Below are 139,121 nucleotides of genomic sequence, written 5' to 3'. Positions count from 1 at the left end.
CGTGGTGCAGGTCTAGCTTTCATGGTACGCACACCGCTAGACGTAATCGTTTTGTTGCAATTGGACTCCTTCGCTCAAAAACTCGGTACTAAAGAGGCAGTTCTCGCTGTTCAAGCGCCCGTTTATGCTGCTCGTCGTGCAGGTCTAGCTTTCATGGTGCGCGCATCGCTGGACGTATTTGTTTTGTTGCATTTGGACTCCTTCGCTCAAAAACTTGGTACTAAAGAGGCGGTTCTCGCTGTTCAAGAACCCGTTCATTCTGCTCGTGGTGCAGGTCCAGCTTTCATGGTGCGCGCATCGCCGGACGTATTTGTTTTGTTGCAATTGGACACGTTCGCTCAAAAACTCGGTACTAAAGAGGCGGTTCTCGCTGTTCAAGCGCCCGTTCGTGCTGCTCATGGTGCAGGTCTAGTTTTCATGGTGCGCGCAACGCTGCACGTATTTGTTTTGTTGCAATTGGACTCCTTCGCTCAAAAACTCGGTACAAAAGAGGCGGTCCTCGCTGTTCAAGCGCCTGTTCATGCTGCTCGTGGTGCAGGTCTAGCTTTCATGGTGCGCGCATCGCTGGACGTATTTGTTTGGTTGCAATTTGACTCCTTGGCTCAAAAACTCGGTACTAAAGAGGCAGTTCTCGCTGTTCAAGTGCTCGTTCGTGCTGCTCGTGGTGCAGGTCCAACTTTCATGGTGCGCGCATCCCTGGACGTATTTGTTTTGTTGAAATTCGACTCCTTCGCTCAAAATCTCGGTACTGAAGAGGTGGTTCTCGCTGTTCAAGCGCGCGTTCATGCTGCTCGTGGTGCAGGTCTAGATTTCATGGTGCGCGCATCGCTGGACGTATTTCTTTTGTTGCAATTGGACTGCTTCGCTCAAAAAGTTGGTACTAACGAGGCGGTTCTCGCTGTTCAAGCGCCTGTTCATGCTGCTCGTGGTGCAAGTCTAGCTTTCATGGTGCGCGCAACGCTGGACGTATTTGTTTTGTTGCAATTGGACTCCTTCGCTCAAAAACTCGGTACAAAAGAGGCGGTTCTCGCTGTTCAAGCGCCCGTTCATGCTGCTCGTGGTGCAGGTCTAGCTTTCATTGTGCGCGCAACGCTGGACGTATTTGTTTTGTTGCAATTGCACTCCTTCGCTCAAAAACTCGGTACTAAAGAGGCGGTTCTCGCTGTTCAAGCGCCCGTTCATGCTGCTCGTAGTGCAGGTCTAGCTTTCATGGTGCGCGCAAGGCTGGACGTATTTGTTTTGTTGCAATTGGAATCCTTCGCCCAAAAACTCGGTACTAAAGAGGCGGTTCTCACTGTTCAAGCGCCTGTTCATGCTGCTCGTGGTGCAGGTCTAGCTTTCATGGTGCGCGCATCGCTGGACGTATTTGTTTTGTTGCAATGGGACTCCTTCGCTCAAAAACTGGGTACTAAAGGGGCGGTTCTCGCTGTTCAAGCGCCCGTTCATGCTGCTCGTGGTGCAGGTCTAGCTTTCATGGTACGCACACCGCTAGACGTATTTGTTTTGTTGCAATTGGATTCCTTCGCTCAAAAACTCGGTACTAAAGAGGCGGTTCTCGCTGTTCAAGAACCCGTTCATTCTGCTCGTGGTGCAGGTCCAGCTTTCATGGTGCGCGCATCGCTGGACGTATTTGTTTTGTTGATATTGGACTCCTTCGCTTAAAAACTCGGTACTAAAGAGGCGGTTCTCGCTGTTCAAGCGCCCGTTCATGCTGCTCGGGGTGCAGGTCTAGCTTTCATGGTGCGCGCATCGCTGGACGTATTTGTTTTGTTGCAATTGGACTCCTGCGCACAAAAACTCGGTACTAAAGAGGCGGTTCTCGCTGTTCAAGCGCCGGTTCATGCTGCTCGTGGTGCAGGTCTAGCTTTCATGGTGCGCGCATCGCTGGACGTAATTGTTTTGTTGCAATTGGACTCCTTCGCTAAAAAACTCGGTACTAAAGAGGCGGTTCTCGCTGTTCAAGAGCCCGCAAATGCTGCTCGTGGTGCAGGTCTAGCTTTCATGGTGCGCGCATCGCTGGACGTATTTGTTTTGTTGCAATTGGAATCCTTCGCTCAAAAACTCGGTACTAAAGAGGCGGTTCTCGCTGTTCAAGCGCCCGTTCGTGCTGCTCATGGTGCAGGTCTAGTTTTCATGGTGCGCGCAACGCTGCACGTATTTGTTTTGTTGCAATTGGACTCCTTCGCTCAAAAACTCGGTACTAAAGAGGCGGTTCTCGCTGTTCAAGAACCCGTTCATTCTGCTCGTGGTGCAGGTCCAGCTTTCATGGTGCGCGCATCGCTGGACGTATTTGTTTTGTTGATATTGGACTCCTTCGCTTAAAAACTCGGTACTAAAGAGGCGGTTCTCGCTGTTCAAGCGCCCGTTCATGCTGCTCGGGGTGCAGGTCTAGCTTTCATGGTGCGCGCATCGCTGGACGTATTTGTTTTGTTGCAATTGGACTCCTTCGCTCAAAAACTGGGTACTAAAGGGGCCGTTCTCGCTGTTCAAGCGCCCGTTCATGCTGCTCGTGGTGCAGGTCTAGCTTTCATGGTACGCACACCGCTAGACATATTTGTTTTGTTGCAATTGGATTCCTTCGCTAAAAAACTCGGTACTAAAGAGGCGGTTCTCGCTGTTCAAGAGCCCGCAAATGCTGCTCGTGGTGCAGGTCTAGCTTTCATGGTGCGCGCATCGCTGGACGTATTTGTTTTGTTGCAATTGGAATCCTTCGCTCAAAAACTCGGTACTAAAGAGGCGGTTCTCGCTGTTCAAGCGCCCGTTCGTGCTGCTCATGGTGCAGGTCTAGTTTTCATGGTGCGCGCAACGCTGCACGTATTTGTTTTGTTGCAATTGGACTCCTTCGCTCAAAAACTCGGTACTAAAGAGGCGGTCCTCGCTGTTCAAGCGCCCGTTCAAGCTGCCCGTGGTGCAGGTCTAGCTTTCATGGTACGCACACCGCTAGACGTAATCGTTTTGTTGCAATTGGACTCCTTCGCTCAAAAACTCGGTACTAAAGAGGCAGTTCTCGCTGTTCAAGCGCCCGTTTATGCTGCTCGTGGTGCAGGTCTAGCTTTCATGGTGCGCGCATCGCTGGACGTATTTGTTTTGTTGCATTTGGACTCCTTCGCTCAAAAACTTGGTACTAAAGAGGCGGTTCTCGCTGTTCAAGAACCCGTTCATTCTGCTCGTGGTGCAGGTCCAGCTTTCATGGTGCGCGCATCGCCGGACGTATTTGTTTTGTTGCAATTGGACACGTTCGCTCAAAAACTCGGTACTAAAGAGGCGGTTCTCGCTGTTCAAGCGCCCGTTCGTGCTGCTCATGGTGCAGGTCTAGTTTTCATGGTGCGCGCAACGCTGCACGTATTTGTTTTGTTGCAATTGGACTCCTTCGCTCAAAAACTCGGTACAAAAGAGGCGGTCCTCGCTGTTCAAGCGCCTGTTCATGCTGCTCGTGGTGCAGGTCTAGCTTTCATGGTGCGCGCATCGCTGGACGTATTTGTTTGGTTGCAATTTGACTCCTTGGCTCAAAAACTCGGTACTAAAGAGGCAGTTCTCGCTGTTCAAGTGCTCGTTCGTGCTGCTCGTGGTGCAGGTCCAACTTTCATGGTGCGCGCATCCCTGGACGTATTTGTTTTGTTGAAATTCGACTCCTTCGCTCAAAATCTCGGTACTGAAGAGGTGGTTCTCGCTGTTCAAGCGCGCGTTCATGCTGCTCGTGGTGCAGGTCTAGATTTCATGGTGCGCGCATCGCTGGACGTATTTCTTTTGTTGCAATTGGACTGCTTCGCTCAAAAAGTTGGTACTAACGAGGCGGTTCTCGCTGTTCAAGCGCCTGTTCATGCTGCTCGTGGTGCAAGTCTAGCTTTCATGGTGCGCGCAACGCTGGACGTATTTGTTTTGTTGCAATTGGACTCCTTCGCTCAAAAACTCGGTACAAAAGAGGCGGTTCTCGCTGTTCAAGCGCCCGTTCATGCTGCTCGTGGTGCAGGTCTAGCTTTCATTGTGCGCGCAACGCTGGACGTATTTGTTTTGTTGCAATTGCACTCCTTCGCTCAAAAACTCGGTACTAAAGAGGCGGTTCTCGCTGTTCAAGCGCCCGTTCATGCTGCTCGTAGTGCAGGTCTAGCTTTCATGGTGCGCGCAAGGCTGGACGTATTTGTTTTGTTGCAATTGGAATCCTTCGCCCAAAAACTCGGTACTAAAGAGGCGGTTCTCACTGTTCAAGCGCCTGTTCATGCTGCTCGTGGTGCAGGTCTAGCTTTCATGGTGCGCGCATCGCTGGACGTATTTGTTTTGTTGCAATGGGACTCCTTCGCTCAAAAACTGGGTACTAAAGGGGCGGTTCTCGCTGTTCAAGCGCCCGTTCATGCTGCTCGTGGTGCAGGTCTAGCTTTCATGGTACGCACACCGCTAGACGTATTTGTTTTGTTGCAATTGGATTCCTTCGCTCAAAAACTCGGTACTAAAGAGGCGGTTCTCGCTGTTCAAGAACCCGTTCATTCTGCTCGTGGTGCAGGTCCAGCTTTCATGGTGCGCGCATCGCTGGACGTATTTGTTTTGTTGATATTGGACTCCTTCGCTTAAAAACTCGGTACTAAAGAGGCGGTTCTCGCTGTTCAAGCGCCCGTTCATGCTGCTCGGGGTGCAGGTCTAGCTTTCATGGTGCGCGCATCGCTGGACGTATTTGTTTTGTTGCAATTGGACTCCTGCGCACAAAAACTCGGTACTAAAGAGGCGGTTCTCGCTGTTCAAGCGCCGGTTCATGCTGCTCGTGGTGCAGGTCTAGCTTTCATGGTGCGCGCATCGCTGGACGTAATTGTTTTGTTGCAATTGGACTCCTTCGCTCAAAAACTCGGTACTAAAGAGGCGGTTCTCGCTGTCCAAGCGCCCGTTCATGCTGCTCGTGGTGCAGGTCTAGCTTTCATGATGCGCGCACCGCTGGACGTATTTGTTTTTTTGCATTTGGACTCCTTCGCTCAAAAACTTGGTACTAAAGAGGCGGTTCTCGCTGTTCAAGAACCCGTTCATTCTGCTCGTGGTGCAGGTCCAGCTTTCATGGTGCGCGCATCGCCGGACGTATTTGTTTTGTTGCAATTGGACACGTTCGCTCAAAAACTCGGTACTAAAGAGGCGGTTCTCGAGGTTCAAGAGCCCGTTCATGCTGCTCGTAGTGCAGGTCTAGCTTTCATGGTGCGCGCAACGCTGGACGTATTTGTTTTGTTGCAATTGGACTCCTTCGCTCAAAAACTCGGTACTAAAGAGGCGGTTCTCGCTGTTCAAGCGCCCGTTCATGCTGCTCGTAGTGCAGGTCTAGCTTTCATGGTGCGGGAAAGTCTGTACGTATTTGTTTTTTTGCAATTGGACTCCTTCGGTCAAAAACTCGATACTAAAGTGGCAGTTCTCGTTGTTCTGCGCCCGTTCATGCTGCTAGTGGTGCAGGTCTAGCTTTCATGGTGCGCGCATCGCTGGACGTATTTGTTTTGTTGCATTTGGACTTCTTCGCTTAAAAACTCGGTACTAAAGAGGCGGTTCTCGCTGTTCTGGCGCCCGTTCATGCTGCTAGTGGTGCAGGTCCAACTTTCATGGTGCGCGCATCCCTGGACGTATTTGTTTTGTTGAAATTCGACTCCTTCGCTCAAAATCTCGGTACTGAAGAGGTGGTTCTCGCTGTTCAAGCGCGCGTTCATGCTGCTCGTGGTGCAGGTCTAGATTTCATGGTGCGCGCATCGCTGGACGTATTTGTTTTGTTGCAATTGGACTGCTTCGCTCAAAAAGTTGGTACTAACGAGGCGGTTCTCGCTGTTCAAGCGCCTGTTCATGCTGCTCGTGGTGCAAGTCTAGCTTTCATGGTGCGCGCAACGCTGGACGTCTTTGTTTTGTTGCAATTGGACTCCTTCGCTCAAAAACTCGGTACAAAAGAGGCGGTTCTCGCTGTTCAAGCGCCCGTTCATGCTGCTCGTGGTGCAGGTCTAGCTTTCATTGTGCGCGCAACGCTGGACGTATTTGTTTTGTTGCAATTGGACTCCTTCGCTCAAAAACTCGGTACTAAAGAGGCGGTTCTCGCTGTTCAAGCGCCCGTTCATGCTGCTCGTAGTGCAGGTCTAGCTTTCATGGTGCGCGCAAGGCTGGACGTATTTGTTTTGTTGCAATTGGAATCCTTCGCCCAAAAACTCGGTACTAAAGAGGCGGTTCTCACTGTTCAAGCGCCTGTTCATGCTGCTCGTGGTGCAGGTCTAGCTTTCATGGTGCGCGCATCGCTGGACGTATTTGTTTTGTTGCAATGGGACTCCTTCGCTCAAAAACTGGGTACTAAAGGGGCGGTTCTCGCTGTTCAAGCGCCCGTTCATGCTGCTCGTGGTGCAGGTCTAGCTTTCATGGTACGCACACCGCTAGACGTATTTGTTTTGTTGCAATTGGATTCCTTCGCTCAAAAACTCGGTACTAAAGAGGCGGTTCTCGCTGTTCAAGAACCCGTTCATTCTGCTCGTGGTGCAGGTCCAGCTTTCATGGTGCGCGCATCGCTGGACGTATTTGTTTTGTTGATATTGGACTCCTTCGCTTAAAAACTCGGTACTAAAGAGGCGGTTCTCGCTGTTCAAGCGCCCGTTCATGCTGCTCGGGGTGCAGGTCTAGCTTTCATGGTGCGCGCATCGCTGGACGTATTTGTTTTGTTGCAATTGGACTCCTGCGCACAAAAACTCGGTACTAAAGAGGCGGTTCTCGCTGTTCAAGCGCCGGTTCATGCTGCTCGTGGTGCAGGTCTAGCTTTCATGGTGCGCGCATCGCTGGACGTAATTGTTTTGTTGCAATTGGACTCCTTCGCTCAAAAACTCGGTACTAAAGAGGCGGTTCTCGCTGTCCAAGCGCCCGTTCATGCTGCTCGTGGTGCAGGTCTAGCTTTCATGATGCGCGCACCGCTGGACGTATTTGTTTTTTTGCAATTGGACTCCTTCGCTCAAAAACTCGGTACTAAACAGGGGGTTCTCGCTGTTCAAGCGCCCGTTCATGCTGCTCGTGGTGCAGGTCCAGCTTTCATGGTGCGCGCATCGCTGGACGTATTTATTTTGTTGCAATTGGACTCCTTCGCTCAATAACTCGGTACTAAGTGGCGGTTCTCGCTGTTCAAGCGCCCGTTAGTGCTGCTCGGGGTGCAGGTCTAGCTTTCAAGGTGCGCGCATCGCTGGTCGTATTTGTTTTGTTGCAGTTGGACTTCTTCGCTTAAACACTCGGTACTAAAGAGGCGGTTCTCGCTGTTCTGGCGCCCGTTCATGCTGCTAGTGGTGCAGGTCCAGCTTTCATGGTGCGCGCATCGCTGGACGTATTTGTTTTGTTGAAATTGGACTCCTTCGCTCAAAACGTCGGTACTAAAGAGGTGGTTCTGGCTGTTCAAGCGCGCCTTCATGCTGCTCGTGGTGCAGGTCTAGCTTTCATGGTGCGCGTATCGCTGGATGTATTTGTTTTGTTGCAGTTGGACTCCTTCGCTTAAAAACTCGGTACTAAAGAGGCGGTTCGCGCTGTTCAAGCGCCCGTTCATGCTGCTCGTGGTGCAGGTCTAGCTTTCATGGTGCGCGCATCGCTGGACGTAATTGTTTTGTTGCAATTGGACTCCTTCGCTCAAAAACTCGGTACTAAAGAGGCGGTTCTCGCTGTCCAAGCGCCCGTTCATGCTGCTCGTGGTGCAGGTCTAGCTTTCATGATGCGCGCACCGCTGGACGTATTTGTTTTTTTGCATTTGGACTCCTTCGCTCAAAAACTTGGTACTAAAGAGGCGGTTCTCGCTGTTCAAGAACCCGTTCATTCTGCTCGTGGTGCAGGTCCAGCTTTCATGGTGCGCGCATCGCCGGACGTATTTGTTTTGTTGCAATTGGACACGTTCGCTCAAAAACTCGGTACTAAAGAGGCGGTTCTCGAGGTTCAAGAGCCCGTTCATGCTGCTCGTAGTGCAGGTCTAGCTTTCATGGTGCGCGCAACGCTGGACGTATTTGTTTTGTTGCAATTGGACTCCTTCGCTCAAAAACTCGGTACTAAAGAGGCGGTTCTCGCTGTTCAAGCGCCCGTTCATGCTGCTCGTAGTGCAGGTCTAGCTTTCATGGTGCGGGAAAGTCTGGACGTATTTGTTTTTTTGCAATTGGACTCCTTCGGTCAAAAACTCGATACTAAAGTGGCAGTTCTCGTTGTTCTGCGCCCGTTCATGCTGCTAGTGGTGCAGGTCTAGCTTTCATGGTGCGCGCATCGCTGGACGTATTTGTTTTGTTGCATTTGGACTTCTTCGCTTAAAAACTCGGTACTAAAGAGGCGGTTCTCGCTGTTCTGGCGCCCGTTCATGCTGCTAGTGGTGCAGGTCCAACTTTCATGGTGCGCGCATCCCTGGACGTATTTGTTTTGTTGAAATTCGACTCCTTCGCTCAAAATCTCGGTACTGAAGAGGTGGTTCTCGCTGTTCAAGCGCGCGTTCATGCTGCTCGTGGTGCAGGTCTAGATTTCATGGTGCGCGCATCGCTGGACGTATTTGTTTTGTTGCAATTGGACTGCTTCGCTCAAAAAGTTGGTACTAACGAGGCGGTTCTCGCTGTTCAAGCGCCTGTTCATGCTGCTCGTGGTGCAAGTCTAGCTTTCATGGTGCGCGCAACGCTGGACGTATTTGTTTTGTTGCAATTGGACTCCTTCGCTCAAAAACTCGGTACAAAAGAGGCGGTTCTCGCTGTTCAAGCGCCCGTTCATGCTGCTCGTGGTGCAGGTCTAGCTTTCATTGTGCGCGCAACGCTGGACGTATTTGTTTTGTTGCAATTGGACTCCTTCGCTCAAAAACTCGGTACTAAAGAGGCGGTTCTCGCTGTTCAAGCGCCCGTTCATGCTGCTCGTAGTGCAGGTCTAGCTTTCATGGTGCGCGCAAGGCTGGACGTATTTGTTTTGTTGCAATTGGAATCCTTCGCCCAAAAACTCGGTACTAAAGAGGCGGTTCTCACTGTTCAAGCGCCTGTTCATGCTGCTCGTGGTGCAGGTCTAGCTTTCATGGTGCGCGCATCGCTGGACGTATTTGTTTTGTTGCAATGGGACTCCTTCGCTCAAAAACTGGGTACTAAAGGGGCGGTTCTCGCTGTTCAAGCGCCCGTTCATGCTGCTCGTGGTGCAGGTCTAGCTTTCATGGTACGCACACCGCTAGACGTATTTGTTTTGTTGCAATTGGATTCCTTCGCTCAAAAACTGGGTACTAAAGAGGCGGTTCTCGCTGTTCAAGAACCCGTTCATTCTGCTCGTGGTGCAGGTCCAGCTTTCATGGTGCGCGCATCGCTGGACGTATTTGTTTTGTTGATATTGGACTCCTTCGCTTAAAAACTCGGTACTAAAGAGGCGGTTCTCGCTGTTCAAGCGCCCGTTCATGCTGCTCGGGGTGCAGGTCTAGCTTTCATGGTGCGCGCATCGCTGGACGTATTTGTTTTGTTGCAATTGGACTCCTGCGCACAAAAACTCGGTACTAAAGAGGCGGTTCTCGCTGTTCAAGCGCCGGTTCATGCTGCTCGTGGTGCAGGTCTAGCTTTCATGGTGCGCGCATCGCTGGACGTAATTGTTTTGTTGCAATTGGACTCCTTCGCTCAAAAACTCGGTACTAAAGAGGCGGTTCTCGCTGTCCAAGCGCCCGTTCATGCTGCTCGTGGTGCAGGTCTAGCTTTCATGATGCGCGCACCGCTGGACGTATTTGTTTTTTTGCAATTGGACTCCTTCGCTCAAAAACTCGGTACTAAACAGGGGGTTCTCGCTGTTCAAGCGCCCGTTCATGCTGCTCGTGGTGCAGGTCCAGCTTTCATGGTGCGCGCATCGCTGGACGTATTTATTTTGTTGCAATTGGACTCCTTCGCTCAATAACTCGGTACTAAAGTGGCGGTTCTCGCTGTTCAAGCGCCCGTTAGTGCTGCTCGGGGTGCAGGTCTAGCTTTCAAGGTGCGCGCATCGCTGGTCGTATTTGTTTTGTTGCAGTTGGACTTCTTCGCTTAAACACTCGGTACCAAAGAGGCGGTTCTCGCTGTTCTGGCGCCCGTTCATGCTGCTAGTGGTGCAGGTCCAGCTTTCATGGTGCGCGCATCGCTGGACGTATTTGTTTTGTTGAAATTGGACTCCTTCGCTCAAAACGTCGGTACTAAAGAGGTGGTTCTGGCTGTTCAAGCGCGCCTTCATGCTGCTCGTGGTGCAGGTCTAGCTTTCATGGTGCGCGTATCGCTGGATGTATTTGTTTTGTTGCAGTTGGACTCCTTCGCTTAAAAACTCGGTACTAAAGAGGCGGTTCGCGCTGTTCAAGCGCCCGTTCATGCTGCTCGTGGTGCAAGTCTAGCTTTCATGGTGCGCGCATCGCTGGACGTATTTGTTTTGTTGCAATCGGAATCCTTCGCTCAAAAAATCGGTACTAAAGAGGCGGTTCTCGCTGTTCAAGCGCCCGTAAATGCTGCTCGTGGTGCAGGTCTAGCTTTCATGGTGCGCGCATCGCTGGACGTATTTGTTTTGTGTCAATTGGAATCCTTCGCTCAAAAACTCGGTACTAAAGAGGCGGTTCTCGCTGTTCAAGCGCCTGTTCATGCTGCTCGTGGTGCAGGTCTAGCTTTCATGGTGCGCGCATCGCTGGACGTATTTGTTTTGTTGCAATGGGACTCCTTCGCTCAAAAACTCGGTACTAAAAAGGCGGTTCTCGCTGTTCAAGCGCCCGTTCATGCTGCTCGTGGTGCAGGTCTAGCTTTCATGGTACGCGCATCGCTGGACGTATTTGTTTTGTTGCAATTGGACTCCTTCGCTCAAAAACTTGGTACTAAAGAGGCGGTTCTCGCTGTTCAAGAACCCGTTCGTTCTGCTCGTGGTGCAGGTCCAGCTTTCATGGTGCGCGCATCGCCGGACGTATTTGTTTTGTTGCAATTGGACACGTTCGCTCAAAAACTCGGTACTAAAGAGGCGGTTCTCGAGGTTCAAGAGCCCGTTCATGCTGCTCGTAGTGCAGGTCTAGCTTTTATGGTGCGCGCAAGGCTGGACGTATTTGTTTTCTTGCAATTGGACTCCTTCGGTCAAAAACTCGGTACTAAAGAGGCGGTTCTCGCTGTTCAAGCGCCCGTTCATGCTGCTCGTAGTGCAGGTCTAGCTTTCATGGTGCGCGCAAGGCTGGACGTATTTGTTTTGTTGCAATTGGACTCCTTCGGTCAAAAACTCGGTACTAAACAGGGGGTTCTCGCTGTTCAAGCGCCCGTTCATGCTGCTCGTGGTGCAGGTCCAGCTTTCATGGTGCGCGCATCGCTGGACGTATTTATTTTGTTGCAATTGGACTCCTTCGCTCAATAACTCGGTACTAAAGTGGCGGTTCTCGCTGTTCAAGCGCCCGTTCATGCTGCTCGGGGTGCAGGTCTAGCTTTCATGGTGCGCGCATCGCTGGACGTATTTGTTTTGTTGCAATTGGACTCCTGCGCACAAAAACTCGGTACTAAAGAGGCGGTTCTCGCTGTTCAAGCGCCGGTTCATGCTGCTCGTGGTGCAGGTCTAGCTTTCATGGTGCGCGCATCGCTGGACGTAATTGTTTTGTTGCAATTGGACTCCTTCGCTCAAAAACTCGGTACTAAAGAGGCGGTTCTCGCTGTCCAAGCGCCCGTTCATGCTGCTCGTGGTGCAGGTCTAGCTTTCATGATGCGCGCACCGCTGGACGTATTTGTTTTTTTGCAATTGGACTCCTTCGCTCAAAAACTCGGTACTAAACAGGGGGTTCTCGCTGTTCAAGCGCCCGTTCATGCTGCTCGTGGTGCAGGTCCAGCTTTCATGGTGCGCGCATCGCTGGACGTATTTATTTTGTTGCAATTGGACTCCTTCGCTCAATAACTCGGTACTAAAGTGGCGGTTCTCGCTGTTCAAGCGCCCGTTAGTGCTGCTCGGGGTGCAGGTCTAGCTTTCAAGGTGCGCGCATCGCTGGTCGTATTTGTTTTGTTGCAGTTGGACTTCTTCGCTTAAACACTCGGTACTAAAGAGGCGGTTCTCGCTGTTCTGGCGCCCGTTCATGCTGCTAGTGGTGCAGGTCCAGCTTTCATGGTGCGCGCATCGCTGGACGTATTTGTTTTGTTGAAATTGGACTCCTGCGCTCAAAAACTCGGTACTAAAGAGGCGGTTCGCGCTGTTCAAGCGCCCATTCATGCTGCTCGTGGTGCAAGTCTAGCTTTCATGGTGCGCGCATCGCTGGACGTATTTGTTTTGTTGCAATCGGAATCCTTCGCTCAAAAAACCGGTACTAAAGAGGCGGTTCTCGCTGTTCAAGAGCCCGTAAATGCTGCTCGTGGTGCAGGTCTAGCTTTCATGGTGCGCGCATCGCTGGACGTATTTGTTTTGTGTCAATTGGAATCCTTCGCTCAAAAACTCGGTACTAAACAGGGGGTTCTCGCTGTTCAAGCGCCCGTTCATGCTGCTCGTGGTGCAGGTCCAGCTTTCATGGTGCGCGCATCGCTGGACGTATTTATTTTGTTGCAATTGGACTCCTTCGCTCAATAACTCGGTACTAAAGTGGCGGTTCTCGCTGTTCAAGCGCCCGTTAGTGCTGCTCGGGGTGCAGGTCTAGCTTTCAAGGTGCGCGCATCGCTGGTCGTATTTGTTTTGTTGCAGTTGGACTTCTTCGCTTAAACACTCGGTACTAAAGAGGCGGTTCTCGCTGTTCAAGCGCCTGTTCATGCTGCTCGTGGTGCAGGTCTAGCTTTCATGGTGCGCGCATCGCTGGACGTATTTGTTTTGTTGCAATGGGACTCCTTCGCTCAAAAACTCGGTACTAAAAAGGCGGTTCTCGCTGTTCAAGCGCCCGTTCATGCTGCTCGTGGTGCAGGTCTAGCTTTCATGGTACGCGCATCGCTGGACGTATTTGTTTTGTTGCAATTGGACTCCTTCGCTCAAAAACTTGGTTCTAAAGAGGCGGTTCTCGCTGTTCAAGAACCCGTTCGTTCTGCTCGTGGTGCAGGTCCAGCTTTCATGGTGCGCGCATCGCCGGACGTATTTGTTTTGTTGCAATTGGACACGTTAGCTCAAAAACTCGGTACTAAAGAGGCGGTTCTCGAGGTTCAAGAGCCCGTTCATGCTGCTCGTAGTGCAGGTCTAGCTTTCATGGTGCGCGCAAGGCTGGACGTATTTGTTTTGTTGCAATTGGACTCCTTCGGTCAAAAACTCGGTACTAAAGAGGCGGTTCTCGCTGTTCAAGCGCCCGTTCATGCTGCTCGTAGTGCAGGTCTAGCTTTCATGGTGCGCGCAAGGCTGGACGTATTTGTTTTGTTGCAATTGGACTCCTTCGGTCAAAAACTCGATACTAAAGTGGCAGTTCTCGCTGTTCAAGCGCCCATTCAAGCTGCTCGTGGTGCAGGTCTAGCTTTCATGGTACGCACACCGCTAGACGTATTCGTTTTGTTGCATTTGGACTCCTTCGCTCAAAAACTCGGTACTAAAGAGGCAGTTCTCGCTGTTCAAGCGCCCGTTTATGCTGCTTGTGGTGCAGGTCTAGCTTCATGGTGCGCGCATTGCTGGACGTATTTGTTTTGTTGCAATTGGACTCCTTCGCTCAAAAACTTGGTACTAAACAGGCGGTTCTCGCTGTTCAAGAACCCGTTCATTCTGCTCGTGGTGCAGGTCGAGCTTTCATGGTGCGCGCATCGCCGGACGTATTTGTTTTGTTGCAATTGGACACGTTCGCTCAAAAACTCGGTACTAAAGAGGCGGTTCTCGAGGTTCAAGAGCCCGTTCATGCTGCTCGTAGTGCAGGTCTAGCTTTCATGGTGCGCGCAACGCTGGACGTATTTGTTTTGTTGCAATTGGACTCCTTCGCTCAAAAACTCGGTACTAAAGAGGCGGTTCTCGCTGTTCAAGCGCCCGTTTATGCTGCTCGTAGTGCAGGTCTAGCTTTCATGGTGCGCGCAAGGCTGGACGTATTTGTTTTGTTGCAATTGGACTCCTTCGGTCAAAAACTCGATACTAAAATGGCAGTTCTCGCTGTTCAAGCGCCCGGTCAAGCTGCTCGTGGTACAGGTCCAGCTTTCATGGTGCGCGCATCGCTGGACGTATTTGTTTTGTTCATATTGGACTCCTTCGCTCAAAAACTCGGTACTAAAGTGGCGGTTCTCGCTGTTCAAGCGCCCGTTCATGCTGCTCGTGGTGCAGGTCTAGCTTTCATGGTGCGCGCATCGCTGGACGTATTTGTTTTGTTGCAATTGGACTCCTGCGCACAAAAACTCGGTACTAAAGAGGCGGTTCTCGCTGTTCAAGCGCCCGTTCATGCTGCTCGTGGTGCAGGTCTAGCTTTCATGGTGCGCGCATCGCTGGACGTAATTGTTTTGTTGCAATTGGACTCCTTCGCTCAAAAACTCGGTACTAAAGAGGCGGTTCTCGCTGTCCAAGCGCCCGTTCATGCTGCTCGTGGTGCAGGTCTAGCTTTCATGGTGCGCGCACCGCTGGACGTACTTGTTTTTTTGCAATTGTACTCCTTCGCTCAAAAACTCGGTACTAAAGAGGGGGTTCTCGCTGTTAAAGCGCACGTTCATGCTGCTCGTGGTGCATGTCCAGCTTTCATGGTGCGCGCATCGCTGGACGTATTTATTTTGTTGCAATTGGACTCCTTCGCTCAATAACTCGGTACTAAAGTGGCGGTTCTCGCTGTTCAAGCGCCCGTTAGTGCTGCTGGGTGTGCAGGTCCAGCTTTCTTGGTGCGCGCAACGCTGGACGTATTTGTTTTGTTGCAATTGGACTCCTTCGCTCAAAAACTCGGTACTAAAGAGGCGGTTCACGCTGTTCAAGCGCCCGTTCATGCTGCTCGTAGTGCAGGTCTAGCTTTCATGGTGCGCGCAACGCTGGACGTATTTGTTTTGTTGCAATTGGACTCCGTAGCTCAAAAACTCGATACTAAAGTGGCGTTTCTCGCTGTTCAAGCGCCCGTTCAAGCTGCTCGTGGTGCAGGTCTAGCTTTCATGGTACGCACACCGCTAGACGTAATCGTTTTGTTGCAATTGGACTCCTTCGGTCAAAAACTCGATACTAAAGTGGCAGTTCTCGTTGTTCTGCGCCCGTTCATGCTGCTAGTGGTGCAGGTCTAGCTTTCATGGTGCGCGCATCGCTGGACGTATTTGTTTTGTTGCAGTTGGACTTCTTCGCTTAAAAACTCGGTACTAAAGAGGCGGTTCTCGCTGTTCTGGCGCCCGTTCATGCTGCTAGTGGTGCAGGTCCAACTTTCATGGTGCGCGCATCCCTGGACGTATTTGTTTTGTTGAAATTCGACTCCTTCGCTCAAAATCTCGGTACTGAAGAGGTGGTTCTCGCTGTTCAAGCGCGCGTTCATGCTGCTCGTGGTGCAGGTCTAGATTTCATGGTGCGCGCATCGCTGGACGTATTTGTTTTGTTGCAATTGGACTGCTTCGCTCAAAAAGTTGGTACTAACGAGGCGGTTCTCGCTGTTCAAGCGCCTGTTCATGCTGCTCGTGGTGCAAGTCTAGCTTTCATGGTGCGCGCAACGCTGGACGTATTTGTTTTGTTGCAATTGGACTCCTTCGCTCAAAAACTCGGTACAAAAGAGGCGGTTCTCGCTGTTCAAGCGCCCGTTCATGCTGCTCGTGGTGCAGGTCTAGCTTTCATTGTGCGCGCAACGCTGGACGTATTTGTTTTGTTGCAATTGGACTCCTTCGCTCAAAAACTCGGTACTAAAGAGGCGGTTCTCGCTGTTCAAGCGCCCGTTCATGCTGCTCGTAGTGCAGGTCTAGCTTTCATGGTGCGCGCAACGCTGGACGTATTTGTTTTGTTGCAATTGGACTCCGTCGCTCAAAACCTCGATACTAAAGTGGCGTTTCTCGCTGTTCAAGCGCCCGTTCAAGCTGCTCGAGGTGCAGGTCTAGCTTTCATGGTACGCACACCGCTAGACGTAATCGTTTTGTTGCAATTGGACTCCTTCGCTCAAAAACTCGGTACTAAAGAGGCAGTTCTCGCTGTTCAAGCGCCCGTTTATGCTGCTCGTGGTGCAGGTCTAGCTTTCATGGTGCGCGCATCGCTGGACGTATTTGTTTTGTTGCATTTGGACTCCTTCGCTCAAAAACTTGGTACTAAAGAGGCGGTTCTCGCTGTTCAAGAACCCGTTCATTCTGCTCGTGGTGCAGGTCCAGCTTTCATGGTGCGCGCATCGCCGGACGTATTTGTTTTGTTGCAATTGGACACGTTCGCTCAAAAACTCGGTACTAAAGAGGCGGTTCTCGAGGTTCAAGAGCCCGTTCATGCTGCTCGTAGTGCAGGTCTAGCTTTCATGGTGCGGGCAACGCTGGACGTATTTGTTTTGTTGCAATTGGACTCCTTCGCTCAAAAACTCGGTACTAAAAAGGCGGTTCTCGCTGTTCAAGCGCCCGTTCATGCTGCTCGTGGTGCAGGTCTAGCTTTCATGGTACGCGCATCGCTGGACGTATTTGTTTTGTTGCAATTGGACTCCTTCGCTCAAAAACTTGGTACTAAAGAGGCGGTTCTCGCTGTTCAAGAACCCGTTCGTTCTGCTCGTGGTGCAGGTCCAGCTTTCATGGTGCGCGCATCGCCGGACGTATTTGTTTTGTTGCAATTGGACACGTTAGCTCAAAAACTCGGTACTAAAGAGGCGGTTCTCGAGGTTCAAGAGCCCGTTCATGCTGCTCGTAGTGCAGGTCTAGCTTTCATGGTGCGGGCAACGCTGGACGTATTTGTTTTGTTGCAATTGGACTCCTTCGCTCAAAAACTCGGTACTAAAAAGGCGGTTCTCGCTGTTCAAGCGCCCGTTCATGCTGCTCGTGGTGCAGGTCTAGCTTTCATGGTACGCGCATCGCTGGACGTATTTGTTTTGTTGCAATTGGACTCCTTCGCTCAAAAACTTGGTACTAAAGAGGCGGTTCTCGCTGTTCAAGAACCCGTTCGTTCTGCTCGTGGTGCAGGTCCAGCTTTCATGGTGCGCGCATCGCCGGACGTATTTGTTTTGTTGCAATTGGACACGTTAGCTCAAAAACTCGGTACTAAAGAGGCGGTTCTCGAGGTTCAAGAGCCCGTTCATGCTGCTCGTAGTGCAGGTCTAGCTTTCATGGTGCGCGCATCGCTGGACGTATTTGTTTTGTTGATATTGGACTCCTTCGCTTAAAAACTCGGTACTAAAGAGGCGGTTCTCGCTGTTCAAGCGCCCGTTCATGCTGCTCGGGGTGCAGGTCTAGCTTTCATGGTGCGCGCATCGCTGGACGTATTTGTTTTGTTGCAATTGGAATCCTGCGCACAAAAACTCGGTACTAAAGAGGCGGTTCTCGCTGTTCAAGCGCCGGTTCATGCTGCTCGTGGTGCAGGTCTAGCTTTCATGGTGCGCGCATCGCCGGACGTAATTGTTTTGTTGCAATTGGACTCCTTCGCTCAAAAACTCGGTACTAAAGAGGCGGTTCTCGCTGTCCAAGCGCCCGTTCATGCTGCTCGTGGTGCAGGTCTAGCTTTCATGATGCGCGCACCGCTGGACGTATTTGTTTTTTTGCAATTGGACTCCTTCGCTCAAAACCTCGGTACTAAACAGGGGGTTCTCGCTGTTCAAGCGCCCGTTCATGCTGCTCGTGGTGCAGGTCCAGCTTTCATGGTGCGCGCATCGCTGGACGTATTTATTTTGTTGCAATTGGACTCCTTCGCTCAATAACTCGGTACTAAAGTGGCGGTTCTCGCTGTTCAAGCGCCCGTTAGTGCTGCTCGGGGTGCAGGTCTAGCTTTCAAGGTGCGCGCATCGCTGGTCGTATTTGTTTTGTTGCAGTTGGACTTCTTCGCTTAAACACTCGGTACCAAAGAGGCGGTTCTCGCTGTTCTGGCGCCCGTTCATGCTGCTAGTGGTGCAGGTCCAGCTTTCATGGTGCGCGCATCGCTGGACGTATTTGTTTTGTTGAAATTGGACTCCTTCGCTCAAAACGTCGGTACTAAAGAGGTGGTTCTGGCTGTTCAAGCGCGCCTTCATGCTGCTCGTGGTGCAGGTCTAGCTTTCATGGTGCGCGTATCGCTGGATGTATTTGTTTTGTTGCAGTTGGACTCCTTCGCTTAAAAACTCGGTACTAAAGAGGCGGTTCGCGCTGTTCAAGCGCCCGTTCATGCTGCTCGTGGTGCAAGTCTAGCTTTCATGGTGCGCGCATCGCTGGACGTATTTGTTTTGTTGCAATCGGAATCCTTCGCTCAAAAAATCGGTACTAAAGAGGCGGTTCTCGCTGTTCAAGCGCCCGTAAATGCTGCTCGTGGTGCAGGTCTAGCTTTCATGGTGCGCGCATCGCTGGACGTATTTGTTTTGTGTCAATTGGAATCCTTCGCTCAAAAACTCGGTACTAAAGAGGCGGTTCTCGCTGTTCAAGCGCCTGTTCATGCTGCTCGTGGTGCAGGTCTAGCTTTCATGGTGCGCGCATCGCTGGACGTATTTGTTTTGTTGCAATGGGACTCCTTCGCTCAAAAACTCGGTACTAAAAAGGCGGTTCTCGCTGTTCAAGCGCCCGTTCATGCTGCTCGTGGTGCAGGTCTAGCTTTCATGGTACGCGCATCGCTGGACGTATTTGTTTTGTTGCAATTGGACTCCTTCGCTCAAAAACTTGGTACTAAAGAGGCGGTTCTCGCTGTTCAAGAACCCGTTCGTTCTGCTCGTGGTGCAGGTCCAGCTTTCATGGTGCGCGCATCGCCGGACGTATTTGTTTTGTTGCAATTGGACACGTTCGCTCAAAAACTCGGTACTAAAGAGGCGGTTCTCGAGGTTCAAGAGCCCGTTCATGCTGCTCGTAGTGCAGGTCTAGCTTTTATGGTGCGCGCAAGGCTGGACGTATTTGTTTTCTTGCAATTGGACTCCTTCGGTCAAAAACTCGGTACTAAAGAGGCGGTTCTCGCTGTTCAAGCGCCCGTTCATGCTGCTCGTAGTGCAGGTCTAGCTTTCATGGTGCGCGCAAGGCTGGACGTATTTGTTTTGTTGCAATTGGACTCCTTCGGTCAAAAACTCGGTACTAAACAGGGGGTTCTCGCTGTTCAAGCGCCCGTTCATGCTGCTCGTGGTGCAGGTCCAGCTTTCATGGTGCGCGCATCGCTGGACGTATTTATTTTGTTGCAATTGGACTCCTTCGCTCAATAACTCGGTACTAAAGTGGCGGTTCTCGCTGTTCAAGCGCCCGTTCATGCTGCTCGGGGTGCAGGTCTAGCTTTCATGGTGCGCGCATCGCTGGACGTATTTGTTTTGTTGCAATTGGACTCCTGCGCACAAAAACTCGGTACTAAAGAGGCGGTTCTCGCTGTTCAAGCGCCGGTTCATGCTGCTCGTGGTGCAGGTCTAGCTTTCATGGTGCGCGCATCGCTGGACGTAATTGTTTTGTTGCAATTGGACTCCTTCGCTCAAAAACTCGGTACTAAAGAGGCGGTTCTCGCTGTCCAAGCGCCCGTTCATGCTGCTCGTGGTGCAGGTCTAGCTTTCATGATGCGCGCACCGCTGGACGTATTTGTTTTTTTGCAATTGGACTCCTTCGCTCAAAAACTCGGTACTAAACAGGGGGTTCTCGCTGTTCAAGCGCCCGTTCATGCTGCTCGTGGTGCAGGTCCAGCTTTCATGGTGCGCGCATCGCTGGACGTATTTATTTTGTTGCAATTGGACTCCTTCGCTCAATAACTCGGTACTAAAGTGGCGGTTCTCGCTGTTCAAGCGCCCGTTAGTGCTGCTCGGGGTGCAGGTCTAGCTTTCAAGGTGCGCGCATCGCTGGTCGTATTTGTTTTGTTGCAGTTGGACTTCTTCGCTTAAACACTCGGTACTAAAGAGGCGGTTCTCGCTGTTCTGGCGCCCGTTCATGCTGCTAGTGGTGCAGGTCCAGCTTTCATGGTGCGCGCATCGCTGGACGTATTTGTTTTGTTGAAATTGGACTCCTGCGCTCAAAAACTCGGTACTAAAGAGGCGGTTCGCGCTGTTCAAGCGCCCATTCATGCTGCTCGTGGTGCAAGTCTAGCTTTCATGGTGCGCGCATCGCTGGACGTATTTGTTTTGTTGCAATCGGAATCCTTCGCTCAAAAAATCGGTACTAAAGAGGCGGTTCTCGCTGTTCAAGAGCCCGTAAATGCTGCTCGTGGTGCAGGTCTAGCTTTCATGGTGCGCGCATCGCTGGACGTATTTGTTTTGTGTCAATTGGAATCCTTCGCTCAAAAACTCGGTACTAAACAGGGGGTTCTCGCTGTTCAAGCGCCCGTTCATGCTGCTCGTGGTGCAGGTCCAGCTTTCATGGTGCGCGCATCGCTGGACGTATTTATTTTGTTGCAATTGGACTCCTTCGCTCAATAACTCGGTACTAAAGTGGCGGTTCTCGCTGTTCAAGCGCCCGTTAGTGCTGCTCGGGGTGCAGGTCTAGCTTTCAAGGTGCGCGCATCGCTGGTCGTATTTGTTTTGTTGCAGTTGGACTTCTTCGCTTAAACACTCGGTACTAAAGAGGCGGTTCTCGCTGTTCAAGCGCCTGTTCATGCTGCTCGTGGTGCAGGTCTAGCTTTCATGGTGCGCGCATCGCTGGACGTATTTGTTTTGTTGCAATGGGACTCCTTCGCTCAAAAACTCGGTACTAAAAAGGCGGTTCTCGCTGTTCAAGCGCCCGTTCATGCTGCTCGTGGTGCAGGTCTAGCTTTCATGGTACGCGCATCGCTGGACGTATTTGTTTTGTTGCAATTGGACTCCTTCGCTCAAAAACTTGGTACTAAAGAGGCGGTTCTCGCTGTTCAAGAACCCGTTCGTTCTGCTCGTGGTGCAGGTCCAGCTTTCATGGTGCGCGCATCGCCGGACGTATTTGTTTTGTTGCAATTGGACACGTTAGCTCAAAAACTCGGTACTAAAGAGGCGGTTCTCGAGGTTCAAGAGCCCGTTCATGCTGCTCGTAGTGCAGGTCTAGCTTTCATGGTGCGCGCAAGGCTGGACGTATTTGTTTTGTTGCAATTGGACTCCTTCGGTCAAAAACTCGATACTAAAGTGGCAGTTCTCGCTGTTCAAGCGCCCATTCAAGCTGCTCGTGGTGCAGGTCTAGCTTTCATGGTACGCACACCGCTAGACGTATTCGTTTTGTTGCATTTGGACTCCTTCGCTCAAAAACTCGGTACTAAACAGGCGGTTCTCGCTGTTCAAGAACCCGTTCATTCTGCTCGTGGTGCAGGTCGAGCTTTCATGGTGCGCGCATCGCCGGACGTATTTGTTTTGTTGCAATTGGACACGTTCGCTCAAAAACTCGGTACTAAAGAGGCGGTTCTCGAGGTTCAAGAGCCCGTTCATGCTGCTCGTAGTGCAGGTCTAGCTTTCATGGTGCGCGCAACGCTGGACGTATTTGTTTTGTTGCAATTGGACTCCTTCGCTCAAAAACTCGGTACTAAAGAGGCGGTTCTCGCTGTTCAAGCGCCCGTTTATGCTGCTCGTAGTGCAGGTCTAGCTTTCATGGTGCGCGCAAGGCTGGACGTATTTGTTTTGTTGCAATTGGACTCCTTCGGTCAAAAACTCGATACTAAAATGGCAGTTCTCGCTGTTCAAGCGCCCGGTCAAGCTGCTCGTGGTACAGGTCCAGCTTTCATGGTGCGCGCATCGCTGGACGTATTTGTTTTGTTCATATTGGACTCCTTCGCTCAAAAACTCGGTACTAAAGTGGCGGTTCTCGCTGTTCAAGCGCCCGTTCATGCTGCTCGTGGTGCAGGTCTAGCTTTCATGGTGCGCGCATCGCTGGACGTATTTGTTTTGTTGCAATTGGACTCCTGCGCACAAAAACTCGGTACTAAAGAGGCGGTTCTCGCTGTTCAAGCGCCCGTTCATGCTGCTCGTGGTGCAGGTCTAGCTTTCATGGTGCGCGCATCGCTGGACGTAATTGTTTTGTTGCAATTGGACTCCTTCGCTCAAAAACTCGGTACTAAAGAGGCGGTTCTCGCTGTCCAAGCGCCCGTTCATGCTGCTCGTGGTGCAGGTCTAGCTTTCATGGTGCGCGCACCGCTGGACGTACTTGTTTTTTTGCAATTGTACTCCTTCGCTCAAAAACTCGGTACTAAAGAGGGGGTTCTCGCTGTTAAAGCGCACGTTCATGCTGCTCGTGGTGCATGTCCAGCTTTCATGGTGCGCGCATCGCTGGACGTATTTATTTTGTTGCAATTGGACTCCTTCGCTCAATAACTCGGTACTAAAGTGGCGGTTCTCGCTGTTCAAGCGCCCGTTAGTGCTGCTGGGTGTGCAGGTCCAGCTTTCTTGGTGCGCGCAACGCTGGACGTATTTGTTTTGTTGCAATTGGACTCCTTCGCTCAAAAACTCGGTACTAAAGAGGCGGTTCTCGCTGTTCAAGCGCCCGTTCATGCTGCTCGTAGTGCAGGTCTAGCTTTCATGGTGCGCGCAACGCTGGACGTATTTGTTTTGTTGCAATTGGACTCCGTAGCTCAAAAACTCGATACTAAAGTGGCGTTTCTCGCTGTTCAAGCGCCCGTTCAAGCTGCTCGTGGTGCAGGTCTAGCTTTCATGGTACGCACACCGCTAGACGTAATCGTTTTGTTGCAATTGGACTCCTTCGGTCAAAAACTCGATACTAAAGTGGCAGTTCTCGTTGTTCTGCGCCCGTTCATGCTGCTAGTGGTGCAGGTCTAGCTTTCATGGTGCGCGCATCGCTGGACGTATTTGTTTTGTTGCAGTTGGACTTCTTCGCTTAAAAACTCGGTACTAAAGAGGCGGTTCTCGCTGTTCTGGCGCCCGTTCATGCTGCTAGTGGTGCAGGTCCAACTTTCATGGTGCGCGCATCCCTGGACGTATTTGTTTTGTTGAAATTCGACTCCTTCGCTCAAAATCTCGGTACTGAAGAGGTGGTTCTCGCTGTTCAAGCGCGCGTTCATGCTGCTCGTGGTGCAGGTCTAGATTTCATGGTGCGCGCATCGCTGGACGTATTTGTTTTGTTGCAATTGGACTGCTTCGCTCAAAAAGTTGGTACTAACGAGGCGGTTCTCGCTGTTCAAGCGCCTGTTCATGCTGCTCGTGGTGCAAGTCTAGCTTTCATGGTGCGCGCAACGCTGGACGTATTTGTTTTGTTGCAATTGGACTCCTTCGCTCAAAAACTCGGTACAAAAGAGGCGGTTCTCGCTGTTCAAGCGCCCGTTCATGCTGCTCGTGGTGCAGGTCTAGCTTTCATTGTGCGCGCAACGCTGGACGTATTTGTTTTGTTGCAATTGGACTCCTTCGCTCAAAAACTCGGTACTAAAGAGGCGGTTCTCGCTGTTCAAGCGCCCGATCATGCTGCTCGTAGTGCAGGTCTAGCTTTCATGGTGCGCGCAACGCTGGACGTATTTGTTTTGTTGCAATTGGACTCCGTCGCTCAAAAACTCGATACTAAAGTGGCGTTTCTCGCTGTTCAAGCGCCCGTTCAAGCTGCTCGAGGTGCAGGTCTAGCTTTCATGGTACGCACACCGCTAGACGTAATCGTTTTGTTGCAATTATACTCCTTCGCTCAAAAACTCGGTACTAAAGAGGCAGTTCTCGCTGTTCAAGCGCCCGTTTATGCTGCTCGTGGTGCAGGTCTAGCTTTCATGGTGCGCGCATCGCTGGACGTATTTGTTTTGTTGCATTTGGACTCCTTCGCTCAAAAACTTGGTACTAAAGAGGCGGTTCTCGCTGTTCAAGAACCCGTTCATTCTGCTCGTGGTGCAGGTCCAGCTTTCATGGTGCGCGCATCGCCGGACGTATTTGTTTTGTTGCAATTGGACACGTTCGCTCAAAAACTCGGTACTAAAGAGGCGGTTCTCGAGGTTCAAGAGCCCGTTCATGCTGCTCGTAGTGCAGGTCTAGCTTTCATGGTGCGGGCAACGCTGGACGTATTTGTTTTGTTGCAATTGGACTCCTTCGCTCAAAAACTCGGTACTAAAAAGGCGGTTCTCGCTGTTCAAGCGCCCGTTCATGCTGCTCGTGGTGCAGGTCTAGCTTTCATGGTACGCGCATCGCTGGACGTATTTGTTTTGTTGCAATTGGACTCCTTCGCTCAAAAACTTGGTACTAAAGAGGCGGTTCTCGCTGTTCAAGAACCCGTTCGTTCTGCTCGTGGTGCAGGTCCAGCTTTCATGGTGCGCGCATCGCCGGACGTATTTGTTTTGTTGCAATTGGACACGTTAGCTCAAAAACTCGGTACTAAAGAGGCGGTTCTCGAGGTTCAAGAGCCCGTTCATGCTGCTCGTAGTGCAGGTCTAGCTTTCATGGTGCGCGCAAGGCTGGACGTATTTGTTTTGTTGCAATTGGACTCCTTCGGTCAAAAACTCGGTACTAAAGAGGCGGTTCTCGCTGTTCAAGCGCCCGTTCATGCTGCTCGTAGTGCAGGTCTAGCTTTCATGGTGCGCGCAAGGCTGGACGTATTTGTTTTGTTGCAATTGGACTCCTTCGGTCAAAAACTCGATACTAAAGTGGCAGTTCTCGCTGTTCAAGCGCCCATTCAAGCTGCTCGTGGTGCAGGTCTAGCTTTCATGGTACGCACACCGCTAGACGTATTCGTTTTGTTGCATTTGGACTCCTTCGCTCAAAAACTCGGTACTAAAGAGGCAGTTCTCGCTGTTCAAGCGCCCGTTTATGCTGCTTGTGGTGCAGGTCTAGCTTTCATGGTGCGCGCATTGCTGGACGTATTTGTTTTGTTGCAATTGGACTCCTTCGCTCAAAAACTTGGTACTAAACAGGCGGTTCTCGCTGTTCAAGAACCCGTTCATTCTGCTCGTGGTGCAGGTCGAGCTTTCATGGTGCGCGCATCGCCGGACGTATTTGTTTTGTTGCAATTGGACACGTTCGCTCAAAAACTCGGTACTAAAGAGGCGGTTCTCGAGGTTCAAGAGCCCGTTCATGCTGCTCGTAGTGCAGGTCTAGCTTTCATGGTGCGCGCAACGCTGGACGTATTTGTTTTGTTGCAATTGGACTCCTTCGCTCAAAAACTCGGTACTAAAGAGGCGGTTCTCGCTGTTCAAGCGCCCGTTTATGCTGCTCGTAGTGCAGGTCTAGCTTTCATGGTGCGCGCAAGGCTGGACGTATTTGTTTTGTTGCAATTGGACTCCTTCGGTCAAAAACTCGATACTAAAATGGCAGTTCTCGCTGTTCAAGCGCCCGGTCAAGCTGCTCGTGGTACAGGTCCAGCTTTCATGGTGCGCGCATCGCTGGACGTATTTGTTTTGTTCATATTGGACTCCTTCGCTCAAAAACTCGGTACTAAAGTGGCGGTTCTCGCTGTTCAAGCGCCCGTTCATGCTGCTCGTGGTGCAGGTCTAGCTTTCATGGTGCGCGCATCGCTGGACGTATTTGTTTTGTTGCAATTGGACTCCTGCGCACAAAAACTCGGTACTAAAGAGGCGGTTCTCGCTGTTCAAGCGCCCGTTCATGCTGCTCGTGGTGCAGGTCTAGCTTTCATGGTGCGCGCATCGCTGGACGTAATTGTTTTGTTGCAATTGGACTCCTTCGCTCAAAAACTCGGTACTAAAGAGGCGGTTCTCGCTGTCCAAGCGCCCGTTCATGCTGCTCGTGGTGCAGGTCTAGCTTTCATGGTGCGCGCACCGCTGGACGTACTTGTTTTTTTGCAATTGTACTCCTTCGCTCAAAAACTCGGTACTAAAGAGGGGGTTCTCGCTGTTAAAGCGCACGTTCATGCTGCTCGTGGTGCATGTCCAGCTTTCATGGTGCGCGCATCGCTGGACGCATTTATTTTGTTGCAATTGGACTCCTTCGCTCAATAACTCGGTACTAAAGTGGCGGTTCTCGCTGTTCAAGCGCCCGTTAGTGCTGCTGGGTGTGCAGGTCCAGCTTTCTTGGTGCGCGCAACGCTGGACGTATTTGTTTTGTTGCAATTGGACTCCTTCGCTCAAAAACTCGGTACTAAAGAGGCGGTTCTCGCTGTTCAAGCGCCCGTTCATGTTGCTCGTAGTGCAGGTCTAGCTTTCATGGTGCGCGCAACGCTGGACGTATTTGTTTTGTTGCAATTGGACTCCGTAGCTCAAAAACTCGATACTAAAGTGGCGTTTCTCGCTGTTCAAGCGCCCGTTCAAGCTGCTCGTGGTGCAGGTCTAGCTTTCATGGTACGCACACCGCTAGACGTAATCGTTTTGTTGCAATTGGACTCCTTCGGTCAAAAACTCGATACTAAAGTGGCAGTTCTCGTTGTTCTGCGCCCGTTCATGCTGCTAGTGGTGCAGGTCTAGCTTTCATGGTGCGCGCATCGCTGGACGTATTTGTTTTGTTGCAGTTGGACTTCTTCGCTTAAAAACTCGGTACTAAAGAGGCGGTTCTCGCTGTTCTGGCGCCCGTTCATGCTGCTAGTGGTGCAGGTCCAACTTTCATGGTGCGTGCATCCCTGGACGTATTTGTTTTGTTGAAATTCGACTCCTTCGCTCAAAATCTCGGTACTGAAGAGGTGGTTCTCGCTGTTCAAGCGCGCGTTCATGCTGCTCGTGGTGCAGGTCTAGATTTCATGGTGCGCGCATCGCTGGACGTATTTGTTTTGTTGCAATTGGACTGCTTCGCTCAAAAAGTTGGTACTAACGAGGCGGTTCTCGCTGTTCAAGCGCCTGTTCATGCTGCTCGTGGTGCAAGTCTAGCTTTCATGGTGCGCGCAACGCTGGACGTATTTGTTTTGTTGCAATTGGACTCCTTCGCTCAAAAACTCGGTACAAAAGAGGCGGTTCTCGCTGTTCAAGCGCCCGTTCATGCTGCTCGTGGTGCAGGTCTAGCTTTCATTGTGCGCGCAACGCTGGACGTATTTGTTTTGTTGCAATTGGACTCCTTCGCTCAAAAACTCGGTACTAAAGAGGCGGTTCTCGCTGTTCAAGCGCCCGTTCATGCTGCTCGTAGTGCAGGTCTAGCTTTCATGGTGCGCGCAACGCTGGACGTATTTGTTTTGTTGCAATTGGACTCCGTCGCTCAAAAACTCGATACTAAAGTGGCGTTTCTCGCTGTTCAAGCGCCCGTTCAAGCTGCTCGAGGTGCAGGTCTAGCTTTCATGGTACGCACACCGCTAGACGTAATCGTTTTGTTGCAATTGGACTCCTTCGCTCAAAAACTCGGTACTAAAGAGGCAGTTCTCGCTGTTCAAGCGCCCGTTTATGCTGCTCGTGGTGCAGGTCTAGCTTTCATGGTGCGCGCATCGCTGGACGTATTTGTTTTGTTGCATTTGGACTCCTTCGCTCAAAAACTTGGTACTAAAGAGGCGGTTCTCGCTGTTCAAGAACCCGTTCATTCTGCTCGTGGTGCAGGTCCAGCTTTCATGGTGCGCGCATCGCCGGACGTATTTGTTTTGTTGCAATTGGACACGTTCGCTCAAAAACTCGGTACTAAAGAGGCGGTTCTCGAGGTTCAAGAGCCCGTTCATGCTGCTCGTAGTGCAGGTCTAGCTTTCATGGTGCGGGCAACGCTGGACGTATTTGTTTTGTTGCAATTGGACTCCTTCGCTCAAAAACTCGGTACTAAAGAGGCGGTTCTCGCTGTTCAAGCGCCCGTTCATGCTGCTCGTAGTGCAGGTCTAGCTTTCATGGTGCGGGAAAGTCTGGACGTATTTGTTTTTTTGCAATTGGACTCCTTCGGTCAAAAACTCAATACTAAAGTGGCAGTTCTCGTTGTTCTGCGCCCGTTCATGCTGCTAGTGGTGCAGGTCTAGCTTTCATGGTGCGCGCATCGCTGGACGTATTTGTTTTGTTGCAGTTGGACTTCTTCGCTTAAAAACTCGGTACTAAAGAGGCGGTTCTCGCTGTTCTGGCGCCCGTTCAAGCTGCTAGTGGTGCAGGTCCAACTTTCATGGTGCGCGCATCCCTGGACGTATTTGTTTTGTTGAAATTCGACTCCTTCGCTCAAAAACTCGGTACAAAAGAGGCGGTTCTCGCTGTTCAAGCGACCGTTCATGCTGCTCGTGGTGCAGGTCTAGCTTTCATTGTGCGCGCAACGCTGGACGTATTTGTTTTGTTGCAATTGGACTCCTTCGCTCAAAAACTCGGTACTAAAGAGGCGGTTCTCGCTGTTCAAGCGCCCGTTCATGCTGCTCGTAGTGCAGGTCTAGCTTTCATGGTGCGCGCAAGGCTGGACGTATTTGTTTTGTTGCAATTGGAATCCTTCGCTCAAAAACTCGGTACTAAAGAGGCGGTTCTCACTGTTCAAGCGCCTGTTCATGCTGCTCGTGGTGCAGGTCTAGCTTTCATGGTGCGCGCATCGCTGGACGTATTTGTTTTGTTGCAATGGGACTCCTTCGCTCAAAAACTGGGTACTAAAGGGGCGGTTCTCGCTGTTCAAGCGCCCGTTCATGCTGCTCGTGGTGCAGGTCTAGCTTTCATGGTACGCACACCGCTAGACGTATTTGTTTTGTTGCAATTGGATTCCTTCGCTCCAAAACTCGGTACTAAAGAGGCGGTTCTCGCTGTTCAAGAACCCGTTCATTCTGCTCGTGGTGCAGGTCTAGCTTTCATGGTGCGCGCATCGCTGGAAGTATTTGTTTTGTTGATATTGGACTCCTTCGCTCAAAAACTCGATACTAAAGAGGCGGTTCTCGCTGTTCAAGCGCCCGTTCATGCTGCTCGTGGTGCAGGTCTAGCTTTCATGGTGCGCGCATCGCTGGACGTATTTGTTTTGTTGCAATTGGACTCCTGCGCACAAAAACTCGGTACTTAAGAGGCGGTTCTCGCTGTTCAAGCGCCGGTTCATGCTGCTCGTGGTGCAGGTCTAGCTTTCATGGTGCGCGCATCGCTGGACGTAATTGTTTTGTTGCAATTGGACTCCTTCGCTCAAAAACTCGGTACTAAAGAGGCGGTTCTGGCTGTCCAAGCGCCCGTTCATGCTGCTCGTGGTGCAGGTCTAGCTTTCATGATGCGCGCACCGCTGGACGTATTTGTTTTTTTACAATTGGACTCCTTCGCTCAAAAACTCGGTACTAAACAGGGGGTTCTCGCTGTTCAAGCGCCCGTTCATGCTGCTCGTGGTGCAGGTCCAGCTTTCATGGTGCGCGCATCGCTGGACGTATTTGTTTTGTTGCAATTGGACTCCTTCGCTCAAAAACTTGGTACTAAAGAGGCGGTTCTCGCTGTTCAAGAACCCGTTCGTTCTGCTCGTGGTGCAGGTCCAGCTTTCATGGTGCGCGCATCGCCGGACGTATTTGTTTTGTTGCAATTGGACACGTTCGCTCAAAAACTCGGTACTAAAGAGGCGGTTCTCGAGGTTCAAGAGCCCGTTCCTGCTGCTCGTAGTGCAGGTCTAGCTTTCATGGTGCGCGCAACGCTGGACGTATTTGTTTTGTTGCAATTGGACTCCTTCGCTCAAAAACTCGGTACTAAAGAGGCGGTTCTCGCTGTTCAAGCGCCCGTTCATGCTGCTCGTAGTGCAGGTCTAGCTTTCATTTTGCGCGCAAGGCTGGACGTATTTGTTTTGTTGCAATTGGACTCCTTCGGTCAAAAACTCGATACTAAAGTGGCAGTTCTCGCTGTTCAAGCGCCCGCTCAAGCTGCTCGTGGTGGAGGTCTAGCTTTCAAGGCGCGCGCATCGCTGGACGTATTTGTTTTGTTGCGGTTGGACTCCTTCGCTTAAAAACCCGGTACTAACCAGGCGGCTCTCGCAGTTCTAGCGCCCGTTCATGCTGCTCGTGGTACAGGTCCAGCTTTCATGGTGCGCGCATCGCTGGACGTATTCGTTTTGTTGCATTTGGACTCCTTCGCTCAAAAACTCGGTACTAAAGAGGCAGTTATCGCTGTCCAAGCGCCCGTTCATGCTGCTCGTGGTGCAGGTCTAGCTTTCATGGTGCGCGCACCGCTGGACGTACTTGTTTTTTTGCAATTGAACTCCTTCGCTCAAAAACTCGGTACTAAAGAGAGGGTTCTCGCTGTTCAAGCGCACGTTCATGCTGCTCGTGGTGCAGGTCCAGCTTTCATGGTGCGCGCATCGCTGGACGTATTTATTTTGTTGCAATTGGACTCCTTCGCTCAATAACTCGGTACTAAAGTGGCGGTTCTCGCTGTTCAAGCGCCCGTTAGTGCTGCTCGGGGTGCAGGTCTAGCTTTCAAGGTGCGCGCATCGCTGGTCGTATTTGTTTTGTTGCAGTTGGACTTCTTCGGTCAAAAACTCGATACTAAAGTGGCAGTTCTCGCTGTTCAAGCGCCCGTTCAAGCTGCTCGTGGTGCAGGTCTAGCTTTCATGGTACGCACACCGCTAGACGTATTCGTTTTGTTGCAATTGGACTCCTTCGCTCAAAAACTCGGTACTAAAGAGGCAGTTCTCGCTGTTCAAGCGCCCGTTTATGCTGCTCGTGGTGCAGGTCTAGCTTTCATGGTGCGCGCATCGCTGGACCTATTTGTTTTGTTGCAATTGGACTCCTTCGCTCAAAAACTTGCTACTAAAGAGGCGGTTCTCGAGGTTCAAGAGCCCGTTCATGCTGCTCGTAGTGCAGGTCTAGCTTTCATGGTGCGCGCAACGTTGGACGTATTTGTTTTGTTGCAATTGGACTCCTTCGCTCAAAAACTGGGTACTAAAGACGCGGTTCTCGCTGTTCTGCGCCCGTTCATGCTGCTAGTGGTGCAGGTCTAGCTTTCATGGTGCGCGCACCGCTGGACGTATTTGTTTTGTTGCAGTTGGACTTCTTCGCTTAAAAACTCGGTACTAAAGAGGCGGTTCTCGCTGTTCTGGCGCCCGTTCATGCTGCTAGTGGTGCAGGTCCAGCTTTCATGGTGCGCGCATCCCTGGACGTATTTGTTTTGTTGAAATTCGACTCCTTCGCTCAAAAACTCGGTACTGAAGAGGTGGTTCTCGCTGTTCAAGTGCGCGTTCATGCTGCTCGTGGTACAGGTCCAGCTTTCATGGTGCGCGCATCGCTGGACGTAATTGTTTTGTTGCAATTGGACTCCTTCGCTCAAAAACTCGGTACTAAAGATGCGGTTCTCGCTGTCCAAGCGCCCGTTCATGCTGCTCGTGGTGCAGGTCTAGCTTTCATGGTGCGCGCACCGCTGGACGTACTTGTTTTTTTGCAATTGGACTCCTTCGCTCAAAAACTCGGTACTAAAGAGGGGATTCTCGCTGTTCAAGCGCACGTTCATGCTGCTAGTGGTGCAGGTCTAGCTTTCATGGTGCGCGCACCGCTGGACGTATTTGTTTTTTTACAATTGGACTCCTTCGCTCAAAAACTCGGTACTAAACAGGGGGTTCTCGCTGTTCAAGCGCCCGTTCATGCTGCTCGTGGTGCAGGTCTAGCTTTCATGGTGCGCGCACCGCTGGACGTACTTGTTTTGTTGCAATTGGACTCCTTCGCTCAAAAACTCGGTACTAAAGAGGCGGTTCTCGTTGTTCTGCGCCCGTTCATGCTGCTAGTGGTGCAGGTCTAGCTTTCATGGTGCGCGCACCGCTGGACGTATTTGTTTTTTTACAATTGGACTCCTTCGCTCAAAAACTCGGTACTAAACAGGGGGTTCTCGCTGTTCAAGCGCCCGTTCATGCTGCTCGTGGTGCAGGTCCAGCTTTCATGGTGCGCGCATCGCTGGACGTATTTGTTTTGTTGCAATTGGACTCCTTCGCTCAAAAACTTGGTACTAAAGAGGCGGTTCTCGCTGTTCAAGAACCCGTTCGTTCTGCTCGTGGTGCAGGTCCAGCTTTCATGGTGCGCGCATCGCCGGACGTATTTGTTTTGTTGCAATTGGACACGTTCGCTCAAAAACTCGGTACTAAAGAGGCGGTTCTCGAGGTTCAAGAGCCCGTTCCTGCTGCTCGTAGTGCAGGTCTAGCTTTCATGGTGCGCGCAACGCTGGACGTATTTGTTTTGTTGCGGTTGGACTCCTTCGCTTAAAAACCCGGTACTAACCAGGCGGCTCTCGCAGTTCTAGCGCCCGTTCATGCTGCTCGTGGTACAGGTCCAGCTTTCATGGTGCGCGCATCGCTGGACGTATTCGTTTTGTTGCATTTGGACTCCTTCGCTCAAAAACTCGGTACTAAAGAGGCAGTTATCGCTGTCCAAGCGCCCGTTCATGCTGCTCGTGGTGCAGGTCTAGCTTTCATGGTGCGCGCACCGCTGGACGTACTTGTTTTTTTGCAATTGGACTCCTTCGCTCAAAAACTCGGTACTAAAGAGAGGGTTCTCGCTGTTCAAGCGCACGTTCATGCTGCTCGTGGTGCAGGTCCAGCTTTCATGGTGCGCGCATCGCTGGACGTATTTATTTTGTTGCAATTGGACTCCTTCGCTCAATAACTCGGTACTAAAGTGGCGGTTCTCGCTGTTCAAGCGCCCGTTAGTGCTGCTCGGGGTGCAGGTCTAGCTTTCAAGGTGCGCGCATCGCTGGTCGTATTTGTTTTGTTGCAGTTGGACTTCTTCGGTCAAAAACTCGATACTGAAGTGGCAGTTCTCGCTGTTCAAGCGCCCGTTCAAGCTGCTCGTGGTGCAGGTCTAGCTTTCATGGTACGCACACCGCTAGACGTATTCGTTTTGTTGCAATTGGACTCCTTCGCTCAAAAACTCGGTACTAAAGAGGCAGTTCTCGCTGTTCAAGCGCCCGTTTATGCTGCTCGTGGTGCAGGTCTAGCTTTCATGGTGCGCGCATCGCTGGACCTATTTGTTTTGTTGCAATTGGACTCCTTCGCTCAAAAACTTGCTACTAAAGAGGCGGTTCTCGAGGTTCAAGAGCCCGTTCATGCTGCTCGTAGTGCAGGTCTAGCTTTCATGGTGCGCGCAACGTTGGACGTATTTGTTTTGTTGCAATTGGACTCCTTCGCTCAAAAACTGGGTACTAAAGACGCGGTTCTCGCTGTTCTGCGCCCGTTCATGCTGCTAGTGGTGCAGGTCTAGCTTTCATGGTGCGCGCACCGCTGGACGTATTTGTTTTGTTGCAGTTGGACTTCTTCGCTTAAAAACTCGGTACTAAAGAGGCGGTTCTCGCTGTTCTGGCGCCCGTTCATGCTGCTAGTGGTGCAGGTCCAGCTTTCATGGTGCGCGCATCCCTGGACGTACTTGTTTTTTTGCAATTGGACTCCTTCGCTCAAAAACTCGGTACTAAAGAGGGGATTCTCGCTGTTCAAGCGCACGTTCATGCTGCTAGTGGTGCAGGTCTAGCTTTCATGGTGCGCGCACCGCTGGACGTATTTGTTTTTTTACAATTGGACTCCTTCGCTCAAAAACTCGGTACTAAACAGGGGGTTCTCGCTGTTCAAGCGCCCGTTCATGCTGCTCGTGGTGCAGGTCTAGCTTTCATGGTGCGCGCACCGCTGGACGTACTTGTTTTGTTGCAATTGGACTCCTTCGCTCAAAAACTCGGTACTAAAGAGGCGGTTCTCGTTGTTCTGCGCCCGTTCATGCTGCTAGTGGTGCAGGTCTAGCTTTCATGGTGCGCGCACCGCTGGACGTATTTGTTTTTTTACAATTGGACTCCTTCGCTCAAAAACTCGGTACTAAACAGGGGGTTCTCGCTGTTCAAGCGCCCGTTCATGCTGCTCGTGGTGCAGGTCCAGCTTTCATGGTGCGCGCATCGCTGGACGTATTTGTTTTGTTGCAATTGGACTCCTTCGCTCAAAAACTTGGTACTAAAGAGGCGGTTCTCGCTGTTCAAGAACCCGTTCGTTCTGCTCGTGGTGCAGGTCCAGCTTTCATGGTGCGCGCATCGCCGGACGTATTTGTTTTGTTGCAATTGGACACGTTCGCTCAAAAACTCGGTACTAAAGAGGCGGTTCTCGAGGTTCAAGAGCCCGTTCCTGCTGCTCGTAGTGCAGGTCTAGCTTTCATGGTGCGCGCAACGCTGGACGTATTTGTTTTGTTGCAATTGGACTCCTTCGCTCAAAAACTCGGTACTAAAGAGGCGGTTCTCGCTGTTCAAGCGCCCGTTCATGCTGCTCGTAGTGCAGGTCTAGCTTTCATTTTGCGCGCAAGGCTGGACGTATTTGTTTTGTTGCAATTGGACTCCTTCGGTCAAAAACTCGATACTAAAGTGGCAGTTCTCGCTGTTCAAGCGCCCGTTCATGCTGCTCGTGGTGGAGGTCTAGCTTTCAAGGCGCGCGCATCGCTGGACGTATTTGTTTTGTTGCGGTTGGACTCCTTCGCTTAAAAACCCGGTACTAACCAGGCGGCTCTCGCAGTTCTAGCGCCCGTTCATGCTGCTCGTGGTACAGGTCCAGCTTTCATGGTGCGCGCATCGCTGGACGTATTCGTTTTGTTGCATTTGGACTCCTTCGCTCAAAAACTCGGTACTAAAGAGGCAGTTATCGCTGTCCAAGCGCCCGTTCATGCTGCTAGTGGTGCAGGTCCAGCTTTCATGGTGCGCGCATTGCTGGACGTATTTGTTTTGTGTCAATTGGAATCCTTCGCTCAAAAACTCGGTACTAAAGAGGCAGTTCTCGAGGTTCAAGAGCCCGTTCATGCTGCTCGTAGTGCAGGTCTAGCTTTCATGGTGCGCGCAACGCTGGACGTATTTGTTTTGTTGCAATTGGACTCCTTCGCTCAAAAACTCGGTACTAAAGAGGCGGTTCTCGCTGTTCAAGCGCCCGTTCATGCTGCTCGTAGTGCAGGTCTAGCTTTCATGGTGCGCGCAAGGCTGGACGTATTTGTTTTGTTGCAATAGGACTCCTTCGGTCAAAAACTCGATACTAAAGTGGCAGTTCTCGCTGTTCAAGCGCCCGTTCAAGCTGCTCGTGGTGCAGGTCTAGCTTTCATGGTACGCACACCGCTAGACGTATTCGTTTTGTTGCAATTGGACTCCTTCGCTCAAAAACTCGGTACTAAAGAGGCAGTTCTCGCTGTTCAAGCGCCCGTTTATGCTGCTCGTGGTGCAGGTCTAGCTTTCATGGTGCGCGCATCGCTGGACCTATTTGTTTTGTTGCAATTGGACTCCTTCGCTCAAAAACTTGGTACTAAAGAGGCGGTTCTCGAGGTTCAAGAGCCCGTTCATGCTGCTCGTAGTGCAGGTCTAGCTTTCATGGTGCGCGCAACGTTGGACGTATTTGTTTTGTTGCAATTGGACTCATTCGCTCAAAAACTGGGTACTAAAGACGCGGTTCTCGCTGTTCAAGCGCCCGTTCATGCTGCTCGTAGTGCAGGTCTAGCTTTCATGGTGCGCGCAAGGCTAGACGTATTTGTTTTGTTGCAATTGGACTCCCTCGGTCAAAAACTCGATACTAAAGTGGCAGTTCTCGCTGTTCAAGCGCCCGTTCAAGCTGCTCGTTGTGCAGGTCTAGATTTCAAGGTGCGCGCATCGCTGGACGTATTTGTTTTGTTGCAATTGGACTCCTTCGCTCAAAAACTCGGTACTAAAGAGGCGGTTCTCGTTGTTCTGCGCCCGTTCATGCTGCTAGTGGTGCAGGTCTAGCTTTCATGGTGCGCGCACCGCTGGACGTATTTGTTTTGTTGCAGTTGGACTTCTTCGCTTAAAAACTCGGTACTAAAGAGGCGGTTCTCGCTGTTCTGGCGCCCGTTCATGCTGCTAGTGGTGCAGGTCCAGCTTTCATGGTGCGCGCATCCCTGGACGTATTTGTTTTGTTGAAATTCGACTCCTTCGCTCAAAACCTCGGTACTGAAGAGGTGGTTCTCGCTGTTCAAGTGCGCGTTCATGCTGCTCGTGGTACAGGTCCAGCTTTCATGGTGCGCGCATCGCTGGACGTAATTGTTTTGTTGCAATTGGACTCCTTCGCTCAAAAACTCGGTACTAAAGATGCGGTTCTCGCTGTCCAAGCGCCCGTTCATGCTGCTCGTGGTGCAGGTCTAGCTTTCATGGTGCGCGCACCGCTGGACGTACTTGTTTTTTTGCAATTGGACTCCTTCGCTCAAAAACTCGGTACTAAAGAGGGGATTCTCGCTGTTCAAGCGCACGTTCATGCTGCTCGTGGTGCAGGTCCAGCTTTCATGGTGCGCGCATCGCTGGACGTATTTGTTTTGTTGAAATTGGACTCCTTCGCTCAAAACGTCGGTACTAAAGAGGTGGTTCTGGCTGTTCAAGCGCGCCTTCATGCTGCTTGTGGTGCAGGTCTAGCTTTCATGGTGCGCGTATCGCTGGACGTATTTGTTTTGTTGCAGTTGGACTCCTTCGCTTAAAAACTCGGTACTAAAGAGGCGGTTCGCGCTGTTCAAGCGCCCGTTCATGCTGCTCGTGGTGCAAGTCTAGCTTTCATGGTGCGCGCATCGCTGGACGTATTTGTTTTGTTGCAATTGGAATCCTTCGCTCAAAAAATCGGTACTAAAGAGGCGGTTCTCGCTGTTCAAGCGCCCGTAAATGCTGCTCGTGGTGCAGGTCTCGCTTTCATGGTGCGCGCATCGCTGGACGTATTTGTTTTCTGTCAATTGGAATCCTTCGCTCAAAAACTCGGTACTAAAGAGGCGGTTCTCGCTGTTCAAGCGCCTGTTCATGCTGCTCGTGGTGCAGGTCTAGCTTTCATTGTGCGCGCATCGCTGGACGTATTTGTTTTGTTGCAATGGGACTCCTTCGCTCAAAAACTCGGTACTAAAAAGGCGGTTCTCGCTGTTCAAGCGCCCGTTCATGCAGCTCGTGGTGCAGGTCTAGCTTTCATGGTACGCACACCGCTAGACGTATTCGTTTTGTTGCATTTGGACTCCTTCGCTCAAAAACTCGGTACTAAAGAGGCAGTTTTCGCTGTTCAAGCGCCCGTTTATGCTGCTTGTGGTGCAGGTCTAGCTTTCATGGTGCGCGCATCGCTGGACGTATTTGTTTTGTTGCAATTGGACTCCTTCGCTCAAAAACTTGGTACTAAAGAGGCGGTTCTCGCTGTTCAAGAACCCGTTCGTTCTGCTCGTGGTGCAGGTCCAGCTTTCATGGTGCGCGCATCGCCGGACGTATTTGTTTTGTTGCAATTGGACACGTTCGCTCAAAAACTCGGTACTAAAGAGGCGGTTCTCGAGGTTCAAGAGCCCGTTCCTGCTGCTCGTAGTGCAGGTCTAGCTTTCATGGTGCGCGCAACGCTGGACGTATTTGTTTTGTTGCAATTGGACTCCTTCGCTCAAAAACTCGGTACTAAAGAGGCGGTTCTCGCTGTTCAAGCGCCCGTTCATGCTGCTCGTAGTGCAGGTCTAGCTTTCATTTTGCGCGCAAGGCTGGACGTATTTGTTTTGTTGCAATTGGACTCCTTCGGTCAAAAACTCGATACTTAAGTGGCAGTTCTCGCTGTTCAAGCGCCCGTTCAAGCTGCTCGTGGTGGAGGTCTAGCTTTCAAGGCGCGCGCATCGCTGGACGTATTTGTTTTGTTGCGGTTGGACTCCTTCGCTTAAAAACCCGGTACTAACCAGGCGGCTCTCGCAGTTCTAGCGCCCGTTCATGCTGCTCGTGGTACAGGTCCAGCTTTCATGGTGCGCGCATCGCTGGACGTATTCGTTTTGTTGCATTTGGACTCCTTCGCTCAAAAACTCGGTACTAAAGAGGCAGTTCTCGCTGTCCAAGCGCCCGTTCATGCTGCTCGTGGTGCAGGTCTAGCTTTCATGGTGCGCGCACCGCTGGACGTACTTGTTTTTTTGCAATTGGACTCCTTCGCTCAAAAACTCGGTACTAAAGAGAGGGTTCTCGCTGTTCAAGCGCACGTTCATGCTGCTCGTGGTGCAGGTCCAGCTTTCATGGTGCGCGCATCGCTGGACGTATTTATTTTGTTGCAATTGGACTCCTTCGCTCAATAACTCGGTACTAAAGTGGCGGTTCTCGCTGTTCAAGCGCCCGTTAGTGCTGCTCGGGGTGCAGGTCTAGCTTTCAAGGTGCGCGCATCGCTGGTCGTATTTGTTTTGTTGCAGTTGGACTTCTTCGCTTAAACACTTGGTACTAAAGAGGCGGTTCTCGCTGTTCTGGCGCCCGTTCATGCTGCTAGTGGTGCAGGTCCAGCTTTCATGGTGCGCGCATTGCTGGACGTATTTGTTTTGTGTCAATTGGAATCCTTCGCTCAAAAACTCGGTACTAAAGAGGCAGTTCTCGAGGTTCAAGAGCCCGTTCATGCTGCTCGTAGTGCAGGTCTAGCTTTCATGGTGCGCGCAACGCTGGACGTATTTGTTTTGTTGCAATTGGACTCCTTCGCTCAAAAACTCGGTACTAAAGAGGCGGTTCTCGCTGTTCAAGCGCCCGTTCATGCTGCTCGTAGTGCAGGTCTAGCTTTCATGGTGCGCGCAAGGCTGGACGTATTTGTTTTGTTGCAATAGGACTCCTTCGGTCAAAAACTCGATACTAAAGTGGCAGTTCTCGCTGTTCAAGCGCCCGTTCAAGCTGCTCGTGGTGCAGGTCTAGCTTTCATGGTACGCACACCGCTAGACGTATTCGTTTTGTTGCAATTGGACTCCTTCGCTCAAAAACTCGGTACTAAAGAGGCAGTTCTCGCTGTTCAAGCGCCCGTTTATGCTGCTCGTGGTGCAGGTCTAGCTTTCATGGTGCGCGCATCGCTGGACCTATTTGTTTTGTTGCAATTGGACTCCTTCGCTCAAAAACTTGGTACTAAAGAGGCGGTTCTCGAGGTTCAAGAGCCCGTTCATGCTGCTCGTAGTGCAGGTCTAGCTTTCATGGTGCGCGCAACGTTGGACGTATTTGTTTTGTTGCAATTGGACTCCTTCGCTCAAAAACTGGTACTAAAGACGCGGTTCTCGCTGTTCAAGCGCCCGTTCATGCTGCTCGTAGTGCAGGTCTAGCTTTCATGGTGCGCGCAAGGCTAGACGTATTTGTTTTGTTGCAATTGGACTCCCTCGGTCAAAAACTCGATACTAAAGTGGCAGTTCTCGCTGTTCAAGCGCCCGTTCAAGCTGCTCGTTGTGCAGGTCTAGATTTCAAGGTGCGCGCATCGCTGGACGTATTTGTTTTGTTGCAATTGGACTCCTTCGCTCAAAAACTCGGTACTAAAGAGGCGGTTCTCGTTGTTCTGCGCCCGTTCATGCTGCTAGTGGTGCAGGTCTAGCTTTCATGGTGCGCGCACCGCTGGACGTATTTGTTTTGTTGCAGTTGGACTTCTTCGCTTAAAAACTCGGTACTAAAGAGGCGGTTCTCGCTGTTCTGGCGCCCGTTCATGCTGCTAGTGGTGCAGGTCCAGCTTTCATGGTGCGCGCATCCCTGGACGTATTTGTTTTGTTGAAATTCGACTCCTTCGCTCAAAAACTCGGTACTGAAGAGGTGGTTCTCGCTGTTCAAGCGCGCGTTCATGCTGCTCGTGGTACAGGTCCAGCTTTCATGGTGCGCGCATCGCTGGACGTAATTGTTTTGTTGCAATTGGACTCCTTCGCTCAAAAACTCGGTACTAAAGATGCGGTTCTCGCTGTCCAAGCGCCCGTTCATGCTGCTCGTGGTGCAGGTCTAGCTTTCATGGTGCGCGCACCGCTGGACGTACTTGTTTTTTTGCAATTGGACTCCTTCGCTCAAAAACTCGGTACTAAAGAGGGGGTTCTCGCTGTTCAAGCGCACGTTCATGCTGCTCGTGGTGCAGGTCCAGCTTTCATGGTGCGCGCATCGCTGGACGTATTTATTTTGTTGCAATTGGACTCCTTCGCTCAATAACTCGGTACTAAAGTGGCGGTTCTCGCTGTTCAAGCGCCCGGTAGAGCTGCGCGGGGTGCAGGTCTAGCTTTCAAGGTGCGCGCATCGCTGGTCGTATTTGTTTTGTTGCAGTTGGACTTCTTCGCTTAAACACTTGGTACTAAAGAGGCGGTTCTCGCTGTTCTGGCGCCCGTTCATGCTGCTAGTGGTGCAGGTCCAGCTTTCATGGTGCGCGCATCGCTGGACGTATTTGTTTTGTGTCAATTGGAATCCTTCGCTCAAAAACTCGGTACTAAAGAGGCAGTTCTCGCTGTTCAAGAACCCGTTCGTTCTGCTCGTGGTGCAGGTCCAGCTTTCATGGTGCGCGCATCGCCGGACGTATTTGTTTTGTTGCAATTGGACACGTTCGCTCAAAAACTCGGTACTAAAGAGGCGGTTCTCGAGGTTCAAGAGCCCGTTCATGCTGCTCGTAGTGCAGGTCTAGCTTTCATGGTGCGCGCAACGCTGGACGTATTTGTTTTGTTGCAATTGGACTCCTTCGCTCAAAAACTCGGTACTAAAGAGGCGGTTCTCGCTGTTCAAGCGCCCGTTCATGCTGCTCGTAGTGCAGGTCTAGCTTTCATGGTGCGCGCAAGGCTGGACGTATTTGTTTTGTTGCAATTGGACTCCTTCGGTCAAAAACTCGATACTAAAGTAGCAGTTCTCGCTGTTCAAGCGCCCGTTCAAGCTGCTCGTGGTGCAGGTCTAGCTTTCATGGTACGCACACCGCTAGACGTATTCGTTTTGTTGCATTTGGACTCCTTCGCTCAAAAACTCGATACTAAAGTGGCAGTTCTCGCTGTTCAAGCGCCCGTTCAAGCTGCTCGTTGTGCAGGTCTAGATTTCAAGGTGCGCGCATCGCTGGACGTATTTGTTTTGTTGCAATTGGACTCCTTCGCTCAAAAATTCGGTACTAAAGAGGCGGTTCTCGTTGTTCTGCGCCCGTTCATGCTGCTAGTGGTGCAGGTCTAGCTTTCATGGTGCGCGCACCGCTGGACGTATTTGTTTCGTTGCAGTTGGACTTCTTCGCTTAAAAACTCGGTACTAAAGAGGCGGTTCTCGCTGTTCTGGCGCCCGTTCATGCTGCTAGTGGTGCAGGTCCAGCTTTCATGGTGCGCGCATCCCTGGACGTATTTGTTTTGTTGAAATTCGACTCCTTCGCTCAAAAAGTCGGTACTGAAGAGGTGGTTCTCGCTGTTCAAGTGCGCGTTCATGCTGCTCGTGGTGCAGGTCTAGATTTCATGGTGCGCGCATCGCTGGACGTATTTGTTTTGTTGCAATTGGACTGCTTCGCTCAAAAAGTTGGTACTAACGAGGCGGTTCTCGCTGTTCAAGCGCCTGTTCATGCTGCTCGTGGTGCAAGTCTAGCTTTCATGGTGCGCGCAACGCTGGACGTATTTGTATTGTTGCAATTGGACTCCTTCGCTCAAAAACTCGGTACAAAAGAGGCGGTTCTCGCTGTTCAAGCGCCCGTTCATGCTGCTCGTGGTGCAGGTCTAGCTTTCATTGTGCGCGCAACGCTGGACGTATTTGTTTTGTTGCAATTGGATTCCTTCGCTCAAAAACTCGGTACTAAAGAGGCGGTTCTCGCTGTTCAAGCGCCCGTTCATGCTGATCGTAGTGCAGGTCTAGCTTTCATGGTGCGCGCAAGGCTGGACGTATTTTTTTTTTGTTGCAATTGGAATTCTTCGCTCAAAAACTCGGTACTAAAGAGGCGGTTCTCGCTGTTCAAGCGCCTGTTCATGCTGCTCGTGGTGCAGGTCTAGCTTTCATGGTGCGCGCATCGCTGGACGTATTTGTTTTGTTGCAATTAGATTCCTTCGCTCAAAAACTCGGTACTAAAGAGGCGGTTCTCGCTGTTCAAGCGCCCGTTCATGCTGCTCGTAGTGCAGTCTAGCTTTCATGGTGCGCGCAAGGCTGGACGTATTTTTTTTTTGTTGCAATTGGAATCCTTCGCTCAAAAACTCGGTACTAAAGAGGCGGTTCTCGCTGTTCAAGCGCCCGTTCATGCTGCTCGTGGTGCAGGTCTAGCTTTCATTGTGCGCGCAACGCTGGACGTATTTGTTTTGTTGCAATTGGATTCCTTCGCTCAAAAACTCGGTACTAAAGAGGCGGTTCTCGCTGTTCAAGCGCCCGTTTATGCTGCTCGTAGTGCAGGTCTAGCTTTCATGGTGCGCGCAAGGCTGGACGTATTTTTTTTTGTAGCAATTGGAATCCTTCGCTCAAAAACTCGGTACTAAAGAGGCGGTTCTCGCTGTTCAAGCGCCTGTTCATGCTGCTCGCGGTGCAGGTCTAGCTTTCTTGGTGCGCGCATCGCTGGACGTATTTGTTTTGTTGCAATGGGACTCCTTCGCTCAAAAACTGGGTACTGAAGGGGCCGTTCTCGCTGTTCAAGCGCCAGTTCATGCTGTTCGTGGTGCAGGTCTAGCTTTCATGGTACGCACACCGCTAGACGTATTTGTTTTGTTGCAATTGGATTCCTTCTCTCAAAAACTCGGTACTAAAGAGGCGGTTCTCGCTGTTCATAAACCCGTTCATTCTGCTCGTGGTGCAGGTCCAGCTTTTATGGTGCGCGCATCGCCGGACGTATTTGTTTTGTTGCAATTGGACACGTTCGCTCAAAAACTCTGCACTAAAGAGGCGGTTCTCGAGGTTCAAGAGCCCGTAAATGCTGCTCGTGGTGCAGGTCTAGCTTTCATGGTGCGCGCATCCCTGGACGTATTTGTTTTGTTGAAATTCGACTCCTTCGCTCAAAATCTCGGTACTGAAGAGGTGGTTCTCGCTGTTCAAGCGCGTGTTCATGCTGCTCGTGGTGCAGGTCTAGATTTCATGGTGCGCGCATCGCTGGACGTATTTGTTTTGTTGCAATTGGACTGCTTCGCTCAAAAAGTTGGTACTAACGCGGCGGTTCTCGCTGTTCAAGCGCCTGTTCATGCTGCTCGTGGTGCAAGTCTAGCTTTCATGGTGTGCGCAACGCTGGACGTATTTGTTTTGTTGCAATTGGACTCCTTCAATCAAAAACTCGGTACAAAAGAGGCGGTTCTCGCTGTTCAAGCGCCCGTTCATGCTGCTCGTAGTGCAGGTCTAGCTTTCATGGTGCGCGCAAGGCTGGACGTATTTGTTTTGTTGCAATTGGACTCCTTCGCTCAAAAACTCGGTACTAAAGAGGCGGTTCTCGCTGTTCAAGCGCCCGTTCATGCTGCTCGTAGTGCAGGTCTAGCTTTCATGGTGCGCGCAAGGCTGGACGTATTTGTTTTGTTGCAATTGGACTCCTTCGGTCAAAAACTCGATACTAAAGTAGCAGTTCTCGCTGTTCAAGCGCCCGTTCAAGCTGCTCGTGGTGCAGGTCTAGCTTTCATGGTACGCACACCGCTAGACGTATTCGTTTTGTTGCATTTGGACTCCTTCGCTCAAAAACTCGATACTAAAGTGGCAGTTCTCGCTGTTCAAGCGCCCGTTCAAGCTGCTCGTTGTGCAGGTCTAGATTTCAAGGTGCGCGCATCGCTGGACGTATTTGTTTTGTTGCAATTGGACTCCTTCGCTCAAAAATTCGGTACTAAAGAGGCGGTTCTCGCTGTTCTGGCGCCCGTTCATGCTGCTAGTGGTGCAGGTCCAGCTTTCATGGTGCGCGCATCCCTGGACGTATTTGTTTTGTTGAAATTCGACTCCTTCGCTCAAAAAGTCGGTACTGAAGAGGTGGTTCTCGCTGTTCAAGTGCGCGTTCATGCTGCTCGTGGTGCAGGTCTAGATTTCATGGTGCGCGCATCGCTGGACGTATTTGTTTTGTTGCAATTGGACTGCTTCGCTCAAAAAGTTGGTACTAACGAGGCGGTTCTCGCTGTTCAAGCGCCTGTTCATGCTGCTCGTGGTGCAAGTCTAGCTTTCATGGTGCGCGCAACGCTGGACGTATTTGTATTGTTGCAATTGGACTCCTTCGCTCAAAAACTCGGTACAAAAGAGGCGGTTCTCGCTGTTCAAGCGCCCGTTCATGCTGCTCGTGGTGCAGGTCTAGCTTTCATTGTGCGCGCAACGCTGGACGTATTTGTTTTGTTGCAATTGGATTCCTTCGCTCAAAAACTCGGTACTAAAGAGGCGGTTCTCGCTGTTCAAGCGCCCGTTCATGCTGATCGTAGTGCAGGTCTAGCTTTCATGGTGCGCGCAAGGCTGGACGTATTTTTTTTTTGTTGCAATTGGAATTCTTCGCTCAAAAACTCGGTACTAAAGAGGCGGTTCTCGCTGTTCAAGCGCCTGTTCATGCTGCTCGTGGTGCAGGTCTAGCTTTCATGGTGCGCGCATCGCTGGACGTATTTGTTTTGTTGCAATTAGATTCCTTCGCTCAAAAACTCGGTACTAAAGAGGCGGTTCTCGCTGTTCAAGCGCGTGTTCATGCTGCTCGTGGTGCAGGTCTAGATTTCATGGTGCGCGCATCGCTGGACGTATTTGTTTTGTTGCAATTGGACTGCTTCGCTCAAAAAGTTGGTACTAACGCGGCGGTTCTCGCTGTTCAAGCGCCTGTTCATGCTGCTCGTGGTGCAAGTCTAGCTTTCATGGTGTGCGCAACGCTGGACGTATTTGTTTTGTTGCAATTGGACTCCTTCAATCAAAAACTCGGTACAAAAGAGGCGGTTCTCGCTGTTCAAGCGCCCGTTCATGCTGCTCGTAGTGCAGGTCTAGCTTTCATGGTGCGCGCAAGGCTGGACGTATTTGTTTTGTTGCAATTGGAATCCTTCGCTCAAAAACTCGGTACTAAAGAGGCGGTTCTCACTGTTCAAGCGCCTGTTCATGCTGCTCGTGGTGCAGGTCTAGCTTGCATGGTGCGCGCATCGCTGGACGTATTTGTTTTGTTGCAATGGGACTCCTTCGCTCAAAAACTGGGTACTAAAGGGGCGGTTCTCGCTGTTCAAGCGCCCGTTCATGCTGCTCGTAGTGCAGGTCTAGCTTTCATGGTGCGCGCAAGGCTAGACGTATTTGTTTTGTTGCAATTGGACTCCCTCGGTCAAAAACTCGATACTAAAGTGGCAGTTCTCGCTGTTCAAGCGCCCGTTCAAGCTGCTCGTTGTGCAGGTCTAGATTTCAAGGTGCGCGCATCGCTGGACGTATTTGTTTTGTTGCAATTGGACTCCTTCGCTCAAAAATTCGGTACTAAAGAGGCGGTTCTCGTTGTTCTGCGCCCGTTCATGCTGCTAGTGGTGCAGGTCTAGCTTTCATGGTGCGCGCACCGCTGGACGTATTTGTTTTGTTGCAGTTGGACTTCTTCGCTTAAAAACTCGGTACTAAAGAGGCGGTTCTCGCTGTTCTGGCGCCCGTTCATGCTGCTAGTGGTGCAGGTCCAGCTTTCATGGTGCGCGCATCCCTGGACGTATTTGTTTTGTTGAAATTCGACTCCTTCGCTCAAAAAGTCGGTACTGAAGAGGTGGTTCTCGCTGTTCAAGTGCGCGTTCATGCTGCTCGTGGTGCAGGTCTAGATTTCATGGTGCGCGCATCGCTGGACGTATTTGTTTTGTTGCAATTGGACTGCTTCGCTCAAAAAGTTGGTACTAACGAGGCGGTTCTCGCTGTTCAAGCGCCTGTTCATGCTGCTCGTGGTGCAAGTCTAGCTTTCATGGTGCGCGCAACGCTGGACGTATTTGTATTGTTGCAATTGGACTCCTTCGCTCAAAAACTCGGTACAAAAGAGGCGGTTCTCGCTGTTCAAGCGCCCGTTCATGCTGCTCGTGGTGCAGGTCTAGCTTTCATTGTGCGCGCAACTCTGGACGTATTTGTTTTGTTGCAATTGGATTCCTTCGCTCAAAAACTCGGTACTAAAGAGGCGGTTCTCGCTGTTCAAGCGCCCGTTCATGCTGCTCGTAGTGCAGGTCTAGCTTTCATGGTGCGCGCAAGGCTGGACGTATTTTTTTTTTGTTGCAATTGGAATTCTTCGCTCAAAAACTCGGTACTAAAGAGGCGGTTCTCGCTGTTCAAGCGCCTGTTCATGCTGCTCGTGGTGCAGGTCTAGCTTTCATGGTGCGCGCATCGCTGGACGTATTTGTTTTGTTGCAATTAGATTCCTTCGCTCAAAAACTCGGTACTAAAGAGGCGGTTCTCGCTGTTCAAGCGCCCGTTCATGCTGCTCGTAGTGCAGGTCTAGCTTTCATGGTGCGCGCAAGGCTGGACGTATTTTTTTTTGTTGCAATTGGAATCCTTCGCTCAAAAACTCGGTACTAAAGAGGCGGTTCTCGCTGTTCAAGCGCCCGTTCATGCTGCTCGTGGTGCAGGTCTAGCTTTCATTGTGCGCGCAACGCTGGACGTATTTGTTTTGTTGCAATTGGATTCCTTCGCTCAAAAACTCGGTACTAAAGAGGCGGTTCTCGCTGTTCAAGCGCCCGTTCATGCTGCTCGTAGTGCAGGTCTAGCTTTCATGGTGCGCGCAAGGCTGGACGTATTTTTTTTGTAGCAATTGGAATCCTTCGCTCAAAAACTCGGTACTAAAGAGGCGGTTCTCGCTGTTCAAGCGCCTGTTCATGCTGCTCGTGGTGCAGGTCTAGCTTTCATGGTGCGAGCATCGCTGGACGTATTTGTTTTGTTGCAATGGGACTCCTTCGCTCAAAAACTGGGTACTGAAGGGGCCGTTCTCGCTGTTCAAGCGCCAGTTCATGCTGTTCGTGGTGCAGGTCTAGCTTTCATGGTACGCACACCGCTAGACGTATTTGTTTTGTTGCAATTGGATTCCTTCGCTCAAAAACTCGGTACTAAAGAGGCGGTTCTCGCTGTTCATAAACCCGTTCATTCTGCTCGTGGTGCAGGTCCAGCTTTCATGGTGCGCGCATCGCCGGACGTATTTGTTTTGTTGCAATTGGACACGTTCGCTCAAAAACTCTGCACTAAAGAGGCGGTTCTCGAGGTTCAAGAGCCCGTAAATGCTGCTCGTGGTGCAGGTCTAGCTTTCATGGTGCGCGCATCGCTGGACGTATTTGTTTTGTTGCAATTGGAATGCTTCGCTCAAAAACTCGGTACTAAAGAGGCGGTTCTCGCTGTTCAAGCGCCCGTTCGTGCTGCTCGTGGTGCAGGTCTAGCTTTCATGGTGCGCGCATCGCTGGACGTATTTGTTTTGTTGCAATTAGATTCCTTCGCTCAAAAACTCGGTACTAAAGAGGCGGTTCTCGCTGTTCAAGCGCCCGTTCATGCTGCTCGTAGTGCAGGTCTAGCTTTCATGGTGCGCGCAAGGCTGGACGTATTTTTTTTTGTTGCAATTGGAATCCTTCGCTCAAAAACTCGGTACTAAAGAGGCGGTTCTCGCTGTTCAAGCGCCCGTTCATGCTGCTCGTGGTGCAGGTCTAGCTTTCATTGTGCGCGCAACGCTGGACGTATTTGTTTTGTTGCAATTGGATTCCTTCGCTCAAAAACTCGGTACTAAAGAGGCGGTTCTCGCTGTTCAAGCGCCCGTTCAAGCTGCTCGTAGTGCAGGTCTAGTTTTCATGGTGCGCGCAACGCTAGACGTATTTGTTTTGTTGCAATTGGACTCCTTCGCTCAAAAACTCGGTACTAAAGAGGCGGTCCTCGCTGTTCAAGCGCCCGTTCATGCTACTTGTGGTGCAGGTCTAGCTTTCATGGTGCGCGCATCGCTGGACGTATTTGTTTTGTTGCAATTGGACTCCTGCGCACAAAATTTCGGTACTAAAGAGGCGGTTCTCGCTGTTCAAGCGCCGGTTCATGCTGCTCGTGGTGCAGGTCTAGCTTTCATGGTGCGCGCATCGCTGGACGTATTTGTTTTGTTGAAATTGGACTCCTTCGCTCAAAACGTCGGTACTAAAGAGGTGGTTCTGGCTGTTCAAGCGCGCCTTCATGCTGCTCGTGGTGCAGGTCTAGCTTTCATGGTGCGCGTATCGCTGGACGTATTTGTTTTGTTGCAGTTGGACTCCTTCGCTTAAAAACTCGGTACTAAAGAGGCGGTTCGCGCTGTTCAAGCGCCCGTTCATGCTGCTCGTGGTGCAAGTCTAGCTTTCATGGTGCGCGCATCGCTGGACGTATTTGTTTTGTTGCAATCGGAATCCTTCGCTCAAAAAATCGGTACTAAAGAGGCGGTTCTCGCTGTTCAAGCGCCCGTAAATGCTGCTCGTGGTGCAGGTCTAGCTTTCATGGTGCGCGCATCGCTGGACGTATTTGTTTTGTGTCAATTGGAATCCTTCGCTCAAAAACTCGGTACTAAAGAGGCGGTTCTCGCTGTTCAAGCGCCTGTTCATGCTGCTCGTGGTGCAGGTCTAGCTTTCATGGTGCGCGCATCGCTGGACGTATTTGTTTTGTTGCAATGGGACTCCTTCGCTCAAAACTCGGTACTAAAAAGGCGGTTCTCGCTGTTCAAGCGCCCGTTCATGCTGCTCGTGGTGCAGGTCTAGCTTTCATGGTACGCACACCGCTAGACGTATTCGTTTTGTTGCATTTGGACTCCTTCGCTCAAAAACTCGGTACTAAAGAGGCAGTTCTCGCTGTTCAAGCGCCCGTTAATGCTGCTTGTGGTGCAGGTCTAGCTTTCATGGTGCGCGCATCGCTGGACGTATTTGTTTTGTTGCAATTGGACTCCTTCGCTCAAAAACTTGGTACTAAAGAGGCGGTTCTCGCTGTTCAAGAACCCGTTCGTTCTGCTCGTGGTGCAGGTCGAGCTTTCATGGTGCGCGCATCGCCAGACGTATTTGTTTTGTTGCAATTGGACACGTTCGCTCAAAAACTCGGTACTAAAGAGGCGGTTCTCGAGGTTCAAGAGCCCGTTCATGCTGCTCGTAGTGCAGGTCTAGCTTTCATGGTGCGCGCAACGCTGGACGTATTTGTTTTGTTGCAATTGGACTCCTTCGCTCAAAAACTCGGTACTAAAGAGGCGGTTCTCGCTGTTCAAGCGCCCGTTCATGCTGCTAGTAGTGCAGGTCTAGCTTTCATGGTGCGCGCAAGGCTGGACGTATTTGTTTTGTTGCAAATGGACTCCTTCGGTCAAAAACTCGATACTAAAGTGGCAGTTCTCGCTGTTCAAGCGCCCGTTCAAGCTGCTCGTGGTGCAGGTCTAGCTTTCATGGTACGCACACCGCTAGACGTATTCGTTTTGTTGCATTTGGACTCCTTCGCTCAAAAACTCGGTACTAAAGAGGCAGTTCTCGCTGTTCAAGCGCCCGTTTATGCTGCTTGTGGTGCAGGTCTAGCTTTCATGGTGCGCGCATCGCTGGACGTATTTGTTTTGTTGCAATTGGACTCCTTCGCTCAAAAACTTGGTACTAAAGAGGCGGTTCTCGCTGTTCAAGAACCCGTTCATTCTGCTCGTGGTGCAGGTCCAGCTTTCATGGTGCGCGCATCGCCGGACGTATTTGTTTTGTTGCAATTGGACACGTTCGATCAAAAACTCGGTACTAAAGAGGCGGTTCTCGAGGTTCAAGAGCCCGTTCATGCTGCTCGTAGTGCAGGTCTAGCTTTCATGGTGCGCGCAACGCTGGACGTATTTGTTTTGTTGCAATTGGACTCCTTCGCTCAAAAACTCGGTACTAAAGAGGCGGTTCTCGCTGTTCAAGCGCCCGTTCGTGCTGCTCATGGTGCAGGTCTAGTTTTCATGGTACGCACACCGCTGGACGTATTTGTTTTGTTGCAATTGGACTCCTTCGCTCAAAAACTCGGTACTAAAGTGGCGGTTCTCGCTGTTCAAGCGCCCGTTAGTGCTGCTCGTGGTACAGGTCCAGCTTTCATGGTGCGCGCATCGCTGGACGTATTTGTTTTGTTCATGTTGGACTCCTTCGCTCAAAAACTCGGTACTAAAGTGGCGGTTCTCGCTGTTCAAGCACCCGTTCATGCTGCTCGTGGTGCAGGTCTAGCTTTCATGGTGCGCGCATCGCTGGACGTATTTGTTTTGTTGCAATTGGACTCCTGCGCACAAAAACTCGGTACTAAAGAGGCGGTTCTCGCTGTTCAAGCGCCCGTTCATGCTGCTCGTGGTGCAGGTCTAGCTTTCATGGTGCGCGCATCGCTGGACGTAATTGTTTTGTTGCAATTGGACTCCTTCGCTCAAAAACTCGGTACTAAAGAGGCGGTTCTCGCTGTCCAAGCACCCGTTCATGCTGCTCGTGGTGCAGGTCTAGCTTTCATGGTGCGCGCACCGCTGGACGTACTTGTTTTTTTGCAATTGGACTCCTTCGCTCAAAAACTCGGTACTAAAGAGGGGGTTCTCGCTGTTCAAGCGCACGTTCATGCTGCTCGTGGTGCAGGTCCAGCTCTCATGGTGCGCGCATCGCTGGACGTATTTATTTTGTTGCAATTGGACTCCTTCGTTCAATAACTCGGTACTAAAGTGGCGGTTCTCGCTGTTCAAGCGCCCGTTAGTGCTGCTCGGGGTGCAGGTCTAGCTTTCAAGGTGCGCGCATCGCTGGACGTATTTGATTTGTTGCAGTTGGACTTCTTCGCTCAAAAACTCGGTACTAAAGAGGCGGTTCTCGCTGTTCAAGCGCCCGTTCATGCTGCTCGTAGTGCAGGTCTAGCTTTCATGGTGCGTAACGCTGTACTATTTGTTTTGTTGCAATTGGATTCCGTCGCTCAAAAACTCGATACTAAAGTGGCGTTTCTCGCTGTTCAAGCGCCCGTTCAAGCTGCTCGTGGTGCAGGTCTAGCTTTCATGGTACGCACACCGCTAGACGTATTCGTTTTGTTGCAATTGGACTCCTTCGCTCAAAAACTCGGTACTAAAGAGACAGTTCTCGCTGTTCAAGCGCCCGTTTATGCTGCTCGTGGTGCAGGTCTAGCTTTCATGGTGCGCGCATCGCTGGACGTATTTGTTTTGTTGCAATTGGACTCCTTCGCTCAAAAACTTGGTACTAAAGAGGCGGTTCTCGCTGTTCAAGAACCCGTTCATTCTGCTCGTGGTGCAGGTCCAGCTTTCATGGTGCGCGCATCGCCGGACGTATTTGTTTTGTTGCAATTGGACACGTTCGCTGAAAAACTCGGTACTAAAGAGGCGGTTCTCGCTGTTCAAGCGCCCGTTCAAGCTGCTCGTGGTGCAGGTCTAGCTTTCATGGTACGCACACCGCTAGACGTATTCGTTTTGTGGCAATTGGACTCCTTTGCTCAAAAACTCGGTACTAAAGAGGCAGTTCTCGCTGTTCAAGCGCCCGTTTATGCTGCTCGTGGTGCAGGTCTAGCTTTCATGATGCGCGCACCGCTGGACGTATTTGTTTTTTTGCAATTGGACTCCTTCGCTCAAAAACTCGGTACTAAACAGGGGGTTCTCGCTGTTCAAGCGCCCGTTCATGCTGCTCGTGGTGCAGGTCCAGCTTTCATGGTGCGCGCATCGCTGGACGTATTTGTTTTGTTGAAATTGGACTCCTTCGCTCAAAACGTCGGCACTAAAGAGGTGGTTCTGGCTGTTCAAGCGCGCCTTCATGCTGCTCGTGGTGCAGGTCTAGCTTTCATGGTGCGCGTATCGCTGGACGTATTTGTTTTGTTGCAGTTGGACTCCTTCGCTTAAAAACTCGGTACTAAAGAGGCGGTTCGCGCTGTTCAAGCGCCCGTTCATGCTGCTCGTGGTGCAAGTCTAGCTTTCATGGTGCGCGCATCGCTGGACGTATTTGTTTTGTTGCAATCGGAATCCTTCGCTTAAAAAACCGGTACTAAAGAGGCGGTTCTCGCTGTTCAAGCGCCCGTAAATGCTGCTCGTGGTGCAGGTCTAGCTTTCATGGTGCGCGCATCGCTGGACGTATTTGTTTTGTGTCAATTGGAATCCTTCGCTCAAAAACTCGGTACTAAAGAGGCGGTTCTCGCTGTTCAAGCGCCTGTTCATGCTGCTCGTGGTGCAGGTCTAGCTTTCATGGTGCGCGCATCGCTGGACGTATTTGTTTTGTTGCAATGGGACTCCTTCGCTCAAAAACTCGGTACTAAAAAGGCGGTTCTCGCTGTTCAAGCGCCCGTTCATGCTGCTCGTGGTGCAGGTCTAGCTTTCATGGTACGCACACCGCTAGACGTATTCGTTTTGTTGCATTTGGACTCCTTCGCTCAAAAACTCGGTACTAAAGAGGCAGTTCTCGCTGTTCAAGCGCCCGTTAATGCTGCTTGTGGTATAGGTCTAGCTTTCATGGTGCGCGCCTCGCTGGACGTATTTGTTTTGTTGCAATTGGACTCCTTCGCTCAAAAACTTGGTACTAAAGAGGCGGTTCTCGCTGTTCAAGAACCCGTTCGTTCTGCTCGTGGTGCAGGTCCAGCTTTCATGGTGCGCGCATCGCCGGACGTATTTGTTTTGTTGCAATTGGACACGTTCGCTCAAAAACTCGGTACTAAAGAGGCGGTTCTCGAGGTTCAAGAGCCCGTTCATGCTGCTCGTAGTGCAGGTCTAGCTTTCATGGTGCGCGCAACGCTGGACGTATTTGTTTTTTTGCAATTGGACTCCTTCGCTCAAAAACTCGGTACTAAAGACGCGGTTCTCGCTGTTCAAGCGCCCGTTCATGCTGCTCGTAGTGCAGGTCTAGCTTTCATGGTGCGCGCAAGGCTGGACGTATTTGTTTTGTTGCAATTGGACTCCTTCGGTCAAAAACTCGATACTAAAGTGGCAGTTCTCGCTGTTCAAGCGCCCGTTCAAGCTGCTCGTGATGCAGGTCTAGCTTTCATGGTACGCACACCGCTAGACGTATTCGTTTTGTTGCATTTGGACTCCTTCGCTCAAAAACTGGGTACTAAAGAGGCAGTTCTCGCTGTTCAAGCGCCCGTTTATGCTGCTTGTGGTGCAGGTCTAGCTTTCATGGTGCGCGCATCGCTGGACGTATTTGTTTTGTTGCAATTGGACTCCTTCGCTCAAAAACTTGGTACTAAAGAGGCGGTTCTCGCTGTTCAAGAACCCGTTCATTCTGCTCGTGGTGCAGGTCCAGCTTTCATGGTGCGCGCATCGCCGGACGTATTTGTTTTGTTGCAATTGGACACGTTCGATCAAAAACTCGGTACTAAAGAGGCGGTTCTCGAGGTTCAAGAGCCCGTTCATGCTGCTCGTAGTGCAGGTCTAGCTTTCATGGTGCGCGCAACGCTGGACGTATTTGTTTTGTTGCGGTTGGACTCCTTCGCTTAAAAACCCGTTACTAACCAGGCGGCTCTCGCAGTTCTAGCGCCCGTTCATGCTGCTAGTGGTGCAGGTCCAGCTTTCATGGTGCGCGCATGCCTGGACGTATTTGTTTTGTTGAAATTCGACTCCTTCGCTCAAAAAGTCGGTACTGAAGAGGTGGTTCTCGCTGTTCAAGTGCGCGTTCATGCTGCTCGTGGTGCAGGTCTAGATTTCATGGTGCGCGCATCGCTGGACGTATTTGTTTGGTTGCAATTGGACTGCTTCGCTCAAAACGTCGGCACTAAAGAGGTGGTTCTGGCTGTTCAAGCGCGCCTTCATGCTGCTCGTGGTGCAGGTCTAGCTTTCATGGTGCGCGTATCGCTGGACGTATTTGTTTTGTTGCAGTTGGACTCCTTCGCTTAAAAACTCGGTACTAAAGAGGCGGTTCGCGCTGTTCAAGCGCCCGTTCATGCTGCTCGTGGTGCAAGTCTATCTTTCATGGTGCGCGCATCGCTGGACGTATTTGTTTTGTTGCAATCGGAATCCTTCGCTCAAAAAACCGGTACTAAAGAGGCGGTTGTCGCTGTTCAAGCGCCCGTAAATGCTGCTCGTGGTGCAGGTCTAGCTTTCATGGTGCGCGCATCGCTGGACGTATTTGTTTTGTGTCAATTGGAATCCTTCGCTCAAAAACTCGGTACTAAAGAGGCGGTTCTCGCTGTTCAAGCGCCTGTTCATGCTGCTCGTGGTGCAGGTCTAGCTTTCATTGTGCGCGCATCGCTGGACGTATTTGTTTTGTTGCAATGGGACTCCTTCGCTCAAAAACTCGGTACTAAAAAGGCGGTTCTCGCTGTTCAAGCGCCCGTTCATGCTGCTCGTGGTGCAGGTCTAGCTTTCATGGTACGCACACCGCTAGACGTATTCGTTTTGTTGCATTTGGACTCCTTCGCTCAAAAACTCGGTACTAAAGAGGCAGTTCTCGCTGTTCAAGCGCCCGTTAATGCTGCTTGTGGTATAGGTCTAGCTTTCATGGTGCGCGCATCGCTGGACGTATTTGTTTTGTTGCAATTGGACTCCTTCGCTCAAAAACTTGGTACTAAAGAGGCGGTTCTCGCTGTTCAAGAACCCGTTCGTTCTGCTCGTGGTGCAGGTCCAGCTTTCATGGTGCGCGCATCGCCGGACGTATTTGTTTTGTTGCAATTGGACACGTTCGCTCAAAAACTCGGTACTAAAGAGGCGGTTCTCGAGGTTCAAGAGCCCGTTCATGCTGCTCGTAGTGCAGGTCTAGCTTTCATGGTGCGCGCAACGCTGGACGTATTTGTTTTGTTGCAATTGGACTCCTTCGCTCAAAAACTCGGTACTAAAGACGCGGTTCTCGCTGTTCAAGCGCCCGTTCATGCTGCTCGTAGTGCAGGTCTAGCTTTCATGGTGCGCGCAAGGCTGGACGTATTTGTTTTGTTGCAATTGGACTCCTTCGGTCAAAAACTCGATACTAAAGTGGCAGTTCTCGCTGTTCAAGCGCCCGTTCAAGCTGCTCGTGGTGCAGGTCTAGCTTTCATGGTACGCACACCGCTAGACGTATTCGTTTTGTTGCATTTGGACTCCTTCGCTCAAAAACTCGGTACTAAAGAGGCAGTTCTCGCTGTTCAAGCGCCCGTTTATGCTGCTTGTGGTGCAGGTCTAGCTTTCATGGTGCGCGCATCGCTGGACGTATTTGTTTTGTTGCAATTGGACTCCTTCGCTCAAAAACTTGGTACTAAAGAGGCGGTTCTCGCTGTTCAAGAACCCGTTCATTCTGCTCGTGGTGCAGGTCCAGCTTTCATGGTGCGCGCATCGCCGGACGTATTTGTTTTGTTGCAATTGGACACGTTCGATCAAAAACTCGGTACTAAAGAGGCGGTTCTCGAGGTTCAAGAGCCCGTTCATGCTGCTCGTAGTGCAGGTCTAGCTTTCATGGTGCGCGCAACGCTGGACGTATTTGTTTTGTTGCGGTTGGACTCCTTCGCTTAAAAACCCGGTACTAACCAGGCGGCTCTCGCAGTTCTAGCGCCCGTTCATGCTGCTAGTGGTGCAGGTCCAGCTTTCATGGTGCGCGCATGCCTGGACGTATTTGTTTTGTTGAAATTCGACTCCTTCGCTCAAAAACTCGGTACTGAAGAGGTGGTTCTCGCTGTTCAAGTGCGCGTTCATGCTGCTCGTGGTGCAGGTCTAGATTTCATGGTGCGCGCATCGCTGGACGTATTTGTTTGGTTGCAATTGGACTGCTTCGCTCAAAAAGTTGGTACTAACGAGGCGGTTCTCGCTGTTCAAGCGCCTGTTCATGCTGCTCGTGGTGCAAGTCTAGCTTTCATGGTGCGCGCAACGTTGGATGTATTTGTATTGTTGCAATTGGACTCCTTCGCTCAAAAACTCGGTAGAAAAGAGGCGGTTCTCGCTGTTCAAGCGCCCGTTCATGCTGCTCGTGGTGCAGGTCTAGCTTTCATGGTGCGCGCAACGCTGGACGTATTTGTATTGTTGCAATTGGACTCCTTCGCTCAAAAACTCGGTAGAAAAGAGGCGGTTCTCGCTGTTAAAGCGCCCGTTCATGCTGCTCGTGGTGCAGGTCTAGCTTTCATTGTGCGCGCAACGCTGGACGTATTTGTTTTGTTGCAATTGGATTCCTTCGCTCAAAAACTTGGTACTAAAGAGGCGGTTCTCGCTGTTCAAGCGCCCGTTCATGCTGCTCGTAGTGCAGGTCTAGCTTTCATGGTGCGCGCAAGGCTGGACGTATTTGTTTTGTTGCAATTGGAATCCTTCGCTCAAAAACTCGGTACTAAAGAGGCGGTTCTCGCTGTTCAAGAACCCGTTCATTCTGGTCGTGGTGCAGGTCCATCTTTCATGGTGCGCGCATCGCCGGACGTATTTGTTTTGTTGCAATTGGACACGTTCGCTCAAAAACTCTGTACTAAAGAGGCGGTTCTCGAGGTTCAAGAGCCCGTAAATGCTGCTCGTGGTGCAGGTCTAGCTTTCATGGTGCGCGCATCGCTGGACGTATTTGTTTTGTTGCAATTGGAATCCTTCGCTCAACAACTCGGTACTAAAGAAGCGGTTCTCGCTGTTCAAGCGCCCGTTCGTGCGGCTCATGGTGCAGGTCTAGTTTTCATGGTGCGCGCAACGCTGGACGTATTTGTTTTGTTGCAATTGGACTCCTTCGCTCAAAAACTCGGTACTAAAGAGGCGGTCCTCGCTGTTCAAGCGCCCGTTCATGCTACTTGTGGTGCAGGTCTAGCTTTCAAGTTGCGCGCATCGCTGGACGTATTTGTTTGGTTGCAATTTGACTCCTTGGCTCAAATAGTCGGTACTAAAGAGGCGGTTCTCGCTGTTCAATCGCCCGTTCATGCTGCTGGGTGTGCAGGTCCAGCTTTCTTGGTGCGCGCAAGGCTGGACGTATTTGTTTTGTTGCAATTGGACTCCTTCGCTCAAAAACTCGGTACTAAAGAGGCGGTTCTCGCTGTTCAAGCGCCCGTTCATGCTGCTCGTAGTGCAGGTCTAGCTTTCATGGTGCGCGCAACGCTGGACGTATTTGTTTTGTTGCAATTGGACTCCGTCGCTCAAAAACTCGATACTAAAGTGGCGTTTCTCGCTGTTCAAGCGCCCGTTCAAGCTGCTCGTGGTGCAGGTCTAGCTTTCATGGTACGCACACCGCTAGACGTAATCGTTTTGTTGCAATTGGACTCCTTCGCTCAAAAACTCGGTACTAAAGAGGCAGTTCTCGCTGTTCAAGCGCCCGTTTATGCTGCTCGTGGTGCAGGTCTAGCTTTCATGGTGCGCGCATCGCTGGACGTATTTGTTTTGTTGCAATTGGACTCCTTCGCTGAAAACCTTGGTACTAAAGAGGCGGTTCTCGCTGTTCAAGAACCCGTTCATTCTGCTCGTGGTGCAGGTCCAGCTTTCATGGTGCGCGCATCGCCGGACGTATTTGTTTTGTTGCAATTGGACACGTTCGCTCAAAAACTCGGTACTAAAGAGGCGGTTCTCGAGGTTCAAGAGCCCGTTCATGCTGCTCGTAGTGCAGGTCTAGCTTTCATGGTGCGCGCAACACTGGACGTATTTGTTTTGTTGCAATTGGACTCCTTCGCTCAAAAACTCGGTACTAAAGAGGCGGTTCTCGCTGTTCAAGCGCCCGTTCATGCTGCTCGTAGTGCAGGTCTAGCTTTCATGGTGCGGGAAAGTCTGGACGTATTTGTTTTTTTGCAATTGGACTCCTTCGGTCAAAAACTCGATACTAAAGTGGCAGTTCTCGTTGTTCTGCGCCCGTTCATGCTGCTAGTGGTGGAGGTCTAGCTTTCATGGTGCGCGCATCGCTGGACGTATTTGTTTTGTTGCAGTTGGACTTCTTCGCTTAAAAACTCGGTACTATAGAGGCGGTTCTCGCTGTTCTGGCGCCCGTTCATGCTGCTAGTGGTGCAGGTCCAACTTTCATGGTGCGCGCATCCATGGACGTGTTTGTTTTGTTGAAATTCGACTCCTTCGCTCAAAATCTCGGTACTGAAGAGGTGGTTCTCGCTGTTCAAGCGCGCGTTCATGCTGCTCGTGGTGCAGGTCTAGATTTCATGGTGCGCGCATCGCTGGACGTATTTGTTTTGTTGCAATTGGACTGCTTCGCTCAAAAAGTTGGTACTAACGAGGCGGTTCTCGCTGTTCAAGCGCCTGTTCATGCTGCTCGTGGTGCAAGTCTAGCTTTCATGGTGCGCGCAACGCTGGACGTATTTGTTTTGTTGCAATGGGACACCTTCGCTCAAAAACTCGGTACAAAAGAGGCGGTTCTCGCTGTTCAAGCGCCCGTTCATGCTGCTCGTGGTGCAGGTCTAGCTTTCATTGTGCTCGCAACGCTGGACGTAGTTTGTTTTGTTGCAATTGGACTCCTTCGCTCAAAAACTCGGTACTAAAGAGGCAGTTCTCGCTGTTCAAGCGCCCGTTTATGCTGCTCGTGGTGCAGGTCTAGCTTTCATGGTGCGCGCATCGCTGGACGTATTTGTTTTGTTGCAATTGGACTCCTTCGCTGAAAACCTTGGTACTAAAGAGGCGGTTCTCGCTGTTCAAGAACCCGTTCATTCTGCTCGTGGTGCAGGTCCAGCTTTCATGGTGCGCGCATCGCCGGACGTATTTGTTTTGTTGCAATTGGACACGTTCGCTCAAAAACTCGGTACTAAAGAGGCGGTTCTCGAGGTTCAAGAGCCCGTTCATGCTGCTCGTAGTGCAGGTCTAGCTTTCATGGTGCGCGCAACACTGGACGTATTTGTTTTGTTGCAATTGGACTCCTTCGCTCAAAAACTCGGTACTAAAGAGGCGGTTCTCGCTGTTCAAGCGCCCGTTCATGCTGCTCGTAGTGCAGGTCTAGCTTTCATGGTGCGGGAAAGTCTGGACGTATTTGTTTTTTTGCAATTGGACTCCTTCGGTCAAAAACTCGATACTAAAGTGGCAGTTCTCGTTGTTCTGCGCCCGTTCATGCTGCTAGTGGTGGAGGTCTAGCTTTCATGGTGCGCGCATCGCTGGACGTATTTGTTTTGTTGCAGTTGGACTTCTTCGCTTAAAAACTCGGTACTATAGAGGTGGTTCTCGCTGTTCTGGCGCCCGTTCATGCTGCTAGTGGTGCAGGTCCAACTTTCATGGTGCGCGCATCCATGGACGTGTTTGTTTTGTTGAAATTCGACTCCTTCGCTCAAAATCTCGGTACTGAAGAGGTGGTTCTCGCTGTTCAAGCGCGCGTTCATGCTGCTCGTGGTGCAGGTCTAGATTTCATGGTGCGCGCATCGCTGGACGTATTTGTGTTGTTGTAATTGGACTGCTTCGCTCAAAAAGTTGGTACTAACGAGGCGGTTCTCGCTGTTCAAGCGCCTGTTCATGCTGCTCGTGGTGCAAGTCTAGCTTTCATGGTGCGCGCAACGCTGGACGTATTTGTTTTGTTGCAATGGGACTCCTTCGCTCAAAAACTCGGTACAAAAGAGGCGGTTCTCGCTGTTCAAGCGCCCGTTCATGCTGCTCGTGGTGCAGGTCTAGCTTTCATTGTGCGCGCAACGCTGGACGTAGTTTGTTTTGTTGCAATTGGACTCCTTCGCTCAAAAACTCGGTATTAAAGAGGCGGTTCTCGCTGTTCAAGCGCCCGTTCATGCTGCTCGTAGTGCAGGTCTAGCTTTCATGGTGCGCTAGGCTGGACGTATTTGTTTTGTTGCAATTGGAATCCTTCGCTCAAAAACTCGGTACTAAAGAGGCGGTTCTCACTGTTCTCGCGCCTGTTCATGCTGCTCGTGGTGCAGGTCTAGCTTTCATGGTGCGCGCATCGCTGGACGTATTTGTTTTGTTGCAATGGGACTCCTTCGCTCAAAAACTGGGTACTAAAGGGGCGGTTCTCGCTGTTCAAGCGCCCGTTCATGCTGCTCGTGGTGCAGGTCTAGCTTTCATGGTACGCACACCGCTAGACGTATTTGTTTTGTTGCAATTGGATTCCTTCGCTCAAAAACTCGGTACTAAAGAGGCGGTTCTCGCTGTTCAAGAACCCGTTCATTCTGCTCGTGGTGCAGGTCCAGCTTTCATGGTGCGCGCATCGCTGGACGTATTTGTTTTGTTGATATTGGACTCCTTCGCTCAAAAACTCGGTACTAAAGAGGCGGTTCTCGCTGTTCAAGCGCCCGTTCATGCTGCTCGTGGTGCAGGTCTAGCTTTCATGGTGCGCGCATCGCTGGACGTATTTGTTTTGTTGCAATTGGACTCCTGCGCACAAAAACTCGGTACTAAAGAGGCGGTTCTCGCTGTTCAAGCGCCGGTTCATGCTGCTCGTGGTGCAGGTCTAGCTTTCATGGTGCGCGCATCGCTGGACGTATTTGTTTTGTTGCAATTGGACACGTTCGATCAAAAACTCGGTACTAAAGAGGCGGTTCTCGAGGTTCAAGAGCCCGTTCATGCTGCTCGTAGTGCAGGTCTAGCTTTCATGGTGCGCGCAACGCTGGACGTATTTGTTTTGTTGCGGTTGGACTCCTTCGCTTAAAAACCCGGTACTAACCAGGCGGCTCTCGCAGTTCTAGCGCCCGTTCATGCTGCTAGTGGTGCAGGTCCAGCTTTCATGGTGCGCGCATGCCTGGACGTATTTGTTTTGTTGAAATTCGACTCCTTCGCTCAAAAACTCGGTACTGAAGAGGTGGTTCTCGCTGTTCAAGTGCGCGTTCATGCTGCTCGTGGTGCAGGTCTAGATTTCATGGTGCGCGCATCGCTGGACGTATTTGTTTGGTTGCAATTGGACTGCTTCGCTCAAAAAGTTGGTACTAACGAGGCGGTTCTCGCTGTTCAAGCGCCTGTTCATGCTGCTCGTGGTGCAAGTCTAGCTTTCATGGTGCGCGCAACGCTGGATGTATTTGTATTGTTGCAATTGGACTCCTTCGCTCAAAAACTCGGTAGAAAAGAGGCGGTTCTCGCTGTTCAAGCGCCCGTTCATGCTGCTCGTGGTGCAGGTCTAGCTTTCATGGTGCGCGCAACGCTGGACGTATTTGTATTGTTGCAATTGGACTCCTTCGCTCAAAAACTCGGTAGAAAAGAGGCGGTTCTCGCTGTTAAAGCGCCCGTTCATGCTGCTCGTGGTGCAGGTCTAGCTTTCATTGTGCGCGCAACGCTGGACGTATTTGTTTTGTTGCAATTGGATTCCTTCGCTCAAAAACTTGGTACTAAAGAGGCGGTTCTCGCTGTTCAAGCGCCCGTTCATGCTGCTCGTAGTGCAGGTCTAGCTTTCATGGTGCGCGCAAGGCTGGACGTATTTGTTTTGTTGCAATTGGAATCCTTCGCTCAAAAACTCGGTACTAAAGAGGCGGTTCTCGCTGTTCAAGAACCCGTTCATTCTGGTCGTGGTGCAGGTCCATCTTTCATGGTGCGCGCATCGCCGGACGTATTTGTTTTGTTGCAATTGGACACGTTCGCTCAAAAACTCTGTACTAAAGAGGCGGTTCTCGAGGTTCAAGAGCCCGTAAATGCTGCTCGTGGTGCAGGTCTAGCTTTCATGGTGCGCGCATCGCTGGACGTATTTGTTTTGTTGCAATTGGAATCCTTCGCTCAAAAACTCGGTACTAAAGAAGCGGTTCTCGCTGTTCAAGCGCCCGTTCGTGCGGCTCATGGTGCAGGTCTAGTTTTCATGGTGCGCGCAACGCTGGACGTATTTGTTTTGTTGCAATTGGACTCCTTCGCTCAAAAACTCGGTACTAAAGAGGCGGTCCTCGCTGTTCAAGCGCCCGTTCATGCTACTTGTGGTGCAGGTCTAGCTTTCAAGTTGCGCGCATCGCTGGACGTATTTGTTTGGTTGCAATTTGACTCCTTGGCTCAAATAGTCGGTACTAAAGAGGCGGTTCTCGCTGTTCAATCGCCCGTTCATGCTGCTGGGTGTGCAGGTCCAGCTTTCTTGGTGCGCGCAAGGCTGGACGTATTTGTTTTGTTGCAATTGGACTCCTTCGCTCAAAAACTCGGTACTAAAGAGGCGGTTCTCGCTGTTCAAGCGCCCGTTCATGCTGCTCGTAGTGCAGGTCTAGCTTTCATGGTGCGCGCAACGCTGGACGTATTTGTTTTGTTGCAATTGGACTCCGTCGCTCAAAAACTCGATACTAAAGTGGCGTTTCTCGCTGTTCAAGCGCCTGTTCAAGCTGCTCGTGGTGCAGGTCTAGCTTTCATGGTACGCACACCGCTAGACGTAATCGTTTTGTTGCAATTGGACTCCTTCGCTCAAAAACTCGGTACTAAAGAGGCAGTTCTCGCTGTTCAAGCGCCCGTTTATGCTGCTCGTGGTGCAGGTCTAGCTTTCATGGTGCGCGCATCGCTGGACGTATTTGTTTTGTTGCAATTGGACTCCTTCGCTGAAAACCTTGGTACTAAAGAGGCGGTTCTCGCTGTTCAAGAACCCGTTCATTCTGCTCGTGGTGCAGGTCCAGCTTTCATGGTGCGCGCATCGCCGGACGTATTTGTTTTGTTGCAATTGGACACGTTCGCTCAAAAACTCGGTACTAAAGAGGCGGTTCTCGAGGTTCAAGAGCCCGTTCATGCTGCTCGTAGTGCAGGTCTAGCTTTCATGGTGCGCGCAACACTGGACGTATTTGTTTTGTTGCAATTGGACTCCTTCGCTCAAAAACTCGGTACTAAAGAGGCGGTTCTCGCTGTTCAAGCGCCCGTTCATGCTGCTCGTAGTGCAGGTCTAGCTTTCATGGTGCGGGAAAGTCTGGACGTATTTGTTTTTTTGCAATTGGACTCCTTCGGTCAAAAACTCGATACTAAAGTGGCAGTTCTCGTTGTTCTGCGCCCGTTCATGCTGCTAGTGGTGGAGGTCTAGCTTTCATGGTGCGCGCATCGCTGGACGTATTTGTTTTGTTGCAGTTGGACTTCTTCGCTTAAAAACTCGGTACTATAGAGGCGGTTCTCGCTGTTCTGGCGCCCGTTCATGCTGCTAGTGGTGCAGGTCCAACTTTCATGGTGCGCGCATCCATGGACGTGTTTGTTTTGTTGAAATTCGACTCCTTCGCTCAAAATCTCGGTACTGAAGAGGTGGTTCTCGCTGTTCAAGCGCGCGTTCATGCTGCTCGTGGTGCAGGTCTAGATTTCATGGTGCGCGCATCGCTGGACGTATTTGTTTTGTTGCAATTGGACTGCTTCGCTCAAAGAGTTGGTACTAACGAGGCGGTTCTCGCTGTTCAAGCGCCTGTTCATGCTGCTCGTGGTGCAAGTCTAGCTTTCATGGTGCGCGCAACGCTGGACGTATTTGTTTTGTTGCAATGGGACTCCTTCGCTCAAAAACTCGGTACAAAAGAGGCGGTTCTCGCTGTTCAAGCGCCCGTTCATGCTGCTCGTGGTGCAGGTCTAGCTTTCATTGTGCGCGCAACGCTGGACGTAGTTTGTTTTGTTGCAATTGGACTCCTTCGCTCAAAAACTCGGTACTAAAGAGGCAGTTCTCGCTGTTCAAGCGCCCGTTTATGCTGCTCGTGGTGCAGGTCTAGCTTTCATGGTGCGCGCATCGCTGGACGTATTTGTTTTGTTGCAATTGTACTCCTTCGCTGAAAACCTTGGTACTAAAGAGGCGGTTCTCGCTGTTCAAGAACCCGTTCATTCTGCTCGTGGTGCAGGTCCAGCTTTCATGGTGCGCGCATCGCCGGACGTATTTGTTTTGTTGCAATTGGACACGTTCGCTCAAAAACTCGGTACTAAAGAGGCGGTTCTCGAGGTTCAAGAGCCCGTTCATGCTGCTCGTAGTGCAGGTCTAGCTTTCATGGTGCGCGCAACACTGGACGTATTTGTTTTGTTGCAATTGGACTCCTTCGCTCAAAAACTCGGTACTAAAGAGGCGGTTCTCGCTGTTCAAGCGCCCGTTCATGCTGCTCGTAGTGCAGGTCTAGCTTTCATGGTGCGGGAAAGTCTGGACGTATTTGTTTTTTTGCAATTGGACTCCTTCGGTCAAAAACTCGATACTAAAGTGGCAGTTCTCGTTGTTCTGCGCCCGTTCATGCTGCTAGTGGTGGAGGTCTAGCTTTCATGGTGCGCGCATCGCTGGACGTATTTGTTTTGTTGCAGTTGGACTTCTTCGCTTAAAAACTCGGTACTATAGAGGCGGTTCTCGCTGTTCTGGCGCCCGTTCATGCTGCTAGTGGTGCAGGTCCAACTTTCATGGTGCGCGCATCCATGGACGTGTTTGTTTTGTTGAAATTCGACTCCTTCGCTCAAAATCTCGGTACTGAAGAGGTGGTTCTCGCTGTTCAAGCGCGCGTTCATGCTGCTCGTGGTGCAGGTCTAGATTTCATGGTGCGCGCATCGCTGGACGTATTTGTTTTGTTGCAATTGGACTGCTTCGCTCAAAAAGTTGGTACTAACGAGGCGGTTCTCGCTGTTCAAGCGCCAGTTCATGCTGCTCGTGGTGCAAGTCTAGCTTTCATGGTGCGCGCAACGCTGAACGTATTTGTTTTGTTGCAATGGGACTCCTTCGCTCAAAAACTCGGTACAAAAGAGGCGGTTCTCGCTGTTCAAGCGCCCGTTCATGCTGCTCGTGGTGCAGGTCTAGCTTTCATTGTGCGCGCAACGCTGGACGTAGTTTGTTTTGTTGCAATTGGACTCCTTCGCTCAAAAACTCGGTACTAAAGAGGCGGTTCTCGCTGTTCAAGCGCCCGTTCATGCTGCTCGTAGTGCAGGTCTAGCTTTCATGGTGCGCGCAAGGCTGGACGTATTTGGTTTGTTGCAATTGGAATCCTTCGCTCAAAAACTCGGTACTAAAGAGGCGGTTCTCACTGTTCACGCGCCTGTTCATGCTGCTCGTGGTGCAGGTCTAGCTTTCATGGTGCGCGCATCGCTGGACGTATTTGTTTTGTTGCAATGGGACTCCTTCGCTCAAAAACTGGGTACTAAAGGGGCGGTTCTCGCTGTTCAAGCGCCCGTTCATGCTGCTCGTGGTGCAGGTCTAGCTTTCATGGTACGCACACCGCTAGACGTATTTGTTTTGTTGCAATTGGATTCCTTCGCTCAAAAACTCGGTACTAAAGAGGCGGTTCTCGCTGTTCAAGAACCCGTTCATTCTGCTCGTGGTGCAGGTCCAGCTTTCATGGTGCGCGCATCGCTGGACGTATTTGTTTTGTTGATATTGGACTCCTTCGCTCAAAAACTCGGTACTAAAGAGGCGGTTCTCGCTGTTCAAGCGCCCGTTCATGCTGCTCGTGGTGCAGGTCTAGCTTTCATGGTGCGCGCATCGCTGGACGTATTTGTTTTGTTGCAATTGGACTCCTGCGCACAAAAACTCGGTACTAAAGAGGCGGTTCTCGCTGTTCAAGCGCCGGTTCATGCTGCTCGTGGTGCAGGTCTAGCTTTCATGGTGCGCGCATCGCTGGACGTATTTGTTTTGTTGAAATTGGACTCCTTCGCTCAAAACGTCGGTACTAAAGAGGTGGTTCTGGCTGTTCAAGCGCGCCTTCATGCTGCTCGTGGTGCAGGTCTAGCTTTCATGGTGCGCGTATCGCTGGACGTATTTGTTTTGTTGCAGTTGGACTCCTTCGCTTAAAAACTCGGCACTAAAGAGGCGGTTCGCGCTGATCAAGCGCCCGTTCATGCTGCTCGTGGTGCAGGTCTAGCTTTTATGGTGCGCGCATCGCTGGACGTATTTGTTTTGTTGCAATTGGACTCCTGCGCACAAAAACTCGGTACTAAAGAGGCGGTTCTCGCTGTTCAAGCGCCCGTTCATGCTGCTCGTGGTGCAGGTCTAGCTTTCATGGTTCGCGCATCGCTGGACGTAATTGTTTTGTTGCAATTGGACTCCTTCGCTCAATAACTCGGTACTGAAGTGGCGGTTCTCGCTGTTCAAGCGCCCGTTAGTGCTGCTCGGGGTGCAGGTCTAGCTTTCAAGGTGCGCGCATCGCTGGACGTATTTGTTTTGTTGCAATCGGAATCCTTCGCTCAAAAACTCGGTACTAAAGAGGCGGTTCTCGCTGTTCAAGCGCCCGTAAATGCTGCTCGTGGTGCAGGTCTAGCTTTCATGGTGCGCGCATCGCTGGACGTATTTGTTTTGTTGCAATTGGAATCCTTCGCTCAAAAACTCGGTACTAAAGAGGCGGTTCTCGCTGTTCAAGCGCCTGTTCATGCTGCTCGTGGTGCAGGTCTAGCTTTCATGGTGCGCGCATCGCTGGACGTATTTGTTTTGTTGCAATGGGACTCCTTCGCTCAAAAACTCGGTACTAAAAAGGCGGTTCTCGCTGTTCAAGCGCCCGTTCATGCTGTTCGTGGTGCAGGTCTAGCTTTCATGGTACGCACACCGCTAGACGTATTCGTTTTGTTGCAATTGGACTCCTTCGCTCAAAAACTCGGTACTAAAGAGGCAGTTCTCGCTGTTCAAGCGCCCGTTTATGATGCTCGTGGTGCAGGTCTAGCTTTCATGGTGCGCGCATCGCTGGACGTATTTGTTTTGTTGCAATTGGACTCCTTCGCTCAAAAACTTGGTACTAAAGAGGCGGTTCTCGCGGTTCAAGAACCCGTTCGTTCTGCTCGTGGTGCAGGTCCAGCTTTCATGGTGCGCGCATCGCCGGACGTATTTGTTTTGTTGCAATTGGACACGTTCGCTCAAAAACTCGGTACTAAAGAGGCGGTTCTCGAGGTTCAAGAGCCCGTTCATGCTGCTCGTAGTGCAGGTCTAGCTTTCATGGTGCGCGCAACGCTGGACGTATTTGTTTTGTTGCAATTGGACTCCTTCGCTCAAAAACTCGGTACTAATGAGGCGGTTCTCGCTGTTCAAGCGCCCGTTCATGCTGCTCGTAGTGCAGGTCTAGCTTTCATGGTGCGGGAAAGTCTGGACGTATTTGTTTTTTTGCAATTGGACTCCTTCGGTCAAAAACTCGATACTAAAGTGGCAGTTCTCGTTGTTCTGCGCCCGTTCATGCTGCTAGTGGTGGAGGTCTAGCTTTCATGGTGCGCACATCGCTGGACGTATTTGTTTTGTTGCAGTTGGACTTCTTCGCTTAAAAACTCGGTACTAAAGAGGCGGTTCTCGCTGTTCTGGCGCCCGTTCATGCTGCTAGTGGTGCAGGTCCAACTTTCATGGTGCGCGCATCCATGGACGTGTTTGTTTTGTTGAAATTCGACTCCTTCGCTCAAAATCTCGGTACTGAAGAGGTGGTTCTCGCTGTTCAAGCGCGCGTTCATGCTGCTCGTGGTGCAGGTCTAGATTTCATGGTGCGCGCATCTCTGGACGTATTTGTTTTGTTGCAATTGGACTGCTTCGCTCAAAAAGTTGGTACTAACGAGGCGGTTCTCGCTGTTCAAGCGCCTGTTCATGCTGCTCGTGGTGCAAGTCTAGCTTTCATGGTGCGCGCAACGCTGGACGTATTTGTTTTGTTGCAATTGGACTCCTTCGCTCAAAAACTCGGTACAAAAGAGGCGGTTCTCGCTGTTCAAGCGCCCGTTCATGCTGCTCGTGGTGCAGGTCTAGCTTTCATTGTGCGCGCAACGCTGGACGTATTTGTTTTGTTGCAATTGGACTCCTTCGCTCAAAAACTCGGTACTAAAGAGGCGGTTCTCGCTGTTCAAGCGCCCGTTCATGCTGCTCGTAGTGCAGGTCTAGCTTTCATGGTGCGCGCAAGGCTGGACGTATTTGTTTTGTTGCAATTGGAATCCTTCGCTCAAAAAGTCGGTACTAAAGAGGCGGTTCTCACTGTTCACGCGCCTGTTCATGCTGCTCGTGGTGCAGGTCTAGCTTTCATGGTGCGCGCATCGCTGGACGTATTTGTTTTGTTGCAATGGGACTCCTTCGCTCAAAAACTCGGTACAAAAGAGGCGGTTCTCGCTGTTCAAGCGCCCGTTCATGCTGCTCGTGGTGCAGGTCTAGCTTTCATTGTGCGCGCAACGCTGGACGTATTTGTTTTGTTGCAATTGGACTCTTTCGCTCAAAAACTCGGTACTAAAGAGGCGGTTCTCGCTGTTCAAGCGCCCGTTCATGCTGCTCGTAGTGCAGGTCTAGCTTTCATGGTGCGCGCAAGGCTGGACGTATTTGTTTTGTTGCAATTGGAATCCTTCGCTCAAAAAGTCGGTACTAAAGAGGCGGTTCTCACTGTTCACGCGCCTGTTCATGCTGCTCGTGGTGCAGGTCTAGCTTTCATGGTACGCACACCGCTAGACGTATTTGTTTTGTTGCAATTGGATTCCTTCGCTCAAAAACTCGGTAGTAAAGAGGCGGTTCTCGCTGTTCAAGAACCCGTTCATTCTGCTCGTGGTGCAGGTCCAGCTTTCATGGTGCGCGCATCGCTGGACGTATTTGTTTTGTTGATATTGGACTCCTTCGCTCAAAAACTCGGTACTAAAGAGGCGGTTCTCGCTGTTCAAGCGCCCGTTCATGCTGCTCGTGGTGCAGGTCTAGCTTTCATGGTGCGCGCATCGCTGGACGTATTTGTTTTGTTGCAATTGGACTCCTGCGCACAAAAACTCGGTACTAAAGAGGCGGTTCTCGCTGTTCAGGCGCCGGTTCATGCTGCTCGTGGTGCAGGTCTAGCTTTCATGGTGCGCGCATCGCTGGACGTATTTGTTTTGTTGAAATTGGACTCCTTCGCTCAAAACGTCGGTACTAAAGAGGTGGTTCTGGCTGTTCAAGCGTGCCTTCATGCTGCTCGTGGTGCAGGTCTAGCGTTCATGGTGCGCGTATCGCTGGACGTATTTGTTTTGTTGCAGTTGGACTCCTTCGCTTAAAAACTCGGTACTAAAGAGGCGTTTCGCGCTGTTCAAGCGCCCGTTCATGCTGCTCGTGGTGCAGGTCTAGCTTTTATGGTGCGCGCATCGCTGGACGTATTTGTTTTGTTGCAATTGGACTCCTGCGCACAAAAACTCGGTACTAAAGAGGCGGTTCTCGCTGTTCAAGCGCCCGTTCATGCTGCTCGTGGTGCAGGTCTAGCTTTCATGGTTCGCGCATCGCTGGACGTAATTGTTTTGTTGCAATTGGACTCCTTCGCTCAATAACTCGGTACTGAAGTGGCGGTTCTCGCTGTTCAAGCGCCCGTTAGTGCTGCTCGGGGTGCAGGTCTAGCTTTCAAGGTGCGCGCATCGCTGGACGTATTTGTTTTGTTGCAGTTGGACTTCTTCGCTTAAACACTCGGTACTAAAGAGGCGGTTCTCGCTGTTCTGGCGCCCGTTCATGCTGCTCGTGGTGCAGGTCTAGCTTTCATGGTGCGCGCATCGCTGGACGTATTTGTTTTGTTGAAATTGGACTCCTTCGCTCAAAACGTCGGTACTAAAGAGGCGGTTCTCGCTGTTCTGGCGCCCGTTCATGCTGCTCGTGGTGCAAGTCTAGCTTTCATGGTTCGCGCAGCGCTGGACGTATTTGTTTTGTTGCAATCGGAATCCTTCGCTCAAAAACTCGGTACTAAAGAGGCGGTTCTCGCTGTTCAAGCGCCCGTAAATGCTGCTCGTGGTGCAGGTCTAGCTTTCATGGTGCGCGCATCGCTGGACGTATTTGTTTTGTTGCAATTGGAATCCTTCGCTCAAAAACTCGGTACTTAAGAGGCGGTTCTCGCTGTTCAAGCGCCTGTTCATGCTGCTCGTGGTGCAGGTCTAGCTTTCATGGTGCGTGCATCGCTGGACGTATTTGTTTTGTTGCAATGGGACTCCTTCGCTCAAAAACTCGGTACTAAAAAGGCGGTTCTCGCTGTTCAAGCGCCCGTTCATGCTGTTCGTGGTGCAGGTCTAGCTTTCATGGTACGCACACCGCTAGACGTATTCGTTTTGTTGCAATTGGACTCCTTCGCTCAAAAACTCGGTACTAAAGAGGCAGTTCTCGCTGTTCAAGCGCCCGTTTATGATGCTCGTGGTGCAGGTCTAGCTTTCATGGTGCGCGCATCGCTGGACGTATTTGTTTTGTTGCAATTGGACTCCTTCGCTCAAAAACTTGGTACTAAAGAGGCGGTTCTCGCTGTTCAAGAACCCGTTCGTTCTGCTCGTTGTGCAGGTCCAGCTTTCACGGTGCGCGCATCGCCGGACGTATTTGTTTTGTTGCAGTTGGACACGTTCGCTCAAAAACTCGGTACTAAAGAGGCGGATCTCGTGGTTCAAGAGCCCGTTCATGCTGCTCGTAGTGCAGGTCTAGCTTTCATGGTGCGCGCAACGCTGGACGTATTTGTTTTGTTGCAATTGGACTCCTTCGCTCAAAAACTCGGTACTAAAGAGGTGGTTCTCGCTGTTCAAGCGCCCGTTCATGCTGCTCGTAGTGCAGGTCTAGCTTTCATGGTTCGCGCAAGGCTGGACGTATTTGTTTTGTTGCAATTGGACTCCTTCGGTCAAAAACTCGATACTAAAGTGGCAGTTCTCGCTGTTCAAGCGCCCGTTCAAGCTGCTCGTGGTGCAGGTCTAGCTTTCAAGGTGCGCGCATCGCTGGACGTGTTTGTTTTGTTGCGGTTGGACTCCTTCGCTTAAAAACCCGGTACTAACCAGGCGCCTCTCGCAGTTCTAGCGCCCGTTCATGCTGCTCGTGGTACAGGTCCAGCTTTCATGGTGCGCGCATCGCTGGACGTATTTGTTTTGTTGCAATTGGACTCCTTCGCTCAAAAACTCGGTACTAAAGAGGCGGTTCTCGTTGTTCTGCGCCCGTTCATGCTGCTAGTGGTGCAGGTCTAGCTTTCATGGTGCGCGCATCGCTGGACGTATTTGTTTTGTTGCAGTTGGACTTCTTCGCTTAAAAACTCGGTACTAAAGAGGCGGTTCTCGCTGTTCTGGCGCCCGTTCTTGCTGCTAGTGGTGCAGGTCCAGCTTTCATAGTGCGCGCATCCCTGGACGTATTTGGTTTGTCGAAATTCGACTCCTTCGCTCAAAAACTCGGTACTGAAGAGGTGGTTCTCGCTGATCAAGCGCGCGTTCATGCTGCTCGTGGTACAGGTCCGGCTTTCTAGTGCGCGCATCGCTGGACGTATTTGGTTTGTTGCGGTTGGACTCCTTCGCTTAAAAACCCGGTACTAAAGAGGCGGCTCTCGCAGTCCTAGCGCCCGTTCATGCTGCTCGTGGTACAGGTCCAGCTTTCATGGTGCGCGCATCGCTGGACGTATTTGTTTTGTGGCAATTGGTCTCCTTCGCTCAAAAACTCGGTACTAAAGAGGCGGTTCTTGCTGTTCTGGCGCCCGTGCATGCTGCTAGTGGTGCAGGTCCAGCTTTCATGGTGCGCGCATCGCTGGACGTATTTGTTTTGTTGAAATTCGACTCCCTCGCTCAAGAACTCGGTACTAAAGAGGTGGTTCTCGCTGTTCAAGCGCGCGTTCATGCTGCTCGTGGTGCAGGCCTAGATTTCATGGTGCGCGCATCGACGGACGTATTTGTTTTGTTGCAATTCGACTCCTTCGCTCAAAAACTCGGTACTAAAGAGGTGGTTCTCGCTGTTCAAGCGCCCGTTCATGCTGCTCTTGGTACAGGTCCAGCTTTCATGATGCGCGCATCGCTGGACGTATTTGTTTTGTGGCAATTGGTCTCCTTCGCTCAAAAACTCGGTATAAAGAGGCGGTTCTTGCTGTTCTGGCGCCCGTTCATGCTGCTCGTGGTGCAGATCTAGCTTTCATGGTGCGCGCATCGCTGGACGTATTTGTTTTGTTGCAATTGGACTCCTTCGCTCAAAAACTTGGTACTAAAGAGGCGGTTCTCGCTGTTCAAGAACCCGTTCGTTCTGCTCGTGGTGCAGGTCCAGCTTTCATGGTGCGCGCATCGCCGGACGTATTTGTTTTGTTGCAATTGGACACGTTCGCTCAAAAACTCGGTACTAAAGAGGCGGTTCTCGAGGTTCAAGAGCCCGTTCATGCTGCTCGTAGTGCAGGTCTAGCTTTCATGGTGCGCGCAACGCTGGACGTATTTGTTTTGTTGCAATTGGACTCCTTCGCTCAAAAACTCGGTACTAATGAGGCGGTTCTCGCTGTTCAAGCGCCCGTTCATGCTGCTCGTAGTGCAGGTCTAGCTTTCATGGTGCGGGAAAGTCTGGACGTATTTGTTTTTTTGCAATTGGACTCCTTCGGTCAAAAACTCGATACTAAAGTGGCAGTTCTCGTTGTTCTGCGCCCGTTCATGCTGCTAGTGGTGGAGGTCTAGCTTTCATGGTGCGCGCATCGCTGGACGTATTTGTTTTGTTGCAGTTGGACTTCTTCGCTTAAAAACTCGGTACTAAAGAGGCGGTTCTCGCTGTTCTGGCGCCCGTTCATGCTGCTAGTGGTGCAGGTCCAACTTTCATGGTGCGCGCATCCATGGACGTGTTTGTTTTGTTGAAATTCGACTCCTTCGCTCAAAATCTCGGTACTGAAGAGGTGGTTCTCGCTGTTCAAGCGCGCGTTCATGCTGCTCGTGGTGCAGGTCTAGATTTCATGGTGCGCGCATCGCTGGACGTATTTGTTTTGTTGCAATTGGACTGCTTCGCTCAAAAAGTTGGTACTAACGAGGCGGTTCTCGCTGTTCAAGCGCCTGTTCATGCTGCTCGTGGTGCAAGTCTAGCTTTCATGGTGCGCGCAACGCTGGACGTATTTGTTTTGTTGCAATTGGACTCCTTCGCTCAAAAACTCGGTACAAAAGAGGCGGTTCTCGCTGTTCAAGCGCCCGTTCATGCTGCTCGTGGTGCAGGTCTAGCTTTCATTGTGCGCGCAACGCTGGACGTATTTGTTTTGTTGCAATTGGACTCCTTCGCTCAAAAACTCGGTACTAAAGAGGCGGTTCTCGCTGTTCAAGCGCCCGTTCATGCTGCTCGTAGTGCAGGTCTAGCTTTCATGGTGCGCGCAAGGCTGGACGTATTTGTTTTGTTGCAATTGGAATCCTTCGCTCAAAAACTCGGTACTAAAGAGGCGGTTCTCACTGTTCACGCGCCTGTTCATGCTGCTCGTGGTGCAGGTCTAGCTTTCATGGTGCGCGCATCGCTGGACGTATTTGTTTTGTTGCAATGGGACTCCTTCGCTCAAAAACTGGGTACTAAAGGGGCGGTTCTCGCTGTTCAAGCGCCCGTTCATGCTGCTCGTGGTGCAGGTCTAGCTTTCATGGTACGCACACCGCTAGACGTATTTGTTTTGTTGCAATTGGATTCCTTCGCTCAAAAACTCGGTACTAAATAGGCGGTTCTCGCTGTTCAAGAACCCGTTCATTCTGCTCGTGGTGCAGGTCCAGCTTTCATGGTGCGCGCATCGCTGGACGTATTTGTTTTGTTGATATTGGACTCCTTCGCTCAAAAACTCGGTACTAAAGAGGCGGTTCTCGCTGTTCAAGCGCCCGTTCATGCTGCTCGTGGTGCAGGTCTAGCTTTCATAGTGCGCGCACCGCTGGACGTATTTGTTTTGTTGCAATTGGACTCCTGCGCACAAAAACTCGGTACTAAAGAGGCGGTTCTCGCTGTTCAAGCGCCGGTTCATGCTGCTCGTGGTGCAGGTCTAGCTTTCATGGTGCGCGCATCGCTGGACGTATTTGTTTTGTTGAAATTGGACTCCTTCGCTCAAAACGTCGGTACTAAAGAGGTGGTTCTGGCTGTTCAAGCGTGCCTTCATGCTGCTCGTGGTGCAGGTCTAGCGTTCATGGTGCGCGTATCGCTGGACGTATTTGTTTTGTTGCAGTTGGACTCCTTCGCTTAAAAACTCCGTACTAAAGAGGCGGTTCGCGCTGTTCAAGCGCCCGTTCATGCTGCTCGTGGTGCAGGTCTAGCTTTTATGGTGCGCACATCGCTGGACGTATTTGTTTTGTTGCAATTGGACTCCTGCGCACCAAATCTCGGTACTAAAGAGGCGGTTCTCGCTGTTCAAGCGCCCGTTCATGCTGCTCGTGGTGCAGGTCTAGCGTTCATGGTTCGCGCATCGCTGGACGTAATTGTTTTGTTGCAATTGGACTCCTTCGCTCAATAACTCGGTACTGAAGTGGCGGTTCTCGCTGTTCAAGCGCCCGTTAGTGCTGCTCGGGGTGCAGGTCTAGCTTTCAAGGTGCGCGCATCGCTGGACGTATTTGTTTTGTTGCAGTTGGACTTCTTCGCTTAAACACTCGGTACTAAAGAGGCGGTTCTCGCTGTTCTGGCGCCCGTTCATGCTGCTAGTGGTGCAGGTCCAGCTTTCATGGTGCGCGCATCGCTGGACGTATTTGTTTTGTTGAAATTGGACTCCTTCGCTCAAAACGTCGGTACTAAAGAGGTGGTTCTCGCTGTTCAAGCGCGCCTTCATGCTGCTCGTGGTGCAGGTCTAGCTTTCATGGTGCGCGTATCGCTGGACGTATTTGTCTTGTTGCAGTTGGACTCCTTCGCTTAAAAACTCGGTACTAAAGAGGCGGTTCGCGCTGTTCAAGCGCCCGTTCATGCTGCTCGTGGTGCAAGTCTAGCTTTCATGGTTCGCGCAGCGCTGGACGTATTTGTTTTGTTGCAATCGGAATCCTTCGCTCAAAAACTCGGTACTAAAGAGGCGGTTCTCGCTGTTCAAGCGCCCGTAAATGCTGCTCGTGGTGCAGGTCTAGCTTTCATGGTGCGCGCATCGCTGGACGTATTTGTTTTGTTGCAATTGGAATCCTTCGCTCAAAAACTCGGTACTTAAGAGGCGGTTCTCGCTGTTCAAGCGCCTGTTCATGCTGCTCGTGGTGCAGGTCTAGCTTTCATGGTGCGTGCATCGCTGGACGTATTTGTTTTGTTGCAATGGGACTCCTTCGCTCAAAAACTCGGTACTAAAAAGGCGGTTCTCGCTGTTCAAGCGCCCGTTCATGCTGTTCGTGGTGCAGGTCTAGCTTTCATGGTACGCACACCGCTAGACGTATTCGTTTTGTTGCAATTGGACTCCTTCGCTCAAAAACTCGGTACTAAAGAGGCAGTTCTCGCTGTTCAAGCGCCCGTTTATGATGCTCGTGGTGCAGATCTAGCTTTCATGGTGCGCGCATCGCTGGACGTATTTGTTTTGTTGCAATTGGACTCCTTCGCTCAAAAACTTGGTACTAAAGAGGCGGTTCTCGCTGTTCAAGAACCCGTTCGTTCTGCTCGTGGTGCAGGTCCAGCTTTCACGGTGCGCGCATCGCTGGACGTATTTGTTTTGTTGCGGTTGGACTCCTTCGCTTAAAAACCCGGTACTAACCAGGCGCCTCTCGCAGTTCTAGCGCCCGTTCATGCTGCTCGTGGTACAGGTCCAGCTTTCATGGTGCGCGCATCGCTGGACGTATTTGTTTTGTTGCAATTGGACTCCTTCGCTCAAAAACTCGGTACTAAAGAGGCGGTTCTCGTTGTTCTGCGCCCGTTCATGCTGCTAGTGGTGCAGGTCTAGCTTTCATGGTGCGCGCATCGCTGGACGTATTTGTTTTGTTGCAGTTGGACTTCTTCGCTTAAAAACTCGGTACTAAAGAGGCGGTTCTCGCTGTTCTGGCGCCCGTTCTTGCTGCTAGTGGTGCAGGTCCAGCTTTCATAGTGCGCGCATCCCTGGACGTATTTGGTTCGTTGAAATTCGACTCCTTCGCTCAAAAACTCGGTACTGAAGAGGTGGTTCTCGCTGTTCAAGCGCGCGTTCATGCTGCTCGTGGTACAGGTCCGGCTTTCTAGTGCGCGCATCGCTGGACGTATTTGGTTTGTTGCGGTTGGACTCCTTCGCTCAAAAACTCGGTACTAAAGAGGCGGTTCTTGCTGTTCTGGCGCCCGTGCATGCTGCTAGTGGTGCAGGTCCAGCTTTCATGGTGCGCGCATCGCTGGACGTATTTGTTTTGTTGAAATTCGACTCCCTCGCTCAAGAACTCGGTACTAAAGAGGTGGTTCTCGCTGTTCAAGCGCGCGTTCATGCTGCTCGTGGTGCAGGCCTAGATTTCATGGTGCGCGCATCGCTGGACGTATTTGTTTTATTGCAATTGGACTGCTTCGCTCAAAAAGTTGGTACTAACGAGGCGGTTCTCGCAGTTCTAGCGCCCGTTCATGCTGCTCGTGGTGCAGATCTAGCTTTCATGGTGCGCGCATCGCTGGACGTATTTGTTTTATTGAAATGAGACTCCTTCGCTCAAGAACTCGGTACTAAAGAGGTGGTTCTCGCTGTTCAAGCGCGCGTTCATGCTGCTCGTGGTGCAGGTCTAGCTTTCATGGTGCGCGCATCGCTGGACGTATATGTTTTGTTGCAATTGGAGTCCTTCGCTCAAAAACTCGGTACTAAAGAGGCGGTTCTCGCTGTTCAAGCGCATGTTCATGCTGCTCGTGGTGCAGGTCTAGCTTTCATGGTGCGCGCATCGCTGGACGAATTTGTTTTGTTGCAATTGGACTCCTTCGCTCAAAAACTCGGTACTAACGAGGCGGTTCTCGCTGTTCAAGCGCCCGTTCATGCTGCTCGTAGTGCAGGTCTAGCTTTCATTTTGCGCGCAAGGCTGGACGTATTTGTTTTTTTGCAATTGGACTCCTTCGGTCAAAAACTCGATACTTAAGTGGCAGTTCTCGCTGTTCAAGCGCCCGTTCAAGCTGCTCGTGGTGGAGGTCTAGCTTTCAAGGCGCGCGCATCGCTGGACGTATTTGTTTTGTTGCGGTTGGACTCCTTCGCTTAAAAACCCGGTACTAAAGAGGCTTTTCTCGCTGTTCAAGCGCCCGTTCATGCTGCTCGTAGTGCGGGTCTAGCTTTCATAGTGCGCGCAACGCTGGACGTATTTGTTTTGTTGCAATTCGACTCCTTGGCTCAAATAATCGGTACTAAAGAGGCGGTTCTCGCTGTTCAAGCGCCCGTTCATGCTGCTGGGGGTGCAGGTCCAGCTTTCTTGGTGCGCGCAACGCTGGACGTATTTGTTTTGTTGCAATTGGACTCCTTCGCTCAAAAACTCGGTACTAAAGAGGCTTTTCTCGCTGTTTAAGCGCCCGTTCATGCTGCTCGTAGTGCGGGTCTAGCTTTCATGGTGCGCGCAACGTTGGACGTATTTGTTTTGTTGCAATTGGACTCCGTCGCTCAAAAACTCGATACTAAAGTGGCGGTTCTCGCTGTTCAAGCGCCCGTTCAAGCTGCTCGTGGTGCAGGTCTAGCTTTCAAGGTGCGCGCATCGCTGGACGTATTTGTTTTGTTGCGGTTGGAACCCTTCGCTTAAAAACTCGGTACTAAAGAGGCGGTTCTCGCTGTTCAAGCGCCCGTTCGTACTGCTCATGGTGCAGATCTAGCTTTCATAGTGCGCGCATCGCTGGGCGTATTTGTTTTGTTGCAATTGGACTCCTTCGCTCAAAAACTCGCTACTAAAGAGGCGGTTCTCGCTGTTCAAGCGCCCGTTCGTGCTGCTCATGGTGCAGGTCTAGTTTTCATGGTGCGCGCATCGCGTGACGTATTTGGCTTGTTGGAATTTGACTCCTTGGCTTAAAAACTCGCTACTAAAGAGGCGGTTCTCGCTGTTAAAGCGTATGTTCATGCTGCTCGTGGTGCAGGTCTAGCTTTCAAGTTGCGCGCAGCGCTGGACGTATTTGTTTTGTTGCGGTTGGATTCCTTAGCTCAAAAACTCGATACTAAAGTGGCAGTTCTCGCTGTTCAAGCGCCCGTTCAAGCTGCTCGTGGTGCAGGTCTAGCTTTCAAGGTGCGCGCATCGCTGGACGTATTTGTTTTGTTGCGGTTGGACTCCTTCGCTTAAAAACCAGGTACTAAAGAGGCGGCTCTTGCTGTTCTGGCACCCGTTCATGCTGCTAGTGGTGCAGGTCCAGCTTTCATGGTGCGCGCATCGCTGGACGTATTTGTTTTTTTGAAATTCGACTCCTTCGCTCAAGAACTCGGTACTAAAGAGGTGGTTCTCGCTGTTCAAGCGCCCGTTCATGCTGCTCTTGGTACAGGTCCAGCTTTCATGGTGCGCGCATCGCTGGACGTATTTGTTTTGTGGCAATTGGTCTCCTTCGCTCAAAAACTCGGTATAAAGAGGCGGTTCTTGCTGTTCTGGCGCCCGTTCATGCTGCTCGTGGTGCAGATCTAGCTTTCATGGTGCGCGCATCGCTGGACGTATTTGTTTTGTTGAAATTCGACTCCTTCGCTCAAGAACTCGGTACTAAAGAGCCGGTTCTCGCTGTTCAAGTGCACGTTCATGCTGCTCGTGGTGCAGGTCTAGCTTTCATGGTGGGCGCATCGCTGGACGTATTTGTTTTGTTGCAATTCGACTCCTTGGCTCAAATAATCGGTACTAAAGTGGCGGTTCTCGCTGTTCAAGCGCCCGTTTATGCTGCTCGTGGTGCAGGTGTAGCTTTCATGGTGCGCACACCACTGGACGTATTTGTTTTGTTGCAATTGGACTCCTTCGCTCAAAAACTCGGTACTAAAGAGGCGGTTCTCGCTGTTCAAGCGCCCGTAAATGCTGCTCGTGGTGCAGGTCAAGCTTTCATGGTGGGCGCATCGCTGGACGTATTTGTTTTGTTGCAATTCGACTCCTTGGCTCAAAAACTCGGTACTAAAGAGGCGGTTCTCGCTGTTCAAGCGCCCGTTCGTGCTGCTCATGGTGCAGGTCTAATTTTCATGGTGCGCTCATCGCGTGACGTATTTGGTTCGTCGGAATTGGACTCCTTGGCTCAAAAACTCGGTACTAAAGAGGGGTTCTCGCTGTTCAAGCGTATCTTCATGCTGCTCGTGGTGCAGGTCTAGCTTTCATAGTGCGCAACGCTGGACGTATTTGTTTTGTTGCAATTGGACTCCTTGGCTCAAATACGCGGTACTAAAGAGGCGGTTCTCGCTGTTCAAGCGCGCGTTCATGCTGCTCGTGGTGCAGGCCTAGATTTCATGGTGCGCGCATCGCTGGACGTATTTGTTTTATTGCAATTGGACTGCTTCGCTCAAAAAGTTGGTACTAACGAGGCGGTTCTCGCAGTTCTAGCGCCCGTTCATGCTGCTCGTGGTGCAGATCTAGCTTTCATGGTGCGCGCATAGCTGGACGTATTTGTTTTATTGAAATGAGACTCCTTCGCTCAAGAACTCGGTACTAAAGAGGTGGTTCTCGCTGTTCAAGCGCGCGTTCATGCTGCTCATGGTGCAGGTCTAGCTTTCATGGTGCGCGCATCGCTGGACGTATTTGTTTTGTTGCAATTGGAGTCCTTCGCTCAAAAACTCGGTACCAAAGAGGCGGTTCTCGCTGTTCAAGCGCATGTTCATGCTGCTCGTGGTGCAGGTCTAGCTTTCATGGTGCGCGCATCGCTGGACGAATTTGTTTTGTTGCAATTGGACTGCTTCGCTCAAAAACTCGGTACTAACGAGGCGGTTCTCGCTGTCTAGCGCCCGTTCATGCTGCTCGTGGTGCAGATCTAGCTTTCATAGTGCGCGCATCGCTGGACGTATTTGTTTTGTTGCAATTGGACTCCTTCGCTCAAAAACTCGGTACTAACGAGGCGGTTCTCGGTGTTCAAGCGCCCGTTCGTGCTGCTCATGGTGCAGGTCTAGTTTTCATGGTGCGCGCATCGCTGGACGTATTTGTTTGGTTGCAATTTGTCTCCTTGGCTCAAAAACTCGGTACTAAAGAGGCAGTTCTCGCTGTTCAAGTGCCCGTTCATGTTGCTCGTGGTGCAGGTCAAGCTTTCATGGTGGGCGCATCGCTGGACGTATTTGTTTTGTTGCAATTCGACTCCTTGGCTCAAATAATCGGTACTAAAGAGGCGGTTCTCGCTGTTCAAGCGCCCGTTCATGCTGCTGGGGGTGCAGGTCCAGCTTTCATGGTGCGCGCAACGCTGGACGTATTTGTTTTGTTGCAATTTGACTCCGTCGCTCAAAAACTCGATACCAAAGTGGCGGTTCTCGCTGTTCAAGCGCCCGTTCAAGCTGCTCGTGGTGCAGGTCTAGCTTTCAAGGTGCGCGCATCGCTGGACGTATTTGTTTTGTTGCGGTTGGAACCCTTCGCTTAAAAACTCGGTACTAAAGAGGCGGTTCTCGCTGTTCAAGCGCCCGTTCGTGCTGCTCGTGGTGCAGATCTAGCTTTCATAGTGCGCGCATCGCTGGGCGTATTTGTTTTGTTGCGGTTGGATTCCTTAGCTCAAAAACTCGATACTAAAGTGGCAGTTCTCGCTGTTCAAGCGCCCGTTCAAGCTGCTCGTGGTGCAGGTCTAGCTTTCAAGGTGCGCGCATCGCTGGACGTATTTGTTTTGTTGCGGTTGGACTCCTTCGCTTAAAAACCAGGTACTAAAGAGGCGGCTCTCGCTGTTCTAGCGTCCGTTCATGCTGCTCGTAGTACAGGTCCGGCTTTCATAGTGCGCGCATCGCTGGACGTATTTGTTTTGTGGCAATTGGTCTCCTTCGCTCAAAAACTCGGTACTAAAGAGACGGTTCTTGCTGTTCTGGCACCCGTTCATGCTGCTAGTGGTGCAGGTCCAGCTTTCATGGTGCGCGCATCGCTGGACGTATTTGTTTTTTTGAAATTCGACTCCTTCGCTCAAGAACACGGTACTAAAGAGGTGGTTCTCGCTGTTCAAGCGCCCGTTCATGCTGCTCTTGGTACAGGTCCAGCTTTTATGGTGCGCGCATCGCTGGACGTATTTGTTTTGTTGCAATTGGATTCGTTCGCTCAAAAACTCGGTTCTAATGAGGTGGTTCTCGCTGTTCAAGCGCGCGTTCATGCTGCTCGTGGTGCAGGTCTAGATTTCATGGTGCGCGCATCGCTGGACGTATTTGTTTTATTGCAATTGGACTGCTTCGCTCAAAAAGTTGGTACTAAAGAGGCGGTTCTCGCTGTTCAAGTGCCCGTTAGTGCTGCTCGTGGTGCAGGTCAAGCTTTCATGGTGGGCGCATCGCTGGACGTATTTGTTTTGTTGCAAATCGACTCCTTCGCTCAAAAACTCGATACAAAAAAGGCGGTTCTCGCTGTTCAAGCGCCTGTTCATGCTGCTCGTGGTGCAGGTCTAGCTTTCATTGTGCGCGCTTCGCTGGACGTATTTTGTTTGTTGCAATGGGACTCCTTCGCTCAAAAACTGGTTACTAAAGGGGCGGTTCTCGCTGTTCAAGCGCCCGTTCATGCTGCTCGTGGTGCAGGTCTAGCTTTCATGGTACGCACACCGCTAGACGTATTTATTTTGTTGCAATTGGACTCCTTCGCTCAAAAACTCGGTACTAAAGAGGCAGTTCTCGCTGTTCAAGCGCCCGTTTATGCTGCTCTTGGTGCAGATCTAGCTTTCATCGTGCGCGCATCGCTGGACGTATTTGTTTTGATGCAATTGGACTCCTTCGCTCAAAAACTTGGTACTAAAGAGGCGGTTCTCGCTGTTAAAGAACCCGTTCATTCTGCTCGTGGTGCAGGTCCAGCTTTCATGGTGCGCGCATCGCCGGGCGTATTTCTTTTGTTGCAATTTGACACGTCCGCTCAAAAACTCGATACTAAAGTGGCGGTTCTCGCTGTTCAAGCGCCCGTTCAAGCTGCTCGTGGTGCAGGTCTAGCTTTCAAGGTGCGCGCATCGCTGGACGTATTTGTTTTGTTGCGGTTGGAACCCTTCGCTTAAAAACTCGGTACTAAAGAGGCGGTTCTCGCTGTTCAAGCGCCCGTTCGTACTGCTCATGGTGCAGATCTAGCTTTCATAGTGCGCGCATCGCTGGGCGTATTTGTTTTGTTGCAATTGGACTCCTTCGCTCAAAAACTCGCTACTAAAGAGGCGGTTCTCGCTGTTCAAGCGCCCGTTCGTGCTGCTCATGGTGCAGGTCTAGTTTTCATGGTGCGCGCATCGCGTGACGTATTTGGCTTGTTGGAATTTGACTCCTTGGCTTAAAAACTCGCTACTAAAGAGGCGGTTCTCGCTGTTAAAGCGTATGTTCATGCTGCTCGTGGTGCAGGTCTAGCTTTCAAGTTGCGCGCAGCGCTGGACGTATTTGTTTTGTTGCGGTTGGATTCCTTAGCTCAAAAACTCGATACTAAAGTGGCAGTTCTCGCTGTTCAAGCGCCCGTTCAAGCTGCTCGTGGTGCAGGTCTAGCTTTCAAGGTGCGCGCATCGCTGGACGTATTTGTTTTGTTGCGGTTGGACTCCTTCGCTTAAAAACCAGGTACTAAAGAGGCGGCTCTTGCTGTTCTGGCACCCGTTCATGCTGCTAGTGGTGCAGGTCCAGCTTTCATGGTGCGCGCATCGCTGGACGTATTTGTTTTTTTGAAATTCGACTCCTTCGCTCAAGAACTCGGTACTAAAGAGGTGGTTCTCGCTGTTCAAGCGCCCGTTCATGCTGCTCTTGGTACAGGTCCAGCTTTCATGGTGCGCGCATCGCTGGACGTATTTGTTTTGTGGCAATTGGTCTCCTTCGCTCAAAAACTCGGTATAAAGAGGCGGTTCTTGCTGTTCTGGCGCCCGTTCATGCTGCTCGTGGTGCAGATCTAGCTTTCATGGTGCGCGCATCGCTGGACGTATTTGTTTTGTTGAAATTCGACTCCTTCGCTCAAGAACTCGGTACTAAAGAGCCGGTTCTCGCTGTTCAAGTGCACGTTCATGCTGCTCGTGGTGCAGGTCTAGCTTTCATGGTGGGCGCATCGCTGGACGTATTTGTTTTGTTGCAATTCGACTCCTTGGCTCAAATAATCGGTACTAAAGTGGCGGTTCTCGCTGTTCAAGCGCCCGTTTATGCTGCTCGTGGTGCAGGTGTAGCTTTCATGGTGCGCACACCACTGGACGTATTTGTTTTGTTGCAATTGGACTCCTTCGCTCAAAAACTCGGTACTAAAGAGGCGGTTCTCGCTGTTCAAGCGCCCGTAAATGCTGCTCGTGGTGCAGGTCAAGCTTTCATGGTGGGCGCATCGCTGGACGTATTTGTTTTGTTGCAATTCGACTCCTTGGCTCAAAAACTCGGTACTAAAGAGGCGGTTCTCGCTGTTCAAGCGCCCGTTCGTGCTGCTCATGGTGCAGGTCTAATTTTCATGGTGCGCTCATCGCGTGAGTATTTGGTTCGTCGGAATTGGACTCCTTGGCTCAAAAACTCGGTACTAAAGAGGGGTTCTCGCTGTTCAAGCGTATCTTCATGCTGCTCGTGGTGCAGGTCTAGCTTTCATAGTGCGCAACGCTGGACGTATTTGTTTTGTTGCAATTGGACTCCTTGGCTCAAATACGCGGTACTAAAGAGGCGGTTCTCGCTGTTCAAGCGCGCGTTCATGCTGCTCGTGGTGCAGGCCTAGATTTCATGGTGCGCGCATCGCTGGACGTATTTGTTTTATTGCAATTGGACTGCTTCGCCTCAAAAAAGTTGGTACTAACGAGGCGGTTCCTCGCAGTTCTAGCGCCCGTTCATGCTGCTCGTGGTGCAGATCTAGCTTTCATGGTGCGCGCATAGCTGGACGTATTTGTTTTATTGAAATGAGACTCCTTCGCTCAAGAACTCGGTACTAAAGAGGTGGTTCTCGCTGTTCAAGCGCGCGTTCATGCTGCTCATGGTGCAGGTCTAGCTTTCATGGTGCGCGCATCGCTGGACGTATTTGTTTTGTTGCAATTGGAGTCCTTCGCTCAAAAACTCGGTACCAAAGAGGCGGTTCTCGCTGTTCAAGCGCATGTTCATGCTGCTCGTGGTGCAGGTCTAGCTTTCATGGTGCGCGCATCGCTGGACGAATTTGTTTTGTTGCAATTGGACTGCTTCGCTCAAAAACTCGGTACTAACGAGGCGGTTCTCGCTGTCTAGCGCCCGTTCATGCTGCTCGTGGTGCAGATCTAGCTTTCATAGTGCGCGCATCGCTGGACGTATTTGTTTTGTTGCAATTGGACTCCTTCGCTCAAAAACTCGGTACTAACGAGGCGGTTCTCGGTGTCAAGCGCCCGTTCGTGCTGCTCATGGTGCAGGTCTAGTTTTCATGGTTGCGCGCATCGCTGGACGTATTTGTTTGTTGCAATTTGTCTCCTTGGCTCAAAAACTCGGTACTAAAGAGGCAGTTCTCGCTGTTCAAGTGCCCGTTCATGTTGCTCGTGGTGCAGGTCAAGCTTTCATGGTGGGCGCATCGCTGGACGTATTTGTTTTGTTGCAATTCGACTCCTTGGCTCAAATAATCGGTACTAAAGAGGCGGTTCTCGCTGTTCAAGCGCCCGTTCATGCTGCTGGGGGTGCAGGTCCAGCTTTCATGGTGCGCGCAACGCTGGACGTATTTGTTTTGTTGCAATTGACTCCGTCGCTCAAAAACTCGATACCAAAAGTGGCGGTTCTCGCTGTTCAAGCGCCCGTTCAAGCTGCTCGTGGTGCAGGTCTAGCTTTCAAGGTGCGCGCATCGCTGGACGTATTTGTTTTGTTGCGGTTGGAACCCTTCGCTTAAAAACTCGGTACTAAAGAGGCGGTTCTCGCTGTTCAAGCGCCCGTTCGTGCTGCTCGTGGTGCAGATCTAGCTTTCATAGTGCGCGCATCGCTGGGCGTATTTGTTTTGTTGCGGTTGGATTCCTTAGCTCAAAAACTCGATACTAAAGTGGCAGTTCTCGCTGTTCAAGCGCCCGTTCAAGCTGCTCGTGGTGCAGGTCTAGCTTTCAAGGTGCGCGCATCGCTGGACGTATTTGTTTTGTTGCGGTTGGACTCCTTCGCTTAAAACCAGGTACTAAAGAGGCGGCTCTCGCTGTTCTAGCGTCCGTTCATGCTGCTCGTAGTACAGGTCCGGCTTTCATAGTGCGCGCATCGCTGGACGTATTTGTTTTGTGGCAATTGGTCTCCTTCGCTCAAAAACTCGGTACTAAAGAGACGGTTCTTGCTGTTCTGGCACCCGTTCATGCTGCTAGTGGTGCAGGTCCAGCTTTCATGGTGCGCGCATCGCTGGACGTATTTGTTTTTTTGAAATTCGACTCCTTCGCTCAAGAACACGGTACTAAAGAGGTGGTTCTCGCTGTTCAAGCGCCCGTTCATGCTGCTCTTGGTACAGGTCCAGCTTTTATGGTGCGCGCATCGCTGGACGTATTTGTTTTGTTGCAATTGGATTCGTTCGCTCAAAAACTCGGTTCTAATGAGGTGGTTCTCGCTGTTCAAGCGCGCGTTCATGCTGCTCGTGGTGCAGGTCTAGATTTCATGGTGCGCGCATCGCTGGACGTATTTGTTTTATTGCAATTGGACTGCTTCGCTCAAAAAGTTGGTTACTAAAGAGGCGGTTCTCGCTGTTCAAGTGCCCGTTAGTGCTGCTCGTGGTGCAGGTCAAGCTTTCATGGTGGGCGCATCGCTGGACGTATTTGTTTTGTTGCAAATCGACTCCTTCGCTCAAAAACTCGATACAAAAAAGGCGGTTCTCGCTGTTCAAGCGCCTGTTCATGCTGCTCGTGGTGCAGGTCTAGCTTTCATTGTGCGCGCTTCGCTGGACGTATTTTGTTTGTTGCAATGGGACTCCTTCGCTCAAAAACTGGTTACTAAAGGGGCGGTTCTCGCTGTTCAAGCGCCCGTTCATGCTGCTCGTGGTGCAGGTCTAGCTTTCATGGTACGCACACCGCTAGACGTATTTATTTTGTTGCAATTGGACTCCTTCGCTCAAAAACTCGGTACTAAAGAGGCAGTTCTCGCTGTTCAAGCGCCCGTTTATGCTGCTCTTGGTGCAGATCTAGCTTTCATCGTGCGCGCATCGCTGGACGTATTTGTTTTGATGCAATTGGACTCCTTCGCTCAAAAACTTGGTACTAAAGAGGCGGTTCTCGCTGTTAAAGAACCCGTTCATTCTGCTCGTGGTGCAGGTCCAGCTTTCATGGTGCGCGCATCGCCGGGCGTATTTCTTTTGTTGCAATTTGACACGTCCGCTCAAAAACTCGGTACTAAAGAGGCGGTTCTCGAGGTTCAAGAGCCCGTTCATGCTGCTCGTAGTGCAGGTCTAGCTTTCATGGTGCGCGCAACGCTGGACGTATTTGTTTTGTTGCAATTGGACTCCTTCGCTCAAAAACTCGATACTAAAGTGGCAGTTCACGCTGTTCAAGCACCTGTTCAAGCTGCTCGTGGTGAAGGTCTAGCTTTCAAGGTGCGCGCATCGCTGGACGTATTTGTTTTGTTGCGGTTGGACTCCTTCGCTTAAATACCCGGTACTAAAGAGGCGGTTCTCGCTGTTCAAGCGCCCGTTCGTGCTGCTCGTGGTGCAGGTCTAGATTTCATGGTACGCGCATCGCTGGACGTATTTGTTTTATTGCAATTGGACTGCTTCGCTCAAAAAGTTGGTACTAACGAGGCGGTTCTCGCTGTTCAAGCGCCTGTTCATGCTGCTCGTGGTGCAAGTCTAGCATTCATGGTGCGCGCAACGCTGGACGTATTTGGTTTGCTGCAATTGGACTCCTTCGCTCAAAAACTCGGTACAAAAGAGGCGGTTATCGCTGTTCAAGCGCCCGTTCATGCTGCTCGTGATGCAGGTCTAGCTTTCATGGTGCGCGCATCGCTGGACGTATTTGGTTTGTTGCAATTGAAATCCTTCGCTCAAAAACTCGGTACTAATGAGGTGGTTCTCGCTGTTCAAGCGCCTGTTCATGCTGCTCGTGGTGCAGGTCTAGCTTTCATTGTGCGCGGATCGCTGGACGTATTTGTTTTGTTGCAATGGGACTCCTTTGCTCAAAAACTGGGTACTAAAGGGGCGGTTCTCGCTGTTCAAGCGCCCGTTCATGCTGCTCGTGGTGCAGGTCTAGCTTTCATGGTGCGCGCATCGCTGGACGTATTTGTTTTTTTGCAATTGGAATCCTTCGCTCAAAACTCGGTACTTAAGAGGCGGTTCTCGCTGTTCAAGCGCCTGTTCATGCTGCTCGTGGTGCAGGTCTAGCTTTCATGGTGCGTGCATCGCTGGACGTATTTGTTTTGTTGCAATGGGACTCCTTCGCTCAAAAACTCGGTACTAAAAAGGCGGTTCTCGCTGTTCAAGCGCCCGTTCATGCTGTTCGTGGTGCAGGTCTAGCTTTCATGGTACGCACACCGCTAGACGTATTCGTTTTGTTGCAATTGGACTCCTTCGCTCAAAAACTCGGTACTAAAGAGGCAGTTCTCGCTGTTCAAGCGCCCGTTTATGGTGCTCGTGGTGCAGATCTAGCTTTCATGGTGCGCGCATCGCTGGACGTATTTGTTTTGTTGCAATTGGACTCCTTCGCTCAAAAACTTGGTACTAAAGAGGCGGTTCTCGCTGTTCAAGAACCCGTTCGTTCTGCTCGTGGTGCAGGTCCAGCTTTCACGGTGCGCGCATCGCTGGACGTATTTGTTTTGTTGCGGTTGGACTCCTTCGCTTAAAAACCCGGTACTAACCAGGCGCCTCTCGCAGTTCTAGCGCCCGTTCATGCTGCTCGTGGTACAGGTCCAGCTTTCATGGTGCGCGCATCGCTGGACGTATTTGTTTTGTTGGAATTGGACTCCTTCGCTCAAAAACTCGGTACTAAAGAGGCGGTTCTCGTTGTTCTGCGCCCGTTCATGCTGCTAGTGGTGCAGGTCTAGCTTTCATGGTGCGCGCATCGCTGGACGTATTTGTTTTGTTGCAGTTGGACTTCTTCGCTTAAAAACTCGGTACTAAAGAGGCGGTTCTCGCTGTTCTGGCGCCCGTTCTTGCTGCTAGTGGTGCAGGTCCAGCTTTCATAGTGCGCGCATCCCTGGACGTATTTGGTTCGTTGAAATTCGACTCCTTCGCTCAAAAACTCGGTACTGAAGAGGTGGTTCTCGCTGTTCAAGCGCGCGTTCATGCTGCTCGTGGTGCAGGCCTAGATTTCATGGTGCGCGCATCGCTGGACGTATTTGTTTTATTGCAATTGGACTGCTTCGCTCAAAAAGTTGGTACTAACGAGGCGGTTCTCGCAGTTCTAGCGCCCGTTCATGCTGCTCGTGGTGCAGATCTAGCTTTCATGGTGCGCGCATCGCTGGACGTATTTGTTTTATTGAAATGAGACTCCTTCGCTCAAGAACTCGGTACTAAAGAGGTGGTTCTCGCTGTTCAAGCGCGCGTTCATGCTGCTCGTGGTGCAGGTCTAGCTTTCATGGTGCGCGCATCGCTGGACGTATATGTTTTGTTGCAATTGGAGTCCTTCGCTCAAAAACTCGGTACTAAAGAGGCGGTTCTCGCTGTTCAAGCGCATGTTCATGCTGCTCGTGGTGCAGGTCTAGCTTTCATGGTGCGCGCATCGCTGGACGAATTTGTTTTGTTGCAATTGGACTCCTTCGCTCAAAAACTCGGTACTAACGAGGCGGTTCTCGCTGTTCAAGCGCCCGTTCATGCTGCTCGTAGTGCAGGTCTAGCTTTCATTTTGCGCGCAAGGCTGGACGTATTTGTTTTGTTGCAATTGGACTCCTTCGGTCAAAAACTCGATACTTAAGTGGCAGTTCTCGCTGTTCAAGCGCCCGTTCAAGCTGCTCGTTTTGGAGGTCTAGCTTTCAAGGCGCGCGCATCGCTGGACGTATTTGTTTTGTTGCGGTTGGACTCCTTCGCTTAAAAACCCGGTACTAAAGAGGCTTTTCTCGCTGTTTAAGCGCCCGTTCATGCTGCTCGTAGTGCGGGTCTAGCTTTCATGGTGCGCGCAACGCTGGACGTATTTGTTTTGTTGCAATTGGACTCCGTCACTCAAAAACTCGATACTAAAGTGGCGGTTCTCGCTGTTCAAGCGCCCGTTCAAGCTGCTCGTGGTGCAGGTCTAGCTTTCAAGGTGCGCGCATCGCTGGACGTATTTGTTTTGTTGCGGTTGGAACCCTTCGCTTAAAAACTCGGTACTAAAGAGGCGGTTCTCGCTGTTCAAGCGCCCGTTCATGCTGCTCGTGGTGCAGGTCAAGCTTTCATGGTGGGCGCATCGCTGGACGTATTTGTTTTGTTGCAATTCGACTCCTTGGCTCAAATAATCGGTACTAAAGAGGCGGTTCTCGCTGTTCAAGCGCCCGTTCATGCTGCTGGGGGTGCAGGTCCAGCTTTCTTGGTGCGCGCAACGCTGGACGTATTTGTTTTGTTGCAATTGGACTCCTTCGCTCAAAAACTCGGTACTAAAGAGGCTTTTCTCGCTGTTTAAGCGCCCGTTCATGCTGCTCGTAGTGCGGGTCTAGCTTTCATGGTGCGCGCAACGCTGGACGTATTTGTTTTGTTGCAATTGGACTCCGTCGCTCAAAAACTCGATACTAAAGTGGCGGTTCTCGCTGTTCAAGCGCCCGTTCAAGCTGCTCGTGGTGCAGGTCTAGCTTTCAAGGTGCGCGCATCGCTGGACGTATTTGTTTTGTTGCGGTTGGAACCCTTCGCTTAAAAACTCGGTACTAAAGAGGCGGTTCTCGCTGTTCAAGCGCCCGTTCGTACTGCTCATGGTGCAGATCTAGCTTTCATAGTGCGCGCATCGCTGGGCGTATTTGTTTTGTTGCAATTGGACTCCTTCGCTCAAAAACTCGGTACTAAAGAGGCGGTTCTCGCTGTTCAAGCGCCCGTTCGTGCTGCTCATGGTGCAGGTCTAGTTTTCATGGTGCGCGCATCGCGTGACGTATTTGGCTTGTTGGAATTTGACTCCTTGGCTTAAAAACTCGCTACTAAAGAGGCGGTTCTCGCTGTTAAAGCGTATGTTCATGCTGCTCGTGGTGCAGGTCTTGCTTTCATGGTGCGCGCATCGCTGGACGTATTTGTTTTGTTGCAATTGGATTCCTTCGCTCAAAAACTCGGTTCTAATGAGGCGGTTCTCGCTGTTCAAGCGCCCGTTCATGCTGCTCGGTGTGGAGGTCCAGCTTTCGTGGTGCGCGCAACGCTGGACGTATTTGTTTTGTTGCAATTGGAATCCTTCGTTCAAAAACTGGGTACTAAAGAGGCGGACCTCGCTGTTCAAGCGCCCGTTCATGCTGCTTGTGGTGTAGGTCTAGCTTTCAAGTTGCGCGCAGCGCTGGACGTATTTGTTTTGTTGCGGTTGGATTCCTTAGCTCAAAAACTCGATACTAAAGTGGCAGTTCTCGCTGTTCAAGCGCCCGTTCAAGCTGCTCGTGGTGCAGGTCTAGCTTTCAAGGTGCGCGCATCGCTGGACGTATTTGTTTTGTTGCGGTTGGACTCCTTCGCTTAAAAACCAGGTACTAAAGAGGCGGCTCTTGCTGTTCTGGCACCCGTTCATGCTGCTAGTGGTGCAGGTCCAGCTTTCATGGTGCGCGCATCGCTGGACGTATTTGTTTTTTTGAAATTCGACTCCTTCGCTCAAGAACTCGGTACTAAAGAGGTGGTTCTCGCTGTTCAAGCGCCCGTTCATGCTGCTCTTGGTACAGGTCCAGCTTTCATGGTGCGCGCATCGCTGGACGTATTTGTTTTGTGGCAATTGGTCTCCTTCGCTCAAAAACTCGGTATAAAGAGGCGGTTCTTGCTGTTCTGGCGCCCGTTCATGCTGCTCGTGGTGCAGATCTAGCTTTCATGGTGCGCGCATCGCTGGACGTATTTGTTTTGTTGAAATTCGACTCCTTCGCTCAAGAACTCGGTACTAAAGAGCCGGTTCTCGCTGTTCAAGTGCACGTTCATGCTGCTCGTGGTGCAGGTCTAGCTTTCATGGTGGGCGCATCGCTGGACGTATTTGTTTTGTTGCAATTCGACTCCTTGGCTCAAATAATCGGTACTAAAGTGGCGGTTCTCGCTGTTCAAGCGCCCGTTTATGCTGCTCGTGGTGCAGGTGTAGCTTTCATGGTGCGCACACCACTGGACGTATTTGTTTTGTTGCAATTGGACTCCTTCGCTCAAAAACTCGGTACTAAAGAGGCGGTTCTCGCTGTTCAAGCGCCCGTAAATGCTGCTCGTGGTGCAGGTCAAGCTTTCATGGTGGGCGCATCGCTGGACGTATTTGTTTTGTTGCAATTCGACTCCTTGGCTCAAAAACTCGGTACTAAAGAGGCGGTTCTCGCTGTTCAAGCGCCCGTTCGTGCTGCTCATGGTGCAGGTCTAATTTTCATGGTGCGCTCATCGCGTGACGTATTTGGTTCGTCGCAATTGGACTCCTTGGCTCAAAAACTCGGTACTAAAGAGGGGTTCTCGCTGTTCAAGCGTATGTTCATGCTGCTCGTGGTGCAGGTCTAGCTTTCATAGTGCGCAACGCTGGACGTATTTGTTTTGTTGCAATTGGACTCCTTGGCTCAAATACGCGGTACTAAAGAGGCGGTTCTCGCTGTTCAAGCGCGCGTTCATGCTGCTCGTGGTGCAGGCCTAGATTTCATGGTGCGCGCATCGCTGGACGTATTTGTTTTATTGCAATTGGACTGCTTCGCTCAAAAAGTTGGTACTAACGAGGCGCTTCTCGCAGTTCTAGCGCCCGTTCATGCTGCTCGTGGTGCAGATCTAGCTTTCATGGTGCGCGCATAGCTGGACGTATTTGTTTTATTGAAATGAGACTCCTTCGCTCAAGAACTCGGTACTAAAGAGGTGGTTCTCGCTGTTCAAGCGCGCGTTCATGCTGCTCATGGTGCAGGTCTAGCTTTCATGGTGCGCGCATCGCTGGACGTATTTGTTTTGTTGCAATTGGAGTCCTTCGCTCAAAAACTCGGTACCAAAGAGGCGGTTCTCGCTGTTCAAGCGCATGTTCATGCTGCTCGTGGTGCAGGTCTAGCTTTCATGGTGCGCGCATCGCTGGACGAATTTGTTTTGTTGCAATTGGACTCCTTCGCTCAAAAACTCGGTACTAACGAGGCGGTTCTCGCTGTCTAGCGCCCGTTCATGCTGCTCGTGGTGCAGATCTAGCTTTCATAGTGCGCGCATCGCTGGACGTATTTGTTTTGTTGCAATTGGACTCCTTCGCTCAAAAACTCGGTACTAACGAGGCGGTTCTCGGTGTTCAAGCGCCCGTTCGTGCTGCTCATGGTGCAGGTCTAGTTTTCATGGTGCGCGCATCGCTGGACGTATTTGTTTGGTTGCAATTTGTCTCCTTGGCTCAAAAACTCGGTACTAAAGAGGCAGTTCTCGCTGTTCAAGTGCCCGTTCATGTTGCTCGTGGTGCAGGTCAAGCTTTCATGGTGGGCGCATCGCTGGACGTATTTGTTTTGTTGCAATTCGACTCCTTGGCTCAAATAATCGGTACTAAAGAGGCGGTTCTCGCTGTTCAAGCGCCCGTTCATGCTGCTGGGGGTGCAGGTCCAGCTTTCATGGTGCGCGCAACGCTGGACGTATTTGTTTTGTTGCAATTTGACTCCGTCGCTCAAAAACTCGATACCAAAGTGGCGGTTCTCGCTGTTCAAGCGCCCGTTCAAGCTGCTCGTGGTGCAGGTCTAGCTTTCAAGGTGCGCGCATCGCTGGACGTATTTGTTTTGTTGCGGTTGGAACCCTTCGCTTAAAAACTCGGTACTAAAGAGGCGGTTCTCGCTGTTCAAGCGCCCGTTCGTGCTGCTCGTGGTGCAGATCTAGCTTTCATAGTGCGCGCATCGCTGGGCGTATTTGTTTTGTTGCGGTTGGATTCCTTAGCTCAAAAACTCGATACTAAAGTGGCAGTTCTCGCTGTTCAAGCGCCCGTTCAAGCTGCTCGTGGTGCAGGTCTAGCTTTCAAGGTGCGCGCATCGCTGGACGTATTTGTTTTGTTGCGGTTGGACTCCTTCGCTTAAAAACCAGGTACTAAAGAGGCGGCTCTCGCTGTTCTAGCGTCCGTTCATGCTGCTCGTAGTACAGGTCCGGCTTTCATAGTGCGCGCATCGCTGGACGTATTTGTTTTGTGGCAATTGGTCTCCTTCGCTCAAAAACTCGGTACTAAAGAGACGGTTCTTGCTGTTCTGGCACCCGTTCATGCTGCTAGTGGTGCAGGTCCAGCTTTCATGGTGCGCGCATCGCTGGACGTATTTGTTTTTTTGAAATTCGACTCCTTTGCTCAAGAACACGGTACTAAAGAGGTGGTTCTCGCTGTTCAAGCGCCCGTTCATGCTGCTCTTGGTACAGGTCCAGCTTTTATGGTGCGCGCATCGCTGGACGTATTTGTTTTGTTGCAATTGGATTCGTTCGCTCAAAAACTCGGTTCTAATGAGGTGGTTCTCGCTGTTCAAGCGCGCGTTCATGCTGCTCGTGGTGCAGGTCTAGATTTCATGGTGCGCGCATCGCTGGACGTATTTGTTTTATTGCAATTGGACTGCTTCGCTCAAAAAGTTGGTACTAAAGAGGCGGTTCTCGCTGTTCAAGTGCCCGTTAGTGCTGCTCGTGGTGCAGGTCAAGCTTTCATGGTGGGCGCATCGCTGGACGTATTTGTTTTGTTGCAAATCGACTCCTTCGCTCAAAAACTCGATACAAAAGAGGCGGTTCTCGCTGTTCAAGCGCCCGTTCATGCTGCTCGTGGTGCAGGTCTAGCTTTCATGGTGCGCGCGTCGCTGGACGTATTTGTTTTGTTGCAATTGTAATCCTTCGCTCAAAAACTCGGTACTAATGAGGTGGTTCTCGCTGTTCAAGCGCCTGTTCATGCTGCTCGTGGTGCAGGTCTAGCTTTCATTGTGCGCGCTTCGCTGGACGTATTTTGTTTGTTGCAATGGGACTCCTTCGCTCAAAAACTGGTTACTAAAGGGGCGGTTCTCGCTGTTCAAGCGCCCGTTCATGCTGCTCGTGGTGCAGGTCTAGCTTTCATGGTACGCACACCGCTAGACGTATTTATTTTGTTGCAATTGGACTCCTTCGCTCAAAAACTCGGTACTAAAGAGGCAGTTCTCGCTGTTCAAGCGCCCGTTTATGCTGCTCTTGGTGCAGATCTAGCTTTCATCGTGCGCGCATCGCTGGACGTATTTGTTTTGATGCAATTGGACTCCTTCGCTCAAAAACTTGGTACTAAAGAGGCGGTTCTCGCTGTTAAAGAACCCGTTCATTCTGCTCGTGGTGCAGGTCCAGCTTTCATGGTGCGCGCATCGCCGGGCGTATTTGTTTTGTTGCAATTTGACACGTCCGCTCAAAAACTCGGTACTAAAGAGGCGGTTCTCGAGGTTCAAGAGCCCGTTCATGCTGCTCGTAGTGCAGGTCTAGCTTTCATGGTGCGCGCAACGCTGGACGTATTTGTTTTGTTGCAATTGGACTCCTTCGCTCAAAAACTCGATACTAAAGTGGCAGTTCACGCTGTTCAAGCACCTGTTCAAGCTGCTCGTGGTGAAGGTCTAGCTTTCAAGGTGCGCGCATCGCTGGACGTATTTGTTTTGTTGCGGTTGGACTCCTTCGCTTAAATACCCGGTACTAAAGAGGCGGTTCTCGCTGTTCAAGCGCCCGTTCGTGCTGCTCGTGGTGCAGGTCTAGATTTCATGGTACGCGCATCGCTGGACGTATTTGTTTTATTGCAATTGGACTGCTTCGCTCAAAAAGTTGGTACTAACGAGGCGGTTCTCGCTGTTCAAGCGCCTGTTCATGCTGCTCGTGGTGCAAGTCTAGCATTCATGGTGCGCGCAACGCTGGACGTATTTGGTTTGCTGCAATTGGACTCCTTCGCTCAAAAACTCGGTACAAAAGAGGCGGTTATCGCTGTTCAAGCGCCCGTTCATGCTGCTCGTGATGCAGGTCTAGCTTTCATGGTGCGCGCATCGCTGGACGTATTTGGTTTGTTGCAATTGAAATCCTTCGCTCAAAAACTCGGTACTAATGAGGTGGTTCTCGCTGTTCAAGCGCCTGTTCATGCTGCTCGTGGTGCAGGTCTAGCTTTCATTGTGCGCGGATCGCTGGACGTATTTGTTTTGTTGCAATGGGACTCCTTTGCTCAAAAACTGGGTACTAAAGGGGCGGTTCTCGCTGTTCAAGCGCCCGTTCATGCTGCTCGTGGTGCAGGTCTAGCTTTCATGGTACGCACACCGCTAGACGTATTTGTTTTGTTGCAATTGGACTCCTTCGCTCAAAAACTCGGTACTAAAGAGGCAGTTCTCGCTGTTCAAGCGCCCGTTTATGCTGCTCTTGGTGCAGATCTAGCTTTCATCGTGCGCGCATCGCTGGACGTATTTGTTTTGATGCAATTGAACTCCTTCGCTCAAAAACTTGGTACTAAAGAGGCGGTTCTCGCTGTTCAAGAACCCGTTCATTCTGCTCGTGGTGCAGGTCCTGCTTTCATGGTGCGCGCATCGCCGGACGTATTTGTTTTGTTGCAATTGGACACGTTCGCTCAAAAACTTGGTACTAAAGAGGCGGTTCTCGAGGTTCAAGAGCCCGTTCATGCTGCTCGTAGTGCAGGTCTAGCTTTCATGGTGCGCGCAACGCTGGACGTACTTGTTTTGTTGCAATTGGACTCCTTCGCTCAAAAACTCGGTACTAAAGAGGCGATCCTCGCTGTTCAAGCGCCCGTTCATGCTGCTTGTAGTGCAGGTCTAGCTTTCAAGTTGCGCGCATCGCTGGACGTATTTGTTTTGTTGCAATTTGACTCCTTCGCTCAAAACCTAATTACTAAAGAGGCGGTTCTCGCTGTTCAAGTGCCCGTTCGTGCTGCTAGTGGTGCAGGTCAAGCTTTCATGGTGGGCGCATTGCTGGACGTATTTGTTTTCTTGCAATTCGACTCCGTCGCTAAAAAACTCGGTACTAAAGAGGTGGTTCTCGCTGTTCAAGTTCCCGTTCGTTCTTCTCGTGGTGCAGGTCCAGCTTTCTTGGTGCGCGCATCGCTGGACGTATTTGTTTTGTTGCAATTGGACTCCTTCGCTCAAAAACTTGGTTCTAAAGCGGCGGTTCTCGCTGTTCAAGAACCCGTTCATGCTGCTCGTGGTGCAGGGCTAGCTTTCATGGTGCGCGCATCGCTGGACGTATTTGTTTTGTTGCAATTTGACTCCTTCGCTCAAAAACTCGGTACTAAAGAGCCGGTTCTCGCTGTTCAAGTGCCCGTTCGTGCTGCTCGTGGTGCAGGTCTAGCTTTCATGGTGGACGCATTGCTGGACGTATTTGTTTTGTTGCAATTCGACTCCTTGGCTCAAATAATCGGTACTAAAGAGGCGGTTCTCGCTGTTCAAGCGCCCGTTTATGCTGCTCGTGGTGCAGGTCTAGCTTTCATGGTGCGCACATCGCTGGACGTATTTGTTTTGTTGCAATTGGAATCCTTCGCTCAAAAACTCGGTACTAACGAGGCGGTTCTCGCTGTCTAGCGCCCGTTCATGCTGCTCGTGGTGCAGATCTAGCTTTCATAGTGCGCGCTTCGCTGGACGTATTTGATTTTTTGCAATTGGACTCCTTCGCTCAAAAACTCGGTACTAAAGAGGCGGTTCTCGCTGTTCAAGCGCCCGTTCGTGCTGCTCATGGTGCAGGTCTAGTTTTCATGGTGCGCGCAATGCTGGACGTATTTGTTTTGTTGCAATTGGACTCCTTCGCTCAAAAACTCGGTACTAAAGAGGTGGTTCTCGCTGTTCAAGTTCCCGTTCGTTCTTCTCGTGGTGCAGGTCCAGCTTTCATGGTGGGCGCCTCGCTGGACGTATTTGTTTTGTTGCAATTCGACTCCGTCGCTAAAAAACTCGGTACTAAAGAGGTGGTTCTCGCTGTTCAAGTTCCCGTTCGTTCTTCTCGTGGTGCAGGTCCAGCTTTCATGGTGGGCGCCTCGCTGGACGTATTTGTTTTGTTGCAATTCGACTCCTTGGCTCAAATAATCGGTACTAAAGAGGCGGTTCTCGCTGTTCAAGCGCCCGTTCATGCTGCTGGGGGTGCAGGTCCAGCTTTCTTGGTGCGCGCAACGCTGGACGTATTTGTTTTGTTGCAATTGGACTCCTTCGCTCAAAAACTCGGTACTAAAGAGGCGGTTCTCGCTGTTCAAGCGCCCGTTCATGCTGCTCGTAGTGCAGGTCTAGCTTTCATGGTGCGCGCAACGCTGGACGTATTTGTTTTGTTGCAATTGGATTCCGTCGCTCAAAAACTCGATACTAAAGTGGCGTTTCTCGCTGTTCAAGCGCCCGTTCAAGCTGCTCGTGGTGCAGGTCTAGCTTTCATGGTACGCACACCGCTAGACGTATTCGTTTTGTTGCAATTGGACTCCTTCGCTCAAAAACTCGGTACTAAAGAGGTGGTTCTCGCTGTTCAAGAACCCGTTCATTCTGCTCGTGGTGCAGGTCCAGCTTTCATGGTGCGCGCATCGCCGGACGTATTTGTTTTGTTGCAATTGGACACGTTCGCTCAAAAACTCGGTACTAAAGAGGCGGTTCTCGAGGTTCAAGAGCCCCTTCATGCTGCTCGTTGTGCAGGTCTAGCTTTCATGGTGCGCGCATCACTGGACGTATTTGTTTTGTTGCAATTGGACTGCTTCGCTCAAAAAGTTGGTACTAACGAGGCGGTTCTCGCTGTCCAAGCGCGTGTTCATGCTGCTCGTGGTGCAGGTCTAGCTTTCATTGTGCGCGCAACGCTGGACGTATTTGTTTTGTTGCAATTGGACTCCTTCGCTCAAAAACTCGGTACTAAAGAGGTGGTTCTCGCTGTTCAAGTTCCCGTTCGTTCTTCTCGTGGTGCAGGTCCAGCTTTCTTGGTGCGCGCATCGCTGGACGTATTTGTTTTGTTGCAATTGGACTCCTTCGCTCAAAAACTTGGTACTAAAGCGGCGGTTCTCGCTGTTCAAGAACCCGTTCATGCTGCTCGTGGTGCAGGGCTAGCTTTCATGGTGCGCGCATCGCTGGACGTATTTGTTTTGTTGCAATTTGACTCCTTCGCTCAAAAACTCGGTACTAAAGAGCCGGTTCTCGCTGTTCAAGTGCCCGTTCGTGCTGCTCGTGGTGCAGGTCTAGCTTTCATGGTGGACGCATTGCTGGACGTATTTGTTTTGTTGCAATTCGACTCCTTGGCTCAAATAATCGGTACTAAAGAGGCGGTTCTCGCTGTTCAAGCGCCCGTTTATGCTGCTCGTGGTGCAGGTCTAGCTTTCATGGTGCGCACATCGCTGGACGTATTTGTTTTGTTGCAATTGGACTCCTTCGCTCAAAAACTCGGTACTAACGAGGCGGTTCTCGCTGTTCAAGTTCCCGTTCGTTCTTCTCGTGGTGCAGGTCCAGCTTTCTTGGTGCGCGCTTCGCTGGACGTATTTGATTTTTTGCAATTGGACTCCTTCGCTCAAAAACTCGGTACTAAAGAGGCGGTTCTCGCTGTTCAAGCGCCCGTTCGTGCTGCTCATGGTGCAGGTCTAGTTTTCATGGTGCGCGCAATGCTGGACGTATTTGTTTTGTTGCAATTGGACTCCTTCGCTCAAAAACTCGGTACTAAAGAGGCGGTCCTCGCTGTTCAAGCGCCCGTTCGTTCTTCTCGTGGTGCAGGTCAAGCTTTCATGGTGGGCGCATTGCTGGACGTATTTGTTTTGTTGCAATTCGACTCCGTCGCTAAAAAACTCGGTACTAAAGAGGTGGTTCTCGCTGTTCAAGTTCCCGTTCGTTCTTCTCGTGGTGCAGGTCCAGCTTTCATGGTGGGCGCCTCGCTGGACGTATTTGTTTTGTTGCAATTCGACTCCTTGGCTCAAATAATCGGTACTAAAGAGGCGGTTCTCGCTGTTCAAGCGCCCGTTCATGCTGCTGGGGGTGCAGGTCCAGCTTTCTTGGTGCGCGCAACGCTGGACGTATTTGTTTTGTTGCAATTGGACTCCTTCGCTCAAAAACTCGGTACTAAAGAGGCGGTTCTCGCTGTTCAAGCGCCCGTTCATGCTGCTCGTAGTGCAGGTCTAGCTTTCATGGTGCGCGCAACGCTGGACGTATTTGTTTTGTTGCAATTGGATTCCGTCGCTCAAAAACTCGATACTAAAGTGGCGTTTCTCGCTGTTCAAGCGCCCGTTCAAGCTGCTCGTGGTGCAGGTCTAGCTTTCATGGTACGCACACCGCTAGACGTATTCGTTTTGTTGCAATTGGACTCCTTCGCTCAAAAACTCGGTACTAAAGAGGTGGTTCTCGCTGTTCAAGAACCCGTTCATTCTGCTCGTGGTGCAGGTCCAGCTTTCATGGTGCGCGCATCGCCGGACGTATTTGTTTTGTTGCAATTGGACACGTTCGCTCAAAAACTCGGTACTAAAGAGGCGGTTCTCGAGGTTCAAGAGCCCCTTCATGCTGCTCGTTGTGCAGGTCTAGCTTTCATGGTGCGCGCATCACTGGACGTATTTGTTTTGTTGCAATTGGACTGCTTCGCTCAAAAAGTTGGTACTAACGAGGCGGTTCTCGCTGTCCAAGCGCGTGTTCATGCTGCTCGTGGTGCAGGTCTAGCTTTCATTGTGCGCGCAACGCTGGACGTATTTGTTTTGTTGCAATTGAATTCCTTCGCTCAAAAACTCGGTACTAAAGAGGCGGTTCTCGCTGTTCAAGCGCCCGTTCATGCTGCTCGTAGTGCAGGTCTAGCTTTCATGGTGCGCGCAAGGCTGGACGTATTTGCTTTGTTGCAATTGGAATCCTTCGCTCAAAAACTCGGTACTAAAGAGGCGGTTCTCGCTGTTCAAGCGCCTGTTCATGCTGCTCGTGGTGCAGGTCTAGCTTTCATGGTGCGCGCATCGCTGGACGTATTTGTTTTGTTGCAATGGGACTCCTTCGCTCAAAAACTGGGTACTAAAGGGGCCGTTCTCGCTGTTCAAGCGCCCGTTCATGCTGCTCGTGGTGCAGGTCTAGCTTTTATGGTACGCACACCGCTAGACGTATTTGTTTTGTTGCAATTGGATTCCTTCGCTAAAAAACTCGGTACTAAAGAGGCGGTTCTCGCTGTTCACGAACCCGTTCATTCTGCTCGTGGTGCAGGTCCAGCTTTCATGGTGCGCGCATCGCCGGACGTATTTGTTTTGTTGCAATTGGACACGTTCGCTCAAAAACTCTGTACTAAAGAGGCGGTTCTCGAGGTTCAAGAGCCCGTAAATGCTGCTCGTGGTGCAGGTCTAGCTTTCATGGTGCGCGCATCGCTGGACGTATTTGTTTTGTTGCAATTGGAATCCTTCGCTCAAAAACTCGGTTATTAAGAGGCGGTTCTCGCTGTTCAAGCGCCCGTTCGTGCTGCTCATGGTGCAGGTCTGGTTTTCATGGTGCGCGCAACGCTGGACGTATTTGTTTTGTTGCAATTGGACTCCTTCGCTCAAAAACTGGGTACTAAAGGGGCGGTTCTCGCTGTTCAAGCGCCCGTTCATGCTGCTCGTGGTGCAGGTCTAGCTTTCATGGTACGCACACCGTTAGACGTATTTGTTTTGTTGCAATTGGATTCCTTCGCTCAAAAACTCGGTACTAAAGAGGCGGTTCTCGCTGTTCAAGAACCCGTTCATTCTGCTCGTGGTGCAGGTCCAGCTTTCATGGTGCGCGCATCGCTGGACGTATTTGTTTTGTTGATATTGGACACGTTCGCTCAAAAACTCGGTACTAAAGAGGCGGTCCTCGCTGTTCAAGCGCCCGTACATGCTACTTGTGGTGCAGGTCTATCTTTCAAGTTGCGCGCATCGCTGGACGTATTTGTTTGGTTGCAATTTGACTCCTTGGGTCAAAAACTCGGTACTATAGAGGCAGTTCTCGCTGTTCAAGCGCCCGTTCATGCTGCTCGTAGTGCAGGTCTAGCTTTCATGGTGCGCGCAACGCTGGACGTATTTGTTTTGTTGCAATTGGACTCCGTCGCTCAAAAACTCGATACTAAAGTGGCGTTTCTCGCTGTTCAAGCGCCCGTTCAAGCTGCTCGTGGTGCAGGTCCAGCTTTCTTGGTGCGCGCAACGCTGGACGTATTTGTTTTGTTGCAATTGGACTCCTTCGCTCAAAAACTCGGTACTAAAGAGGCGGTTTTCGCTGTCCAAGCGCCCGTTCATGCTGCTCGTAGTGCAGGTCTAGCTTTCATGGTGCGCGCAACGCTGGACGTATTTGTTTTGTTGCAATTGGACTCCGTCGCTCAAAAACTCGATACTAAAGTGGCGTTTCTCGCTGTTCAAGCGCCCGTTCAAGCTGCTCGTGGTGCAGGTCTAGCTTTCATGGTACGCACACCGCTAGACGTTATCGTTTTGTTGCAATTGGACTCCTTCGCTCAAAAACTCGGTACTAAAGAGGCAGTTCTCGCTGTTCAAGCGCCCGTTTATGCTGCTCGTGGTGAAGGTCTAGCTTTCATGGTGCGCGCATCGCTGGACGTATTTGTTTTGTTGCATTTGGACTCCTTCGCTCAAAAACTTGGTACTAAAGAGGCGGTTCTCGCTGTTCAAGAACCCGTTCATTCTGCTCGTGGTGCAGGTCCAGCTTTCATGGTACGCGCATCGCCGGACGTATTTGTTTTGTTGCAATTGGACACGTTCGCTCAAAAGCTCGGTACTAAAGAGGCGGTTCTCGAGGTTCAAGAGCCCGTTCATGCTGCTCGTAGTGCAGGTCTAGCTTTCATGGTGCGCGCAACGCTGGACGTATATGTTTTGTTGCAATTGGACTCCTTCGCTCAAAAACTCGGTACTAAAGAGGCGGTTCTCGCTGTTCAAGCGCCCGTTCATGCTGCTCGTAGTGCAGGTCTAGCTTTCATGGTGCGGGAAAGTCTGGACGTATTTGTTTTTTTGCAATTGGACTCCTTCGGTCAAAAACTCGATACTAAAGTGGCAGTTCTCGTTGTTCTGCGCCCGTTCATGCTGCTAGTGGTGCAGGTCTAGCTTTCATGGTGCGCGCATCGCTGGACGTATTTGTTTTGTTGCAGTTGGACTTCTTCGCTTAAAAACTCGGTACTAAAGAGGCGGTTCTCGCTGTTCTGGCGCCCGTTCATGCTGCTAGTGGTGCAGTCCAACTTTCATGGTGCGCGCATCCCTGGACGTATTTGTTTTGTTGAAATTCGACTCCTTCGCTCAAAATCTCGGTACTGAAGAGGTGGTTCTCGCTGTTCAAGCGCGCGTTCATGCTGCTCGTGGTGCAGGTCTAGATTTCATGGTGCGCGCATCGCTGGACGTATTTGTTTTGTTGCAATTGGACTGCTTCGCTCAAAAAGTTGGTACTAACGAGGCGGTTCTCGCTGTTCAAGCGCCTGTTCATGCTGCTCGTGGTGCAAGTGTAGCTTTCATGGTGCGCGCAACGCTGGACGTATTTGTTTTGTTGCAATTGGACTCCTTCGCTCAAAAACTCGGTACAAAAGAGGCGGTTCTCGCTGTTCAAGCGCCCGTTCATGCTGCTCGTGGTGCAGGTCTAGCTTTCATTGTGCGCGCACCGCTGGACGTATTTGTTTTGTTGCAATTGGTCTCCTTCGCTCAAAAACTCGGTACTAAAGAGGCGGTTCTCGCTGTTCAAGCGCCCGTTCATGCTGCTCGTAGTGCAGGTCTAGCTTTCATGGTGCGCGCAAGGGTGGACGTATTTGTTTTGTTGCAATTGGAATCCTTCGCTCAAAAACTCGGTACTAAAGAGGCGGTTCTCACTGTTCAAGCGCCTGTTCATGCTGCTCGTGGTGCAGGTCTAGCTTTCATGGTGCGCGCATCGCTGGACGTATTTGTTTTGTTGCAATGGGACTCCTTCGCTCAAAAACTGGGTACTAAAGGGGCGGTTCTCGCTGTTCAAGCGCCCGTTCATGCTGCTCGTGGTGCAGGTCTAGCTTTCATGGTACGCACACCGCTAGACGTATTTGTTTTGTTGCAATTGGATTCCTTCGCTCAAAAACTCGGTACTAAAGAGGCGGTTCTCGCTGTTCAAGAACCCGTTCATTCTGCTCGTGGTGCAGGTCCAGCTTTCATGGTGCGCGCATCGCTGGACGTATTTGTTTTGTTGATATTGGACACGTTCGCTCAAAAACTCTCTACTAAAGAGGCGGTTCTCGAGGTTCAAGAGCCCGTAAATGCTGCTCGTGGTGCAGGTCTAGCTTTCATGGTGCGTGCATCGCTGGACGTATTTGTTTTGTTGCAATTGGAATCCTTCGCTCAAAAACTCGGTACTAAAGAGGCGGTTCTCGCTGTTCAAGCGCCCGTTCGTGCTGCTCATGGTGCAGGTCTAGTTTTCATGTTGCGCGCAACGCTGGACGTATTTGTTTTGTTGCAATTGGACTCCTTCGCTCAAAAACTCGGTACTAAAGAGGCGGTCCTCGCTGTTCAAGCGCCCGTTCATGCTACTTGTGGTGCAGGTCTAGCTTTCAAGTTGCGCGCATCGCTGGACGTATTTGTTTTGTTGCAATTGGATTCGTTCGCTCAAAAACTCGGTTCTAATGAGGTGGTTCTCGCTGTTCAAGCGCCCGTTCATGCTGCTCGTGGTGCAGGTCTAGATTTCATGGTACGCGCATCGCTGGACGTATTTGTTTTATTGCAATTGGACTGCTTCGCTCAAAAAGTTGGTACTAACGAGGCGGTTCTCGCTGTTCAAGCGCCTGTTCATGCTGCTCGTGGTGCAAGTCTAGCATTCATGGTGCGCGCAACGCTGGACGTATTTGGTTTGCTGCAATTGGACTCCTTCGCTCAAAAACTCGGTACAAAAGAGGCGGTTATCGCTGTTCAAGCGCCCGTTCATGCTGCTCGTGATGCAGGTCTAGGTTTCATGGTGCGCGCATCGCTGGACGTATTTGGTTTGTTGCAATTGAAATCCTTCGCTCAAAAACTCGGTACTAATGAGGTGGTTCTCGCTGTTCAAGCGCCTGTTCATGCTGCTCGTGGTGCAGGTCTAGCTTTCATTGTGCGCGGATCGCTGGACGTATTTGTTTTGTTGCAATGGGACTCCTTTGCTCAAAAACTGGGTACTAAAGGGGCGGTTCTCGCTGTTCAAGCGCCCGTTCATGCTGCTCGTGGTGCAGGTCTAGCTTTCATGGTACGCACACCGCTAGACGTATTTGTTTTGTTGCAATTGGACTCCTTCGCTCAAAAACTCGGTACTAAAGAGGCAGTTCTCGCTGTTCAAGCGCCCGTTTATGCTGCTCTTGGTGCAGATCTAGCTTTCATCGTGCGCGCATCGCTGGACGTATTTGTTTTGATGCAATTGAACTCCTTCGCTCAAAAACTTGGTACTAAAGAGGCGGTTCTCGCTGTTCAAGAACCCGTTCATTCTGCTCGTGGTGCAGGTCCTGCTTTCATGGTGCGCGCATCGCCGGAGGTATTTGTTTTGTTGCAATTGGACACGTTCGCTCAAAAACTCGGTACTAAAGAGGCGGTTCTCGAGGTTCAAGAGCCCGTTCATGCTGCTCGTAGTGCAGGTCTAGCTTTCATGGTGCGCGCAACGCTGGACGTATTTGTTTGGTTGCAATTTGACTCCTTCGCTCAAAACCTAATTACTAAAGAGGCGGTTCTCGCTGTTCAAGTGCCCGTTCGTGCTGCTCGTGGTGCAGGTCAAGCTTTCATCGTGCGCGCATCGCTGGACGTATTTGTTTTGATGCAATTGAACTCCTTCGCTCAAAAACTTGGTACTAAAGAGGCGGTTCTCGCTGTTCAAGAACCCGTTCATTCTGCTCGTGGTGCAGGTCCTGCTTTCATGGTGCGCGCATCGCCGGAGGTATTTGTTTTGTTGCAATTGGGCACGTTCGCTCAAAAACTCGGTACTAAAGAGGCGGTTCTCGAGGTTCAAGAGCCCGTTCATGCTGCTCGTAGTGCAGGTCTAGCTTTCAAGTTGCGCGCATCACTGGACGTATTTGTTTGGTTGCAATTTGACTCCTTCGCTCAAAACCTAATTACTAAAGAGGCGGTTCTCGCTGTTCAAGTGCCCGTTCGTGCTGCTCGTGGTGCAGGTCAAGCTTTCATGGTGGGCGCATTGCTGGACGTATTTGTTTTGTTGCAATTCGACTCCGTCGCTAAAAAACTCGGTACTAAAGAGGTGGTTCTCGCTGTTCAAGTTCCCGTTCGTTCTTCTCGTGGTGCAGGTCCAGCTTTCTTGGTGCGCGCATCGCTGGACGTATTTGTTTTGTTGCAATTGGACTCCTTCGCTCAAAAACTTGGTACTAAAGCGGCGGTTCTCGCTGTTCAAGAACCCGTTCATGCTGCTCGTGGTGCAGGGCTAGCTTTCATGGTGCGCGCATCGCTGGACGTATTTGTTTTGTTGCAATTTGACTCCTTCGCTCAAAAACTCGGTACTAAAGAGCCGGTTCTCGCTGTTCAAGTGCCCGTTCGTGCTGCTCGTGGTGCAGGTCTAGCTTTCATGGTGGACGCATTGCTGGACGTATTTGTTTTGTTGCAATTCGACTCCTTGGCTCAAATAATCGGTACTAAAGAGGCGGTTCTCGCTGTTCAAGCGCCCGTTTATGCTGCTCGTGGTGCAGGTCTAGCTTTCATGGTGCGCACATCGCTGGACGTATTTGTTTTGTTGCAATTGGACTCCTTCGCTCAAAAACTCGGTACTAACGAGGCGGTTCTCGCTGTCTAGCGCCCGTTCATGCTGCTCGTGGTGCAGATCTAGCTTTCATAGTGCGCGCTTCGCTGGACGTATTTGATTTTTTGCAATTGGACTCCTTCGCTCAAAAACTCGGTACTAAAGAGGCGGTTCTCGCTGTTCAAGCGCCCGTTCGTGCTGCTCATGGTGCAGGTCTAGTTTTCATGGTGCGCGCAATGCTGGACGTATTTGTTTTGTTGCAATTGGACTCCTTCGCTCAAAAACTCGGTACTAAAGAGGCGGTCCTCGCTGTTCAAGCGCCCGTTAGCGCTACTTGTGATGCAGGTCTAGCTTTCAAGTTGCGCGCATCGCTGGACGTATTTGTTTGGTTGCAATTTGACTCCTTGGCTCAAAAACTCGGTACTAAAGAGGCAGTTCTCGCTGTTCAAGTGCCCGTTCGTGCTGCTCGTGGTGCAGGTCAAGCTTTCATGGTGGGCGCCTCGCTGGACGTATTTGTTTTGTTGCAATTCGACTCCTTGGCTCAAATAATCGGTACTAAAGAGGCGGTTCTCGCTGTTCAAGCGCCCGTTCATGCTGCTGGGGGTGCAGGTCCGGCTTTCTTGGTGCGCGCAACGCTGGACGTATTTGTTTTGTTGCAATTGGATTCCTTCGCTCAAAAACTCGGTACTAAAGAGGCGGTTCTCGCTGTTCAAGCGCCCGTTCATGCTGCTCGTAGTGCAGGTCTAGCTTTCATGGTGCGCGCAACGCTGGACGTATTTGTTTTGTTGCAATTGGATTCCGTCGCTCAAAAACTCGATACTAAAGTGGCGTTTCTCGCTGTTCAAGCGCCCGTTCAAGCTGCTCGTGGTGCAGGTCTAGCTTTCATGGTACGCACACCGCTAGACGTATTCGTTTTGTTGCAATTGGACTCCTTCGCTCAAAAACTCGGTACTAAAGAGGTGGTTCTCGCTGTTCAAGAACCCGTTCATTCTGCTCGTGGTGCAGGTCCAGCTTTCATGGTGCGCGCATCGCCGGACGTATTTGTTTTGTTGCAATTGGACACGTTCGCTCAAAAACTCGGTACTAAAGAGGCGGTTCTCGAGGTTCAAGAGCCCCTTCATGCTGCTCGTAGTGCAGGTCTAGCTTTCATTGTGGGCGCAACGCTGGACGTATTTGTTTTGTTGCAATTGGACTCCTTCGCTCAAAAACTCGGTACTAAAGAGGCGGTTCTCGCTGTTCAAGCGCCCGTTCATGCTGCTCGTAGTGCAGGTCTAGCTTTCATGGTGCGCGCAAGGCTAGACGTATTTGTTTTGTTGCAATTGGACTCCTTCGGTCCAAAACTCGATACTAAAGTGGCAGTTCTCGCTGTTCAAGCGCCCGTTCAAGCTGCTCGTGGTGCAGGTCTAGATTGCAAGGTGCGCGCATCGCTGGACGTATTTGTTTTGTTGCAATTGGACTCCTTCGCTCAAAAACTCGGTACTAAAGAGGCGGTTCTGGTTGTTCTGCGCCCGTTCATGCTGCTAGTGGTGCAGGTCTAGCTTTCATGGTGCGCGCATCGCTGGACGTATTTGTTTTGTTGCAGTTGGACTTCTTCGCTTAAAAACTCGGTACTAAAGAGGCGGTTCTCGCTGTTCTGGCGCTCGTTCATGCTGCTAGTGGTGCAGGTCCAGCTTTCATGGTGCGCGCATCCCTGGACATATTTGTTTTGTTGAAATTCGACTCCTTCGCTCAAAAACTCGGTACTGAAGAGGTGGTTCTCGCTGTTCAAGTGCGCGTTCATGCTGCTCGTGGTGCAGGTCTAGATTTCATGGTGCGCGCATCGCTGGACGTATTTGTTTTGTTGCAATTGGACTCCTTCGCTCAAAAACTCGGTACTAAAGAGGCAGTTCTCGCTGTTCAAGCGCCCGTTTATGCTGCTCTTGGTGCAGATCTAGCTTTCATCGTGCGCGCATCGCTGGACGTATTTGTTTTGATGCAATTGAACTCCTTCGCTCAAAAACTTGGTACTAAAGAGGCGGTTCTCGCTGTTCAAGAACCCGTTTATGCTGCTCTTGGTGCAGATCTAGCTTTCATCGTGCGCGCATCGCTGGACGTATTTGTTTTGATGCAATTGAACTCCTTCGCTCAAAAACTCGGTACTGAAGAGGTGGTTCTCGCTGTTCAAGTGCGCGTTCATGCTGCTCGTGGTGCAGGTCTAGATTTCATGGTGCGCGCATCGCTGGACGTATTTGTTTTGTTGCAATTGGACTCCTTCGCTCAAAAACTCGGTACTAAAGAGGCAGTTCTCGCTGTTCAAGCGCCCGTTTATGCTGCTCTTGGTGCAGATCTAGCTTTCATCGTGCGCGCATCGCTGGACGTATTTGTTTTGATGCAATTGAACTCCTTCGCTCAAAAACTTGGTACTAAAGAGGCGGTTCTCGCTGTTCAAGAACCCGTTCATTCTGCTCGTGGTGCAGGTCCTGCTTTCATGGTGCGCGCATCGCCGGACGTATTTGTTTTGTTGCAATTGGACACGTTCGCTCAAAAACTCGGTACTAAAGAGGCGATCCTCGCTGTTCAAGCGCCTGTTCATGCTGCTTGTAGTGCAGGTCTAGCTTTCAAGTTGCGCGCATCGCTGGACGTATTTGTTTTGTTGCAATTTGACTCCTTCGCTCAAAACCTAATTACTAAAGAGGCGGTTCTCGCTGTTCAAGTGCCCGTTCGTGCTGCTCGTGGTGCAGGTCAAGCTTTCATGGTGGGCGCATTGCTGGACGTATTTGTTTTGTTGCAATTCGACTCCGTCGCTAAAAAACTCGGTACTAAAGAGGTGGTTCTCGCTGTTCAAGTTCCCGTTCGTTCTTCTCGTGGTGCAGGTCCAGCTTTCTTGGTGCGCGCATCGCTGGAAGTATTTGTTTTGTTGCAATTGGACTCCTTCGCTCAAAAACTTGGTACTAAAGCGGCGGTTCTCGCTGTTCAAGAACCCGTTCATGCTGCTCGTGGTGCAGGGCTAGCTTTCATGGTGCGCGCATCGCTGGACGTATTTGTTTTGTTGCAATTTGACTCCTTCGCTCAAAAACTCGGTACTAAAGAGCCGGTTCTCGCTGTTCAAGTGCCCGTTCGTGCTGCTCGTGGTGCAGGTCTAGCTTTCATGTTGGACGCATTGCTGGACGTATTTGTTTTGTTGCAATTCGACTCCTTGGCTCAAATAATCGGTACTAAAGAGGCGGTTCTCGCTGTTCAAGCGCCCGTTTATGCTGCTCGTGGTGCAGGTCTAGCTTTCATGGTGCGCACATCGCTGGACGTATTTGTTTTGTTGCAATTGGACTCCTTCGCTCAAAAACTCGGTACTAACGAGGCGGTTCTCGCTGTCTAGCGCCCGTTCATGCTGCTCGTGGTGCAGATCTAGCTTTCATAGTGCGCGCTTCGCTGGACGTATTTGATTTTTTGCAATTGGACTCCTTCGCTCAAAAACTCGGTACTAAAGAGGCGGTTCTCGCTGTTCAAGCGCCCGTTCGTGCTGCTCATGGTGCAGGTCTAGTTTTCATGGTGCGCGCAATGCTGGACGTATTTGTTTGGTTGCAATTGGACTCCTTCGCTCAAAAACTCGGTACTAAAAAGGCGGTCCTCGCTGTTCAAGCGCCCGTTCACGCTACTTGTGATGCAGGTCTAGCTTTCAAGTTGCGCGCATCGCTGGACGCATTTGTTTGGTTGCAATTTGACTCCTTGGCTCAAAAACTCGGTACTAAAGAGGCAGTTCTCGCTGTTCAAGTGCCCGTTCGTGCTGCTCGTGGTGCAGGTCAAGCTTTCATGGTGGGCGCCTCGCTGGACGTATTTGTTTTGTTGCAATTCGACTCCTTGGCTCAAATAATCGGTACTAAAGAGGCGGTTCTCGCTGTTCAAGCGCCCGTTCATGCTGCTGGGGGTGCAGGTCCAGCTTTCTTGGTGCGCGCAACGCTGGACGTATTTGTTTTGTTGCAATTGGACTCCTTCGCTCAAAAACTGGGTACTAAAGAGGCGGTTCTCGCTGTTCAAGCGCCCGTTCATGCTGCTCGTAGTGCAGGTCTAGCTTTCATGGTGCGCGCAACGCTGGACGTATTTGTTTTGTTGCAATTGGATTCCGTCGCTCAAAAACTCGATACTAAAGTGGCGTTTCTCGCTGTTCAAGCGCCCGTTCAAGCTGCTCGTGGTGCAGGTCTAGCTTTCATGGTACGCACACCGCTAGACGTATTCGTTTTGTTGCAATTGGACTCCTTCGCTCAAAAACTCGGTACTAAAGAGGTGGTTCTCGCTGTTCAAGAACCCGTTCATTCTGCTCGTGGTGCAGGTCCAGCTTTCATGGTGCGCGCATCGCCGGACGTATTTGTTTTGTTGCAATTGGACACGTTCGCTCAAAAACTCGGTACTAAAGAGGCGGTTCTCGAGGTTCAAGAGCCCCTTCATGCTGCTCGTAGTGCAGGTCTAGCTTTCATGGTGGGCGCAACGCTGGACGTATTTGTTTTGTTGCAATTGGACTCCTTCGCTCAAAAACTCGGTACTAAAGAGGCGGTTCTCGCTGTTCAAGCGCCCGTTCATGCTGCTCGTAGTGCAGGTCTAGCTTTCATGGTGCGCGCAAGGCTAGACGTATTTGTTTTGTTGCAATTGGACTCCTTCGGTCAAAAACTCGATACTAAAGTGGCAGTTCTCGCTGTTCAAGCGCCCGTTCAAGCTGCTCGTGGTGCAGGTCTAGATTTCAAGGTGCGCGCATCGCTGGACGTATTTGTTTTGTTGCAATTAGACTCCTTCGCTCAAAAACTCGGTACTAAAGAGGCGGTTCTCGTTGTTCTGCGCCCGTTCATGCTGCTAGTGGTGCAGGTCTAGCTTTCATGGTGCGCGCATCGCTGGACGTATTTGTTTTGTTGCAGTTGGACTTCTTCGCTTAAAAACTCGGTACTAAAGAGGCGGTTCTCGCTGTTCTGGCGCTCGTTCATGCTGCTAGTGGTGCAGGTCCAGCTTTCATGGTGCGCGCATCCCTGGACATATTTGTTTTGTTGAAATTCGACTCCTTCGCTCAAAAACTCGGTACTGAAGAGGTGGTTCTCGCTGTTCAAGTGCGCGTTCATGCTGCTCGTGGTGCAGGTCTAGATTTCATGGTGCGCGCATCGCTGGACGTATTTGTTTTGTTGCAATTGGACTACTTCGCTCAAAAAGTTGGTACTAACGAGGCGGTTCTCGCTGTTCAAGCGCGTGTTCATGCTGCTCGTGGTGCAGGTCTAGCTTTCATTGTGCGCGCAACGCTGGACGTATTTGTTTTGTTGCAATTGGATTCCTTCGCTCAAAAACTCGGTACTAAAGAGGCGGTTCTCGCTGTTCAAGCGCCCGTTCATGCTGCTCGTAGTGCAGGTCTAGCTTTCATGGTGCGCGCAAGGCTGGACGTATTTGTTTTGTTGCAATTGGAATCCTTCGCTCAAAAACTCGGTACTAAAGAGGCGGTTCTCGCTGTTCAAGCGCCTGTTCATGCTGCTCGTGGTGCAGGTCTAGCTCTCATGGTGCGCGCATCGCTGGACGTATTTGTTTTGTTGCAATGGGACTCCTTCGCTCAAAAACTGGGTACTAAAGGGGCCGTTCTCGCTGTTCAAGCGCCCGTTCATGCTGTTCGTGGTGCAGGTCTAGCTTTCATGATACGCACACCGCTAGACGTATTTGTTTTGTTGCAATTGGATTCCTTCGCTAAAAAACTCGGTACTAAAGAGGCGGTTCTCGCTGTTCACGAACCCGTTCATTCTGCTCGTGGTGCAGGTCCAGCTTTCATGGTGCGCGCATCGCCGGACGTATTTGTTTTGTTGCAATTGGACACGTTCGCTCAAAAACTCTGTACTAAAGAGGCGGTTCTCGAGGTTCAAGAGCCCGTAAATGCTGCTCGTGGTGCAGGTCTAGCTTTCATGGTGCGCGCATCGCTGGACGTATTTGTTTTGTTGCAATTGGAATCCTTCGCTCAAAAACTCGGTACTAAAGAGGCGGTTCTCGCTGTTCAAGCGCCCGTTCGTGCTGCTCATGGTGCAGGTCTGGTTTTCATGGTGCGCGCAACGCTGGACGTATTTGTTTTGTTGCAATTGGACTCCTTCGCTCAAAAACTGGGTACTAAAGGGGCGGTTCTCGCTGTTGAAGCGCCCGTTCATGCTGCTCGTGGTGCAGGTCTAGCTTTCATGGTACGCACACCGTTAGACGTATTTGTTTTGTTGCAATTGGATTCCTTCGCTCAAAAACTCGGTACTAAAGAGGCGGTTCTCGCTGTTCAAGAACCCGTTCATTCTGCTCGTGGTGCAGGTCCAGCTTTCATGGTGCGCGCATCGCTGGACGTATTTGTTTTGTTGATATTGGACACGTTCGCTCAAAAACTCGGTACTAAAGAGGCGGTCCTCGCTGTTCAAGCGCCCGTTCATGCTGCTCGTAGTGCAGGTCTAGCTTTCATGGTGCGCGCAACGCTGGACGTATTTGTTTTGTTGCAATTGGACTCCGTCTCTCAAAAACTCGATACTAAAGTGGCGGTTCTCGCTGTTCAAGCGCCCGTTCGTGCTGCTCATGGTGCAGGTCTAGCTTTCAAGTTGCGCGCATCGCTGGACGTATTTGTTTGGTTGCAATTTGAATCCTTGGGTCAAAAACTCGGTACTATAGAGGCAGTTCTCGCTGTTCAAGCGCCCGTTCATGCTGCTCGTAGTGCAGGTCTAGCTTTCATGGTGCGCGCAACGCTGGACGTATTTGTTTTGTTGCAATTGGACTCCGTCTCTCAAAAACTCGATACTAAAGTGGCGTTTCTCGCTGTTCAAGCGCCCGTTCAAGCTGCTCGTGGTGCAGGTCCAGCTTTCTTGGTGCGCGCAACGCTGGACGTATTTGTTTTGTTGCAATTGGACTCCTTCGCTCAAAAACTCGGTACTAAAGAGGCGGTTCTCGCTGTCCAAGCGCCCGTTCATGCTGCTCGTAGTGCAGGTCTAGCTTTCATGGTGCGCGCAACGCTGGACGTATTTGTTTTGTTGCAATTGGACTCCGTCGCTCAAAAACTCGATACTAAAGTGGCGTTTCTCGCTGTTCAAGCGCCCGTTCAAGCTGCTCGTGGTGCAGGTCTAGCTTTCATGGTACGCACACCGCTAGACGTAATCGTTTTGTTGCAATTGGACTCCTTCGCTCAAAAACTCGGTACTAAAGAGGCAGTTCTCGCTGTTCAAGCGCCCGTTTATGCTGCTCGTGGTGCAGGTCTAGCTTTCATGGTGCGCGCATCGCTGGACGTATTTGTTTTGTTGCATTTGGACTCCTTCGCTCAAAAACTTGGTACTAAAGAGGCGGTTCTCGCTGTTCAAGAACCCGGTCATTCTGCTCGTGGTGCAGGTCCAGCTTTCATGGTACGCGCATCGCCGGACGTATTTGTTTTGTTGCAATTGGACACGTTCGCTCAAAAGCTCGGTACTAAAGAGGCGGTTCTCCAGGTTCAAGAGCCCGTTCATGCTGCTCGTAGTGCAGGTCTAGCTTTCATGGTGCGCGCAACGCTGGACGTATATGTTTTGTTGCAATTGGACTCCTTCGCTCAAAAACTCGGTACTAAAGAGGCGGTTCTCGCTGTTCAAGCGCCCGTTCATGCTGCTCGTAGTGCAGGTCTAGCTTTCATGGTGCGGGAAAGTCTGGACGTATTTGTTTTTTTGCAATTGGACTCCTTCGGTCAAAAACTCGATACTAAAGTGGCAGTTCTCGTTGTTCTGCGCACGTTCATGCTGCTAGTGGTGCAGGTCTAGCTTTCATGGTGCGCGCATCGCTGGACGTATTTGTTTTGTTGCAGTTGGACTTCTTCGCTTAAAAACTCGGTACTAAAGAGGCGGTTCTCGCTGTTCTGGCGCCCGTTCATGCTGCTAGTGGTGCAGGTCCAACTTTCATGGTGCGCGCATCCCTGGACGTATTTGTTTTGTTGAAATTCGACTCCTTCGCTCAAAATCTCGGTACTGAAGAGGTGGTTCTCGCTGTTCAAGCGCGCGTTCATGCTGCTCGTGGTGCAGGTCTAGATTTCATGGTGCGCGCATCGCTGGACGTATTTGTTTTGTTGCAATTGGACTGCTTCGCTCAAAAAGTTGGTACTAACGAGGCGGTTCTCGCTGTTAAAGCGCCTGTTCATGCTGCTCGTGGTGCAAGTGTAGCTTTCATGGTGCGCGCAACGCTGGACGTATTTGTTTTGTTGCAATTGGACTCCTTCGCTCAAAAACTCGGTACAAAAGAGGCGGTTCTCGCTGTTCAAGCGCCTGTTCATGCTGCTCGTGGTGCAGGTCTAGCTTTCATGGTGCGCGCATCGCTGGACGTATTTGTTTTGTTGCAATGGGACTCCTTCGCTCAAAAACTGGGTACTAAAGGGGCCGTTCTCGCTGTTCAAGCGCCCGTTCATGCTGCTCGTGGTGCAGGTCTAGCTTTCATGGTACGCACACCGCTAGACGTATTTGTTTTGTTGCAATTGGATTCCTTCGCTAAAAAACTCGGTACTAAAGAGGCGGTTCTCGCTGTTCACGAACCCGTTCATTCTGCTCGTGGTGCAGGTCCAGCTTTCATGGTGCGCGCATCGCCGGACTTATTTGTTTTGTTGCAATTGGACACGTTCGCTCAAAAACTCTGTACTAAAGAGGCGGTTCTCGAGGTTCAAGAGCCCGTAAATGCTGCTCGTGGTGCAGGTCTAGCTTTCATGGTGCGCGCATCGCTGGACGTATTTGTTTTGTTGCAATTGGAATCCTTCGCTCAAAAACTCGGTACTAAAGAGGCGGTTCTCGCTGTTCAAGCGCCCGTTCGTGCTGCTCATGGTGCAGGTCTGGTTTTCATGGTGCGCGCAACGCTGGACGTATTTGTTTTGTTGCAATTGGACTCCTTCGCTCAAAAACTGGGTACTAAAGGGGCGGTTCTCGCTGTTCAAGCGCCCGTTCATGCTGCTCGTGGTGCAGGTCTAGCTTTCATGGTACGCACACCGTTAGACGTATTTGTTTTGTTGCAATTGGATTCCTTCGCTCAAAAACTCGGTACTAAAGAGGCGGTTCTCGCTGTTCAAGAACCCGTTCATTCTGCTCGTGGTGCAGGTCCAGCTTTCATGGTGCGCGCATCGCTGGACGTATTTGTTTTGTTGATATTGGACACGTTCGCTCAAAAACTCGGTACTAAAGAGGCGGTCCTCGCTGTTCAAGCGCCCGTTCACGCTACTTGTGGTGCAGGTCTAGCTTTCAAGTTGCGCGCATCGCTGGACGTATTTGTTTGGTTGCAATTTGACTCCTTGGGTCAAAAACTCGGTACTATAGAGGCAGTTCTCGCTGTTCAAGCGCCCGTTCATGCTGCTCGTAGTGCAGGTCTAGCTTTCATGGTGCGCGCAACGCTGGACGTATTTGTTTTGTTGCAATTGGACTCCGTCGCTCAAAAACTCGATACTAAAGTGGCGTTTCTCGCTGTTCAAGCGCCCGTTCAAGCTGCTCGTGGTGCAGGTCCAGCTTTCTTGGTGCGCGCAACGCTGGACGTATTTGTTTTGTTGCAATTGGACTCCTTCGCTCAAAAACTCGGTACTAAAGAGGCGGTTCTCGCTGTCCAAGCGCCCGTTCATGCTGCTCGTAGTGCAGGTCTAGCTTTCATGGTGCGCGCAACGCTGGACGTATTTGTTTTGTTGCAATTGGACTCCGTCGCTCAAAAACTCGATACTAAAGTGGCGTTTGTCGCTGTTCAAGCGCCCGTTCAAGCTGCTCGTGGTGCAGATCTAGCTTTCATGGTACGCACACCGCTAGACGTAATCGTTTTGTTGCAATTGGATTCCTTCGCTCAAAAACTCGGTACTAAAGAGGCAGTTCTCGCTGTTCAAGCGCCCGTTTATGCTGCTCGTGGTGCAGGTCTAGCTTTCATGGTGCGCGCATCGCTGGACGTATTTGTTTTGTTGCATTTGGACTCCTTCGCTCAAAAACTTGGTACTAAAGAGGCGGTTCTCGCTGTTCAAGAACCCGTTCATTCTGCTCGTGGTGCAGGTCCAGCTTTCATGGTACGCGCATCGCCGGACGTATTTGTTTTGTTGCAATTGGACACGTTCGCTCAAAAGCTCGGTACTAAAGAGGCGGTTCTCGAGGTTCAAGAGCCCGTTCATGCTGCTCGTAGTGCAGGTCTAGCTTTCATGGTGCGCGCAACGCTGGACGTATATGTTTTGTTGCAATTGGACTCCTTCGCTCAAAAACTCGGTACTAAAGAGGCGGTTCTCGCTGTTCAAGCGCCCGTTCATGCTGCTCGTAGTGCAGGTCTAGCTTTCATGGTGCGGGAAAGTCTGGACGTATTTGTTTTTTTGCAATTGGACTCCTTCGGTCAAAAACTCGATACTAAAGTGGCAGTTCTCGTTGTTCTGCGCCCGTTCATGCTGCTAGTGGTGCAGGTCTAGCTTTCATGGTGCGCGCATCGCTGGACGTATTTGTTTTGTTGCAGTTGGACTTCTTCGCTTAAAAACTCGGTACTAAAGAGGCGGTTCTCGCTGTTCTGGCGCCCGTTCATGCTGCTAGTGGTGCAGGTCCAACTTTCATGGTGCGCGCACCCCTGGACGTATTTGTTTTGTTAAAATTCGACTCCTTCGCTCAAAATCTCGGTACTGAAGAGGTGGTTCTCGCTGTTCAAGCGCGCGTTCATGCTGCTCGTGGTGCAGGTCTAGATTTCATGGTGCGCGCATCGCTGGACGTATTTGTTTTGTTGCAATTGGACTGCTTCGCTCAAAAAGTTGGTACTAACGAGGCGGTTCTCGCTGTTCAAGCGCCTGTTCATGCTGCTCGTGGTGCAAGTGTAGCTTTCATGGTGCGCGCAACGCTGGACGTATTTGTTTTGTTGCAATTGGACTCCTTCGCTCAAAAACTCGGTACAAAAGAGGCGGTTCTCGCTGTTCAAGCGCCCGTTCATGCTGCTCGTGGTGCAGGTCTAGCTTTCATTGTGCGCGCAACGCTGGACGTATTTGTTTTGTTGCAATTGGTCTCCTTCGCTCAAAAACTCGGTACTAAAGAGGCGGTTCTCGCTGTTCAAGCGCCCGTTCATGCTGCTCGTAGTGCAGGTCTAGCTTTCATGGTGCGCGCAAGGGTGGACGTATTTGTTTTGTTGCAATTGGAATCCTTCGCTCAAAAACTCGGTACTAAAGAGGCGGTTCTCACTGTTCAAGCGCCTGTTCATGCTGCTCGTGGTGCAGGTCTAGCTTTCATGGTGCGCGCATCGCTGGACGTATTTGTTTTGTTGCAATGGGACTCCTTCGCTCAAAAACTGGGTACTAAAGGGGCGGTTCTCGCTGTTCAAGCGCCCGTTCATGCTGCTCGTGGTGCAGGTCTAGCTTTCATGGTACGCACACCGCTAGACGTATTTGTTTTGTTGCAATTGGATTCCTTCGCTCAAAAACTCGGTACTAAAGAGGCGGTTCTCGCTGTTCAAGAACCCGTTCATTCTGCTCGTGGTGCAGGTCCAGCTTTCATGGTGCGCGCATCGCTGGACGTATTTGTTTTGTTGATATTGGACACGTTCGCTCAAAAACTCTGTACTAAAGAGGCGGTTCTCGAGGTTCAAGAGCCCGTAAATGCTGCTCGTGGTGCAGGTCTAGCTTTCATGGTGCGTGCATCGCTGGACGTATTTGTTTTGTTGCAATTGGAATCCTTCGCTCAAAAACTCGGTACTAAAGAGGCGGTTCTCGCTGTTCAAGCGCCCGTTCGTGCTGCTCATGGTGCAGGTCTAGTTTTCATGTTGCGCGCAACGCTGGACGTATTTGTTTTGTTGCAATTGGACTCCTTCGCTCAAAAACTCGGTACTAAAGAGGCGGTCCTCGCTGTTCAAGCGCCCGTTCATGCTACTTGTGGTGCAGGTCTAGCTTACATGGTGGGCGCATCGCTGGACGTATTTGTTTTGTTGCATTTGGACTCCTTCGCTCAAAAACTTGGTACTAAAGAGGCGGTTCTCGCTGTTCAAGAACCCGTTCATTCTGCTCGTGGTGCAGGTCCAGCTTTCATGGTACGCGCATCGCCGGACGTATTTGTTTTGTTGCAACTGGACACGTTCGCTCAAAAGCTCGGTACTAAAGAGGCGGTTCTCGCTGTTCAAGCGCCCGTTCATGCTGCTCGTAGTGCAGGTCTAGCTTTCATGGTGCGCGCAAGGGTGGACGTATTTGTTTTGTTGCAATTCGACTCCTTGGCTCAAATAATCGGTACTAAAGAGGCGGTTCTCGCTGTTCAAGCGCCCGTTCATGCTGCTGGGTGTGCAGGTCCAGCTTTCTTGGTGCGCGCAACGCTGGACGTATTTGTTTTGTTGCAATTGGACTCCATCGCTCAAAAACTCGGTACTAAAGAGGCGGTTCTCGCTGTTCAAGCGCCCGTTCATGCTGCTCGTAGTGCAGGTCTAGCTTTCATGGTGCGCGCAACGCTGGACGTATTTGTTTTGTTGCAATTGGACTCCGTCGCTCAAAAACTCGATACTTAAGTGGCGTTTCTCGCTGTTCAAGCGCCCGTTCAAGCTGCTCGTGGTGCAGGTCTAGCTTTCATGGTACGCACACCGCTAGACGTAATCGTTTTGTTGCAATTGGACTCCTTCGCTCAAAAACTCGGTACTAAAGAGGCAGTTCTCGCTGTTCAAGCGCCCGTTTATGCTGCTCGTGGTGCAGGTCTAGCTTTCATGGTGCGCGCATCGCTGGACGTATTTGTTTTGTTGCATTTGGACTCCTTCGCTCAAAAACTTGGTACTAAAGAGGCGGTTCTCGCTGTTCAAGAACCCGTTCATTCTGCTCGTGGTGCAGGTCCAGCTTTCATGGTACGCGCATCGCCGGACGTATTTGTTTTGTTGCAACTGGACACGTTCGCTCAAAAGCTCGGTACTAAAGAGGGGGTTCTCGAGGTTCAAGAGCCCGTTCATGCTGCTCGTAGTGCAGGTCTAGCTTTCATGGTGCGCGCAACGCTGGACGTATTTGTTTTGTTGCAATTGGACTCCTTCGCTCAAAAACTCGGTACTAAAGAGGCGGTTCTCGCTGTTCAAGCGCCCGTTCATGCTGCTCGTAGTGCAGGTCTAGCTTTCATGGTGCGGGAAAGTCTGGACGTATTTGTTTTTTTGCAATTGGACTCCTTCGGTCAAAAACTCGATACTAAAGTGGCAGTTCTCGTTGTTCTGCGCCCGTTCATGCTGCTAGTGGTGCAGGTCTAGCTTTCATGGTGCGCGCATCGCTGGACGTATTCATTTTGTTGCAGTTGGACTTCTTCGCTTAAAAACTCGGTACTAAAGAGGCGGTTCTCGCTGTTCTGGCGCCCGTTCATGCTGCTAGTGGTGCAGGTCCAACTTTCATGGTGCGCGCATCCCTGGACGTATTTGTTTTGTTGAAATTCGACTCCTTCGCTCAAAATCTCGGTACTGAAGAGGCAGTTCTCGCTGTTCAAGCGCCCGTTTATGCTGCTCGTGGTGCAGGTCTAGCTTTCATGGTGCGCGCATCGCTGGACGTATTTGTTTTGTTGCATTTGGACTCCTTCGCTCAAAAACTTGGTACTAAAGAGGCGGTTCTCGCTGTTCAAGAACCCGTTCATTCTGCTCGTGGTGCAGGTCCAGCTTTCATGGTACGCGCATCGCCGGACGTATTTGTTTTGTTGCAATTGGACACGTTCGCTCAAAAGCTCGGTACTAAAGAGGCGGTTCTCGAGGTTCAAGAGCCCGTTCATGCTGCTCGTAGTGCAGGTCTAGCTTTCATGGTGCGCGCAACGCTGGACGTATATGTTTTGTTGCAATTGGACTCCTTCGCTCAAAAACTCGGTACTAAAGAGGCGGTTCTCGCTGTTCAAGCGCCCGTTCATGCTGCTCGTAGTGCAGGTCTAGCTTTCATGGTGCGGGAAAGTCTGGACGTATTTGTTTTTTTGCAATTGGACTCCTTCGGTCAAAAACTCGATACTAAAGTGGCAGTTCTCGTTGTTCTGCGCCCGTTCATGCTGCTAGTGGTGCAGGTCTAGCTTTCATGGTGCGCGCATCGCTGGACGTATTTGTTTTGTTGCAGTTGGACTTCTTCGCTTAAAAACTCGGTACTAAAGAGGCGGTTCTCGCTGTTCTGGCGCCCGTTCATGCTGCTAGTGGTGCAGGTCCAACTTTCATGGTGCGCGCATCCCTGGACGTATTTGTTTTGTTAAAATTCGACTCCTTCGCTCAAAATCTCGGTACTGAAGAGGTGGTTCTCGCTGTTCAAGCGCGCGTTCATGCTGCTCGTGGTGCAGGTCTAGATTTCATGGTGCGCGCATCGCTGGACGTATTTGTTTTGTTGCAATTGGACTGCTTCGCTCAAAAAGTTGGTACTAACGAGGCGGTTCTCGCTGTTCAAGCGCCTGTTCATGCTGCTCGTGGTGCAAGTGTAGCTTTCATGGTGCGCGCAACGCTGGACGTATTTGTTTTGTTGCAATTGGACTCCTTCGCTCAAAAACTCGGTACAAAAGAGGCGGTTCTCGCTGTTCAAGCGCCCGTTCATGCTGCTCGTGGTGCAGGTCTAGCTTTCATTGTGCGCGCAACGCTGGACGTATTTGTTTTGTTGCAATTGGTCTCCTTCGCTCAAAAACTCGGTACTAAAGAGGCGGTTCTCGCTGTTCAAGCGCCCGTTCATGCTGCTCGTAGTGCAGGTCTAGCTTTCATGGTGCGCGCAAGGGTGGACGTATTTGTTTTGTTGCAATTGGAATCCTTCGCTCAAAAACTCGGTACTAAAGAGGCGGTTCTCACTGTTCAAGCGCCTGTTCATGCTGCTCGTGGTGCAGGTCTAGCTTTCATGGTGCGCGCATCGCTGGACGTATTTGTTTTGTTGCAATGGGACTCCTTCGCTCAAAAACTGGGTACTAAAGGGGCGGTTCTCGCTGTTCAAGCGCCCGTTCATGCTGCTCGTGGTGCAGGTCTAGCTTTCATGGTACGCACACCGCTAGACGTATTTGTTTTGTTGCAATTGGATTCCTTCGCTCAAAAACTCGGTACTAAAGAGGCGGTTCTCGCTGTTCAAGAACCCGTTCATTCTGCTCGTGGTGCAGGTCCAGCTTTCATGGTGCGCGCATCGCTGGACGTATTTGTTTTGTTGATATTGGACACGTTCGCTCAAAAACTCTGTACTAAAGAGGCGGTTCTCGAGGTTCAAGAGCCCGTAAATGCTGCTCGTGGTGCAGGTCTAGCTTTCATGGTGCGTGCATCGCTGGACGTATTTGTTTTGTTGCAATTGGAATCCTTCGCTCAAAAACTCGGTACTAAAGAGGCGGTTCTCGCTGTTCAAGCGCCCGTTCGTGCTGCTCATGGTGCAGGTCTAGTTTTCATGTTGCGCGCAACGCTGGACGTATTTGTTTTGTTGCAATTGGACTCCTTCGCTCAAAAACTCGGTACTAAAGAGGCGGTCCTCGCTGTTCAAGCGCCCGTTCATGCTACTTGTGGTGCAGGTCTAGCTTTCATGGTGGGCGCATCGCTGGACGTATTTGTTTTGTTGCATTTGGACTCCTTCGCTCAAAAACTTGGTACTAAAGAGGCGGTTCTCGCTGTTCAAGAACCCGTTCATTCTGCTCGTGGTGCAGGTCCAGCTTTCATGGTACGCGCATCGCCGGACGTATTTGTTTTGTTGCAACTGGACACGTTCGCTCAAAAGCTCGGTACTAAAGAGGCGGTTCTCGCTGTTCAAGCGCCCGTTCATGCTGCTCGTAGTGCAGGTCTAGCTTTCATGGTGCGCGCAAGGGTGGACGTATTTGTTTTGTTGCAATTCGACTCCTTGGCTCAAATAATCGGTACTAAAGAGGCGGTTCTCGCTGTTCAAGCGCCCGTTCATGCTGCTGGGTGTGCAGGTCCAGCTTTCTTGGTGCGCGCAACGCTGGACGTATTTGTTTTGTTGCAATTGGACTCCATCGCTCAAAAACTCGGTACTAAAGAGGCGGTTCTCGCTGTTCAAGCGCCCGTTCATGCTGCTCGTAGTGCAGGTCTAGCTTTCATGGTGCGCGCAACGCTGGACGTATTTGTTTTGTTGCAATTGGACTCCGTCGCTCAAAAACTCGATACTTAAGTGGCGTTTCTCGCTGTTCAAGCGCCCGTTCAAGCTGCTCGTGGTGCAGGTCTAGCTTTCATGGTACGCACACCGCTAGACGTAATCGTTTTGTTGCAATTGGACTCCTTCGCTCAAAAACTCGGTACTAAAGAGGCAGTTCTCGCTGTTCAAGCGCCCGTTTATGCTGCTCGTGGTGCAGGTCTAGCTTTCATGGTGCGCGCATCGCTGGACGTATTTGTTTTGTTGCATTTGGACTCCTTCGCTCAAAAACTTGGTACTAAAGAGGCGGTTCTCGCTGTTCAAGAACCCGTTCATTCTGCTCGTGGTGCAGGTCCAGCTTTCATGGTACGCGCATCGCCGGACGTATTTGTTTTGTTGCAACTGGACACGTTCGCTCAAAAGCTCGGTACTAAAGAGGGGGTTCTCGAGGTTCAAGAGCCCGTTCATGCTGCTCGTAGTGCAGGTCTAGCTTTCATGGTGCGCGCAACGCTGGACGTATTTGTTTTGTTGCAATTGGACTCCTTCGCTCAAAAACTCGGTACTAAAGAGGCGGTTCTCGCTGTTCAAGCGCCCGTTCATGCTGCTCGTAGTGCAGGTCTAGCTTTCATGGTGCGGGAAAGTCTGGACGTATTTGTTTTTTTGCAATTGGACTCCTTCGGTCAAAAACTCGATACTAAAGTGGCAGTTCTCGTTGTTCTGCGCCCGTTCATGCTGCTAGTGGTGCAGGTCTAGCTTTCATGGTGCGCGCATCGCTGGACGTATTCATTTTGTTGCAGTTGGACTTCTTCGCTTAAAAACTCGGTACTAAAGAGGCGGTTCTCGCTGTTCTGGCGCCCGTTCATGCTGCTAGTGGTGCAGGTCCAACTTTCATGGTGCGCGCATCCCTGGACGTATTTGTTTTGTTGAAATTCGACTCCTTCGCTCAAAATCTCGGTACTGAAGAGGTGGTTCTCGCTGTTCAAGCGCGCGTTCATGCTGCTCGTGGTGCAGGTCTAGATTTCATGGTGCGCGCATCGCTGGACGTATTTGTTTTGTTGCAATTGGACTGCTTCGCTCAAAAAGTTGGTACTAACGAGGCGGTTCTCGCTGTTCAAGCGCCTGTTCATGCTGCTCGTGGTGCAAGTCTAGCTTTCATGGTGCGCGCAACACTGGACGTATTTGTTTTGTTGCAATTGGACTCCTTCGCTCAAAAACTCGGTACAAAAGAGGCGGTTCTCGCTGTTCAAGCGCCCGTTCATGCTGCTCGTGGTGCAGGTCTAGCTTTCATTGTGCGCGCAACGCTGGACGTATTTGTTTTGTTGCAATTGGACTCCTTCTCTCAAAAACTCGGTACTAAAGAGGCGGTTCTCGCTGTTCAAGCGCCCGTTCATGCTGCTCGTAGTGCAGGTCTAGCTTTCATGGTGCGCGCAAGGCTGGACGTATTTGTTTTGTTGCAATTGGAATCATTCGCTCAAAAACTCAGTACTAAAGAGGCGGTTCTCACTGTTCAAGCGCCTGTTCATGCTGCTCGTGGTGCAGGTCTAGCTTTCATGGTGCGCGCATCGCTGGACGTATTTGTTTTGTTGCAATGGGACTCCTTCGCTCAAAAACTGGGTACTAAAGGGGCGGTTCTCGCTGTTCAAGCGCCCGTTCATGCTGCTCGTGGTGCAGGTCTAGCTTTCATGGTACGCACACCGCTAGACGTATTTGTTTTGTTGCAATTGGATTCCTTCGCTCAAAAACTCGGTACTAAAGAGGCGGTTCTCGCTGTTCAAGAACCCGTTCATTCTGCTCGTGGTGCAGGTCCAGCTTTCATGGTGCGCGCATCGCTGGACGTATTTGTTGATATTGGACTCCTTCGCTCAAAAACTCGGTACTAAAGAGGCGGTTCTCGCTGTCCAAGCGCCCGTTCATGCTGCTCGTGGTGCAGGTCTAGATTTCATGGTGCGCGCACCGCTGGACGTATTTGTTTTTTTGCAATTGGACTCCTTCGCTCAAAAACTCGGTACTAAAGAGGGGGTTCTCGCTGTTCAAGCGCACGTTCATGCTGCTCGTGGTGCATGTCCAGCTTTCATGGTGCGCGCATCGCTGGACGTATTTATTTTGTTGCAATTGGACTCCTTCGCTCAATAACTCGGTACTAAAGTGGCGGTTCTCGCTGTTCAAGCGCCCGTTCAAGCTGCTCGTGGTGCAGGTCTAGCTTTCATGGTACGCACACCGCTAGACGTAATCGTTTTGTTGCAATTGGACTCCTTCGCTCAAAAACTCGATACTAAAGTGGCGGTTCTCGCTGTTCAAGCGCCCGTTCATGCTGCTCGTAGTGCAGGTCTAGCTTTCATGGTGCGCGCAACGCTGGACGTATTTGTTTTGTTGCAATTGGACTCCGTCGCTCAAAAACTCGATACTAAAGTGGCGTTTCTCGCTGTTCAAGCGCCCGTTCAAGCTGCTCGTGGTGCAGGTCTAGCTTTCATGGTACGCACACCGCTAGACGTAATCGTTTTGTTGCAATTGGACTCCTTCGCTCAAAAACTCGGTACTAAAGAGGCAGTTCACGCTGTTCAAGCGCCCGTTTATGCTGCTCGTGGTGCAGGTCTAGCTTTCATGGTGCGCGCATCGCTGGACGTATTTGTTTTGTTGCATTTGGACTCCTTCGCTCAAAAACTTGGTACTAAAGAGGCGGTTCTCGCTGTTCAAGAACCCGTTGATTCTGCTCGTGGTGCAGGTCCAGCTTTCATGGTGCGCGCATCGCCGGACGTATTTGTTTTGTTGCAATTGGACACGTTCGCTCAAAAACTCGGTACTAAAGAGGCGGTTCTCGAGGTTCAAGAGCCCGTTCATGCTGCTCGTAGTGCAGGTCTAGCTTTCATGGTGCGCGCAACGCTGGACGTATTTGTTTTGTTGCAATTGGACTCCTTCGCTCAAAAACTCGGTACTAAAGAGGCGGTTCTCGCTGTTCAAGCGCCCGTTCATGCTGCTCGTAGTGCAGGTCTAGCTTTCATGGTGCGGGAAAGTCTGGACGTATTTGTTTTTTTGCAATTGGACTCCTTCGGTCAAAAACTCGATACTAAAGTGGCAGTTCTCGTTGTTCTGCGCCCGTTCATGCTGCTAGTGGTGCAGGTCTAGCTTTCATGGTGCGCGCATCGCTGGACGTATTTGTTTTGTTGCAGTTGGACTTCTTCGCTTAAAAACTCGGTACTAAAGAGGTGGTTCTCGCTGTTCTGGCACCCGTTCATGCAGCTAGTGGTGCAGGTCCAACTTTCATGGTGCGCGCATCCCTGGACGTATTTGTTTTGTTGAAATTCGACTCCTTCGCTCAAAATCTCGGTACTGAAGAGGTGGTTCTCGCTGTTCAAGCGAGCGTTCATGCTGCTCGTGGTGCAGGTCTAGATTTCATGGTGCGCGCATCGCTGGACGTATTTGTTTTGTTGCAATTGGACTGCTTCGCTCAAAAAGTTGTACTAACGAGGCGGTTCTCGCTGTTCAAGCGCCTGTTCATGCTGCTCGTGGTGCAAGTCTAGCTTTCATGGTGCGCGCAACGCTGGACGTATTTGTTTTGTTGCAATTGGACTCCTTCGCTCAAAAACTCGGTACAAAAGAGGCGGTTCTCGCTGTTCAAGCGCCCGTTCAAGCTGCTCGTGGTGGAGGTCTAGCTTTCAAGGCGCGCGCATCGCTGGACGTATTTGTTTTGTTGCGGTTGGACTCCTTCGCTCAAAAACTCGGTACTAAAGAGGCGGTTCTCGCTGTTCAAGCGCCCGTTCATGCTGCTCGTAGTGCAGGTCTAGCTTTCATTGTGCGCGCAAGGCTGGACGTATTTGTTTTGTTGCAATTGGAATCCTTCGCTCAAAAACTCGGTACTAAAGAGGCGGTTCTCACTGTTCAAGCGCCTGTTCATGCTGCTCGTGGTGCAGGTCTAGCTTTCATGGTGCGCGCATCGCTGGACGTATTTGTTTTGTTGCAATGGGACTCCTTCGCTCAAAAACTGGGTACTAAAGGGGCGGTTCTCGCTGTTCAAGCGCCCGTTCATGCTGCTCGTGGTGCAGGTCTAGCTTTCATGGTACGCACACCGCTAGACGTATTTGTTTTGTTGCAATTGGATTCCTTCGCTCAAAAACTCGGTACTAAAGAGGCGGTTCTCGCTGTTCAAGAACCCGTTCATTCTGCTCGTGGTGCAGGTCCAGCTTTCATGGTGCGCGCATCGCTGGACGTATTTGTTTTGTTGATATTGGACTCCTTCGCTCAAAAACTCGGTACTAAAGAGGCGGTTCTCGCTGTTCAAGCGCCCGTTCATGCTGCTCGTGGTGCAGGTCTAGCTTTCATGGTGCGCGCATCGCTGGACGTATTTGTTTTGTTGCAATTGGACTCCTGCGCACAAAAACTCGGTACTAAAGAGGCGGTTCTCGCTGTTCAAGCGCCGGTTCATGCTGCTCGTGGTGCAGGTCTAGCTTTCAAGGTGCGCGCATCGCTGGTCGTATTTGTTTTGTTGCAGTTGGACTTCTTCGCTTAAACACTCGGTACTAAAGAGGCGGTTCTCGCTGTTCTGGCGCCCGTTCATGCTGCTAGTGGTGCAGGTCCAGCTTTCATGGTGCGCGCATCGCTTGACGTATTTGTTTTGTTGAAATTGGACTCCTTCGCTCAAAACGTCGGTACTAAAGAGGTGGTTCTGGCTGTTCAAGCGCGCCTTCATGCTGCTCGTGGTGCAGGTCTAGCTTTCATGGTGCGCGTATCGCTGGACGTATTTGTTTTGTTGCAGTTGGACTCCTTCGCTTAAAAACTCGGTACTAAAGAGGCGGTTCGCGCTGTTCAATCGCCCGTTCATGCTGCTCGTGGTGCAAGTCTAGCTTTCATGGTGCGCGCATCGCTGGACGTATTTGTTTTGTTGCAATCGGAATCCTTCGCTCAAAAAATCGGTACTAAAGAGGCGGTTCTCGCTGTTCAAGCGCCCGTAAATGCTGCTCGTAGTGCAGGTCTAGCTTTCATGGTGCGCGCATCGCTGGACGTATTTGTTTTGTGTCAATTGGAATCCTTCGCTCAAAAACTCGGTACTAAAGAGGCGGTTCTCGCTGTTCAAGCGCCTGTTCATGCTGCTCGTGGTGCAGGTCTAGCTTTCATGGTGCGCGCATCGCTGGACGTATTTGTTTTGTTGCAATGGGACTCCTTCGCTCAAAAACTCGGTACTAAAAAGGCGGTTCTCGCTGTTCAAGCGCCCGTTCATGCTGCTCGTGGTGCAGGTCTAGCTATCATGGTGCGCGCATCGCCGGACGTATTTGTTTTGTTGCAATTGGACACGTTCGCTCAAAAACTCGGTACTAATGAGGCGGTTCTCGAGGTTCAAGAGCCCGTTCATGCTGCTCGTAGTGCGGGTCTAGCTTTCATGGTGCGCGCAACGCTGGACGTATTTGTTTTGTTGCAATTGGACTCCTTCACTGAAAAACTCGGTACTAAAGAGGCGGTTCTCGCTGTTCAAGCGCCCGTTCATGCTGCTCGTAGTGCAGGTCTAGCTTTCATGGTGCGGGAAAGTCTGGACGTATTTGTTTTTTTGCAATTGGACTCCTTCGGTCAAAAACTCGATACTAAAGTGGCAGTTCTCGTTGTCCTGCGCCCGTTCATGCTGCTAGTGGTGCAGGTCTAGCTTTCATGGTGCGCGCATCGCTGGACGTATTTGTTTTGTTGCAGTTGGACTTCTTCGCTTAAAAACTCGGTACTAAAGAGGTGGTTCTCGCTGTTCTGGCACCCGTTCATGCAGCTAGTGGTGCAGGTCCAACTTTCATGGTGCGCGCATCCCTGGACGTATTTGTTTTGTTGAAATTCGACTCCTTCGCTCAAAATCTCGGTACTGAAGAGGTGGTTCTCGCTGTTCAAGCGAGCGTTCATGCTGCTCGTGGTGCAGGTCTAGATTTCATGGTGCGCGCATCGCTGGACGTATTTGTTTTGTTGCAATTGGACTGCTTCGCTCAAAAAGTTGTACTAACGAGGCGGTTCTCGCTGTTCAAGCGCCTGTTCATGCTGCTCGTGGTGCAAGTCTAGCTTTCATGGTGCGCGCAATGCTGGACGTATTTGTTTTGTTGCAATTGGACTCCTTCGCTCAAAAACTCGGTACAAAAGAGGCGGTTCTCGCTGTTCAAGCGCCCGTTCAAGCTGCTCGTGGTGGAGGTCTAGCTTTCAAGGCGCGCGCATCGCTGGACGTATTTGTTTTGTTGCGGTTGGACTCCTTCGCTCAAAAACTCGGTACTAAAGAGGCGGTTCTCGCTGTTCAAGCGCCCGTTCATGCTGCTCGTAGTGCAGGTCTAGCTTTCATTGTGCGCGCAAGGCTGGACGTATTTGTTTTGTTGCAATTGGAATCCTTCGCTCAAAAACTCGGTACTAAAGAGGCGGTTCTCACTGTTCAAGCGCCTGTTCATGCTGCTCGTGGTGCAGGTCTAGCTTTCATGGTGCGCGCATCGCTGGACGTATTTGGTTTGTTGCAATGGGACTCCTTCGCTCAAAAACTGGGTACTAAAGGGGCGGCTCTCGCTGTTCAAGCGCCCGTTCATGCTGCTCGTGGTGCAGGTCTAGCTTTCATGGTACGCACACCGCTAGACGTATTTGTTTTGTTGCAATTGGATTCCTTCGCTCAAAAACTCGGTACTAAAGAGGCGGTTCTCGCTGTTCAAGAACCCGTTCATTCTGCTCGTGGTGCAGGTCCAGCTTTCATGGTGCGCGCATCGCTGGACGTATTTGTTTTGTTGATATTGGACTCCTTCGCTCAAAAACTCGGTACTAAAGAGGCGGTTCTCGCTGTTCAAGCGCCCGTTCATGCTGCTCGTGGTGCAGGTCTAGCTTTCATGGTGCGCGCATCGCTGGACGTATTTGTTTTGTTGCAATTGGACTCCTGCGCACAAAAACTCGGTACTAAAGAGGCGGTTCTCGCTGTTCAAGCGCCGGTTCATGCTGCTCGTGGTGCAGGTCTAGCTTTCATGGTGCGCGCATCGCTGGACGTAATTGTTTTGTTGCAATTGGACTCCTTCGCTCAAAAACTCGGTACTAAAGAGGCGGTTCTCGCTGTCCAAGCGCCCATTCATGCTGCTCGTGGTGCAGTTCTAGCTTTCATGATGCGCGCACCGCTGGACGTATTTGTTTTTTTACAATTGGACTCCTTCGCTCAAAAACTCGGTACTAAACAGGGGGTTCTCGCTGTTCAAGCGCCCGTTCATGCTGCTCGTGGTGCAGGTCCAGCTTTCATGGTGCGCGCATCGCTGAACGTATTTATTTTGTTGCAATTGGACTCCTTCGCTCAATAACTCGGTACTAAAGTGGCGGTTCTCGCTGTTCAAGCGCCCGTTAGTGCTGCTCGGGGTGCAGGTCTAGCTTTCAAGGTGCGCGCATCGCTGGTCGTATTTGTTTTGTTGCAGTTGGACTTCTTCGCTTAAACACTCGGTACTAAAGAGGCGGTTCTCGCTGTTCTGGCGCCCGTTCATGCTGCTAGTGGTGCAGGTCCAGCTTTCATGGTGCGCGCATCGCTTGACGTATTTGTTTTGTTGAAATTGGACTCCTTCGCTCAAAACGTCGGTACTAAAGAGGTGGTTCTGGCTGTTCAAGCGCGCCTTCATGCTGCTCGTGGTGCAGGTCTAGCTTTCATGGTGCGCGTATCGCTGGACGTATTTGTTTTGTTGCAGTTGGACTCCTTCGCTTAAAAACTCGGTACTAAAGAGGCGGTTCGCGCTGTTCAAGCGCCCGTTCATGCTGCTCGTGGTGCAAGTCTAGCTTTCATGGTGCGCGCATCGCTGGACGTATTTGTTTTGTTGCAATCGGAATCCTTCGCTCAAAAAATCGGTACTAAAGAGGCGGTTCTCGCTGTTCAAGCGCCCGTAAATGCTGCTCGTGGTGCAGGTCTAGCTTTCATGGTGCGCGCATCGCTGGACGTATTTGTTTTGTGTCAATTGGAATCCTTCGCTCAAAAACTCGGTACTAAAGAGGCGGTTCTCGCTGTTCAAGCGCCTGTTCATGCTGCTCGTGGTGCAGGTCTAGCTTTAATGGTGCGCGCATCGCTGGACGTATTTGTTTTGTTGCAATGGGACTCCTTCGCTCAAAAACTCGGTACTAAAAAGGCGGTTCTCGCTGTTCAAGCGCCCGTTCATGCTGCTCGTGGTGCAGGTCTAGCTATCATGGTGCGCGCATCGCCGGACGTATTTGTTTTGTTGCAATTGGACACGTTCGCTCAAAAACTCGGTACTAATGAGGCGGTTCTCGAGGTTCAAGAGCCCGTTCATGCTGCTCGTAGTGCGGGTCTAGCTTTCATGGTGCGCGCAACGCTGGACGTATTTGTTTTGTTGCAATTGGACTCCTTCACTGAAAAACTCGGTACTAAAGAGGCGGTTCTCGCTGTTCAAGCGCCCGTTCATGCTGCTCGTAGTGCAGGTCTAGCTTTCATGGTGCGCGCAAGGCTGGACGTATTTGTTTTGTTGCAATTGGACTCCTTCGGTCAAAAACTCGATACTAAAGTGGCAGTTCTCGCTGTTCAAGCGCCCGTTCAAGCTGCTCGTGGTGCAGGTCTAGCTTTCATGGTACGCACACCGCTAGACGTATTCGTTTTGTTGCATTTGGACTCCTTCGCTCAAAAACTCGGTACTAAAGAGGCAGTTCTCGCTGTTCAAGCGCCCGTTTATGCTGCTTGTGGTGCAGGTCTAGCTTTCATGGTGCGCGCATCGCTGGACGTATTTGTTTTGTTGCAATTGGACTCCTTCGCTCAAAAACTTGGTACTAAAGAGGCGGTTCTCGCTGTTCAAGAACCCGTTCATTCTGCTCGTGGTGCAGGTCCAGCTTTCATGGTGCGCGCATCGCCGGACGTATTTGTTTTGTTGCAATTGGACACGTTCGCTCAAAAACTCGGTACTAAAGAGGCGGTTCTCGAGGTTCAAGAGCCCGTTCATGCTGCTCGTAGTGCAGGTCTAGCTTTCATGGTGCGCGCAACGCTGGACGTATTTGTTTTGTTGCAATTGGACTCCTTCGCTCAAAAACTCGGTACTAAAGAGGCGGTTCTCGCTGTTCAAGCGCCCGTTCATGCTGCTCGTAGTGCAGGTCTAGCTTTCATGGTGCGCGCAACGCTGGACGTATTTGTTTTGTTGCAATTGGACTCCGTCGCTCAAAAACTCGATACTAAAGTGGCGTTTCTCGCTGTTCAAGCGCCCGTTCAAGCTGCTCGTGGTGCAGGTCTAGCTTTCATGGTACGCACACCGCTAGACGTAATCGTTTTGTTGCAATTGGACTCCTTCGCTCAAAAACTCGGTACTAAAGAGGCAGTTCTCGCTGTTCAAGCGCCCGTTTATGCTGCTCGTGGTGCAGGTCTAGCTTTCATGGTGCGCGCATCGCTGGACGTATTTGTTTTGTTGCATTTGGACTCCTTCGCTCAAAAACTTGGTACTAAAGAGGCTGTTCTCGCTGTTCAAGAACCCGTTCATTCTGCTTGTGGTGCAGGTCCAGCTTTCATGGTGCGCGCATCGCCGGACGTATTTGTTTTGTTGCAATTGGACACGTTCGCTCAAAAACTCGGTACTAAAGAGGCGGTTCTCGAGGTTCAAGAGCCCGTTCATGCTGCTCGTAGTGCAGGTCAAGCTTTCATGGTGCGCGCCACGCTGGACGTATTTGTTTTGTTGCAATTGGACTCCTTCGCTCAAAAACTCGGTACTAAAGAGGCGGTTCTCGCTGTTCAAGCGCCTGTTCATGCTGCTCGTGGTGCAGGTCTAGCTTTCATGGTGCGCGCATCGCTGGACGTATATATTTTGTTGCAATGGGACTCCTTCGCTCAAAAACTCGGTACTAAAAAGGCGGTTCTCGCTGTTCAAGCGCCCGTTCATGCTGCTCGTGGTGCAAGTCTAGCTTTCATGGTACGCACAACACTAGACGTATTCGTTTTGTTGCATTTGGACTCCTTCGCTCAAAAACTCGGTACTAAAGAGGCAGTTCTCGCTGTTCAAGCGCCCGTTTATGCTGCTTGTGGTGCAGGTCTAGCTTTCATGGTGCGCGTATCGCTGGACGTATTTGTTTTGTTGCAGTTGGACTCTTTCGCTTAAAAACTCGGTACTAAAGAGGCGGTTCGCGCTGTTCAAGCGCCCATTCATGCTGCTCGTGGTGCAAGTCTAGCTTTCATGGTGCGCGCATCGCTGGACGTATTTGTTTTGTTGCAATCGGAATCCTTCGCTAAAAAAATCGGTACTAAAGAGGCGGTTCTTGCTGTTCAAGCGCCCGTAAATGCTGCTCGTGGTGCAGGTCTAGCTTTCATGGTGCGCGCATCGCTGGACGTATTTGTTTTGTGTCAATTGGAATCCTTCGCTCAAAAACTCGGTACTAAAGAGGCGGTTCTCGCTGTTCAAGCGCCTATTCATGCTGCTCGTGGTGCAGGTCTAGCTTTCATGGTGCGCGCATCGCTGGACGTATTTGTTTTGTTGCAATGGGACTCCTTCGCTCAAAAACTCGGTACTAAAAAGGCGGTTCTCGCTGTTCAAGCGCCCGTTCATGCTGCTCGTGGTGCAGGTCTAGCTTTCATGGTGCGCGCATCGCCGGACGTATTTGTTTTGTTGCAATTGGACACGTTCGCTCAAAAACTCGGTAATAAAGAGGCGGTTCTCGAGGTTCAAGAGCCCGTTCATGCTGCTCGTAGTGCAGGTCTAGCTTTCATGGTGCGCGCAACGCTGGACGTATTTGTTTTGTTGCAATTGGACTCCTTCGCTGAAAAACTCGGTACTAAAGAGGCGGTTCTCGCTGTTCAAGCGCCCGTTCATGCTGCTCGTAGTGCAGGTCTAGCTTTCATGGTGCGCGCAAGGCTGGACGTATTTGTTTTGTTGCAATTGGACTCCTTCGGTCAAAAACTCGATACTAAAGTGGCAGTTCTCGCTGTTCAAGCGCCCGTTCAAGCTGCTCGTGGTGCAGGTCTAGCTTTCATGGTACGCACACCGCTAGACGTATTCGTTTTGTTGCATTTGGACTCCTTCGCTCAAAAACTCGGTACTAAAGAGGCAGTTCTCGCTGTTCAAGCGCCCGTTTATGCTGCTTGTGGTGCAGGTCTAGCTTTCATGGTGCGCGCATCGCTGGACGTATTTGTTTTGTTGCAATTGGACTCCTTCGCTCAAAAACTTGGTACTAAAGAGGCGGTTCTCGCTGTTCAAGAACCCGTTCATTCTGCTCGTGGTGCAGGTCCAGCTTTCATGGTGCGCGCATCGCCGGACGTATTTGTTTTGTTGCAATTGGACACGTTCGCTCAAAAACTCGGTACTCAAGAGGCGGTTCTCGAGGTTCAAGAGCCCGTTCATGCTGCTCGTAGTGCAGGTCTAGCTTTCATGGTGCGCGCAACGCTGGACGTATTTGTTTTGTTGCAATTGGACTCCTTCGCTCAAAAACTCGGTACTAAAGAGGCGGTTCTCGCTGTTCAAGCGCCCGTTTATGCTGCTCGTAGTGCAGGTCTAGCTTTCATGGTGCGCGCAAGGCTGGACGTATTTGTTTTGTTGCAATTGGACTCCTTCGGTCAAAAACTCGATACTAAAGTGGCAGTTCTCGCTGTTCAAGCGCCCGTTCAAGCTGCTCGTGGTGGAGGTCTAGCTTTCAAGGCGCGCGCATCGCTGGACGTATTTGTTTTGTTGCATTTGGACTCCTTCGCTCAAAAACTCGGTACTAAAGAGGCAGTTCTCGCTGTTCAAGCGCCCGTTTATGCTGCTTGTGGTGCAGGTCTAGCTTTCATGGTGCGCGCATCGCTGGACGTATTTGTTTTGTTGCAATTGGACTCCTTCGCTCAAAAACTTGGTACTAAAGAGGCGGTTCTCGCTGTTCAAGAACCCGTTCATTCTGCTCGTGGTGCAGGTCCAGCTTTCATGGTGCGCGCATCGCCGGACGTATTTGTTTTGTTGCAATTGGACACGTTCGCTCAAAAACTCGGTACTAAAGAGGCGGTTCTCGAGGTTCAAGAGCCCGTTCATGCTGCTCGTAGTGCAGGTCTAGCTTTCATGGTGCGCGCAACGCTGGACGTATTTGTTTTGTTGCAATTGGACTCCTTCGCTCAAAAACTCGGTACTAAAGAGGCGGTTCTCGCTGTTCAAGCGCCCGTTCATGCTGCTCGTAGTGCAGGTCTAGCTTTCATGGTGCGCGCAACGCTGGACGTATTTGTTTTGTTGCAATTGGACTCCGTCGCTCAAAAACTCGATACTAAAGTGGCGTTTCTCGCTGTTCAAGCGCCCGTTCAAGCTGCTCGTGGTGCAGGTCTAGCTTTCATGGTACGCACACCGCTAGACGTAATCGTTTTGTTGCAATTGGACTCCTTCGCTCAAAAACTCGGTACTAAAGAGGCAGTTCTCGCTGTTCAAGCGCCCGTTTATGCTGCTCGTGGTGCAGGTCTAGCTTTCATGGTGCGCGCATCGCTGGACGTATTTGTTTTGTTGCATTTGGACTCCTTCGCTCAAAAACTTGGTACTAAAGAGGCTGTTCTCGCTGTTCAAGAACCCGTTCATTCTGCTTGTGGTGCAGGTCCAGCTTTCATGGTGCGCGCATCGCCGGACGTATTTGTTTTGTTGCAATTGGACACGTTCGCTCAAAAACTCGGTACTAAAGAGGCGGTTCTCGAGGTTCAAGAGCCCGTTCATGCTGCTCGTAGTGCAGGTCAAGCTTTCATGGTGCGCGCCACGCTGGACGTATTTGTTTTGTTGCAATTGGACTCCTTCGCTCAAAAACTCGGTACTAAAGAGGCGGTTCTCGCTGTTCAAGCGCCTGTTCATGCTGCTCGTGGTGCAGGTCTAGCTTTCATGGTGCGCGCATCGCTGGACGTATATATTTTGTTGCAATGGGACTCCTTCGCTCAAAAACTCGGTACTAAAAAGGCGGTTCTCGCTGTTCAAGCGCCCGTTCATGCTGCTCGTGGTGCAAGTCTAGCTTTCATGGTACGCACAACACTAGACGTATTCGTTTTGTTGCATTTGGACTCCTTCGCTCAAAAACTCGGTACTAAAGAGGCAGTTCTCGCTGTTCAAGCGCCCGTTTATGCTGCTTGTGGTGCAGGTCTAGCTTTCATGGTGCGCGTATCGCTGGACGTATTTGTTTTGTTGCAGTTGGACTCTTTCGCTTAAAAACTCGGTACTAAAGAGGCGGTTCGCGCTGTTCAAGCGCCCATTCATGCTGCTCGTGGTGCAAGTCTAGCTTTCATGGTGCGCGCATCGCTGGACGTATTTGTTTTGTTGCAATCGGAATCCTTCGCTAAAAAAATCGGTACTAAAGAGGCGGTTCTTGCTGTTCAAGCGCCCGTAAATGCTGCTCGTGGTGCAGGTCTAGCTTTCATGGTGCGCGCATCGCTGGACGTATTTGTTTTGTGTCAATTGGAATCCTTCGCTCAAAAACTCGGTACTAAAGAGGCGGTTCTCGCTGTTCAAGCGCCTATTCATGCTGCTCGTGGTGCAGGTCTAGCTTTCATGGTGCGCGCATCGCTGGACGTATTTGTTTTGTTGCAATGGGACTCCTTCGCTCAAAAACTCGGTACTAAAAAGGCGGTTCTCGCTGTTCAAGCGCCCGTTCATGCTGCTCGTGGTGCAGGTCTAGCTTTCATGGTGCGCGCATCGCCGGACGTATTTGTTTTGTTGCAATTGGACACGTTCGCTCAAAAACTCGGTAATAAAGAGGCGGTTCTCGAGGTTCAAGAGCCCGTTCATGCTGCTCGTAGTGCAGGTCTAGCTTTCATGGTGCGCGCAACGCTGGACGTATTTGTTTTGTTGCAATTGGACTCCTTCGCTGAAAAACTCGGTACTAAAGAGGCGGTTCTCGCTGTTCAAGCGCCCGTTCATGCTGCTCGTAGTGCAGGTCTAGCTTTCATGGTGCGCGCAAGGCTGGACGTATTTGTTTTGTTGCAATTGGACTCCTTCGGTCAAAAACTCGATACTAAAGTGGCAGTTCTCGCTGTTCAAGCGCCCGTTCAAGCTGCTCGTGGTGCAGGTCTAGCTTTCATGGTACGCACACCGCTAGACGTATTCGTTTTGTTGCATTTGGACTCCTTCGCTCAAAAACTCGGTACTAAAGAGGCAGTTCTCGCTGTTCAAGCGCCCGTTTATGCTGCTTGTGGTGCAGGTCTAGCTTTCATGGTGCGCGCATCGCTGGACGTATTTGTTTTGTTGCAATTGGACTCCTTCGCTCAAAAACTTGGTACTAAAGAGGCGGTTCTCGCTGTTCAAGAACCCGTTCATTCTGCTCGTGGTGCAGGTCCAGCTTTCATGGTGCGCGCATCGCCGGACGTATTTGTTTTGTTGCAATTGGACACGTTCGCTCAAAAACTCGGTACTCAAGAGGCGGTTCTCGAGGTTCAAGAGCCCGTTCATGCTGCTCGTAGTGCAGGTCTAGCTTTCATGGTGCGCGCAACGCTGGACGTATTTGTTTTGTTGCAATTGGACTCCTTCGCTCAAAAACTCGGTACTAAAGAGGCGGTTCTCGCTGTTCAAGCGCCCGTTTATGCTGCTCGTAGTGCAGGTCTAGCTTTCATGGTGCGCGCAAGGCTGGACGTATTTGTTTTGTCGCAATTGGACTCCTTCGGTCAAAAACTCGATACTAAAGTGGCAGTTCTCGCTGTTCAAGCGCCCGTTCAAGCTGCTCGTGGTGGAGGTCTAGCTTTCAAGGCGCGCGCATCGCTGGACGTATTTGTTTTGTTGCGGTTGGACTCCTTCGCTTAAAAACCCGGTACTAACCAGGCGGCTCTCGCAGTTCTAGCGCCCGTTCATGCTGCTCGTGGTACAGGTCCAGCTTTCATGGTGCGCGCATCGATGGACGTATTTGTTTTGTTCATATTGGACTCCTTCGCTCAAAAACTCGGTACTAAAGTGGCGGTTCTCGCTGTTCAAGCGCCCGTTCATGCTGCTCGTGGTGCAGGTCTAGCTTTCATGGTGCGCGCATCGCTGGACGTATTTGTTTTGTTGCAATTGGACTCCTGCGCACAAAAACTCGGTACTAAAGAGGCGGTTCTCGCTGTTCAAGCGCCCGTTCATGCTGCTCGTGGTGCAGGTCTAGCTTTCATGGTGCGCGCATCGCTGGACGTAATTGTTTTGTTGCAATTGGACTCCTTCGCTCAAAAACTCGGTACTAAAGAGGCGGTTCTCGCTGTCCAAGCGCCCGTTCATGCTGCTCGTGGTGCAGGTCTAGCTTTCATGGTGCGCGCACCGCTGGACGTACTTGTTTTTTTGCAATTGGACTCCTTCGCTCAAAAACTCGGTACTAAAGAGGGGGTTCTCGCTGTTCAAGCGCACTTTCATGCTGCTCGTGGTGCATGTCCAGCTTTCATGGTGCGCGCATCGCTGGACGTATTTATTTTGTTGCAATTGGACTCCTTCGCTCAATAACTCGGTACTAAAGTGGCGGTTCTCGCTGTTCAAGCGCCCGTTAGTGCTGCTGGGTGTGCAGGTCCAGCTTTCTTGGTGCGCGCAACGCTGGACGTATTTGTTTTGTTGCAATTGGACTCCTTCGCTCAAAAACTCGGTACTAAAGAGGCGGTTCTCGCTGTTCAAGCGCCCGTTCATGCTGCTCGTAGTGCAGGTCTAGCTTTCATGGTGCGCGCAACGCTGGACGTATTTGTTTTGTTGCAATTGGACTCCGTCGCTCAAAAACTCGATACTAAAGTGGCGTTTCTCGCTGTTCAAGCGCCCGTTCAAGCTGCTCGTGGTGCAGGTCTAGCTTTCATGGTACGCACACCGCTAGAAGTAATCGTTTTGTTGCAATTGGACTCCTTCGCTCAAAAACTCGGTACTAAAGAGGCAGTTCTCGCTGTTCAAGCGCCCGTTTATGCTGCTCGTGGTGCAGGTCTAGCTTTCATGGTGCGCGCATCGCTGGACGTATTTGTTTTGTTGCATTTGGACTCCTTCGCTCAAAAACTTGGTACTAAAGAGGCGGTTCTCGCTGTTCAAGAACCCGTTCATTCTGCTTGTGGTGCAGGTCCAGCTTTCATGGTGCGCGCATCGCTGGACGTATTTGTTTTGTTGCAGTTGGACTTCTTCGCTTAAAAACTCGGTACTAAAGAGGTGGTTCTCGCTGTTCTGGCACCCGTTCATGCAGCTAGTGGTGCAGGTCCAACTTTCATGGTGCGCGCATCCCTGGACGTATTTGTTTTGTTGAAATTCGACTCCTTCGCTCAAAATCTCGGTACTGAAGAGGTGGTTCTCGCTGTTCAAGCGAGCGTTCATGCTGCTCGTGGTGCAGGTCTAGATTTCATGGTGCGCGCATCGCTGGACGTATTTGTTTTGTTGCAATTGGACTGCTTCGCTCAAAAAGTTGTACTAACGAGGCGGTTCTCGCTGTTCAAGCGCCTGTTCATGCTGCTCGTGGTGCAAGTCTAGCTTTCATGGTGCGCGCAACGCTGGACGTATTTGTTTTGTTGCAATTGGACTCCTTCGCTCAAAAACTCGGTACAAAAGAGGCGGTTCTCGCTGTTCAAGCGCCCGTTCAAGCTGCTCGTGGTGGAGGTCTAGCTTTCAAGGCGCGCGCATCGCTGGACGTATTTGTTTTGTTGCGGTTGGACTCCTTCGCTCAAAAACTCGGTACTAAAGAGGCGGTTCTCGCTGTTCAAGCGCCCGTTCATGCTGCTCGTAGTGCAGGTCTAGCTTTCATTGTGCGCGCAAGGCTGGACGTATTTGTTTTGTTGCAATTGGAATCCTTCGCTCAAAAACTCGGTACTAAAGAGGCGGTTCTCACTGTTCAAGCGCCTGTTCATGCTGCTCGTGGTGCAGGTCTAGCTTTCATGGTGCGCGCATCGCTGGACGTATTTGTTTTGTTGCAATGGGACTCCTTCGCTCAAAAACTGGGTACTAAAGGGGCGGTTCTCGCTGTTCAAGCGCCCGTTGATGCTGCTCGTGGTGCAGGTCTAGCTTTCATGGTACGCACACCGCTAGACGTATTTGTTTTGTTGCAATTGGATTCCTTCGCTCAAAAACTCGGTACTAAAGAGGCGGTTCTCGCTGTTCAAGAACCCGTTCATTCTGCTCGTGGTGCAGGTCCAGCTTTCATGGTGCGCGCATCGCTGGACGTATTTGTTTTGTTGATATTGGACTCCTTCGCTCAAAAACTCGGTACTAAAGAGGCGGTTCTCGCTGTTCAAGCGCCCGTTCATGCTGCTCGTGGTGCAGGTCTAGCTTTCATGGTGCGCGCATCGCTGGACGTATTTGTTTTGTTGCAATTGGACTCCTGCGCACAAAAACTCGGTACTAAAGAGGCGGTTCTCGCTGTTCAAGCGCCGGTTCATGCTGCTCGTGGTGCAGGTCTAGCTTTCATGGTGCGCGCATCGCTGGACGTAATTGTTTTGTTGCAATTGGACTCCTTCGCTCAAAAACTCGGTACTAAAGAGGCGGTTCTCGCTGTCCAAGCGCCCATTCATGCTGCTCGTGGTGCAGTTCTAGCTTTCATGATGCGCGCACCGCTGGACGTATTTGTTTTTTTACAATTGGACTCCTTCGCTCAAAAACTCGGTACTAAACAGGGGGTTCTCGCTGTTCAAGCGCCCGTTCATGCTGCTCGTGGTGCAGGTCCAGCTTTCATGGTGCGCGCATCGCTGAACGTATTTATTTTGTTGCAATTGGACTCCTTCGCTCAATAACTCGGTACTAAAGTGGCGGTTCTCGCTGTTCAAGCGCCCGTTAGTGCTGCTCGGGGTGCAGGTCTAGCTTTCAAGGTGCGCGCATCGCTGGTCGTATTTGTTTTGTTGCAGTTGGACTTCTTCGCTTAAACACTCGGTACTAAAGAGGCGGTTCTCGCTGTTCTGGCGCCCGTTCATGCTGCTAGTGGTGCAGGTCCAGCTTTCATGGTGCGCGCATCGCTTGACGTATTTGTTTTGTTGAAATTGGACTCCTTCGCTCAAAACGTCGGTACTAAAGAGGTGGTTCTGGCTGTTCAAGCGCGCCTTCATGCTGCTCGTGGTGCAGGTCTAGCTTTCATGGTGCGCGTATCGCTGGACGTATTTGTTTTGTTGCAGTTGGACTCCTTCGCTTAAAAACTCGGTACTAAAGAGGCGGTTCGCGCTGTTCAAGCGCCCGTTCATGCTGCTCGTGGTGCAAGTCTAGCTTTCATGGTGCGCGCATCGCTGGACGTATTTGTTTTGTTGCAATCGGAATCCTTCGCTCAAAAAATCGGTACTAAAGAGGCGGTTCTCGCTGTTCAAGCGCCCGTAAATGCTGCTCGTGGTGCAGGTCTAGCTTTCATGGTGCGCGCATCGCTGGACGTATTTGTTTTGTGTCAATTGGAATCCTTCGCTCAAAAACTCGGTACTAAAGAGGCGGTTCTCGCTGTTCAAGCGCCTGTTCATGCTGCTCGTGGTGCAGGTCTAGCTTTAATGGTGCGCGCATCGCTGGACGTATTTGTTTTGTTGCAATGGGACTCCTTCGCTCAAAAACTCGGTACTAAAAAGGCGGTTCTCGCTGTTCAAGCGCCCGTTCATGCTGCTCGTGGTGCAGGTCTAGCTATCATGGTGCGCGCATCGCCGGACGTATTTGTTTTGTTGCAATTGGACACGTTCGCTCAAAAACTCGGTACTAATGAGGCGGTTCTCGAGGTTCAAGAGCCCGTTCATGCTGCTCGTAGTGCGGGTCTAGCTTTCATGGTGCGCGCAACGCTGGACGTATTTGTTTTGTTGCAATTGGACTCCTTCACTGAAAAACTCGGTACTAAAGAGGCGGTTCTCGCTGTTCAAGCGCCCGTTCATGCTGCTCGTAGTGCAGGTCTAGCTTTCATGGTGCGCGCAAGGCTGGACGTATTTGTTTTGTTGCAATTGGACTCCTTCGGTCAAAAACTCGATACTAAAGTGGCAGTTCTCGCTGTTCAAGCGCCCGTTCAAGCTGCTCGTGGTGCAGGTCTAGCTTTCATGGTACGCACACCGCTAGACGTATTCGTTTTGTTGCATTTGGACTCCTTCGCTCAAAAACTCGGTACTAAAGAGGCAGTTCTCGCTGTTCAAGCGCCCGTTTATGCTGCTTGTGGTGCAGGTCTAGCTTTCATGGTGCGCGCATCGCTGGACGTATTTGTTTTGTTGCAATTGGACTCCTTCGCTCAAAAACTTGGTACTAAAGAGGCGGTTCTCGCTGTTCAAGAACCCGTTCATTCTGCTCGTGGTGCAGGTCCAGCTTTCATGGTGCGCGCATCGCCGGACGTATTTGTTTTGTTGCAATTGGACACGTTCGCTCAAAAACTCGGTACTAAAGAGGCGGTTCTCGAGGTTCAAGAGCCCGTTCATGCTGCTCGTAGTGCAGGTCTAGCTTTCATGGTGCGCGCAACGCTGGACGTATTTGTTTTGTTGCAATTGGACTCCTTCGCTCAAAAACTCGGTACTAAAGAGGCGGTTCTCGCTGTTCAAGCGCCCGTTCATGCTGCTCGTAGTGCAGGTCTAGCTTTCATGGTGCGCGCAACGCTGGACGTATTTGTT

This window comes from Amblyomma americanum, chromosome 6, assembly GCF_052857255.1.
Source record: "Amblyomma americanum isolate KBUSLIRL-KWMA chromosome 6, ASM5285725v1, whole genome shotgun sequence".
NCBI lineage: Eukaryota > Metazoa > Arthropoda > Arachnida > Ixodida > Ixodidae > Amblyomma > Amblyomma americanum.
This window is presented reverse-complemented; position numbering follows the sequence as displayed.